Source organism: Monodelphis domestica, chromosome 1 (assembly GCF_027887165.1).
Source record: "Monodelphis domestica isolate mMonDom1 chromosome 1, mMonDom1.pri, whole genome shotgun sequence".
Classification (NCBI taxonomy): domain Eukaryota; kingdom Metazoa; phylum Chordata; class Mammalia; order Didelphimorphia; family Didelphidae; genus Monodelphis; species Monodelphis domestica.
The window spans coordinates 645,295,806-645,439,984 of record NC_077227.1 but is presented as its reverse complement, the minus strand read 5'-3'; the positions used below and the strand labels follow the sequence as shown (position 1 = coordinate 645,439,984).

Here is a 144,179-nt window from a genome sequence, read left to right as displayed (position 1 = left end):
AGGTAGTTCATTTTAATGAATATTCTATAACAAATCCTTTGACCACCTATAATTAAATCAATAACTTTTTGTGGAAGGGAATAAAAAAGCAGGCAGTTGTGCAAATGGGAAATTAATAAGTAAGAGACAGAAAGGAATAGAAGATATAGCCCTGTCAAATTTAAATATTGAAAATATAGTCAATAATTCAACATTTGAAGGGAACTTTAACATTCCTCTCTTAAAGCTAGACAAATCTAAAAAGGAAGATACACAAAAAGAAAATATTGAACTACCTGAGATTTTAAAGATAAAAGTTATAAGGTGTCTTCTGATTGGGAACATTAAATAATATGTTTTTCTACATGGTACCTTTATAAAAATAAAGTCAAAACTAAGCTGAGGAAAAATTAAAAATAAATGTTAAAGAAAAAACAAAAAACACCAAATAAATCATTATAAATCATCACAAAATGAAAATTGTAATTAAGAGAGGAACTACAAACAAAAGTCTTAGACATGAGTGAGTAAAAAAAAACATAGAAATAATTAGTAATTATTTGAAATAGAATAATATTGATAAGACAGTATACCAGAATCACCAGGAGGCAGTCAAAGTAGTCCTCAAAAGAAAAATTGAAACTCAGAAAACTTGGGCAAATAATATTAACAAGAACTAATTAAGTAAATATATAATTTTAAAATAGAAAATTAAATGGAAACTAATGAAGTGGTGCACTTCATAAAGCGAGTCTGGACACCCAGAAGTTCAATTAATGGAACCAATATTCATTTATTAATTAATTTATTAATAATATATACCTAACTGGCCAGGGAAACCTTCCTAGTGAAAGTTGCACTGGACTGAAGTTACAATGCAGTATTTATAGGGTGCAAGATGCAAAGTAAACAATGTTCATTATGAGACATAACCTTGATGGAGCAAGCAGCCTTATCATCTAGAACTATATTGGTCAGTTGCGTGGAGTACAAGGCATTCCTTGTATATCTTATCCTAGCTGCCGGCACTAAGGGAGATATTTTCTCATGGATTCTAACTATGCTGAGCTGACTGACCTTCACAGGAAATATCATTTCTGAATTCTACTTCCCCAGGGGAAAACAGATTTTTCTAGTCAATGACTTAGTTTACCTCACTTCACTAAAAATAAGAACAAAAACTGAAATATTGGCAATTAGAAGAGAAATAAAAGAAAATTAAAGAAATAAAAATAATTGTCCAAAGTCTTTTGTGTACACTTACATGTTAAGGAAATATCAAATAAAAAATGAATTCTGGTTCATCTAGATTTACATGTGAATTCCATCAAATATTTTTAAAATATCTATGTAAAATAAATTAATCTTTAAAAGGAGAAAAAAACATTAAATGTAATCCACTTAATAAAACAAATATAATCCTAATATTTAAAATGTAAAAAAAGTAAAGAAAAGGCCATATATTAATAGAAATTAGTGCTGATTCAAAAATTTAAATAAAATCCTAGCAAAATAGCTATAACAATATAAACAAAAACAAATTCACTAAGTAAAAGTTTAGTTTTTGTGCGATAATATGAGGATCATTAAATATTAGGGAATAGTTAGCATTTTCATGTTTAAATAAAATTCTCACATGATTATATTAATAGATGAAGAAAAAAGTTTTTTATAAAGTGCAGTGACAATTCACAATAAAAAAAAACAACAAAATAAAATAAAACAAAACCTTATGACACATGGATATAGAATGGAATTGTTTATATGTGATAAAAATATATTCTTTAAACCAAAAGTTAACATACTGTACAATTAGAAAATTCCAGAAGATGTTCTCATAAATATGTGAGATTTTTTTATTTAATAGTTCCAGAAATGCTAATGACAGCAATAAGATAAGGTAAAGAAATAAAAGACATAGATATAAGCAGGAAGCAAACAAAATTACACCTGTTTTCAAATGTTGTGAAGGTTTGTTTTAAAAAGCCAAAGATTATCTAAAAGAACTAGTCAAGACAATTATTAGCTTCAATAAAGTGGCAAGATACAAATTAAATCCACAAAAGTGAAAAATGTTTATATATGGAAAAAATGAATTCCAGGAAGGTTTCATTGAAAATAATTACAAAATGGATGAAATCTATGAGAATCAAGGTGCATTCAAGATATATAAATACAATTATAAACACTTACTAAAGAAAAAATTAATATATAATTGGGGGGATATTCATTCCTCATAATTTGGTCCCAGTAATATTTTTTAAAGAGACTACACCTAAATTAGCTTAAAGTTTAGTGCTATAGCAGTCAATATGCCAAGATGGTATTTTATGAATTTAGGGGGGAAAGTTGGCAAAATTCATGTGGAGGACCAAGAGTTCTATAATCCAAAAGAAGATAATGGAGGGAAAGTAAGAATGAAGGGTTGAAGTGCCACACTCATCACTCTAAAATTGAATAAAACTCAATAATCATAAAATCTATTTGGTTCTTGTTAGAAAAAAACATTAAGGTTTGTCAGTGTAACAAGTGAGACAAAAATGAATCATAAACAAAAAAAATAATAATCAGTTTAATAAACTTGAGAACATCAATTACTGGGGGACAAAATTCTTTATCTGACAAGAATTCCTGGAAAAAACTGGAAAGCAATTTGATATCAATTTGGTTTATATCAACATACTGTATCAGGTACCATAATAAATTTTAAATAGATAAACAACCTGAATATTAAAATTTATAACCTAAAGATATTTTGAAAATTAGATCAAATACCTTTCACAGCTATGAATAGGGAGAGTAATTTTCCAGTGATAAACAGAAAGTTTAAAATAGATAATCTATCAACCAATAAAAAGGAATTTATTAAGTGCCTACTATGTTCCAGTTAGTTTCAATTATATAAAACTGAAAAACATTTTTGAATAAAATCAATTACAACTAAGGCAAAAAAGAATAATTTGCATCAAGTATGTATAACCAAGAAAGTATGTAACAATTCACAAAAGAAGAAATTTAAAATTTTATGAAAGATGACTCCAAGTAATAAGATGAATGTACATAAAAACTCCTCTGAGATTTTATGTCATTCTCAGGAAATTGGCAAACATGACAAAGATGGAAATAGTACATATGCAATGGTTGTGGAAATACACACATGTTAATAATTATCTGAGGAAGCTATTGCTCTAATACTACTGAAAATAAATTTGGTATTAATATAGTAACCAAAACCCATTAATTTTGATCCAGTGATCTTATTGTTGCACATTTATCAAAAGGTGGTAAAAGAAAGAAATGTCTGATACACACTATAATAGTCATGGCAGAAATTTTGGGGAGTTGTAGCAAAGAATTGGGGGGAAGCATATATCTATTGATTGAGACAGTTAAACAAATTATTGTACATTATTAATGTAATTAAACAACACTGGATTATAAGAAATTAGGAAAATAAGCAATTCAGGGATCCATGAAAAGATATATAAACTGCTATTGAAATAGCAAAACAAATAAAGAAAAAGATCATAGATAGGCCTGTGGTGTACTTGGGCAGTCAGTGACAGACAGTATATATGTCATATATGACCTTTTCTTGAGGTCTTCCCCAGTCTATCCTCCCTAATCACCACCCCATTGTCTTCCCTCTGAGATTATCCTCAATTACATTGCATATATCTCCCCATTAAAATGTGAATTAAAATGTGAAATTGTAAGAATTGTGTTTTTGCCTTTCTTCATACAACCAATGCTGAGCAATGTAGTAAATGTATAAATTGTTGCTTGTGGATATGATAATTATTCCCAAAACAACCAGCAGTATGTGGTGGGACTGGAAGGCAGAGGGGACTCTACAGGATTATATGGCAGGAAGATGACTATAGGGCAGTATTTTGGGTGGGAGGCCAATTATATATAGTGAACTCTAATGCATATTTACAACAGAGAAATAATGTACATGCCCTATAATTAATAAGAGATCATTGTTCCCCAAAATAAGGAAAAGTTAACGGTTTGATCATAAAATTAGAACTAGTTGGGAGTTTAGAGATCAACTAGTCCAAACTTTTGTTGATGATGAAAGTGAGGCCCAAACAGTTATCTTGACTTACCAAAAAGTCATACAAAAATAATACACAGTGGAACTAGGATTCAAAGCCAGAGGGAGGGCAGAGAGGAAGGAGAAAATCATTTGTATGCCACCTAAATTGTGCTAAGTATTTTTAAACATTTTCTCACAATAACATTAGCATGTAGATATTATCATTATCCCACATTTTATAGTGGTGGAAAGTAAGGTAAATTGAGATTAAGTGATTTGCCCAGAGATAAAAAGCTAATAAGAATCTGAGGTGAAAATTGAACTTGAGTCTTCCTGCCTCTTGGTGTAGTGTGCCATGTAGCTGTCAACTTCAGCATTCTTTTTAAACAATTTATTTTTAATAATATTTTGTTTTAGTTCCCAAATTCTCTTTCTCTCCAGCCCTTTGCCTACCCACTGAGAAGGCAAACAATGGGATATCAATTATACATGTTGAAATCTTGCTAAGCATATTTCCATATTAAATATATCACAAAAATTAATAAAAATATATTTTAAATTTTTATTCAATGTTCATTAATTCTCTCTCTGGAAGTGGATATTATTTTTCATCATGGGATCTTCAAAATGTAATGGATCATTGTACTGATTAGAGTAGCTAAATCTTTCACTGTAGATCACCATTAAAATATTGTTATTTCTATGTATGATGAACTTCTGGTTCTACTCACTTGACTTTGCATCAGTTCATACAGGTCTTCCCAATTTTTTTCTAAAACCATCCCTCTTCTCATTTCTTATAGTAAAACAGTATTCCATTATAATCAGAGAACACAATTTGTTCAGCCATTCTACAGTTGATGGGCATACCCTTGTCTTCTAATTCTTTGCCACCAGAAAAAGAGCTACTATAAATATTTTTATACATGTGTCTTTTTCATTTTTCTTTGATGTCTTTGGGATACAGGCCTAGTACTAATAATGATGAATCAAAAGATATCAAAAAACATGCTTCTAGGATGAAAGATTATCAAGTCATGAATGCTCCAAGCTCACCCAAACCCACTTTGAAACAAACAGACAAACAAAAAAAAACAAAAACAAAAAGTCTCAAAACAAATTATGGAGTGGCAGAGCCAACAAAAAATGATGAGTGGTATGTTTTGGTCTAAGAAAATGGAGAGGGACAGCAGGAAAGACCCACCTCTCTGCTGTAAGTGGGGAGGGCAATGAAATTAGCAGCATGAGAAGTCCAACACATGCTGAGGAACAACACAATACTTTTGAGGAGTAGTTAAGTGCACTCAGCACTATGAGAACTGGAATTGGAAGGAATGGTCCAGGGCAAGCACACCTGCGGTAACCAGTATTCATGACACTTAAAGGAACTGGCAGCTGCAGGGGGGAATCCAAATCCCAGAAAACTATAATTGTACAAATGAAAAGTAGGAATAACAATCACCTAAAAAATAAAAATGCCTGAATGGAAAAGTACTTGGATTAACAGAAGAAATAAAACACTTAAACAATCCCAACAATTGAATGACTCATCAACTAATTACCTAAGAAAAAAGAGGTGAGGAAAGAATACTATGAAATTTTTTATAGCACTAATATAAGTATTGATATCTAAACGAGGAAGAGCTAAAACAGAAAAAGAAAATGAAGGTAATTCTCTCTAAAGAAGATTGATACAAAAAAATTAAAGACTAGCAAAGAGATTATAGCAATATATCACAAGGATCATACACTATGAAAAGATGGCTTTTTTTTTTAAACAGTAATGTTTACATGTCAGTTAGGGGTAAGAAAAAAAACTAAGACCAAATAAGACAAAGAGAACATTACAAGATATAAAATGGACAATTTTTAATACATTAAATTAAAAAGCTTTTAAACAAGTAAAATTAATCCAATCAAGAAGGGAAACAAAAAACTAGGGGGCATGGGAATTTTATAGCAATTTTCTCTGACAAAGGCATTATTTCCTATATATATAAAGAACTGAGTCAATTTATAAGAATACAAATCATTCTCCAGCTAATAAAATGTCAGAGGGCATGAACAGACAGATCTCAGATGAATAAACTGAAACTCTCTATATAGTCCTATGACAAATTGCTTCAAATTGATATTGAATGAAAAATCTCACACCTCTTAGGTTGACTAATATGATAAAAGTGGAAAACTCTAAGTTTTGGAGGGAATGGGAGAAAACAGGGACACTAATATGCTTGGTAGAGCTGTGAATTGATACAACCATTCTGGAGAGAAATTTGGGATTGTGTTCAATGGGCCATTAAAGTGTATATCTTTGACATGGCTATATCCACTACTAAGTATTTATCTCAAAGAAATCAAAGAAAAGTGAAAAGGACATGTTGCATAAAAAAAAACATTTAGAGTATTTCTTTTTGATGTGGCAAAGAATTGGAGATATCCATTAATTAGGGAATGGATGAATAGATCATGGTATATGATTGCAAGAAAATACTATTGTGCCATAAAAAATGACAAACAAATTCACAACAAAACAAGAAATATTTTTAAGAAGTGATGCAAAGTGAAGTGAGCAGAACCAAAATACTGTACACACTAACGGCAATAAAATACAATAATCAAATGTACTGTTTTGTAGAGAAGGGGAAAGAAGAAAGAGAATATAAATTAGAAAATGTTAGAAAATGAATGTTAAATTTTTTTCTGAGACAATTAAAATATATAATAGTCTTTGGGTGGGGATAGGAATGTGGGGGGAGAGGATTTGCACAGCTTTATAACTTTTTAGGCATAATTCCAAATTATTCTCCAGAATGGTTGGAACAGTTTTCAACTCTCTCAGCAGTACATTATTTCCCCACATTCCTTTCAGCATTTGTCACTTCTGATAAATGTATGATTGTACCTCAGTTGTTTTAATTTGCATTTATCTAATCAATAGTGATTTATATTTTTATATGACTATAGTTTTAATTTCTTCTTTTTTAAATTACCTTTTTTATCCTTTGACCATTTTTAAATTGTGAAATGGCTATTTTTAATAAATTTTAATAACTTCTCTATATATTTGAGAAATAAGGCCTTTCTCAGAGAAATTTGTCATGTCTATTATGCCTTCTAATAAAATGTAGTTTCCCCATTTATCTATTTTAAATTGGTCTGTTTTTGCTTTTTTCTTTGTGGTCATGAATGCTACTTCTGCCTTTTGTTTTTATCTCAGCTAAAGCATAATAGATTTTGCTACACACCTTTATTTTAATGGTGTGTGTCTTTCTGTTTCAAGTGTATCTCTTGTTAACAACATGTTGTTAAATTCTGGCTTATAATATACTCTGTTACCCAATTCCATTATATGAGTCAGTTTATCCCATTCACATCCACAATTTGACTACTAATTGTGAATTTCTATCATATTTTCCTCTGTTTACCCTCTCTTTCTTTTTACCCTATCCTTTCTCAAAAGTCTGTTTTGCTTCCGACTTCTGCCTTCCTCATTCTACCTTCCCTTTTATAACCCTAGCCTTTCTCATATCCCCTTTTCTTCATAGTTCCCTATTAGGTAAAATGGATTTCATTATCTAACTGAGTTGTATATGTGCATTCAATTATATATGTATACATCTATCCATCTCTATATTTATTTCCTTCTTTGAACCAAATTGAACCATTTACAATGAGAATGAGGTTCCAATGTTGCCTGTCGCCACCACCCATTTTCCCCTACACTATAAAAATATTTCCTCGTGTGCTTTTTTAATTATTATTTTTTTCCAAATTACATGTCACAATTTTAAATAGTTTGCTGACATTTTTCAATCTATGCTCTCTTCCTCCCACCCCTCTGACCTCTCCAAGAAATAGATTGTACATATTACCATTTGGTCATGCTGTGAAACACAATATATATTGCTTATACTGGAGAAAAATGAATGGAGGAAATAAAATGAAGAATGGCATTTTTCCATTTGTATTCAGACATTATCTATTCCTTCTATGGCAGAATATAATTTTTCTTCTTGAAACTCTTGAAGTTGTCCTGGATCCTTAACTTGCTGATAATAGTTAAGTCATTCACAGTTGATCATCATATAGTATTGTTTTCACTATGTGCAACATTCTGGTTCCTACTTCACTGTGCATCACTTCATATAAGTCTTTTCATGTTTTGGGGGGAGATATCTTATTTTTCATTTTTTATTTTATTTTATTGCATTTTGTTATTTTGGTTTTTGTCAACCTTATTTCTATTTTTATCAAATTTCTATCAAATCTTTATTTCTTTTTTCTTTTTCTAAATTTTATTTGCAAGAATTTCCATATACAAAGAAAAATAAAACCATACATGAATAAAATCACAAATCTTATATATTTATCATAATATCTTCATATTTACATGAGAAATTCCATCCACATGTGTCCCAGTCCCTCCTCACAGAAGGTATCATCCAAGGGACCAACATATCCATAAAATTTAAGTCTTTCATGTTTTTACCCTTCAGTTCTCTCTCTGTAGGTGACATCCACAACTTATTCTTTCAATATTAATTCTGTAGCTGTGTATAATATTTTCTTGGTTCTACTCATTTCACTGTTCATTATCTCTTGTAGTTCTTTCCAAGTTTGTTTATTTGTTTTAGTTAATCTGCTCATCATTTAAGGCACAAAACAATTTCATCATAATCATGTACCACAATCTGTTTAATTATTCACCAACTGATGGACATCCCTTCAGCTTCCAGTTTTTTGTGACCAAAAAAGAATTGATATAAATATTATTTTACAAGAAGGTCCTTTTCCTGTCTTTAACCTTTTAGAGATATAGACTTGTTAACAGTATTGCTAAGTCAAGGGGTACTCACAGTTTGCTGTGTACTTGTTTGCTGTGAGATAATATCCCCTATCATTTGTCTCCCTTCCTTCTTCTCCCTATGGGTCCCTATTTCTCACCCTTCATTTTTTTCATATATTTGGCTCAAACCCATGCATAATGATAAAAGTTTTAAGAAGATACCCATGTCATATTCCCATAAAGAAAGGTAAATCATTTAACCTTACTGAATCCATTATGGTTTCTCTTTCTTGTTTACCTTTTTATGCTCTTCATAAGTATTGTGTTTGACTCAAATTTTTCCATCAAGAATGCAGGTTCTCTATTTCATTAATCATTCATCTATCTGGATGTTTATAGTCTGGAGGTTTATAGTCTTTTGATAGAATGGTTATTCTTGGTTGTAATTCTAGCTTCTTTGCCTTCTTGAATATCATATTACATATCCCCTGCTCCTTTAATATGAAAGCTATTAAAATTTGTTTTATCCTGATTGTGGCACCACAATATTTGAACTGTTTCTTTGTGATTGTTTAAAGTATATTCCCTTGGGAGTTCTGAAATTTGGCTATAATATATTCCAAGGGTTTTCATTTGGGAGTCTTTATCGGGAAGTTACTGATAGAATCTTTCAATTTTTGTTTTACACTCTGAATCTAAGGTTTTCCTGGGCAATTTTCATTGTAATTTATTTAAATATGATGTCTAGGCTCTTTTTGTATATTGACTTTCAGGTAGTCTGATGATTGTTAAATCATTTCTCCTTGATCTATTTTCCAGATCAGTTGTTTCTTGATGAAATAGTTCATACTTTGTTGTTTTATTTTTGTTTTTTTCATTGTTTTTATTGTCTCTCAATATCTCATGGAAATATTAGGTTCCAGTTATCTGATCTTAATCTTTAAGTAATTATTTCTTCAGTGATCTTTTGATTCCCTTTTTCCATTTTGTTGCCAATTCTATTTTTAAGGTGTTATTTCCTTCAGTATTTTTGTAACTTTTTTTAAAAAGCAGTTGATTCTTTTATTATAATTTCCTTGTATAAATCTCATTTAATTTTTTTTTCAGTTTTTCCTTTATCACGCTTATCCCTTTCTTTAACACTTTTTGGGAAATCTTGTTGAACATGTGTCCAAATAGCAATTTTTTGTTGAGGCTACTTGTAGCTGTTTTCATGTTGCTTGTGTTTTAGACTTCCTTGCCACTAGAGTAGATTTTAATAGTCAACTTTTTTCTGTTGCAGTGGTTTCATTTTTCAAACTTACTTATTGACTTTGAATTTCATGTTAAAGTTGGGCTCTTTTCACAAAGGAGTTAGGAGGGATTGTCCCAAGCTTTAAGCTTTTTTTATATTGCTAATTTTAGAGATAATTTTGGGAGTTTGCAAGTTTTTTATACTTCTAAGGTGGTAGCTTTAGGGAGAGGTATGGTCACTTTTCTCATGGTCTGTGTTTGATTTTTACCCAGGAAAGGCCCCTGCTCCCATGAAGTTGCCCTGCCTGAGACTATAATCAGGGTTCCTGTCCCCTTGAGATGAACCCCAACAGCACCTCTTTACATTGGAACTATGTCCCAGAACTGCAATTGGTCAATAGATTTACCAAAAATTACCAGTCCAGCATATAGTTCCAACAAATGGTCCCCCTTATAACCTCTTTCTGACCAGTTGTCTAACCTCTTTACCATCTTGGGCTGAAAGCTCCTGAAACTGTTGCTGCCATTCATGTTGCCACCTCCAAGTAGCATTAGTGTTGCAACCACATGTGTTCAAAGCTGGTCCCCACCCAGGTGTCACAGACTTCTCTTGCTGACCTCCTAACTTGTATTGGCACTTGAAAAAGGTTCACATGGCTTTTTGTTGGCTCTATCACTCCAATATTCAACTTCAAATGTTATTTTAAAGTCATGTGGAAGGGAATGTTGGGAGAGTTTGCCTGGATCGAAGCCTATGCTCCACCATCTTTGCTCTATACATCCAGAATTCTGTCCATTATACTCTGCTGCCTATTTCAAATTCTCTAATAACTCGGAAGAACATAGAAAAGCATTCCCAAAATCCTGTCACATCCTTTTCAAGAAGGGGGAACTGTCATTTAACATACATTTCCTCACACAAAAGACCCAGGTATTTTTCCAGATTATAGCTTCCACCTAAGAAACTTAGGAAAATGTATAAATTGTACCCCAGTGTACAAAGAATGACTCCCCACTCAGAAGCACAATTTAGTAGAAAAAGGGAATTTAAGTTTGAAAAAAAATACAAGAGATAATGCCTTTGAATAGTTGTTTTCCAATAAGTCAGTCTATAAGGAGCTGCTTCGTGGAATTTAGCACAGTTCCTGGCACATAATAGGTTCTTAAATATGACTTGACTATATTCCTGCAAAAGAAATGGAGAATCACCTATTAGAATTTCAGAGATCAGCAAAATTTCAGAACAAAGATGGGGGGGAGGGAGAAAAACAATAGTGATCTCCCTTTAGAGGAGATAAGGAGAGTTTGAGAAAAAAAGTAAAGCTGGAGATGATAGCATCTGGGAGGAGTAACACCGGAAAATACCTATGGAAGTGGTTCTGAAGTGAGAACTGACACATGCATAGTCACTCCATAGTCACAAGGGTCATGTAAGAAAGAAGAGATATGGAGGGATCCAACCTAAATGCATCATTTTAGAGCCTTATCCAAAAATTATTGAAATCATTTAGACAATATATATGTGTAGGGTTGTTCAGTGTTTAATATTGTTCCTTTCTCTGCTTCTATTAACTTGAATATAAAGCCATCTAATCCTGAGCCTTGTTATGTTTGGGAGCTTATAAGGAAAAATGTTGAGTATCTTTGTTGGAGAAATGTCAGGGGTGTCATATACAGATGTCAAGAGATCATGCAGGTAGAGGCAGTGTATCCACACAATGAAAGATACCCCAAATTCTACCCAAGTCCTCTGTACCAAAAGGGAACATCTATCATTATTCACATTAGGATTTTCTTAATGTTTATTTCTATAGAGCAATATATGATAACTAAGGCACCTACCTTGTTCACATGATGTGTAGTACTCCATTGACCTGAACCTGAGGTAAATGACTTTAAAAAGATTATACTGGGGACACAAATTTTTCTTTCCAAATTGCCCTTATGCAACACTATATGAATAATGACACTCTCTTGATTCAGTGATATTCTTGAAAGATTGAAAGATCTATAGTCCTATATCTTGAGGAGATCTAAGAAGGAAGCCAAAGACCTATCTGGACATATACAGATAGATGATAGATAGCTATAAATTTAGATGCAGATGGAGATGATGATCTAAAAAAGGATTCAGCTATACTTATAAATAACATAAATAAATATTGAACAACCCTTTTATTGAAGAAAATGGGGATGTCATCAATTAGGGAAGAGCAGAACAAATCATAGCATAAGAATATGATGGAATATTACTGTGCTTGAAGAAATAAAAGGGACAGTTTCTAACAAACCTGTGAAGATTTATATGAAATGGTGAAGAGTGCAATGAATAGAACTATGACAAAAATTTATACAATAACAACAGTGCTGAGAGAGACAATTTTGAAAGTCTTAAGGAATCTTATCCATGTAATGAACAACTATGATGTCTAAGGGCTTATAAAGAAGCATACTACCAGGAATACCTTAGAAATTGGCAAATGCAAGAAATCAGGGCTTGGTTTTTTTTCTTGATTGTGTAGGCTTAAGAAAGTGATGGATAAGATGCTAATAATGTAGATTATACTTGGAAGTGTCTTAAGAATACATTTTCTTTTTTTAGAGCTAGTTTTTAAACATTTATCAGTATATCTTTGCAAGGTACCCACTTCCTAACAGTGGGATAATGGAATAAAGTTAGAGAATGAAACATATTTGGGAACATAGTAAACTTGTGGATTTGTGTGGCATAACTATACTTATTTGACATAAGAATTTTGCTTTTTTTTCTTTATGGGTATAATTTGGTAGGGAGAATAAAGCAATTGTATTGTTAAAAAATATGAAAAGTGGTTCATCAAATCATTTCAATGTACAGAAAAAAAGGAACAAAAGTTCAGAAGGAAATATAAACATGACAATTCTGAAAGCATCATGATGACTTTTTATTTTTATTATTCAGTTTTCAGGTATGTCTGGCTCTTCTTGATCCTGTGGAGTATAGGTTTTCTTGACAAAGATACTGGAATGGTTTACCATTTCATTCTCCAGTGGATGCTTTTATAAGGCAATCAGGGGTTAAAGGACTTGTCCAAGATCATAGAGCTAGGATTTATATGAGACTGAATTTGAATGCAGGTCTTCCTAATTCCAAGCCCAGTGCTCTTAACCACTGAGTTGCTTCTCATGGTGACTTTACCATATATATGCATTTTTTTAAAAGGAATTGCATATAATAGAAACCTGTAGTTATAAATAAAATCCCCCTTTTTTCTTCTACTTCTATAAAGAAAATTTTGTGTGTTTATTTTAAATTTAGAATTTTTCAAAAATCACAGTAAAAAAAAAAGAATGAAGATCCGTCTTGAGTCAGAGAACTTGGTTTCAAATCTTTCTTCTGATACTTATTAACCTTAAAGGAGTCACATAACCACTAGAGGCAGTAGTTACCTCGTTTCTAAAAAGAAAGGAGCAGACTAGATAGCTTCTGGAACCCATTTTGGCCCCGAATCTGTGATTCTCTTTGAGCAGATTTAAAACAATAAAGGTATAATATTTTGGGCAGGCAGCAAAGCCCAGCAACACTATATGAATGGCAGCTATTATTTTCCTAATTACTCTATCATCAGGACAGCCACCAGAGGGCTGGGGTCTTAAGCTTCTCTATTGCCATTTCCTCACACCAATAGCTTTCCTGGCCACAAGCCCCTCATCACTAATTCAATTTTCAAGAAAGAAACTATGGGAAACCACTTATGACTCACCCTTTCCCCTTCTGAAGCTGAAAAGCTATAAAGGAAGCATCACATGTAAAATATGTATCAGATTGCTTAATGCCTCAGGGAAGCAGGAAGGGTAGGAGGGGATGAGGGAGAGAATTTGGAAGTCAGAACTTTTTTAAAAGAATGGTAAAAAATTGTTTCCACATATAATTGGGGGGAAATAGAATATTATTTAAAAAATAAAAGTAGGCATCAATTACATGAAGAGTTAAATGGTCCACTTAGGGGGGATAGAGTGACCATATAGATAAGCTTCAGATATTGCTGTTATATACTCTAAAAGAGGTTGTAGTTAAGCAGTTAACCATTAAAAAGCAGCCTTCTCCCTTTTAGATCTTTGCTTTTTAAATGTTTTCATGTTCCAAGGGTTACCTTTTTGGACTGAATGGCTGATGTCCTCTATCCATTCCCAAATAACTGGGAATAAAATTGTTATTGTCAACAGGGTTCATTTATATCACAAGCAACAGATTGGTTCTTGAGTGTTTTGATTGTTATCATACAAAATGAGAAACACAGATAATGAAGTACAATATAGTACATTTGAGCTGGCAAAGGACAGTCTGTTTGCTCAGGAGTGGCACTCTACAAATATTAGCTCTGAAAAAAAAAGACAAAACTCATTAACCATGATTTTTGCTCTCCTTAGAGGCATTTTCCCCCTTTATTAATTTTGTGGAACTTCTACTGCAAACAGGTTTACTCCTTTTGAATTATGTTTGTTCTTTCCAGATGGAAGAAAGAATTCATCAAGAAAGAATAACTGTCCACATGTATATCTTTTGCTAGATGGGTTAGTTTTCAAAAAATGTAGCTCTGCAAACTAGATATTAAATGCTATAATCCCTTGATGAGCCACAGGAGGAAAAATCAGCAAAGTCAAATGTAAGTCTCCCAACAGTATCATTTAATAAAATCCTTTCTTCAGAGCCCAGGGATGCTTAAAATGAATTTCCAGGATCTATAGTACCATATTCATTCAGATGCTCACATTTATTTGAAGTATTGAATCTAAATGGAAGTGACTATGGTTTTTTGTTTGTTTGTTTGTTTTCCCCTAAAATAAATAGAAAGCAATGGGCTAAAGTGTTAGTCAGTCAAGCATTTGTTAAGGATTATTAAGTGCCAGGCTTTGGGCTAAACACTGAAGATATGAAAAGAAGGCAAAAATAAATAAACAATGAATACCAAAAAAAACAGACCCTGTTCTCAAGGAGCTCACATTCTTGAGAGGGACACAACAGCTGTGCACATACAATATATGTATATAGTGAAAATGAGAAGTATTCTCAGAGGTAAAGCACTATCATTAAATGGAGGACTAAGAAAAGTGAGTTGAAGAAAATAGCATTTTCACTAAGGTTTGAAGGTAGGAGCCTGAGATGAGGTAGAGCACTCAAAGCATGGGGCAGAGCCTGTGAAAATTTGTGGAGTTCAAAATTAGACTGGCATGTCAGGAACAGCAAGGAAGCTAGTGTCACTGGATCAGAGAGTAGGTGGAGGTGCATATAAGAGGACTAAAGAGATAGCAAGGAGCTGGGCTGTCAGGGGCTTTAAAAATCAACCAGAAACTTTTATTGGGGAAAAAGGGTGACATGGTTAGGCCTTCTCTTTAGGAAAATCAATTTAGCATTTGAGTGAGGAATGGATTGGAAAGGAGAGAGATTTGAGGCAGAGGCCAATCAGAAGGCTGTTGCAAAAATCCAAACAAATATTAAAAGAGAGAAAGGAAGGAAGAAAAAAACAAAAGAGAGAGAGAAAGAAAGGGGGAGTGAGACAGAAAAAGGGAGGAAGAAAAGAAAGAAAGGGAAGGAAGGGAAGGAAGGGAGGAAGGGAGGGAAGGGGAGGAAGGGGAGGAAGGGAGGAAGGGAGGAAGGGAGGGAGGGAAGGAGGAAGGAAGGGAAGGAGGGAAGAAGGGAAGGAGGGAAGGAGGGAAGGAGGGAAGGAAGGAGGGAAGGAAGGAAGGAAGGAAGGAAGGAAGGAAGGAAGGAAGGAAGGAAGGAAGGAAGGAAGGAAGGAAGGAAGGAAGGAAGGAAGGAAGGAAGGAAGGAAGGAAGGAAGGAAGGAAGGAAGGAAGGAAGGAAGGAAGGAAGGAAGGAAGGAGGGAAGGAGGGAAGGAGGGAAGGAAGGAAGGAAGGAGGGAAGGAAGGAAGGAGGGAAGGAGGGAAGGAGGGAAGGAGGGAAGGAGGGAAGGAGGGAAGGAGGGAAGGAAGGAAGGAAGGAAGGAAGGAAGGAAGGAAGGAAGGAAGGAAGGAAGGAAGGAAGGAAGGAAGGAAGGAAGGAAGGAAGGAAGGAAGGAAGGAAGGAAGGAAGGAAGGAAGGAAGGAAGGAAGGAAAGTTATTTGAGAAAGGGCAAAGACTGATTTGATTTACCTTTTAGAATCTGGATGGAGAAAACAAAGTTCTACCCTATAAACTTTTCAGTATGGTACATTTCAATCTCATACTTATGAGGGCCTTAATTTATCAAGGTCTCTGGCCCAAAGAACTGACTTTTCAGTGTTCAAGTAGGCGGGCCCTCTGGAGCTGAATGAAACAGCTCAGCTTCAGAAAGCAGGAGGCTGTACTTTCTGTCCTAATGCCTCATGAACACCATCGGCTGACAACCAGGAAGGCTGTATGTATACGTAAGGGGCCATGGATCATTACTTGGTTCTACAACTAGGGGTGAAGAAGAATTCTTCCAAAGGCTCTGCAGGAGATTGCTTTATGCCCTGAAGCATGAGGATTGCTTTTTTTTTTAAGCTAGTACTTTCTGACCTCCCTAGGATGACTGAAAATGTTATTCTTGTTCTTATAAATGTATAATCCCCACCCCCCTTTTTTTTTTACTTTTGGAATCCCAGTGACATTATTTGCCTCAGTGATTTCTACCAGCAATGAAACCCACAGGTTGATTATAGGCTATGTTTAAAAAAGAGAAAGAACAATTTCCTTTTATCCATTTTACATTTCTGTGCTTTTCAGTTTCATTTGGTGCTCCCCTTTGTTCTAGGTGAGGAGCAAGGTGAATAGAATAATTATAGTTTTCATTTGCAAAAACTGAATTTCCATGGGTTGAAGGTTCATCTAATACCTAAATTGATATCCTTGTCTAAGTTATATTAAGCTATGCAAATCATTCCAGAATATAACAGGGAAATTCACAACAAAAGCAAATGCCAAACTGTTTATGGTCCATTCTGGCCTTCATCTTAATCATTGTAAAACATGCTTAAAAGTTTGCATGTTTTGTTAAGCTTGATTTTTTCCCCAGTAAGTTCATTATTTCCAATAATTTACATTAACCTAAAATCTGATTTTTATCTCAGTCTTCATTTTCCATTGCTTTAGTAATTTCTCTGAGAAACTAGGTATGGAAATAAGTTTCCCACAGGAAATTGTGGAGATGTTAGCAGATCCCTCTTGCTCGTGTGTACAATAAGCACTTTGGGCTAGATGACTTCTAAGGTGCCTTCTAGCCCTACACCTGTGATCCTAAGTGACTTCTGGGCAAGGTCACATAACCTCCAGTAAATAAACGTGAGCAGTATCTGGGATAGTATAATCACTGGTCAATTTTCAAGCCTTCATATCCTCAGTGTTCTCTTACCTCCTCTCCTAATGAGAAAGCTACAAAAATACTAGGGTAGAAAATCACGGAAAATCTCTTGAATGTCATCAAAAGTATACCAGCATGCCTAATTCCTTATTCATTAGACTATATATATATATATATATATATATACACACATATATATGTGTATATATATATGTATGTATGTGTGTATGTTTATATATATATAATTAAAGGCAATAGTCAATTCAGTGATCAGTTAGTGAAAAATAGAGATGTGACTTCTCTCATCCAAGTTTATTTTTTATGAATACACACAATCCTTTGAGGGTCCCTGGACCCCAGGTTAAGAGCCTCTGGGCAAGAGCAACCTGTAATGATGGGTGGCAACCACTGTTTCACCAATATTTTTCTAAGCCTCTTCAATAAATATCTAGTTGAATTCAACAAACATTTCTTAAGTGCCTGCCTTTTAGAAATAAGACACTAGGCTAGGCTCAAAGGCCATGAACACAGCATGTGCACAAATAAGCATGATACAAATTAAGATTTAATAAGGACAAAGGGGAACAAGGCAAAATGTAATGAACTATTCAAAATGAGTAGTGACCCTGCTTCAAGATCAACAACATGGGTCAAAAAAACAAACAAACTCTGAATGGAAAAAACAAACCTCTAACCTCTTTCCTTCCTTTCCCTGTTGTCTGTGGGTTCAATGAGCCTTTCAAGTGTATCTCTTTTGCTAATGTCTTAAAACTTCTTCCCATTCTGTCTTACATTCCAATTTTTCTGGAGAAATAAACAGGAGCTTTAATTCTCTCCCCCTTTATATTTTTATGGTAATGCCCAAGAAGTTGGGGCCTCCTTTGGGATACAGATTGGACAACTTGTATTTTACTTTTTATGTCCTTTCTTCTTCCAGCCAAAGTGAGGAATTTTTTTTTTCTTTTTCAGGCTTCCTCATATTAGCCTCTTAGACAACTTGAACCATTTTCTTTGCCCTTTCATTGAAGTCAATGGGGCTTTGCAAATTGTCATTGTACTACTGAGTCAGTAATAGCTATTATAGATTAAAAAAGCATTATTAAAAGTAGCTAATCTGAATGCACATCAACTACTTTTCTCATTTGAATAAGAGTCATATAATTTTTTTAAATACCATATTAAAAATGCCCAGTTTAAACTACAGAATATAATTTCATCTTAAAGAATAGTGTATTCTAGAAGGCATGTTTTGTGGATTTCTTTATTATAGTGTTGTCAAAGACCAACTAGCAGCTAGTATGTAGTGCAAATATTACTGGATTTAGAATCTAAGATTCTGGGCTCAAATCCCAGTTCTCCTACTTTGCAACTTGGACAAATCACTTAACCCCACTAGGCCTCATATGTAAAATGAGGGGTTAGACTATATGATTGCTAAATACCCTTTCAGCTCTAAGTTTTAGGAATCATTAATGAATCCCTTCTTCTTTGTAAATCTTTTCATCAGTTTTTATTGTTTTGTTTTAGGTTTAAAATTGGTTTCCCTATCTTATCCAAATAAGAGGTTTTGTTTTCTTTTGTTAATCTCTACTCATTGGCCAATCCCATTATTGAGCAGCAGAGAAGCTTTTACCTTCTCCATTTTTCCGAAATGGGCTAGGTTGCCCCTCTTTAGGCTGCCTTGTGGACTCTTTCCAGGATCTTACTATACATTTGCCCAGGAATTTGAGCAGACACTGACTTAAGTTCTCCTATAGCTCAGAACTCCCCAAACTCAAGATATTTCCCAAACTCGGCCTCCTCCAGTAGCAGTTATTTACAGGCATGTGCCACCTCACCGAGATAGAACAATTATTTTAATTCAAGATGTCTAACATTAGAAAGATAATATGGTATAACAGATATACCTTGATTCCAAGTTCTGCTTGTGACCCATTTTAACTAAGTTACCAAAGGTAAATCACTTAAATTCTTATTTCCACAGGAAAATCTCTAAAATTATCAATTGGAGATGCTATTCCCTGTATGAATATAGGAAATCTCCACATAGATGAAATCATAGGTCTGGAAAAAGGGGGGGAAACCATTTAATACCAGTATTATCATATTCCCATTATCTATTGTCCATTTTCCATGTAATCTAGCCAAAGGAAAAAAAGGAAAACACAATGCTCTTCTCCAATGGAAAAGTATATGACTAAGATGTGATATTACTATTAGAAAATCTTTATCAAATACCTATTAAACAGATAATTGAAAAAGACCGGGAATTGTTATCATACAAATTTTCCATCATGTATTTTCTGGGAGTTGCTTCAAAGAGTTTAATCATTGCGAGTTAGTATGTTTAATGAAGAAAATAATTTTATTATTAAATTTGAATTCCTATAGACACCATTTAAATATATAAGGAAGAGTGCACAGGATGAATTATGTGTTTTTGTTTATGCTGAGCCTTAAAGGATAGGTAGAATTTTGATAAGGAAAACTGTTGAGCAGGGTATCCAGACAGAAAGAAAGATATGAACAAGACCTGGGAATGACAAAGGGAGGAGAGAGTTGGTCAAAACATATTTGAGAAATGATGAGGAGTCAGTTGTATTGATAAATTTCATATATGTGAATGGAAATAATGGGAGAAAAGGATATTAAAAAAAACTGATTTGAAATCATTCCATACCTAGTCTCAAAATACAGTCTAAGCAGTTTAGATGGGGAACAACTGAAAGTTTTTAAGCAATGGAGTGACATGAGGCACAATATGGACAATACAGAACTAAGAAGATAGTGACCTGGGTTCTAACACTTTATTTGGCTCTTTGAATACTGATCTTTGAATCCTGATATTGCCATTACTTGTGGTACAACTATAGGCAAATTAATTTACTTCTCTAGATTTCAGTTTCCTCAATTATAAAGTATTTGGATGAAATTATTTCCAAAATACTTTTCAGCTCTGATGTTTTATTATTTTAAAAATATTTTGTTTTTCCCTAATTATACATAAAAAACTTTTTTGACATTCATTTTTTAAAAATTGAGTTCAATATGCTCTCCCTTCTTCTTAACCTCCCTCCTTCACTCTCTCTTTACCCTCTAATCAAGAGAATAAGCAATCTGATTTAGATTTTACATGTGCAATCATATAAAATATTTTCCATATTAATCATTTTGTGGAAGAGAACTCAAACAAAAAAAAAGGAAAAAAAGAAAGTTAAATATTGTATGTTTTATCTATATTCATACTCTATCAGTTCTTGTTCTGAAGGAAGATAACATTTTTCATCTCTGGAATTGTCTAGTATCACTCTATTGCTTAGAATAACTAAGTCATTTGCAGTTATTCATCAAAAAAATATTGCTATTATTGTGTACTATGTTCTTCTGGTTCTGCTCGCTTCACTCTGTATCAGTTCATGTAAGTCATTCCAGATTTTTCCAAAACTGCTGCACTTGTCATTTCTTATAGCATAATGGGAATATTTCATTAAAATCATATACCATGACTTGTTCAGTCATCCTCCAATGATCGACAACTCTTCAATTTCCAATTCTTTATCACAAAAAAAGATTTGATAAATATTTTTGTAAAAATAAGTCCTTTCCCACAATCTTTGATCTCTTGGGATACTGACTTAATAGTGGCATAGTTCCATTGGGCATAGTTCCAAATTGCTCTCCAGAATGGTCCCATCAGATCGTGACTCTACAAACAGCTCATTTGTCTGACATGCTGGTATTTAAGATTATCAACACGATGATAACACATGGCAATGATGTCAAACTCAAATAGAAATTTGACAAGCAGGCCACATAATGACTTTAAAAATCATGATTTAATATTATCTAGTTGTATTTTTTTGTTTTTTGTTTTAATTTTTCCCATTTTTTCCCAATTGCCCAATTATATTTTTATCTAGTTCTGACCAAACTTGAGAATTTTTAGGCCCAGAGTTTTATACCTCTTTCATGATAGAGTGAAACAGTAAACCAAAGAGAGACCAATAAGGAAAATGCAATAGGTAAGGGGCCACCTATTCATTATTCATTCAAAAGGCTTTTTTAGTAGCTCTACTATCTGCTTGTACAGTCCTAGAGATTCTGAACCAGGTTAGTGGTAATAATGAAAGACATATTAATTATATAGAGGGATTAAGGGAGTGAAAAATGTTTAAAATGATGGCCAGAGGCTTCTTGTCTGAGTAACTGGAAAAAATGGTAACAGCAATCAATAACATATATTGGGGAAGAAAGACAGATTTTCACAGGGGAGACAAGTATAGTTTCAGTCATGTTGAGTTTGAAGTATTGACAAGACACCTGGATGTGTATAGTTTCAGTCATGTTGAGTTTGAAGTATTGACAAGACACCTGGATGGAAAAACCTCACAGTAATGAGTGAATTCATCAATTTTTTCTGCTTGACTACAAAGGCAAGTACAAAAATCCAGATTATCTGACTAAGGGATACATAAAATGGAAAAAACAAAATAATATTTAGCATTTGCATATCATTTTGATAGTTATAAAAACACTTTAAGTGTCTTATCTCCTTTGATCCTTAAAAGGACTTTATGAGACAGAAAGTACAAATATTATCATTCCCATTTCATAAACTAGAAAACTGAGATTCAATGACATCCAAAAGAGGAAAAGCCAGAAAAAGAGGCTGAGAGTATTTTGCCTACTTCACAATGTTGCCCCAGTCAGGTCTTTACTCACAGTTCTCAACTCGGATAGCTCTTATTTCTGGGAAAGTTATAAAAATATAGAGACACCTGCATGTAGCCACTGTCCCTTGAACCAGTGAGGCAAATGATAATGAAAGTTTCTCCATGACAACAAGAGCCTATAGAGCTGGGACTATTTCCTATTGCCTGCTTTAATTATTCCCAAACTAACTCCTAAAATATATATAAAAGTAAATGAAAACCTGTTTCTCTCTGGTTTTGCTCTATTAAGTAGGTGGTAAATGAGATTTGTTAACTCTTGTGGAGATAAACAGGGGAGCTTATGAAAAAGCATTTCATTTGCATATTTTGATCTGATGGGTGTGGATACTAATTACACAGCCCTCTGCAACTTTCTTTTGAGGTTCTGGATTAATTAATATTGAATATTTTAATGCATCAAGAAGGCTATTCTCATGCAAACTAAATTACATTTTTAAAAAATCAGTTTAAAAAGTACCTATAAGGTCTATTGATCATGACAATAAAGTTTCCCACAAAGCACTATAAACATATGCACCCATTTATGAAAAACACATCCTCAGGCTTTGCCTCAGGCTCCATTACTCCCTGGTCTCTCCTTACTGTCCAGGAATGGTATCAGGCCTCATAAAAGAAAATGAACTGTGCTGCCACACCAAAAGAATGATATCTCTCCTGTTTTAATATATTTATCCAAATTGAAACTTTCTGCTTTCTCCATTTTAAAGCTTCTCTTTACTAAATTTGAATGTGATCTAATGAAAAACATGAGTATTCGGCTTGGGTTCTATATGTCCAAAACAACATGGGATTGAAAGAATAAAGAGATTTTGAAGAACTCCCATATTTTACACAAGAGGACAAAGATCTAGAGAAGTCAATGCTTCTTCCAATGATTCTTCCAGTACAGATGCCCTCTCTTTATTTTTTCTTTCATTCTCGCAAAGACAATTTTTGAATGAGTATTTAGCCATTGAATTAAAATCAAAGTAAAAGAAAATGCTAAAAGAAGGGGGTCAAAGGGAAATATTTTGAATCATTTGAATGTTTGGAAGTAGCCTCTGCTCGGGTTGGCATTGTAGAATCCCTCTTCAAGGGAGGAAATACAAAGAAGCAACATGAGAGAAGAAAGAATATAATAGATTTAAAATGTGGAGATATGGGTTTGAATTGGGATTCTGCCATTTGATAGCATTGGGATAATGGACTTCATTTTAGTTCTTTGGTGATTGGATTAGATGATCCCTAAAGTTTAGATCCCTATTATTATGGATATAGTATAGGCAGTCATGATGATAAAAATGGTTTGCTTTAAATGTGTATTAATATCTAAGAACTTTCCATAGTATTTAGAGCAATAGTTTGCTCTTTAATTGCATTCTATCTCATCCCAATCCTTTTCTATGTGTAAATGTTAAGTCATCTCCCCAAGGAGACTTTATCTTCTTTAAGAACAGAGGCCATATCCCTTAGTTTTGGGGTTTTTTTTTCTACTATGCCCCATAGAGGCAAGTATGGATCCACAGTGGATCTATAATCTGAGGACCAGTCTAGTGAGCAAAGATCAGAAAGCTGATCACCAGGTTGACTGCAGGGTGATGAAATTTCACTCAAAGTAATCTCCAAAATTATCCAAATCATACTATTGGTAAAAGTGCCCATACACATACACACACACACACACACACAAAAGCATTAAGTTGCACCCTAAAGAATATAGCACAGTATTATGCCTAAATGTAATCTGGTTTCCATACAAACATGGCACATTCAAGTTTGGCTTGAAGCCAAGTTATCAATACTTATTGAATTCAACAATTTATAGAGAAGAATGTATATGGGGCTCATCATAGCATTCAACCAGCTAAGAAAAACAAAAGTTGTCTATCCCGGTAACAATTTATGGTCAAGAGAGCAGGCTAAAAAAAATTAATTTGCTGTTTATTGCCATTCTTGTTATGACTGGTATCTTTAAAAGTTGGGCTTATTAGCATGCAGGTCTACAATTATGCACTGAGCTCTGAGCCTTGTAATGTCCTGTCGTTTTACCTCTAGGGATTTATGTTTGAATTCAGTTCAGTTCATAAGCGATCTGCCTGCAGGACAGAATGACAGAACCATTAGCGCTCTCACCAGCAGATGATGGTAATGATATTATTATTTTCCCAATCAGTTTGGTGATGGCTGTTTGAACCTCATTGTGCCTAATAGAAAAAAAAAGGTATTAATATTTGAAAACTCAATGTATTGTGTTTAGCATCATTATTGCTGCATTTTATGGCAAGTACTTTGACATTTAAGTGGGTTTCCATTTACAATATTGCCACTATAATCTCCTCATTTTATAATTGCTTCTGGATACTTATAAGGTTTAATTTCTGATATTACTTCTCAATAAAAAGAACTCATGTATTAGATTTATGGAAAATCATCCTAGGGATTTTACAGTGTTAGTTTAATATTGGAAAGGCTCAATACAGCACCAGGTCCTATTGACAGCTGACGGACTGCTTGAGTTATATAGATTTCTTGGGTAAAACAGCCACAGGGGCTAATTACATTTGGGGGGGGGGGGAGAAAAGAAAGATATTTCTTGTCTGGTAGGCATGGAATGTATAATTAAGTATTAGAAACTGAATAGCATTTCAGGGTTTTTTCTAAGTTGCCCACCATTGGATTGCTTGACTCTGGGATGGACACAGGAGGTCTTCACTGAGCATGCTCACCCCTTACTCCAAAGCCCTGACAGATAGCTCCACTCAAGTGTGGGGCTTTCACTAGCTGGCTTGATGTCAGTCAACCAGAGAATAAGTTTAAAAGGTCTGCAAACCAAAGGAACTGCTGCCTAGCCTGGCTGACAGCTTTGTTTCTAGTTGATGGATTGGCCAGGGGAAAAACGAGGCAAAGATCAAACGTGGCCTAAACATTTCACTTTAGATCTTGGTATCTGGGGAACGAGGAAAATCTCTTCCCCTTTTGCTTGGCTCTGGAATTAGAATTCAGTACAGAGAGAAAAACTTCTTTCATGTGGATGCTTACCAATCAGTAGTATCATAATAGCACTTGATCAGTCTCCTCAAGACTTGATGCAACTTTGTAAAACCATCCTAAAAGTTTCTTTTTTTTAATACATGCATACAATGTATATGTGGATATTCTTGGATCCCTGAAGCTCTTCAGGTCTTTACAAATCCAATCTATCCTGCCATACCCACTGCCCCCAATACTATCATTGTGTAAATACATATTTAAATATTAATTAATTCTATACAAGCTATATGAAGCAAATCAGAAGATGGCCTTGGTGTACTCTAGTTGTTATAGTATTAGTAAAGGTTCCAGTAAGGCAATAACCTATCATTTCTAGTTATAAATGCTGAAGAGGTGGTTGTTTTAGATTCTGGGATTTTTAGACTCAATTAACTCTCCTGCTCTGTTCTGCCCATTCTGAGAGCAGCTTTATTGTGCTTTACCAAAAGATGGAGTAACCCTCTTGAGATCAATTATCTAATCAATGCAACAAAAGTATCATTTGTGTTGTATAATTTTGTAAGAGGGACACATTGGGAAACTACAAGCTGAATCTAAATGGCCCTCTTGCCCATCTATTAACAGTCCAAAGCTAAATGGTAACAAAGAATATAAAATAAAATACCAGTCATTGGACTTGTCTGGATGAAAATGTGATCTGGGCCTAAGAAGAATTATCAGGTTCTGAAATGGGAAAGAAAGCTTCTCTGGAGACTCCCTACAATGAGAACCATATAATGCCACTATGAAACCAATTCCCTATTATGAAAGAAAGATATATTTCAGAAAAATAAAATGTCACACAAAAAATCTTCCCAGTAACCCACAGAAAGTTAGAATTTGAAAAGACCTTGGAAAATCCTGTAAGCTGACTTCCTCATGGTATAGATTAGGTTGTTACATACCAGAGAAGAAAAATGGCTCCAAGAAGTCATTCACTGGTCAAGGATTAGAACCCAGATTTTAACCTAGAATCCTTTCACTATGCTACACTGCCTGACGTAAAGCACACAGACAGAGTGGAATAGTGACTAGAGATCTGGACCTGAAGTCAGAAAGACAACTTCAGACACTTATTAGCTGTGTGACCCTGGGCAAGTTACTTAATGTTTCTGTGCCTCAGTTTTCACATCTATAAAATAAGAACATTGCCTCTAGTTACTTCCACTTTTTAATCTATTATCCTATAATCTTCAGACAGTGTGATTCAGTGCTCATAGATATCAATCCTGTCATCAGGAGGATCTAAGCATCAGTCATCATCACCTGTGAATGTTAGATATCAATAAAATCGATGGTTCCCCAAATAGATACTACACATCTCTCAGCATTAGATTAGGATAAGGGGGACATTAGAGAAATATTCAGTGCATCCCAAGAGAACCTTCAAATAGTTCTTTCTCAGTGTTGAATTTTCTCAGTATTGAAATATAGTTCACCTGCAATTTGCCTATATAGCTCAGTTGTTTAGTCCATGATGCTAATGAGACCAAGACCATGAATTCAGTTCACAAAACAGTTAAATTAAAATCACTGACTTGGACACTAAGATAACCAGATAAAAAATATAGATAGAAGCATCATGACCACAGCCATCTTAGCCATCATCATCATAATCATGACCACCATCAATATCAAAAAGACAGAAGGATTATACTAATGTTCTCAACCCAAAGTGACTAGATGAGAAGGTATAAATCATCATCAACATCACCATCATCATCAAAATGACCAGAGTCATCCTTAAGAAACCTGAACATAGTGACCAATGTCAAGTATGCAAAGAATTGGTAGAAACTGTATAACACATAACAGGGCATAAAAACTGACTCCTGCTGAATACCTATCAATGACCTGTTATCTAGAGTGATGCATCAAGAGCTTGCTATCCCTCATGAACCCACAAATGACAAATCTCTATGCTACAAATATAGACCTAAAAATATCCTAGAGAACTTGGCCAATGTCTTTAACCAGAATTGGATAATTATCACCCACAGTACTGTTGCCCCAAATCTCCCAGATCCAACCTTGACCCATAAAAACAGAACAACTTAAATAGATGTTGTTATACCAAATACCCAATCCCTTAAATAAAATCTTTGAAAATGTGGAGACCTAGAAGAGGGGATGAAAATTGTTTTGGGAACAGAATGAGGTCTATGGTATCCTGGAGATCTTTTCTACTAAAATTATACTGAGTTGACCCACAGAAAATTAGCTTATGTTCTAATTCTTTTATTCAGCTACTAAAAGCAGTTATTTTATCCACTTGTACAATAGCCCATAGGATATTACACATTATAAAAATAATAGCAGAATTGCAATTTGTTCCAGAACTATTTTTTCTTTTTTTTCTATTTATTTCTATCTGAACTGCATCAAAAAATATAAGAATGCGATAGATAACACACATGTCATAATCATAGTAAAGTTTTAAACTATTAAAGCTACTTAATTAAAGTTTAAAATTACACTGACTTTGATGCCTTTCATATTTATGTAGTATTTAATATTTACAAACCACTTTACATCTATTGTTATATTTGGCTCTATGAGGTAAATACTATGAATATTTTCATTTTTGAGATAAGGAAACTGAGACAGAGAAAATTTAATAACTCTTCTTGGGTCCCAAAATTAGTATCTAATATGGAAGTCAAAATTGAGTATTTCTGTCAATAAGTTTAATAATAAGCCATAGTATCTCTCTTGTCTGAAAGTTTATCTGCTCATCACTAGACAAAGAATTCATGATGTCTTATTGATCAGTCAATATTACCATCTTCATTTTGTCTTTCTCAAGACATGTCATAATACTTCTTAAAGTCAGCCTCAGGCTACTAGCAGTATGACCCTGAGCAAGTAACTTAACCTCTATTTGTCTCAGTTTACTCAGCTATAAAATGGGCGCTGACTTCACAGGTATGTTTGGAGGATCAAATGTGTCAGAATTTGTAAAGCATTTAGCTTAGTGTTTGGCACATATTATACTTATTTCTGCATATGTTGAATTTACCTCCCCCAGGAGAATATACAGTATTTGAAAACAGGGACCTTCAGAGTGAATTGCATAAAGTAGATGCTTAATAAATATCTGTTTAGGTGGATGAGTATCAAGAAATCTTCTTGGTCTATTGGTTATTAGACCCATTAGGCTCAGAGTAGCCAACCCACTACCATAGACCAAACCGACTGGCCATACAACACCTACTAAACTCTAAATAACTACAAAGACCTCCTAGGTATTGTTGATGATGGGTGGGGTTGAGGAGAGGTGATTTAAGAAGGATAGAAGACAGTCTCTTTGAAAAAAGCAGGTATAATCTGAGTAGGAAAACAACACAAATTCTAAAGTTCTTTTCTTACAGAAAAATTTTGTCTCTCTATTTAAGATCCAACATAATATGATACTACTCTATCTTTTTAACCAGATTTTGTAAAAAAGATAAAAAATATTTAAAAAACTGAACAATTCACTGTTCAACCAATCGGTCGATAAGTATTTATTAAGTAAATTCTATATTCAGGCATTGTGTTTAATACTAAAGATGAAGAAAATGAAAATAAAGTTTCTTCTCTAAAGTAGTTTGGTATTTTAATGGGGGAGGGATTACATACATAAAAGGATTCTTAGAAGATGCTTCAGAACAGATGGAAGGCACTCTGAAAGGGGAAGATGCTACTAACTGGGGGGACTGGGAAAATTCTGCAAAAATTTGGGTGTGTGTTAAATCTTGAAGGAAGCTGTACTACTTCCAGTGTTCTTCTGTGCTTTTGCTTACACTGTTTACTTTGACTAAAATGCCCTTTCTTTCTCATTTCCACTTTTTGTGGATCCAGATAAAATGCTACCTGTCTCATGATGCTTTTTCTGATTCCTTTCCTCCTCTCCCTGATGATCCTTGTTCCTGAAGAACTGTCTTCATACGCATATCATGCATTGGTTTGCATTATATTTATTTACGAGCTCCACAGCATCAAGGAATGTGTCTTATTTCCTTTTTTAAAAATCTCTTCAATTGCTTAATACAGTAAAGTGTTGATAGTAGGTCATATCAATTTTCTAAAATAGAAATAATAGTAATTTCTTGAAATACCTTCTGTAACAGCAAGTGCAAATTAATAAATACTAACATAAATTTCCTTAAAATAGAATTAGCTATGGCATGGATTTGTCCTTAAATTCAAAATACTACGAAGACTTCATGATAATATATTTTATGTTACAGGGCCATAGACATAGGCACTAAGGAAGGATAGTGGCTTCAGTGGAGGAAAAATTGAATTCTGTGCATACTCAAACTCAAAGACTTGTCAAGTCTTGGCTAGAGCTTTTTCAATCCCAGAAAGAATGGGAAGGGAGTGTCTATGTGGTGCTAGAAACATCTTGGCCTCTTCCCCTATAGCTAATGGATTTTTCTTTTTGAAATAGTTACTCCTTCAATATTATTTCCATGGAAGTCCTCCAAGTATGTCCCTTCTGTTGAGCCTGTGCTAAAGAACACCAAACAAGCCAAAGGTGATATGAAAAGTGGGATCATTATGAAAACATGTACATGAGAATATTTCCTCTGTTTCCAAACTTTTTTGAATGGCATATGACATTTTATATCTAGCATCAGCATCTGACAATTCAGGGGCTTAATTAATCATGCAGCACCCTGAAATGGAAAGAATATGGGAGATCCAGGAAACAGGCTGAAAGTGGTAACTCGGTCATTAATTAGATGATGTTGGATAAGTTATATCATTTCTCTTGGAATCATTTTTTTCATCTGTAAAATAAAAAGGGGCTAAATTTATTGACTTTAAAAGTCAACAGCCTTTGCTATGCATGGAAAACTTTTGATAAGAGAAGTCCCTTTAACATGGGTATTGAGGATGTTTATAGAGGAAGCAAACTGGAAATGAAGCCAGAAAGCATAAAATTTTAATTTGCAACATTATTCAGAGAAAATAGTGTATTAGACCCATAGATTTCCTACTGCAGTATCTGATCATGACATAGAGAAGAAAATTCTGGCTTCCTGAAATACATGTCAGGCTAGCAAAAGTTTGGGGAGATCATCACAAGGTAGAAAGGTTTTGAGTCCAAGCCAAGTAATTGACTGTGTTTGCTTAAATGAGAAGAGAATCATCAACAAAATGTTTGTCGCTTGGTGATTTAAGGTTCTGTGACCATGGTAAGGCAGGCAATTGTCTACTATGATACCTATAGAAAGTCACAATCTGTGCATGTACAGCAATGATATCACAGATCTTTCAAAGCACAGAAATAAGAAAGATCTCTCAAGAAGTTGCCTGTGAGAAAAGTATAATGCACATGACTTGTAAAATGTTTCTCTGAATATATTCTAGTTTGATCTTCTCATTTTTTGAAAGGTAATCCATTAAATTAATCTTTTTGGCTAGGAAATGTCTTTTAAAAAAGGTTATAAACTATTATCATTTTTTTTTATTTTAACAAAACCTACTGATACACATTGTACTACTTCAACTTTCCCTATAACTAAACAGGTATTTGCCACCCATAAACTTTGCAAGAATGCTTTAAGAAAAATAATATCTACTTGTGGTGCCTTTGACTCCACTTTGGAAACAAGATTCCATGTAAGTTCCACAAACCATTATCTTCTTAATATTTGTTGCTGCTTCTACTATCATGCTATTAAATTATAAAACCCTTCTTACCAATCTTTGGGAGCAAAAGCAAAGACAAAACATTTTGTGTGTATTCTCTAGACAAAGAAAAATCCATTAGAATCTTGGAAGAGTTCAAAAATATATTCTCCCTTGCAAGGAAAGCAGTGCTGGCTTGCAGGCTGTCCTCTGCCTTAGTCATGAAGGCAACTAGACAAGAGGGTGTGGGAATATGATTTCAGGCCTAATTATCCCAGCTACTCCACCCCTTCCATTACTGTGTTTCATCCCATTTATATCACGTCGCTGAGCTGATTTGAATACTGCCACTAAAACACTGGCGTGGTTCTTTGGAGCATTAAGTTATGGCAGTGTTTCATAATTTTGCCATTCTTGGATATCAGCATGACTTAAATTGTGCTTCAGGAGGACAAATAGCATTGATACTGTCTCATGCAGAGTAATGAAATAGATAGGTAATGGCAAATAATTTTTAATAGCATCATGACATAGTACAAAAATCTCTGGACTAAGAGCATGGAAGCTTAGGTCTTTGTCCTGGTTCAGCCATTCATGAGGTAACATATGTAAAGTGTTTGGCAAACCATAAAGCACCAAGTAAATGTTAACTATCATCATCGTCAGGGGAATCACTTAATTTTAACCCAAAATTTCTTAAACTTTTTTTATGGACTTCTTTAGAAGTCTGATGATCTCAGAATGGTGTGTTTAAATATATAAAATGCATAATAAAAAAGGAAATCAATTATGTTGAAATACATCTATCCAAACATTTTTTAAAAACCAAAAATTTTACTGACACCAAGTTATTAAGAACCCTCATCTTGACCTCAATTTCCTTACCTTTCAATCATCTCTAATTCACTTTAGCTCTAAAATTCTACATATGATTCTGCTAGTATAGTTATAGTCAAGAATTGAAGTAAAGCCTATGAGCATACTTTTATATTTTACGTTTCCATACATGCATTTATAGGACTTTATAGTCACATAAAAAATAATTGTAGATTACTATAGTCAATCAATTGTGTTTCTATGTATCTACTTAAAGGAATGAATACTGATTGGACCATATGTTTTCTAATTATGAGACTTTGGTCAGTTGATATAGTAAGCATCTTAAAATGTCAAACAATTTTGATCTGGAAAGATTTAGCTTGAAAACTTGCATTGCTTTCTTGTTTATATTGCCAATTCTTTCCACGCATTGAGAAGCAAATTCTATTTTTATTGTTGCCATTAATCCATTCTTTTAAATAAACATCATGGCTACACATCTGGTCAACTAGACAACAAAATTAGAAATTCTCCCATAGGGGGCAACTGGGTAGCTCAGTGGATTGACATCCAGGTCTAGAGATGGGAGGTCCTAGGTTCAAATCTGACCTCAGACACTTCCCAGCTGTGTGACCCTGGGCAAGTCACTTAACCTCCATTGCCTAGCCCTTACCACTGAAGAACAGGGTTATAAATAAAAAAATAAAATAAATGAATAAATAAATCCTCCCATAGGCTTCAGCTCTTATTGACTCTAAGACAGAAGGTAAGAGTTTTTAATTAAAAAAATATATAATATATAGACCTCAGTTCTTAGGTTTGGCTATATACATTGACCAAACAAATGCCTTCTCTAATTCTAGGTGGATTCTAGCTATAGCTGTCACCAATTCCAAAATAACTACTTTTGAAAAGCCAAAAAAAAAGTGGCATACATATTCAGTAACAATACCATATAGCTTTATAAGGTTCAAAAAATTTTATAAAGGAATTCTTATTAAGTCACACAAAACTCTAAGAAGTAAAGAGAATATTATTATTCCCATTTTACACATGACACTTTAAGTAGTTAAATGACTCTTTCAGGATTATGAAGCTATTCAAGTGTCAGAGTCAAGTTCCAACCCAGATCTTCCTGAATTCAAATCCAAACTATCTTTGTATTAGAATACGTAGAGGAGCTCTGGAGAAGCTTACAATCTAATAGGACATATAAACAAATAATTATATTACAAAGTAGATTGTGATAAGTGCCCCTACCAAAAAATTGTTATGTGAGTTCTGGTAAGTCTCAAAAGATGGGACAAGATTATGAAGTATGGATATAGAGAAGAGGCAGTTAAACAGTTGGTTGTAATTTGTGATCCATGTATGCAAGCCAATTGTATGCTTGATGCATTAATTAATTTTTAATTAAGTTAAATTATGTGCAATATGTATTAATAATATGGACTGGCTGGATGCTTTTACCTACTTTAAAAATTATCTTGAGGAAAAATAAAATTTTAAAATGTAGCCTTTACTTGTGCTTTGGCTTATTTTTGTATCTGACCATCTTAAAAGCATCATCCACACACAGTATATAGAATGTACACTGGCTTTTCTAGGGACACAAACATCCAATTTATTCCTTTGTTCTTCATCACCTAAAAGGGAAATATAAATTTTTAAATATCAAGAGCCCTATCCTGAGAAGCATCATTATTTTTATTACCAAAAGACATATGAAGCATATGTTCATTCAACTTTACTATCAAAGAAATTATTTCTATAACCTCCATGTGCCCAATGATATTTGCCAAGTGTATCTGCAAAAAGCCAATTTTATCAAACATATTTGTCTACCAAATGGATTACTTGATAAGCTTAAAGAAAGTTTAACTGTAGCAGTGTTAAGATTTTTGTTGGATCCTATCAGTTTGCTCACATTTCAGAAGCTATTATAATGTTTTGGTCAGGATTCTGATATTACTCAGAACATCTAATACTCAGTATCATATATCCCTAAGAAGAGTGAGCAAAATAGATAAAACAAGAATTGCACAATGAATAATGGCTAAGTGAGTAAGAAAATGAGGTCTCCTATGGCAAAAAAAAGAGAAATATTCAACATTTGTTTTCTGAGAATATCACATGTCTTTTGCTTCAAAACTTAGACCTCTGTTTTCTCATTGGTGAAAATGTGATGATGGACAAGGATGGTCTGTAAGATCCTTCTAGATGGAAATCTAAGATCTTCTGATTTACTGACACAGGAACTTTTTTGTGTTTTGTTCTGTTTTTTTGGTTGTTGTTGTTTTTTTTAATAACACAATTAGTAAGCTCAGATAAGAAAACTAGACCTTATAGAAATCCTGAGAAAATAATCAGGTTGATTCTGTGTCTCCACCTAAAAAGAAAAAGGAGAGCTGTGACAGGGTCCTTGTGCCTGAACAACCCTCAGAAGTCAAGGCTTGAGGAATGCCAATCATATAGAAAATATCCTCCATCCACAGCCACATCATGTAGTTTCCTTGAAAGGGCATAGAGGCAAAGACACAAATGGACACACACACACACACACACACACTGGACTGTGCTGCAGATTCTGGAATGTGCCCGCACTGCTGGGGACAGCTGCTTGGCTCAGAGTGCTTCCTGGCCAGTCAAATCCCCTTGACTGAAGGGAAGTGGGCAACTCTTGTGGAAGATGTACCATACTCTGAGCAGCAGCAGAGGGCACTCACACTCCATGATAGACAGTGCTGGCTCTCAACCTTCTGCTTGCTTTTTGCCTCACCTCCTTCACTGTCAAAGAACCCAGTCCAGCCTCTTAGGGCACAGGAGAAGCCCCCTTCTCTCCTTTCACAAGCAGATCTCCTACCTTTCCAGAGGGTTCAGTAGGAGTAGGCTGGGTGGGAGAACAATGAAGGGCTTGGGGTTAGAAGGGATGAACAATTTATAAACTGCCCCCCCTATAGCCTCTCCCAAGGAGCTTGCTTTTATCTTCTCCAAATGCTCTCACGGTATAGTCAGTAGAGATTTGACACAATCTTCAGCAGAGACTGGGAAAGATCAACCCATATCTCCCATAGTCCATAAACACAGAGCAAGTTTTACTCAGGTTTATCTTTACGGACAAATAGCATCTATGAGGCAGCCTGGCCGAGTGGCTGTGATCCCATCCTTAGTAATAATAAATAAACTATCTCAGAAGTGAAAGAGACAGAATTGGAGGGATCAGAGGCAGCAGTGAACAGAAGCAGCCCTTGGTGATCCAAATAGAGGGGTATCTTTCTTTTTTTTCTTTTTCTTTTTTAATTTGTGTGTGTATCTCCCTATGTCTGTAAGATTTGCTCCTATTCTGAAGGCAGGTGATGTCCCTCCTGTGTAGGACTAAAAAAGTACAAGAGAATCTAAAAATACAACACATTTACCAGGAAAGTCTTCATAAGATTGCTGTCTTCTCCTTGGCATCACTATTCAGCTGGCTATTGAAAGGGCACTAATTTAATTAAGAGAACAGTTCTGATAAGATTTTGGGGAGGGGTGGGGGGGATTAGATTTTCTCATCTATCCATGCTGTTGGAGAGCTTGAGCAATTCTCTGCTACAACCCTTCCCCTTTCCCTCCTTGCTTTCCTACTTTACCCCCTCATCATTCACCCTATTTATTTAGCCCTCTAGAATAATCCTTCTTTGCCTGTTCATCTGAATACAGCAAGGTTCTTTGTGCAATATGCATAGAGATAACCATTCAACTTTAGTATGGAGATTTCCCCATTACCTTGCTGAAGATGACCCAACAAAGTGCCTTTGATGGTTTTGGTAAAGACAGAAAACAAATGAATAGATCTGAAGTTAGAAGTCCAAAAAACAGGGTTCTAGACTGACTGCCACTTATTAGCAGTGTGACCTTGGACAAGGTACTCCCCTTTCTGGCCATGGAAAATGAAAGTTGAGCTCTAACACATTATTCCTCAGTTATTTTTGCAAGTTACCCAAGTTCTGATGAAGGGTATAATGTAATGATGGGTATTAGGATGTGAGTGCCCAGCAGACCACTTTAGCTCAACAAGAATGACTCTTTGGGAGAAAGTTATGAGATTTTAAAGCAGGAAGAAACTTTACAGATTTTACAGATGAGAACCCAGATCTAGAAAAGTCAAGTTGCTTACAGGGACACAAGAGGATATGTTTGTAAAATAATAGAAAGAGGGCTACTGTACAGTGGAGTGGATAACTGAAAAATTTCTGTGTTCAGCATTTGAACAGACTCTTCTGGATCATAATGTAAGCTGCTTGAGAGCAGGAATTATCTCATTCTTTGTATTTGTATTCCCAGGACCTAACACAGTACCTGGGATATATCTAGCAATCAATCTATGATTGTTGACTAATTGGTATGAAAGGATTCTACTAGATATATAGGATGGATAATAAAGAATATATAGAAAGTGGAATGAATATCTAGAAATGAAATGGTAACTTCTTGATGACAAGAATAGGATTTTTTACTGCTTTGTATCCTCTTTCTAGCACAATGCCTTACAAATTAAGGAGGGGAGAAGCAGTTCTTTCATTAATGAAGAAGGAAATGATGAAATCACAAATAGGCTAACCTAGAATAAAATAATTATTTTATATGCAACATGATATAGGCTTAAATAAAGTATCTTTCCTCCAATTTATTGAATATTTCTAATGATTGCCTCCTTAAAAATAAAATTATCTAGAGTTATTAAATTTCTCCATTTCCTTTTGTGCATACAAACACATAGAGAATGCAAGGAACCCACTACTGAGAATAGCAGTGAATTTATTCCACTTAGTTATTATTTCTGAAGAGAATAAAAGTATATGGATATCATGTAGGAACAATTAAAAGTTTTCTGATGTCCAATCCTCAAAATAAACTGAGGAAAAAAAATGAGAGTGGAAGAAAACAATGTGACTAAACAGGAAAGCATCAGAAGGCTTCAGCCCGAACCCATCAGCATTTCTAACTCTAACTTCACATCTAGATTTCTTTCCAAATAGCATATTGATTGCTTGCAGCCAAATCGTGGTCTTTTAAATAGCATGTTCCTTTATCTTCATGGGCCCAGCCGTTTCAGATTTCAGACTTGAAATCTACATAGCTTGCAGGAATTGGTATTCAGAATAAGGCTTTCAGGTTTGAAGCTGTATGATATATGTGCACACTACCTAGAAAGCGTACTGCATTTCAAGTTTCCAAATACTTGCCAGGGGAAACACAGCCTTATGCACTCTTTCAGGAGTGAAAAAGATTTCCATCTATCACACTGGTGTTAGAAGACCATTCACAGGGCAGCCTGTTGTCTTCTGGGAAAGTCTACTTTGCCAACTGGGCAATCAGTTTTCAAGTCATCTTCTCATTCTACCAAAGTAATACGCTCCATATTAGAAATACTGCTAGATGGGCATTTCCATTGATGCAACGCTTGTGGATTGTGATGGAAAATGAATAGAAATCAGGGGATGCATATCATCCAAGTTTTCCCCACGTGTTCTGTCATCCTACTGTCATATCTTTAAAAAGGCAGAGGAAGTTGTTTGGGGTTTTTTTAGAGGAGTGGAAAGTTCTATTTCATAGGAACTTTAAAAAAAGAAGGCATCATTGTGTTTTCTTGTTTAGGAAAATTGTTTACATTATTTTTAATGAATATACCTACTTCTGTCTATCTGGTACTCTTTTTTTAGAAAACTAGCATGTTAACTTGATGCAAAATAAAGTCTCACAGCAGTTCTCTGAAAGCCAAGATATCTCTTCATTTTCATCAAAAACACTCATTATGCCACAAAGTTTAATTCCAGACCCCTTTTCTGCTGTAAAACAATGACTCAGGTTTCTCACATTGTGTTCAAAATTGATCATGATTGGTTATCATCTTTAAGTACTATTTAAAAAAAAGAAAAACTTTGGAGGATATGATAAGGGTCTCTCCAAAACATTATAAAATGTATATCACCATAGAATCAGTCAATAAACATTTATTAAGAACTTATTATGTATGAAGCACCATGCTAAGAGAGTGTTTTACTAAGAAAAGTAAAAGACAGCCCCTGCTCACAGTAAAGAGCAGGGCCATGTGAGTTTCTCAAGAAAAATCATAACCAATCAGTTTCATAAAATGTGAATTATTTATAAGATTGCCTAGACTAAAATCTTTTGTCAATTTAGTTCACTACTCAAATATGGCCTCAGATATTTCCTAGCTATGTGATCCTGGGCAAGTCACTTAACCCCAGTTGCCTAGCCTTTATGCTTCTTCTGCCTTAGAACCCATATTTACTATCAATGTTAATACACAAGGTAAGGGTTTAAAAAATTAGTTCTCTAAAATTCAATAAACACTATAAAACACTGTACAAAGAGCAACTATAAACAAAACACTCTTAAGACTTGGGAATACAAAACCAAAAGAAAATATTCCCTGGCCTCAAAAAGCTTATATTCTCTTGGAGGTCAATGGAAAAGTTACAGACAGGTATAATAAAATTTAAGGAATGAAAAGGACATTTTTGAAGATCAGACAAGACACTCCAGCAAAATTTGAGGAGGGAAAGAGAAGGTAACAATAGGGATGGAAAATAGTGAATCAGGGAAGGAATCTCAAAGGAAATTGTAGTATTTAAGTCTGACCCTTGAAGAAGGTAAAAAGATTTTGAAATGAGAAGGAACAGCATTCTCAGCCTGAGATAATGCAAATGATTGTGGATGGGGGAAAGAATGGTCACTTCTAGGAGCTTCTTATAGTCCTGTATGACTGGAAAATAGAGTATATATTTAGGAATTATATGAAATGAGCCTGGAAAGGTAGGATAGTACTAGATAGTGAAAAACTTTTAATATTAAGTTAAGGAGTAATACTGTCTTCTGGAGGCATTAGGGAGGCACTGGTGTTTTTGTTTTGTTTTCTTTTTAGCAAGGGAGTAACCAGCAGACCTGTATTTTAGAAAGATCATTTTGTAAAACCTAAAAAGAAGGGCATTAGCCAGGAAGACATCTCTAATTTTACATAATTTTGGAATAAGCCATGCCAGATTATGGCAATACAACAGTGTTATGGTATTTGGTAAATGGTCCATCAACAAAAATTTATTAAGCCCCTACTCTTCACTGGACACTTTTCTAAGATCTAGATTCAGTAATTATTCTCATATTGTTCCATGTATAACAGCATTATTTCTCCAATTAGAATGTAATTTGCTGGAAGAAGGCAGGGACTAAATCTCCGGCTTTTTTCACAATATTTTGCAGTGCTGAGAAGCACTTGATACTTTTTTTATTGATAATAGTATAATTTATACAATGTTATAGTGAATGATTTCAAAAAGTAAAGCACCCGAAGTTGTGGTGTTCTACCTACATATGAATAAATTGATATAAACACACACATGTACATTTATGCATATATGAACATCTAGCCACATATATGAATAGAGTTCTGAATTTATCCACCACAATTACTTTTGAACCTTACTCAAACACATAAAATGGTTCCAAAACACCCCTGGGGAGGAGGGAGATGATCTTACTTGCCTATTTACACTGTTTGACTCAAGAGATAAAAATTTCTCACATTCAGAAAATATGATTTATCTTGAAAATATAATACTAATATTTGTTGCTGGCTTTCTGCCATGAGCATGATGTTGGTATTGTGTTTAAAAGAAATTCAAAAGGCAAAACGGTTCTTCTGGGCTGGAGTAGTTGAAGAAGGCAATAAGTAGCAATAACCTAACTACAGCCAGTAGCTGAAAGTGAGTTATACCAGTATTAAGCCTAGGGCAGTAGAGAAGGCACCAGCACTAGGACTGAATGAATAGTGCCTTGCTTCACTGTGTAGTTCAAGGTGCTACTGTCCCTTAGGAGGATCTAGGGGGTCCGCTTCCTTAAGTTTTTCAGAGTTGGGGGAGAAAGGGGAGGGTGGAATAATTCAGAGGTTTAGGGCAAAGACTATTGGACTGAGTCAACCAATATGTTCTAGCTTGGCTAAAAATTAGCTCCAATTCTATGAATTTGACTTTATTTCATTTTATTTGCTTGGAAATACTCAGTTTTTATGTTAGTGAAGAATAAAAATAGAATGCTTTTCAATTACTAAATAAATATCAATGAGGAGGTTTTTTTTTTTTACAATTTAATGAACTTATAGTGTTGTATAGATAGAAGTCTCCTTAATATGTAACCTCATTAAATGCAAAATTACATAAAAAATAGGTTATAACCCTCCAATCTAAACTGCTGCTAAACTGACTGGTTTAAGTGACAAGCTGTGACAATCTCAATCTCTCTGTATGTATGTAAAAGATACATATATACATGCATGCATATATATACATATGTATATATGTATGTGTGGTCAAATGAATATGTACATATATATATGTATATAAATGATGCTGAAACTGATCCATTCTGCTTTTTATATTTAAAAATTTCAACTTAAGATTTGTCTTTGAATCTCTAAATTCAAATAAGAAGTGTTTGCCTGATTCACTTCCCATGGAATGGCAGGGGTGACCACTTACACTTAATGAATTGCAACAAAGACAATTCTGTGTGTGAGAATTGAAAATGACACTTCTTTTCAAAGGAAAATGTGTGAGGATTGGTACAAATCCGATTTAGGATTTGAGTGTCACATACTGCTTTGGCTCATCCTCAGCCCAGGTCTGCTGTGACTTACAGCAAAGAAGACTCACTCTGGCTGGATGATGGAACAACTGAGGGAAAATTACAAGTACGTGAAAAAAAAAAGAAAACAAAGGGAAAAAATCACTTCAAAATCCATCTTCTACTTTCTTTGCCCTGGATTGCCACTTCTACTTACTCTAAAAACCTACCAGGATTTTTAAAAATTCAATTTCAAAACAAGAGCCCTTTCCCACAGTAGGCTGGATGTTTCCAGAATTAACACATGAGTAGGGGCTATTTTTCCCAGCAGGTTCCTTTATCATTACCAAGGAGGAAAGTTGACAGGCTTTGTATCTGAAATGTAATTAGCTTGGGGGAGTATGTTCATAATGAAAGTAGAATTTACATTATTATAAGCATCTGATCCTTTGCTCTTTCTAACTGGTATTAAAAAAAATGAATTCTAGGATGTGTATTTGGAAGGTTTCTTAAATCCATTTCTTAATTTTTTTTCAGAGACTTTGATTAGCATGCTAGAAGTTTAAACCATTATATTATGGGAGTCTTCCCCAACACAGGAAAATAAGATCAAAGAGAAAGAATTATTCTAAAATGAACAAATCAGGTAGTAGTATAGGGCTACTTCTGAAACTCTACAAGGTGCTTTTGCAGTCACATAGATTGTTTGACTCATGTGAGGAGGAAATCCCAACTCCCTCCTCCACTGACCCATAATACTAAAACAGAAACAAAATATTCTACTGCCATTGAGACCCTTAAAGATGGAACCCTGAATTAAAATAAAATTCTATTTCTTGTGTGTTCACACACTCAAAAATAAAATTACAGGTAGGTGGCAAATGCCAAGAGACCATTTTCAAGTCATACAGTCTAGGGTTCTAGGGTAAATTAGGACAAGATAAATGCTGGCCTGATAGACTAGTGATGTCTGTGCTAGAATTTGAAACAAAACTCCCTTTCGAGCTACTACTTTCATGTCAGGAAAATAACATACACGTTCAACATTTAAAGCTTTGTGTGCCTAACCTTTTATGACCCCTTTTACATTCAGTTATTAATAATAATAACTATGATAATAATGCTTACGCCCAGGGCTGCGGTGAGGGTTAATTAGTTAATATTTATAAAGCATTCTGAAGATGAAAAGCACCATTTAAGCACTAAGTCTATTCTTTTCTTTTCTCCTTTCACCTCTCACTTTCATTTCCTTCTTTTATCCCCAGATCAATTTATTTTTTTCTCCTGCCTGGTTATTCCTTTCAATGATTATATTATTTTATATTTCTTTATCTATTCTTGCCTTGACTCCATATTGATACTAATGACTCTCCCCTTTCAGCCACATCTTTGCTCTTCTCTCCAGCTTTTTAGTCATGCCCCATCTTTATGCCCCATTTTCATCTCCTCTCTCTTCTTCCCTCATTCCATGTCTCTTCAATGTTACATTTTGCTTCTCCCCTTTCTAAAATTCCTTTAGCTGTAAGTGAATGCTGTAAAGATTAAAATTTAGGGGAGAGAGGGAGACTGAGGCAGGTAGAAATTAGTTTCTCTCTGCAAGGAATATATATTTTTTTAGAGGTTTATTAAAGTTAAGGATTAAGAATATACAAGTAAGAAACATGTGCCTAGGCCAGAGGCCTAGACAAAATCACCTCACATCATGGAAGAGCCTGCCTGCTCCAAAAACGGAAGTCCAAAAAGGGGCCCGAGCCCTTCAAAAGCCTTTTCTTAAATATCTTCTCGATCTCGGCCCAGGTGAGATTACAAGGCATTCTGGGGAAGTGGAGCAAAGGCTCATGGGGATTGTAGTCCTGTATTCGAGTCTATTTTTTACATCCCCCCGTGTGATCATTTGTGGAAAAATTAATTTTTCCCCAAAAGGATCATAAAAACATAATAAACTTAAAAGATTACAATAGTGTGAGGATAAGAGAAAAAAGAATAAAACCAATAATTTCTGAACACATTGACAAAAAGCCGTTAGGGGGCAGTCCCCTTTGGCATAAAAGTATACATACAAATAAATGTTCAATCAACCACACCCAAAGTTCAATTTTGTGCAACTTGTGGTCTGGAGGCTTCTTCATGGTGGCTTCTCCAACAGTTCAGTTCTGGATTCAGAGAGGTAGCATCTTCTTCACCTAAAATTCTTCTCAAAAGGAATTTAAACTTTGCAATTTAAATAATGATATTTTTTACATTCCCCCGTGTTGTGGGTGATTGAAAGATTCAGAATCAGTTAGGGATGCATGGCTGAGGTATGAGGTATATGAATCAATTGGCAAGAGATATTAAAAAGACATCAGAAAATACAAGGCTTTCTCAAAAAATGAGATCCATTTCCTCTTTGTATCTGGCCATGATCACTGTGAGTAGAAGGCAAATGAATTGAACAAGGTTAACAATTTTTTCATCTTTAAAAATACAGTAGTACAAATATGTAGATATCAAAATCCCCAAAATTCTCAATAGCCCAATTAATTACAATAGCAACCAAACACACTTTCATATTTCACATAAGTTGCTGTGTGACATTTTTAAAACCTATGAATTGATGGACATTTGTCACAATTTTTACAAATGTAGCAATCCTTCAACCTTGATATTTAAACATATTTTAAAACAAAGTAAAACTCATCTTGGGTTTAGAACATAATCAAGAAATCTATATATCATCCTGGTAGAAGTAAAATAGTGAGCTGAAGAGCATAAATAAAGGGGTGCTCCTTGTTCTTGGAGGCTTTTCCCAAGGGTACAAATGCCCTGAAATTAACTGCCCAACTTCCATTCACATGTGGGAAGGTTGGGGGTTATAAAATACATTTCACTTCAGCTACTAGAATGGGCCTTACCTCGTGGTAGGGGCAGGCAAAAATAACCAGACTGTTAAAAAAAATTCCAAAATCATATTTAAAAAACCCTTAAAATCAAATCATTTGAGGTATTTAGCACATTACATTTTCAAAGGTTGTTAATACAATTATAACCAGTTCTGAAGTCCATCTATCCTCAGCAAAATAGAAAAAAGCTGTTTTTTCATATATGGGCTTATTCACAATAATATTTTTTCAACACAGTTATAGGGGAAAAACAACAGAATTTCAAAACTCAGTACATTCAAAATAAATTCAACCTTCAGTTCAAGCAGAATAATATTGAATCCAGTAATATATGAACTTAAAATCACAAAGTTAAACCATAACAAAACAATGCAATAGAATACAGAGATTTTTTAATAAACCATTGGAGTCTGAAATGCCTTAGAATATAGCCTTTAGTCTCTTCAAAGTTCCTTGGGTTGTTTTTTCTTGTTTGTTTGTTTTTAATTATCCATTTAAATGTCTATTGTCCGAAGGTAGAGTAGTAAAGGCTAGGCTACGGGGTTCAAGGGATCCGTCCAGGGCCCCATAGCTGGGAAGTATCTGAGGCCAGATTTTAACTAGAGACCTCCCGGCTCTGGGCCTGGCTTCCAGTTCGCTGGGCCACCCATTTTCCTCCCCAAAGTTAAAGTTGAATCTTTGGGCTGAGTCTGCTCCCAGACAGGCAGGCAAAATCAATGAAACTGCCAGAAGAATCAAAAATCCTTTTAAACAGCCCATTACTATTAAGTTTCTGTTTGAAAAGTCTGTTTCTTCTCTTTAGTCTTTTCTCTCTTTCCCCTCTCTGATACCGCAGTGGCCAATACCCCCAGCCACGTGGAGGCTTAGCCTAAGGGAAAATCTCCTTTCCCTCTGGTCTCTCCCCTCCACCCACGTGGTCAATACTGTTACCAGCTGGTCGCAATGAGTCCTGAGCGATCTGCTCCAAGGATCTGGGTGATGAGCCGGCTGGGTCGGGCTCCTGGGTCTGGGGCACAGAAATAGGCAGGCAGCGGGCGGTGAGAGGCCAGGAGCAGGAGCGGCTGCGGGGGTGGGCAAGGCCGGGACCAGGTACCAGGTGAGGACGATCAGGGCTGCAGGCTGCAGGCAGGAAGCGGCAGGGCAGGTCCGGAGCCTGTAGCAGCTTTGCGAGGGTAGAAAACCTTGGCCAGAGACATATGGCTCAAAAAAAAATTTCTAGGTACTAGCTATTAAAACTGAATTTAAGATCAGAAAAGAAATCAGAAGACTGAAAGTTCTTTTTCCCGTAGTGGTTAGCCAAACTGTAAAGATTAAAATTTAGGGGAGAGAGGGAGACTGAGGCAGGTAGAAATTAGTTTCTCTCTGCAAGGAATATATATTTTTTTAGAGGTTTATTAAAGTTAAGGATTAAGAATATACAAGTAAGAAACATGTGCCTAGGCCAGAGGCCTAGACAAAATCACCTCACATCATGGAAGAGCCTGCCTGCTCCAAAAACGGAAGTCCAAAAAGAGGCCCGAGCCCTTCAAAAGCCTTTTCTTAAATATCTTCTCGATCTCGGCCCAGGTGAGATTACAAGGCATTCTGGGGAAGTGGAGCAAAGGCTCATGGGGATTGTAGTCCTGTATTCGAGTCTATTTTTTACAATGCCACAATACTTGTGATTTATATCAATTTTTTTTAATTCTTCATGTTATAGAAAACAAGATTCACACATCTCATGAGATATTCCCTCTCCCTTCCCCAGTGTCTTACTACTACTACTTGAGGGCTGAAACTCTGTTTTACTTATATCATCTCCTTATATATAATATGATATTGGGGTCACAATTAGGCTTCTAGGAAAAATTAAAGGAAGGGAAAGGAAAGGAAGAGAAGCAGTGGAGAAGAGGAGAGGGAGGGGGAAGGGAAAAGGGACTTTTATAAGATTTTGCTCAAATTGACAACTTTCAGCAGTTAGCCATTGTGAGCTTTCAAAGAGTCAGTTTGTCAAAATATCCAATATGACCTAAAGTATAATGTCAAGCTATGCACTAACTGGTCCAAAAAGTTTATGCAACTTCTAAAAAAAGAAATGGAAAACCAGAAATATCTTTATTCAGAAGTATACACCAATAAGAAATATCTTCTACCTTATTTCTATTCCTAGAATAGGTTGAGGAAGTTTTAAAAGAATTCAGTTGTCCCTTCAAACCAAAACAACATATTTGTTGTTCTTCAACAATCAGATCTTTGAAAAGTAGATGTTCTAATAGTAACTTTCTAGGGATTGTATTATCTAACCAAGAAAAATTATTCTAACTTTAATGGTTAGAAACTGAGGATCAGGTTAGAAACCTGAAAGAGACTTGGTTCATGTGTCTCTCACCTAAGAATATATTGGAGGAGTTTTCTAGTTAGCCTTGCCAACTCCCATGTGGTCAAAGATGGAAAGTCAAGAAGATTTAATGAAATGTTCAAGAAACAGAGAGTAGCCTATAGTGGAATTATAAATTATACCAAGAGTATCAGATTCATTTTGTCTAGAACAGTTTTCATGTAGAAGAACAAGAGCCAAGATGAAAAGATGGGTTGTGACTAGATTGTGGAAGAACTTTAAAAATAACCTAAGGAATTAAGGCACCTCAGAAGGTAAGATGGATAGTCAGGAATGTAGTCCAAAGGCCAAGAGGCTAGAGTTTGATAGGAACTTGTTTTTTAAAGCCTATGGTAGTAGTAAAGAATGGTGGAAGTAGTCAGTCAATCAATAAGCATTTTATTAAGCACCTACTACATGGTAGTCACTTGACTAAGCACTAGAAATGTTTAGAAAGGCAAAAGACAGTCCTTGCTCTCAAAGAGTTCCAGTCTAAAGGGGAAAACACCAAGCAAGAAAGTACATAATTAGAAATAATCAACCAATGGAAAGCATGAGACTGAAGATTGTTTAGAAAAGCCTTCCAAAAGGAGCTAATTCAAAAGAAGCCAAGGAGCTAGAGATGAGAAAGGTGGGCATCCCGAGCATGAGGAATATGAGGAACAGTCAGAGAAAAGGCCCACAGCCAAGAGATGGTAGTGTCCTGTTTATGGGAACAAAGAGGCCAGTGCTATTAGATCAAATTGCATATGGTGGACATAAAATGTAAGAAGACTAGAAGTGGAGGAGGGAGGGACGGAATAGGTCATAAAGAGCTTTGAATGGCAAATAGAGGATTTTGTAATTTATTCTGGAGATGATGGGGGCCATTAGAGTTAGGAAGGTTGGGGTGACATTATCAGACCTATGTTTTTGGGAAATTACTATGGCTTCTGAATAAGAAATGGAACAGAGGGAGAAAAGACTTGTGGCAGTCAGACCTACTAGTAGATAGCGCAGTAGTCTAAACATGAGGTGATCAGGGCCTGCAGCAGAATAGTGTCCATATCAGGAAAGAGGAGACTATAGTAGAAAAATATTTCAAGATAAAATTGATAGACTTTGGCAACAGATTAGGAATGGGGTACTGGAAATAGTGAGGAGCTAAAAATATCACCTAGAAGGCTATCCTAGGGGACTACAAAGATGATGGTAGCCTTGATAGTAATAGGAGATTTTGAAAGAAATGTTTTTCTTTTGTTTGAGGAGAAAAATAATAGATTCAGCTTTGGACATGTTGAGATGTCTACTAGACATTATGTTCAAGATGACTGAAATGTAATTGAAGACCAGTCTCTGGCTGAAGGTCAACAGAGAGATTAAAACCTATAGGTACATTTACATTTGAGAATCATGAGTATGGAAATGATAATTAAATTCATGGAAGCTGATGAGATCACCAAGGAGAAGAGAAGAGGGTCCATGGTATAGTATCCATTAAATTAAAATAAGATATTTAATAATTATTTAAATTGTTTATTGATTAATTTATTGTTTATTGTTAATTATTTAAATCTTGGATTATTATTTCTTTCATGTTGTATATCCCCCCTAGTTTATAAATTCCTTGTGAATTGTAACCATCTCATTTTGCATACGTTTGTGCTTCAAATTGTGCATAACATAGTATATAAGCAAGCACTCAAGAATTAATTAAAAGATTTGATTTGAAGGGAAGGAGCTCATAGCAGATCTCTGGAACAGCTATGAGAACCTTACTGCAATTCTTCTTCCTGCAAAATGCATTTGACAGTACATTTCATCCTATTTTTATTCCTACACTCGGCTACGGAAGCTGGCTACCACACAATTGACCTAGTTGATGAATCAGTCTCAGGGATCAAAGTGGCCAAAATTATGAAACAGTTGTATCATGTTCAACTTTAATGATAAACAACAGAGATGTTTGACCAACCACATAATGAAGGCAGAACATATAACATTCTTGCTTCCATTCAGATTCTGCTGCTTTTCTGATCTTCCCACTATGAAGTGAAGACCCACTATTGGTAAATATATAACTGGGATTAGTGCTTCATGATAAACTATAGATCATCATTTGATTGTATGACTGAAAAAGACTATGCCTTTTTCTTCTTGTTCACCAAGAAGACTACAGCCTGTAAAATAGATGTATAGTCTAAGGATGACAATTTAAGAGGTATTCTAAGAGACTCTGATAGCGATATATGCCTCGAAAAACTTTCCATGAACACAACAGAGGCTCTCCCCTCTCCAATCCATCATACACACAGATGCCAAAGTGATATTTCAAAAACACAAATCTGATCATGTCACTCGTGTTACCCAGTAAACTCCAGTGGTCCCCTTTTGACTTTCTCATAAAATATGAACTCCTTTGTTTGACACTCAAAACCACTCAGAACCAGACCCCTGACTAGTCTTCTATATTTAAAAAAATATATTCCCTTCTTTCTCATACTCTACAGTCACCTAAACTGGTCTCCATGTTCTTCTTCATGCCATCTCTCATTTCTGTGCCTTTCCACTGATTCTTCCTCATATCTGGAATATGTGTCTCCATTTTGCCTTTTGAAATCCTCTGTTTCCTTCAATATTCAATGTAAGCACCATATTCATTCAACATGAATGAATTTCCTAATCCTCCAAACTCCTAATGTTCTCTTTCCCAATGCTGCATTTTCTTCATTTTGAATACATTCTTTTATACTTATTTATCCTGTTAAAATTCATTGGTAAATTAGGGGGATGTGAACCATATGAAGAATGAGGAGATAAGAACAATTTATTCCTGTGGTCATAAAGGCAGCTGAAGCAAGTATTGTGGATTTCTCAAAGTCATCCACTACATCCCAGGCCATCACCCATTGTTCTGACTTTTGTCTTGCTCCTGGACTTTGAAGACCAGAAGGAAGAGTGAAGCTGATGACTTGGTAACTCTGCCTCACTTAAATCGAATTCACACACAAATCAAGATACCACCCTGTAATGTCATTGGTCCTGGAAAAGGAAGGACAAGCAGCAAAACAGTGCCAGTTGCCTGCCATGAAATCATGTGAACTCTTTGACAGCAGAGATTATCTCATTTTTGTCTTTGTATCCCCAGCACCTTACACATTGTCTGGCAAATTGTTGGTATTTAATACATACATGTTCATTGACTGGCTGGCATTAGTTTTAGTTGGGAAAAGAAGCTAGAATAGGATAAAATCTGCAAATAAAATATCAAGAAGATTGTTATATCAAAGATTATGGGAACCTCCCCTTGTCCCCAAAATAGTACTGATCAGTGATTAGGAAACTTGGACTCTTATCATGAATCCCAGCATGTATGGTGACAGTGACAGGAAGGCACAGTGTAGTCAACTACTGGTGAAAAGTATGGCCCCTCCCTGTAAAGAGAAGAAAAGAGAGTTCCTCTTGACAGGCTTTTGACAGCAATGGTTTCTCCAACAAAATGCTCCTCTGACCATCAGCCAGTAACACTTCAGGATCAGTCACCTTTATGAGCAATGCTGAAATTTCTTTTAGCTCACATCTCGTCAGGGAAGACCTGAGCCCTGTGCAAGAAAACTTGAAATCATAACAAGCAAAAGGAAGCCAATCAAAATGAAATATATTATTTATCTCCCTAATAAAAAAAGATGCAGTGCCTGGATGGTCTGCGCTGTCATTCTATACTTTGAAGTACAAAGTATGTCTCAAATAAGTAGGTAACTTCTTAAAACACACACACACTGCTTCTTTCCCTTAAATCAGCGAATCCCCTATATAGTTTCTTGCTGATTTCAGAGTCATATGCTTCTTAATCCAATGGTATATGAATTATGGCAGTAAATGGTCTTGAAAGTGCCTTGAAAGCAAAAATATGGAAATTCCCACCTTTTTCCCTCAAGAGAATTGTAGGAGCAGTCATTATTTTTGTGAATCCAGAGAACACTACCCAAGTGTTCAGAGACAGCATGTGTATAATTGTTTGTCTCTTTCTCTCTTTGAAGTATATATTTTTAAAACTATAAAACCTCAGACACACTCAAGGACAGCTTGCCTAGCTTGGTCAAGAACACCTCCATATCTACATATTCACTAAGTCATAAATCTTCTCTACTTTGGCTCTACATGTATGACACATGACCCTTATTTCTCCCCTGTGGTTGCTCTCAGAGAGACAATAGAGGTCCACTAAAGCACACGGCTTCCCTCTTAGGTAATATTTCATATGCACGTCTTTGCAACAACCAACACATCAAGGTAACTGAGCTAGAGCCTGGGAGGGGAGTTTAACTCTAATTGTCTTAAATAGACTAATTTGGATAAAATGAGCAAGAAAATTCCCTCAGCTATTTGTTAGTATAATAATGCTATCTACATGTTTCTTGCCTTGTGGTTTTCTGTGTCGCAAAAGTGAATGAACTATCCTCTGAATCCTTGGGATATTTGGTTCGATCTGTCTGTCAGACATTAATTAGTTTCATAGCAATCTCTCACTGCTGTCTTGTGGAAAAACTGCAAGAGTGAAAAATAAGCCAGAATGACAAAGAGAGAGTTTGCCTCAATTCTGACCAAAGAAATCTGTCATTAAAGAAGGTTCAAAATCTAGATCCAAAACTCAGCTCTCTTTTCCTCATGGCAAAATAGATGACTATATTAATAACATTAGACAAATTTTCCAACTATAAAAGAGTTATTTACTTAGTGGTTTTCACCGATGTTCATAAACACAAATAGATGTGAGTCTTTAGGGAACACTGGCATGCAGTTGCCAGAATAGCACAGATGAAATGTCATGTAATTCAGTGAAAAATTACTTCAGAATTTCAGTATGAGTTAGAATATTAGCATGAAGTAAATTAATTTATGTACATAGATGCCTATGTGTGTGTCTCAAAGAAAGATAAGGGAAACCTTACTTTTAAAATTCCATTCTCACATTTTCCTATTCCAACATGTTCTTTCTAATGCCTATATAAGCAGTGGCTGTTATTTGTGAGGTTTTGTCTGTCTCCAGTGCTTCCTTTTCTCAATCCTTCGGGACCACTATGAGGGAACAATCTTTTCATAGTCATGTTTCACTCACAGGACATCACCAGCCCTGTTTGGCTTAATAAGTTAGCGAATGATCAGTAATAGCATTAGAAATTATTTATGCTGAGAGGCCCAGTTCTATAACTTTTAAACACTGATTCTAGAGTGTTTGGAACAAGAATTAACCTGTTTTGTTACATGCACTTCTTTGGCAGTCTGATGAAACTGATGGAACTCTTTTCAAAAAGGTGTTTTTAAATTCATAATTGAAGGAAATGCTGAATTTTAATTAGAGGATAATGAAAATTAAAATGTAATCTTTGGATTCAAGCTTATTATATATTTATTATGATGATGATATTATTTATCTATACATGGAACCCTGCAGAGGAAGGGAAGTGGGTGAACGTCAGGTTAAAAACCCCAAGTTTACATAGTTTACATCCAGGGAGGACTAGACATTGAAAGAAAAGACCCACCTTTTTCACTCTCAAAGATGATATTGGAATGAAGCTCTGACAATTTTAAACTTCATTTAGGACAAAAGGATTTTTCTTGAAATGCGAGTATTGATCATAACTGCCACATTTCTTTGCTTTTTTTGGTTTTATTAGTTTGATTTTTAGTGCATTGTATCTCTGATGTTGGGGTTTTTTTTTTTTTGGTTTGTTTGTTTTTTTTGTCTAAGGATAGGAGATGTGGGGTAGGAGAGTTTAGCACTTCCAGGACAGAACTAGAAGTGAAAGTACATAATTCTCACATTTCAGAATACAAACGTGTATTCAAATTATTCCTGAAAATATACAGAGCTTTATAGAAAATGGAGAAGGGAGAATTCTTATTTTTCAGTGAGTGTTTGCCATACCAAATTCCAAATAGGAGTATATTGTGACAAGATAGCACATAACAAATGAAAAAGTGCCTTGTTCAAAACTGAAAATAGTCATCAAAAAAATACTAACAGCAGTCTGAAGGAAAGCGTCTCTGATGGAAATGTCTAGAGGCAGGAGATTCAAGAGGCAGGGGAGTGGGGAATGAAAACTTACCATCTTTATTATCAAATACTACTTCGTCCCTATATGTATGGTCCAAAGCCATGTATGATGACAGATATAGATATGGCTTTGGATATAAAGATATAGATATAAATATATATTATGTGTATATATATTTATCTGTCATTATGAAAAATACATGGATTCTCAAAAGTTAATACAGTTTTAAGCTTTAATAAGACTTTGCAGATATCTTGTAGACATGTTAAAATACATTTTATCCATATACTATACATATACATGTTTATGTACATAGGTTCATATATGTATGTGCACATATACATAATATAGATGACATCTGAAACATCTTGTTTTAGACACCCAGTATATGTGTATATATATTATTTATATGTGTGTTTATCTTCATAATACACACATGTATATGTACATATATGTATAAGTGTAGAAATACTCATCTTCTAAGAAATTGCAAAGTAAAACAGATGGTCATAACAAGTACCAAATACATTCATAATATTAATAATGAATGTTTTATCCTTTTTTAGAAGAGCTGGAAACATCTTATATTCAGTCCCATTTTCTCATTCCATAATCTTATCCACACTGATTTCTCCAAAGCCATGCCTCAGAACCAGGAGGCAATTGCAAGTCTCATCCTACAGGGCTCTCTGGAATGTACACTAGGCACTGGACCAAACCTAATCTGACCCATCCAAGGGCCCAGGTTCAATTTATTCCCAGAGTTGCAGAGACATAGGAGGGAGGGAACAAGTCAACAAGTTCATAAATTTGGAGTCAACATGATCTCACCCATCTCCCTTGTCTCTAATGTCCAACACTTGTCAGTTCAACCATAGACATCTCTATAATTCTTCTTCATATCTCTTCTCACAACCCCATTCTGCTCCAAGGAAGACTTTGACTCCTACCAAGAAAGAAATCAGAGGTTGGGGTCAGAGGCTGGCCATTCTGCTCATCTAAGGTGAGTTATCAGACTAGAATTATATCTATCTGCTCCTTTAAGCATTATTAGTCTAGGGGAAATAATTTTAGTTTCAAGATAATCCTGATTGTTTATTCCTTAATAGGGAAGGAGAACCCCAAAGCATATATCCACATTTTGATCCCTTCTCACAGGCAATTTAATATTCCTTTTGTATAACATTCTATCTCCTACCTTTCTGCTTTTGCACAGACTGCTCTCTCATGCCTAGAATTTGCTTTTTTTTCTAACCCTTAACTCTTATACAATCATTTCAAGATTCAGAGAAAGTAAAAAGTCTATAAGACATATTTCTTGATTTCTGCATTTGTTAAAGTGCTCTTCACACTGAATACCTTTAGCTTTCTGCCAACCCCAGTAAAAAATAATAATTTTATTTTCAAAAATTATTTTGTATCATTACTTATTTTTGTATTTATTTATCTTTGCACATTTTCCTTCAGGAAAATGTAAACTTCTTGAGGTAAAAAACTATTATATTTTTTGTGTTTATCCCCAAGTCTAATGCAATGCTTGGAAATTTGTAGGTGCTTAATGCTTGTTATTTGAACAAAACTGAACTGAACTAGCTACAGGAAAGGAAGGCAGGGGGGAAAAAGTAGTTTCTCAGAAGAATTAAAGATGCTTACAATGAAGTATATAACTATCCTATGGTCATAGGTTCTTCACCTAAAAGGATTGTAGAGGTTATCTAGTACAAACCTCTCTTTAACATTTGTAGAAAGCTGAGGGCCAGAGAGAGAGGAAATAGCTGGCTCTAGATCATATCCTATATAGTGGCAGAGCTGGGAATGGAATTGATGAATGAATCTTAGTATGTAGTCATTTGTGAGACAACACCTCCTCCCCCCCCAAAAAAAGCCCATCTCTATTCAATCATATTCAATATGATTTGTCCACATAATTATCCAGAATCTCTATTTTATTGTTTCATTTTCTATTTCTGTACTGGAAAATAGAATAAAGAATTTATAAGATCATTGAAGAATACAAAGGGTTTTAATGTTAAATGTTTAACAATTGTCTTTCTGGGGGGTAAAATTATATGTGATATACTTTATTTTTTAATTTAAAATATTTTCCAAGGTTACATGATTCATGATTTTTCCCACCCCTTTTCCCTCCCCACTTCCGGGGCTGATAAGCAATTCCACTGGGTTATATATGTATCACTCTTCAAAACCTATTTCCATATTATTCATATTTATAGTAGAGTGATCTTTTAATATCAAAACCTAATCATTTCCCCATTGAAGTTCATGACTGATCATATGTTTTTCTTCTGCATTTCTGTTCCCACAGTTCTTTCTCTGGATGTGGATAATGTTCTTTCTAATAAGTTCCTCTAGATTGTCCTGGATCATTTCATTGCTGCTAGTAGGAAAGTTTGTTATATTTGATTGTGCCACTGTTTCTGTGTATAAGGTTCTCCTGATTCTGCTCCTTTCACTCTGCATCAATTCTTGGAGGTCTTTCCAGTTCATATACAAATCCTCCAGATAATCATTCCTTTCAGCACAATAGTATTCCATATGTGATACACTTTAAAATTTAATCTGCATTTTCCTCATCATTTTCTTGAACCTAAGTAATCAGCAAAACAATAAATCCAACCCTGAATTTTAGCATTTGCCATTTCCTTGGGCATAAATAATCACACTGAAATTAATAATCAACTCTCACAAGCAGATAAAAGTCTGCTCCAGCAAATCCCCAATTAATAAGCACTTTTTCTAGACCATGGTATTCTCAACAACTTTTTCCCCCAATTCACACTAGGTATCCATGACTTCCATCTGCATATCATTCTATCCCTTTAATGCTGTTAGGTTTTTCTTGTCCCTTGTTTTGTAGGAAATCAAGCCAAGTATAAATAAACATCTGGAGCATTGTAATGCCTTTAAGGAAATTAGCATTTGCACCAATATTCCCAATATTTCCAATCTAGTCCTTTTTAAAATCAAATGCTCAGAGGAAAATGAAATATATATACCAAAGATGGCTAAGTATATATTGCCCTAAAGGTATTTTATTTTAATCACATAGCATAAATGCATTACACTCTGTTACACTGAATGCTAGGATTGTAGTCAAGCAAACCCTGGGTTCAAATCTCTCTAACTTTATGGTCTGAACAAATCATTTAACCTCTATGAATTGAGTAGCACCTGAGATCTATTACATCACATGTTGGCTGAACTGATATGCACCAGAAGCCCGAGTTACCAAATGGAATTCTCCATACTGATAACCATATTTCTTTCATGGACTGTTATAAGTAATAGTCCATGAAATCACAAATCATGTGAAATTTTCTAAAGCCCTCCACTATCATATGGAGGTAACCATAGATTCTTGAAGACTTTTCCAACATAGCATAAATTCTAACAGAAGCACTTTAGCCCAACAATGAACTAAAGAAGCCTAAGAAGTAGCCTAAGAAGTAACCCATCTAAGATGAAAAAGGTAAAAGGTCAACAAAAGAAAATTAGAAGTCAAGAATACAGTCTACTAAAGCACAAGGAATTATGATCTGCATTATCCCCTATCTTTGGAAATATTTAAGTGTAAAATAAAGAACAGGATATAATTTCAAGAAACATACATATAATTAGGAAAACTAAAATAATTGCTATGGGGAGAACAGGGAATTTTATTTTTCTAATAGGATATTTCAATATAACTTTTTAAAAAATTGTATCCCCAGTGTTTGGAATTCCTGTTTCTTGAAAAGGACTTAATTAATCAATTAATTAATAATAAATTACAAGTAATTTAATGAATATTTATGAATACAAATATAAACAATGAATTTAATTGATTAATTAAATAATTAATATTAATAACTAATCCAAATAAAGTGAATCAAATCATGCCTTCTAATCATATGAGTTCTTATGCCCAAAGGGCGACAAAAGAATATCTACCCTTTGACCCAGCCATAGCACTGCTGGGTCTGTACCCCAAAGAGATAATGGACACAAAGACTTGTACAAAAATATTCATAGCTGCGCTCTTTGTGGTGGCCCAAAACTGGAAAATGAGGGGATGCCCATCAATTGGGGAATGGCTGAACAAACTGTGGTATATGTTGGTGATGGAGTACTATTGTGCTAAAAGGAATAATAAAGTGGAGAAGTTCCATGGAGACTGGAACAACCTCCAGGAAGTGATGCAGAGCGAGAGGAGCAGAACCAGGAGAACATTGTACACAGAGACAAACACACTGTGGTATCATTGAACGTAATGGACTTCTCCATTAGTGGTGGTGTAATGTCCCTGAACAACTTGCAGGGACCCAGGAGAAAAAAACACCATTCATAAGCAAAGGATAAACTATGGGAGTGGAAACACCGAGAAAAAGCAACTGCCTGAATACAGAGGTTGAGGGGACATGACAGAGGATAGACTCTAAATGAACACTCTAATGCAAATACTATCAACAAAGCAATGGGTTCAAATCAAGAAAACATCTAATGCCCAGTGGACTTACGCGTCGGCTATGGGGGGTGGGGGGGGGGAGGAAAAGAAAATGATCTATGTCTTTAACGAATAATGCTTGGAAATGACCAAATAAAATATATTAAAAAAAAAAAAAACAAGACTAATCATATGAGTTCTGTCCCAGGCCCTTTTCTCTTCTCCCTCTATACTTCTTCACCTGGTGATTTCATCAGCTTCTATAGATTTAGGTACCATCTCTATGCTAATGATTCTTAAATCTACCTTTTCTGTCCTAGTCTCTCTTCTCACCTCCAGTGTGATAACTCCAAGTGCCTTTCAGACATCTCAAAATGAATGTCCAGGCAATAACTTAAACTCAATATGCCCAAAGCATAACTCATTCTCTTTTTTCCTAAACCCTCCTCTCCTATCTTCTCTGTCCTCACAGTCCCTCAGACTCACAATCTAAGAGTTATCTAGGATTCCTTGGTACTTCTGCCATCATCATCCTTCCTAAATCAAGATTGTTACCAAGGCCCATCAATGTAACCTTTGTGACATCTCTTAAATAAGCACCCAAACCACTCTTACCTTTCTAAACCCTCTAATCTTATCTTTACTCACCAACACATTATTTGATCCATTGCCAATAGCCACCTGGTTATTTCATGAACAAACACTCCATCTCTCAGATCTGGGCATTCTCTCTGACCTTTTCTTAATACCTGGAAAGTCTTCCCTTCTCAGGTCTAACTATTAATTTCCCTAGATTCTTTAAGTCCCTACTAAAATCTTACCTTGTATAGGAATCTTTCCCCAACTCCTCTTAATTCCCATGGTTTCTCTCTGTTAATTATTTCTTATTTTTTTGTTCTATATAAATTTGTAGTTCTATATAAATTTGTTTGCATGGTGCCTCCCTATTAGCTTGTAAACTCCTTAAGGACAGGGATTATTTTTTGCCTCTTTTTCATGCCCCTAGTGCACTTAGCATAGTACCTGGCACATAGTAGGTGCTTAGTAAATGTTTATTTATTATGTTCCCAAAATGTTGTCATTATTAATAATAATAACTCATATTTATACATCATTTTAATGTTTATAGAATGTTTTTCTCATGACAATATTGTGAGGCAATATATTTGAGGGTCATCACTTCTATTTTAGAGATAATGGCACTAAGACTTAGATTAAATGATTTCCTCATGGCCATGTGGCTAAAGAGCTTCATAACCAGGGATTAAAATCAGGACACTGGACTAGACAGTTTCTGGGGTCTCTTCTAGCTCTATATCTATATCCTATCAACCTATGATTTTAACTCTAATCCCAATGTCTCTAACAACCTCTGAATGGTGCTTCTTCAACATATATAATTAACACAGTGTATATATACAAATAATTCTTAAGGAAAGTGTTCATCAACATTAATAAGATTCTAATTTCTCAAATTTATAAAGACCTAAGTCAATTGAATTTAAAAATCAAGCTATTCCCCAATTGGCAAATGGTCAGGGACATGATGAGGCAGTTTTAAGATAAAAAAATGTAAAAATCTATATGCTTATTAAAAAGTGTTCTAAATATCCCATAATTAGATAAATACAAATCAAAACAATGCTGAGGTACCAACTCACACCTAATAGATTGGCCGAATCTAAATGAAAATAATAAATGTTGGAGGGGTTGTGGCAAAATTGGGATACTAATGCATTGCTGGTAGATTTGTGAACTGATCCAAACCTTCTTGAAGCCAATTTGTAACTAAGCTTAAAGAGTTTTAAAAGAATGCATACCCTTTGATCCAGAAACACGACTGCTAAGTTGTGTATCCTAAAGAGATAATGGGAAAAAAAATGTTTGTACCAAATATTCATAGGCTTGTTCTTTGTGGTGCCAAAAAATTGGAAAATGAGGGAATGTCACTCGATTGTGAAATGGCTGATCAAAATGCAAGATATAATGGTGATGGAATACTATTTTGCTGTAAAAAATGATGAACTGGATGACTTCTTTATGAACTGGAAGAACCTCCAGGAATTGATGCAGAGTGACATGAGCAGAACCAAGAGAGCATTATACATAGAAAGTGAAACATTGTGGAACAATATAATGTAATAGACTTTGCTAATACAAGACAATCTCAAGGTAATTATGAGAAAGAATGTTATCCAAATCGAGTGCAAGAACTGTGGTAATAGAAACATAAAAGAAAAACAAATGACTTGTCATTATATATATATATATAATGACAAGTCATTTGTTTTTCACCAGGTTATTATATATATATATATATATATATATATATATATATATATATATATATATATATATATATATATATACCTGGTGGAAGTGTTTATTGGATCTGGGAGGGGGAAGGGAAAAGGGAGGGAAAGAAAACAAAATATGTTAACATTGGAAAATATTTTATAAATAATACAACATTAATAAGATATATTATTTAATAGTTAGGATTGCTTCTTCTTTGACAGTCATCCATCCAAAACTTAGTTGATGGTCTACAAGTGTTGTTGGAGTTAAAAAAATATCACCTTAGGTCAACTTAATGATAAGCTACACCAAATCAACCTGGTCCTCAGTTTGAGATGCATAAGGAAGATAGGCATTGTTAATGGGCACAAATTTTAAGCCCTGCCAGATAAACAGAAAATAGCAGAAGTTTTTTGCTCTCATAGCTTTTGAGAATAAAAGATTATCACTACAACACGATAAGGCAATAGAAAAGGAATTTTAGTGGAGGAAGGAAAATATAAATTTATATTTGTACTTTGACCCATGGATAAAAGATGATTGTGTTTTAAAAATGTGATTTAATTACTTTTTATTAATAAGTATTTATTTTATATCCCTCCCACTATATTATCGATTTAATAGTTGAAAAGAAAAAGAAAATCTAGTCAAGCAAAACAAATTCCTACACTGTTCATGTCTAAAACCCTATGTCTCATTCTACATTTCATGACATTACTTTTTTATGGCTAAAATTGAGTAACTTCCTTTATTGTTGGTTCTTCAGAATCATGGGTTTTCACTGTTTTGATCAAATTTCTAAAGTTTCTTTGAAAATATTATTTATGACAATGTCAATTCATAAAATGCTTGGCTAGTTTAGAGATCTTCCCATTCTCCTCTGAAGCTTATGGTATATCAATCATGTACTATAATTTGTTTATCCATTCTTCAATATGTGTCTACCCTCTTGGTTTCTAGTTCTTTGTGACCATGTATAGAACTGTGAAGATTAGATTTGGCTCTCCCCTGATTGAAGATTAAATTATAATCCCCTGACTATTTGTTGATTTAATCCCCCAAATGTAAGCACAGTACTTAAAATTGAGTGGGAAGATCTGCCCATGTTAGATCTAATCACCAAAGGTGTAAATATCCCATTTAATCATGAAGTGGGAGGTCTGTGATCCACGTGTCCAATAGTGGATAATGAATTATAATCTACTAACTGCCTTCTGGGCAGTCCTAGAGCAAAACATCAGCTGTGATTGGTAGACGTGGAATTAGGGGAAGGGACACAAGAAAAAAGGTCTTTAAAAGAAAAAGTCAAGGGCCTGAACAAGGTTGGTGGTTGTTCGTGGTCTTCTGGGAGTTTGAAAGAGACACACTTGGAGTGGAACCTCTTGTAAAAAGCAGTTCTAATGGAGTTGAGACTGATACAAAATCTGCTGATTGAACCGATTCTTGGTGAGTGTAAAGGCTGACTTCCTCTCCTTGGTCTTTCTGGAGGCATCAGCCTCCAGGAAAGGCCCATCCTCTTGAGATTCCTTTCTCCTGGCTGGGGCCTTAGAATCACTACCTGACTCAGAGGAAGCCAGAGTGCTCGCTCTCTCTCTCTGTCTCTCCCCTATTCTTCTCTTTCTCTCTTCCTTAATATCTTCCCTCTATTGTAAAATAAACTACCATAAATTCCATTTGACGTAATTAAGTCCCTGGCAACCAATTAAATATATTTAGTCCAAAAATGAAATTAACAGAACCAAAGCTAATTTTCCTATAGGATCAACTTATTATCAAAAACAAGTAAATAGTTAAGATGAATTTGCCTTCCTAACACTCTATGTAGATATGCCTTCAACTGTTAGATCAACTTGAAATAGCTTCCGAATCATAATGTTAGATAACACATTTAAGCAGTTGACCAATAGACATTTATTAAGTGCCTACTATTTGCCAGGCATTGTATTGAGTGATGGTGATACACATGCACAAAAAGAGAAAGTTATTGCCCTCAAAGAACTTAAAATCTAATAGTAGAAGACAACACACAATAGGAAGCTAAAGAAGGGGACCTGGGTAGAGGTATAAGTCCAACAGAGCACAGTCAAGTGGGAAATTAAGAGATGGATAGTCTAGAGTGCCTCAAAGGGGCAAAGGATACTGATAAGTATGAGTGCAAAGGCTGATGGCAGAATGATAATATTTCTCAATGACTGTGTTTTGAGGGTATGATGATATGAAAAGTAAGTCCAATGAAGTCCAAAAGAGTGTATCCAGGTAAGAAATGCTGAGATAGTTGGTCTGGGCTCATCCTGAAATGGAAGCTTGGGAATTTGTGGTGCTCCAAAACATTGGGACAGTAGACTCAACATCTTTTCTGATGAGATGCACCTATATTAGTCTGAATCTCAACAAAGAAAAATCATATGCAATATGTTTAGATCAAGGCTGTGTTGTGGAAAGAACAGTTGAAAGTATTTAGTCTTGGGAGGTCTGAAGTTCAAGTGTCTTCTCTGTTTTATACTGAGCGTGTTATTTAAACCCATTAGACCCCATTTTCCTTAATGGTAAAATCTTGGTTTAGAGTATTTCTAAAGTCTTTTCTACTTTCAACTCTATGACCTATCAGAAAAGAAAAAAAAACTTGCTCTCAAAAAGTCACAGATTAACTGAGAAAAATTTAAAAAAAAGAAAAAGGGGAAAATAAATATTAAATCAACCAGTTTACATACAAACTTTATAGATTTATCTAATTATTAAAGTTCTCTGAGGACCTGCATTGGTTCACATATACTGTTTCCAGCTCCTACCAGGCACATGCTAGCCAAGGATAGTAATAGCCTCAAAGAACTGTGTCAGACATGTAGCTTCCGTTGAACACTGAAGGCACAGAATTGTCATAAAATATTCCTAAATGGTGTTAATTGTGCCCAGACTTAACTGTCGACATGAGGGTGAACACACTTATCATTTGTTCTCCTGGATACCTTCCCAAAAGGGTCTCTTCTCCAGAAGAGAATGTGATACAAAACTGTTGTAACAACATATATGTCCCCAAAACCAGAATCCTCTTTCTTTCTCTGCCTCTCTGCATATTCTAGCTCTCTTAGTGAGTGAAATCATAAAAAGCCAAGTTATAATATTGTATTGCCTTTCTCCTTAAATATATAGTGTGCGGGTATTCTGTGTAGAAGAAATGCTAAGCAATCTACTAGGGCAAAGCTCTGCATGCTCTGTTCTCTACCTCCTGTTGCCTCACCTAGGGAAGCAAAGTGTGTGTGACTGAAAATAATTAAATTGTACTTATTTTTAAATATTTTAGAACTCAAAATGTTCTTGTTCTAATTATTCTTTATAAGATTTTATCACATTCCAAAAATCAAATTATGATTTGCAAGATTGACCAAAATCTTAAACTTGATGACTATAGAAATATTAATCTTGCCCCCCAATATAATGTAATTTGCTTTACATTTGATTTGGAAAATGAATACAGGCTTAACCATGGTATTAAGACCACTTGAGCTGAATTCCAAATTTCAAAGTGTTGTCCAACTGGCAAGAACAAGGAGGCAAAAGTTGCATCATGGAATGACTAGATCTTCAAACCAAAGAAATTTTAAAAACTTTCAGCAAGGGGTTATAAAATATTTGAGAAGAAAATATGATCAGCTATCTATCAAAAAATTATGAAGTGGAATAAGATGTATGATATGGAAGTCCTGGAATATCAGACCAAATTCAGGGGGCGGGGGAAGGAGAATGGAAAATCCCAGATACCCCCCCCCACCATGTATGTTTTGATGTTTTCCTTTTGTGTACAGTATTGATGAGTGTGTAGTATGCTCATTGAAAAACCAGCCCTCGGTAATTGTCAGGGATCTTCATTCTGAGTGCAGACTCTACTGGAAATTAATTGCTTCGGTGCAATCTGAACCACATCATAAATGTCATGTAGAAGTTGGAGGGAGTGAGGAGGCACTGACAGCTCTATCCGCGCTGTTTCATTTAAAGGTGGGTAAAACACACTGCGACAGAAGTGCTCTTCATCAATAATTTAGTCCGCAGTGTAAAGCCAAGCCGTGCCAAAGATGCCAGGGGAGCCGCTACCTCCCTGGTTTTAATGACACCAGCAGGGAGGGGTTGAGGGGCCAGCTCAAATCAACATTCACTGCACATCTGGGCATGTCGGCAGATGAAGATATCAAGGACTGAGCTGACAGGACAAAGGGTTGAAAAAAGAAGTGTAACCTAGAAAACCTTTACTTTGAATTCTTTGTATAAATTCAAGGGAGATGACAGTTCCTAAGGTCATCTTATATGATAAAACTTCAGTGATCTATGTAGACAATTTTAACCCTTTCCACAACGTAATCAAAGAAACCATAAGTTAAGTTTATATTATTCACTTTGGGACTAAAATATTCCTGTTAGTTCTCTGAATAAGACTTTTTTAATGAGCCCAATGTTAACATGGATATGTCTGACTTCATCTCAAAAACCCTAATTATACTGCCTCAGAAGCCCCACTACAGTTGAGGGTCACTTAGAGTTTCTCCTACCTTAGGGGAGCTTAATACCTTTGTTATTTCACTTATCTGCACCAAAAACTCAGAATTTCATTTGGGAGGTCCCATTGTAAAGAAATAATACAAAATCATGTAAACACCCCCTTTCATATCATAGTCTGTTTCTGAAGAGCATTGATTTTTCAATGTTCAATGTGGCTGGGAAAGGGGGTGAGTGAGGAGGGAAGGGCGGTAGACTCCATGCCAAAGTTTAAGTGATAGCTTAAGGAACACCAAGAGAGAAGATGTTTATAAGAGGAATTTTCTCCTATTCTTCTGAGGACCTCATGCATTCTCAGTTTATTATGTTCTAAGAGCCCTAGAGACTTAATTTAATTATCCTCTCTCATGCTTTATATATTTAAAGGCTATCACAGGCTCACTTGTGGCTGATTGGATTCTCATATTAGGAAAGATTCAGCCAATCCGCATTGAAGAAATTTATAGCATTTCCAATTTCTCTACAGTGGTTTTCACTCGTTGTTCAGATAACGTGTCTGCTTTAAAATATAACATTAATATATTTGATATTTAGGGGTCTGAGATATTTTGTTATTAATTATTAATATAATAAGTAGTATATAATATATAAAATGTATGTAAGATACAATTGTAATCAATGTGATATTTAATTTCAATTTTCTAGTAATGCTTTCTACTTCAATAAGTTCAAACAATTGTATTTTATAAACCAAAAGTGAAAATACACTATTCATATTTCATAGAATAAATTCATCCAAGAGTTTAGTGACACCAGTTAACTAATTTTCCAGGAAGAATGAAAATTGTGTATCATATATTAGAATAATTCCTTTTAAGATACCTTGTCCAGACTGGTCTGGATATAGAATTCTAATAACCTTACACAGAAAGTTTATAGCACTAATTTTCAACACATGACTTCGATGATTGTCTGAATGACTGACTATGCTACCATGATCTATTAGTAGACAGCATACATTGACAGTTATTGGGCCCATTTCTCAAAAAAAAATTCTACCCAATTTAAATCAACCAGTTCAAAGCACTGATTGGAAACCTTAATGCCAGTGACAATTTACCTTACCTCTGAGGGTTTGGCTACAACTACCCAGCTCACTGTACTTTGTTTCTATCTATATTTTTTATTTAAAATTAGGAAGTTCTATATAAGTGTTCTATAGAAGAAAGAGTTTAGGATTTAGAAAAGAACTGTCTCTGGTGGGGAAAGGGGGACTTTGAGGTCAAATACATATATTAGGGAAAACTTTTCTAACAATAAAATAACTGATTGGCACATTCCAAACTATATAAAAAATGTAGTTAGTTTGTTCTCAAAGAAAAATCTATGAACTGCTTAGTCATAATTTTCTCATTTTTACAACTGAAAAATAGAGAGAAATGGATGAATGACTTACTCAAAGTTATGTGACAGGGAAAAAAATCTGAGTCAGGATAATTTTATAGCCCTTGGCTTTCTTTATTGTATCACTGCTGCCTTCTTAGCTAAAATGGATGAGTGTCCCACTTAAAGAAAAACCCAATGCACAAAAATTCAAACCTAAAATTAGATCTAGGGGAAAAAAATTCACATTATCAACTAAATTTTACAAAAAAAAATAATAAAATAAAATAAAATAAACCAGAGCACTATATTTAAACATTTGTTTACAGATCTCTTAATTAGAGAGGCCAGGGAGCAGATATACACATAGTTAAATTGTTAGAAGTCACTGACAATTTAAGATAAATGTAAATTAGTTGTAGAATATTCACTTCTGAAAAATTAGATTTGATTTACCAAAAAGAATAGTTCTACAAAACTTCACAGATAATCAAAGAGATGCAAATTAGCACAACTTTGAGGTATCATCTCATACCCATCAAATTTGCAAAAGTAATGAAAATTAGTGAAATTCAATGCTAGAAGTATTATATAAAGAAAGGAACACTCATTTACTGCTGGTAGAATTGAAACCTAGAATATTTTGAGAGATTAATCCAGCAGTATACAATATAAATTGTAAAACAATTAAGAATTTTGACCTAATAAAATTCCATTGTTGGAACTATACCTTGAAAGCATCAAAAAAAAATTATCTTTAATCTATTCCAAGACTACTCTTATGGAATTACATGCAATTGCAAGACTCAAAACATCCTAAATGACCAATAACAGGGGAAACATTAAATACATTTTATTTCATTAATGTAATGTACTTTTAGAATGATATGAAGATCAAGAACAAAGAATATAAAAAAATTTGGTAAATCCTTTATGAAATAATGTCAAGTGAAGAAAGCTGAATAATAAGCATGCTGTACACACTGATTACCCCCAATACTTTAGAAAATTAATGGACAAATAATCTTGATAGAGACAGACTATCTTAACACATAATATACTTTCTGCATTGAAATTAATTTGAATTGATATATAATCTAAGCAAAAGGGCAGTTAGATGACTCTGAGGATATTATGCCAGACCTGGAGTCAGGAAGACTTATCTTCCTGAGTCCAAATCTGGCCTCAAGTAGCTCCTAGAGCTGTGTGACTTTGGGCAAATCACTTAAACTTGTTCACTTCAGCTTTCTTCTCTATAAAATAAGTTGGAGAAGGAAATGACAAATAACTCCAATATCTTTGCCAAGAAAACCCTGAAAGGGGATCATTAAGCATCAAACACAACTGAAAAACAATTGAACAACAAAGTTACTAAGTAAGTCTGATTGGTTGTATTGTTGTCAATATTAAAGTTTTAAAAAATATTTCATTTTAAGAGTTTAAAAATTAACAAAACATTTCAGGGACACCTTTGTTATAAACTCCTGAATAAGAAACTCTCCTTACCTATTATTCCAGCTTGGTTTTGTATAGTGAGGAAAAGGCAAAGAAAGAAGCTTTTTACAGATTAGTTAATAAAATTATACATGCCTCATGCCATATTTCCCAACTTAATGTCCACAGTCCAAACTAAAGATGCTAACAGCCTCTCCAGGTTAATATGTTAACCTGTTAACCTAACATGTTAACCTGTTAGCCTGTTAACCTAACATGTTAACAGGTTAATGTGTTGTTAACAGGCTAACGTGTAACCTGTTAACATGTTAACCTGTTAACCTAACATGTTAACCTGTTAACACACTATTTCCTAGTTCCCAGGATAGAAAGTGATATAATAATTACCACTAGCCCATTGTCATCTTAAATAGAAGTAGAAGATAATCATGTTAGAGCTCAGATCCAAAGGATGACTGCTTTTTTTTAAGCCATTAAAAATGTTATTTGATTTAAATGGTAGCACCATAAGAAGAGCTTTGAAAATGTAGCTGCCAATTGTACTCTACTGATTTGTAACTTTCTTTGAGGAACTAGAGAACATGAGCTGTTTAAAATACCTTTATAAAAAGCTTCTAATTTCTTTCTGACTGAATATTGTCCTTTTCTCTAAAGGATTGGGGTAAAAAAAAATTTTGATCCCTGATTAGAATGAATATAGATTATAAGGACAACCTGCCCTACAATTATATGTGGGCAGAGATTAAAAATCAGGAAATGTGGGAACAAAGGTATGAATTCCAAGTTATAAGTAATAGAATTTCCATTCAAAACTGCAAGAATAAGCAGAATGAGCAGAATCATCTCTAGAAACATGCTAAGAGGAGCATATTCCTAATGAGAAAAGGAGGAATTCACCTTAGAAAAATCACTGGGACTGGAGCATAACCAGTTATTTCACAAATCTCATTGTCAGTCTATTTATTCCATATAAACTCTTGTCTTATGAAACAGTAACCCATAGTACAGTAATGCAAATATTTTTAATCAAGCATTCTTTTATCTAGAGCTCCACAAAATTCACCTGTACCTTCTCCTAAAGACATTGTAAGGTGGGTTTTTTTTGAGGTGACCTTCAGCTGTACCCCAGACCACTGATTGTTCTGAGCTAGTCATTAAAGTTTAGAGATGTACTAAGTCTTAACTATTGTTTTCTAAGTATATAATGAGAGAATGGAAGACAACTACCTTTATTTTAATCTATATCCAGACAAAGAATTCCCTCCTTTTAATGGCAAGAAGAATTTACTTCATTTTTGCATTGTACTGTGAAAACTTCTTGGGATAAAAAATTAATTTTAATATCTTTAATATCTAATATCTTTTAATATCTTTGCCCAAAAGGTAACAAAGAGCCCCTAACTGGTTCTTCAGATTTTAGTTTTTCCCTTGAGTGTGGGAATTGTAGTTTTCTATAGACCAGATAAATTTGTAATACAAGTTCAAACAGAAAGAAAAGGGAGAGTGGGAAAATGGCATGAGGGGAGAAAAAAAAGATGAAGGAAGAGATGAAGGAAAGATGGGAACACCAACTGCAAGAAACAGCCCTTTCTAGATTAGTCACACTGGATCAATCAAGCCAATGTATTTAATAATCTGAAATAAAAACTCAGCCATAGAAATCAGAAATGTTCATGGATTAAGCAAATAAATTGTGAATAATCTCTAAATAGATATTAATTTTATTTTAGCTTGGATTTAAGTCAAAATAAAACCAGTTAAACATGGCATAAAGGATAAAAGGGTAACTAGATGCTGAAACAAACTAATATCTATCACAAAGAAAACAATGTATTTAAGTTCCAGGAGAAGTCAAATGCCTCCCAAGAGACAAAATCATCACCCTGAACATTCAATCCTCTCCCATTTCCCTTTGTATCCATGATGTAAAATTACAAGAAATGTTCATGGCCATAAGCTATGTAAGTAGAAGAAAGGGTGCCATTAAGAGATGTAAATGGCAAAGATGACTACGTTCTCAACAGCTTGGACTATTCTGTGAGGCCTAGGAGAAAGCTGGCATTTTGGATTTCTGTGAGAAGGTCAAAAAACAGTGCAAATTGAAAGGCTGAAGAAAAGAAGAAAGCTCAAGGGAGCAAAAAAAAATTTAAATACACTCTTTCTTGTTCACATAGATTTACACAACATGTTTTCTTGAGTTTGAAATCCAATATATAAAAAGCTGACTATTTATATATTTGATTCTTTAAAAGCAATTAGGAATACAAAGCAGATGGTCCAGCATTGTAGATTTCCCTTTTCATATTGCTTAAACACTAGAGATCAATAAGTCTAATATAAACAGATGATTTCCATAGCAGGGTTTATAATTAGCTGGCACTGAATGTGTCCAAACTCTAAAATAATTAGCAGAAGCATGTGGCACACCATTAAAACCTTGTGGCTTGTCTGCATTTACATTTATAATTATTAAAGTTAATTATGATGCTTGTGGTGTGGTTCCAAGCTCCTTTACAACTTAGATTAAAAAAAATTTTTTTTAATCCCATAACTTCTTTTCTAACCTTCCTTGAGCCTCAGGAAAACAGTGATCTCAGACCAAATTAGGAAATGTACAGTTGGAGAAAAAATGTTTTGAAAAATGAAGGCTGACTGTCATGAAGGAGAGTCTCTTCTCCAAAAATAAAAAGTGTTTTCACCTGATAGAAAACATTTCTATCCCCACTTTAAATTTTATTCATCATTATAGAGATAGCTAAAATAGCAAGGCATGCCAGCCTTTCAGGTAAAATTTGTGATTTGGAAAACTGGAAAATACCAAATCTATCTTAGACTCTATATAATAAAATCATTTTGCTTATATTATATTAGTTCAAAAATGGATCATCTTTAAATAAATCTGTATCAAGGCTCATCTCATAAATATGACAACCCAGTATATAAAGTATCAATTCAAAAGTCCTTAATGAATATTAACATGTTTACTGACCTTATAGCATGATGTAGAATAGAGATGGATTTAAGAGAGTTAAGAGCTAAATCAGAAATTCAGACAATGAACAAATTTAATAAAACTATAGTCTGTTTGGTTCTTAGTTCTCTTATGAGGGAATGACCACTTGTATTCAGACATGAGAATCTGGGATCTGGGAAAATTTCTTAAGAGTCCAACTTGGGCCATGAAAGTAGGTCCATATGTTTCTAGGAACATACCTAATAAATCAGGTCAATCATCCAATAAACCAGACTCTTTTCCCACCTCTTTTCTCCCTCTTTCACCCCCCTCAAGTCAATTATGATACCCAAAGATCTTAAAGAGCAGAATAAAAGTAGAGGTAACATGTAAAAACTTTACTTCCTGAATAATCATTGTTCTAAAAGTCCTGAAATGTAAACAAAACTAATTAAATCCCACTGATACAGGTCAGAGAAAGAGCCTTTCCTATATAAAAAAAGGGGAAGAGAAGGGAAGCTATCTTCTATCCTCCCTCATGGGTTGATTTAACAAATAGCTTCCTGAGTCTCTAGTTCTCCTTAGAACTTGGATAGCAGCAAAAATAAATCCTTCATAGATCTCATTTAGATACATGGGGTTTATGTATGGCCCATTTTTTCTCTTACCCTGGGTGGACTTTTATAAAATCACAAAAATCACTTATTTAGAGAAACATTTACCTCTTGATGTAGGAAGCAAACTAGATGATAGCACTTGATCAATCTTCCATTATATAAAAAACTCTATGGGCATTAAAACTATTGCTAATTCATTCATCAAAACTATCACTAAGGTATTTGAAAGGGAGAAATGTTGTTATACATTGTTTGTTACATAACATTACTCTAGAACATATTTATTATGAAAACCAAAACATTTGACTGAAAGAGGAGCCTGCTGATGGCTATTCCCTTTTCCAGAGTTGCCTCAGGCAGGGAAAAAAGGGATATTTTCTCCCGTCACTAAGAGGTGGCAATAGTAATCACAAATAGGTGTCACCAGCTAATCTACATTCAAACATTTAGGCCAAGTTAGGAGGAAATGCCAGTGAAGACCAACTACAAATTCTATACTAAAGCCTTCTGCGGTAAATAGCTACTGAAACAGACAAAATAGAAGGTAATTTCAAATATTGGACAAGCAAGATATGAGAGGAAAAGAGATGGGACAAAGATTAAAGTTTGTCTTTAGGCCAATATACTATAATATTCTTCATCTAAAGTCTTAAAATAATTGTTATTTCAGGGTGCAACTAATATCTCCATAAGATGGAAACAAATATTTTTTTTTCTTTATAAAATGTAAATGGTGAAGTAAGATGTCTTATTACCTAGCAATGCATAAAAGATTCTTATTCTCATGTCCAAACATGAAATCTTGAATGGCATTCTGATCTTCAAGCTTAGGCTCAAGTTTTATCAGGTGGTAATTATAACAACTATTGACTTTTTCTGGTACATCTTTTAATTTTTTAATTTTCATTTTTTCCAGATTACATGTTGATACAAATTTAAATATTTTGTTTTCTGTTATTTTGTAATCTATGTTGTCTCCTTCCCTTCTCAACAAGGCAAGTAATATGATATAGGTTGTACATATATCGTCATACATAAGTATATATCCATTATGTGAAACAAAACACATATTACTTATAATCGCTAGGAAAAATTCATGAAGGAAATAAAATGAACAATAATATGCTTTGATTTTAATTCAGACTCTTTTCCTTCTATGGAAGTCATGGGTCCCTTGGATTTGTTATGGATCTTTACCTTGTTGATAATAGTTGTCATTCACAGTTGACCATCAAACATTATTTGTTTGTACAACATTTTCCTGGTTTTCTTATTTCATTTTGCATCAGTTCATCTAAGTTTTTCTTCTTTTTTGTGATCATCTTGTTTGACATTTCTTATGGTATAATAGTATGCCACCACTTGTTCATCCCTATTTCCCCCAACTGATGAACATCCCTTCCACTTCCAGTTCTTTGTCACCACAAAAAGAGCTACTATAATTATTTTTGAACAGGCAGATTCTTTTCCCCTATCTCTAATCTCTTTGGGATACTAAGTCATTATATTGTTGAGTCAAAAGGTATGGGCAGTTTTATGGTCCTTTGGATAGATTAATCTGTTTTTAAGTTGGAAGGTGCTGACCAATGTTAAATAATCTTTCACTGTCAATCTTTATAAGAACCTCAAATCAGAAGTACAGACATCCTAAATCAATGTTTCAGTCAAAAAGTAAAATAAATTTCAGTCAAAAAATAAAATAAATGAATTTTAATGTATTACTTTCTCCTACTTGCTCTTTGACAGATATACACCTATATTGGCCATTTATTCACCATTCTTTCATTCATTCATACATTCATTACTCCCTTCAACCAATAACAAATGCTTATTGAGAATATTCTATGCACAAAAGCTAAAAAAGAAATAACCAATCTATATTAAATTTCCAGATATATTTAAATAATACACTATCCTAATAAAATATCAATTGATTTCTAGCTAAACAATTATTAGTCAGTAACTTAATTTCTATTATAATCCATCTGTCTTGGGAGCTCTGAATCCAAAAGATTGTTTTGGTGAAAAAAAGCTATTTAAATTTGGGACTCTTCTTCATCAGCCCCAACCCAACCTGGCATATGGTAGTATTAAAATCTTTTTATTTGAACTTTTTTTTATACATGAATTCATGTATACAATACATGAATTTTTTCCATGTATTGATTAATTTTTTAAACAAATTGCCTAAATATTTCTAGCAGTAGTCTTTTTCATAAGTTTCCTTAGGATATAATTTAGAATTGGAAGATTAAATATTCAATTCAAACTACAAAAATTGTAATAAGAAATAATACCTTATGACATACTTAGATATTTCAATAAATATGTAATCTCTCATCTGTTCAATATGGGTATTCTTCAAAAATGCAGTTATGAATCCTGCCACACCTTCTATCCCATATCTTGTCCATGTATTTCCATGAATTCTCAGCATAATATTCACCCAAAGCACAGGGGGAATTTCTTCTTTTTTAAAATCTCAGGTGTACCAGTATCATATTCAGGTTTTCCATCTATTGCCTACATAATATCCTTACCTCTTTTTCTATCCATACTCTGTTTATGGATTGCCCAATATTTAGGCATCTCCTTAGTTTGAAATTTTGGGGCTACCATGAAAAGAATCATTATAAATATTTTGGTTCTTTTATTTCCACTTTTTTGATGTCTTAGGAGTTTAGGTCTTATAATCAAAGAATATGCACAATGTAATAACTTTTGGAGGCATAGTTCCAAATTGCTTTCCAGAATGACTGGACCAATTAACAGCTCCAACAACAGCATATTAGTGTGCCTATTTTCCTGAAACCCCTCTGACATTTATCATTTTCCTTTCTTGTCTGCTTTACCAATCTGATGGACGTGAGGAAGAACCTCAGAATGCTTTATTTACATTTCTATAATTAGTTGTGATTTGGAGAATTATTTCATGTGATTATTGATATCTTGGATTTATTCTTTTGAAAACCATCTGTATCCTCTGACCACTTATCTTTTAGAAAATGACCCTTAGTTTTACTTTTATACGATTTTCTTGCAGGCAAATCTTCATTGTTACTGTGATATGCACTCTACCTACAGATATGGAATCTTTCAATTGCCTTTAGGTTCCTCTATTCATAATTTTGAGTTTTCCAAGATCAAATTGTTCCATGACTTATATCCAACAGAATCACTGAGAGAACACTAATGTCAAGGGACAGGATTCTTTTGCAGCGAGAACTTGGGATCATTTAAAGTGCTATGAAATTTACCAAATATAACACAATTTCTACTCTTCCTCATATTCAGTTTTGGACTCAGGTCATCATCCAAAAACAGTGTATATCCATCACATCTAAAGTGACAGAATAACTCAAGAGACTAGTCTAGCTATATTCTTCAAAGAGGAAAATAAGAATTTTCATCCAATTGACTTTTCTGTTGTGAATGGTCTCTCATCTCTTTTACATTACTCTAGGTTGCACTGAAGAAATTAAATAGTGTACTAGGGTGCTATATAATTAATAAAATTTTTTCAGCTATTAGACTTTAGAAGACCATACCTTCCATGATGTTATCAGTTACTATAGATAAGTATGTCTGTTTTACACTTAGCTTAATATTATTGCTCTGTCTCTCACTGAACAATATTGCCAGTGTAGTGATACCTATAAAAAAAACTACTACAATTCTAATTAATATGTGTGAGAAATAACTCAATGAATGAGGTACATTGTCATTTTTTTTCAAAAAATAAAGTCAACAGATGAGATACACAGGACTTTCTATTCTATATACATCTTAACTAGTTATATGATTGTAAAGGTTTGACCTGCTATTGAAGATCAACTTTCCTTCTTATGTTTTCATTGAAGATTCTCCTGAAACATACAGAGACTACCCTCATGAATATTTTCAGCAATAAGAAAGTAAATGTAGGCAATGGTAGCCTGGGCAAACTTTATTTTTATACAATAACATTCTATGATCTTTTCTTTTTTTAATATTCTCTTCTTTTAAGATTTTAAAAATCGATTCCTGGTGGCTTTAAAAGTGTGTCACCATAAAAAGAGTTTTGTTATATGTTTGGTATTATTTTATTATCACCAATTTCTGAGACAGAATGTATATAGTAAGAGAAGAAACAAAAGGGAGAAAAAGATGGATCAAGAGAGCTCATTCATCTGTAAATTAACTAGGAACTAGGAAACTTCTGAACTAGGAAATTTCTGAGTTTTTGTTTGACTAGAAATTCTATGATTCTGGGCCAATTCCTTCACTTTACAAATGAGAAAACTGAAGTCAAGAAAGTTAAAATTTTGTCCAAAGAAACACTGGCACTAAGTGGTAGAAGCAAGATTTCAATCCAAGTGGACAAGATCAGTAGAAACAGATAGCTGAATTGTAGAGGAATTATCAATAGATAGATAAGAATCCAGCCAGCGTTCTTTCCATTACACTGCATAGCCTCTCTGGCATCTTCAGCAAGGATTTACTAAATATATACTATGAACAAGGCACTGTTCCAAGCACCACAAGACCAGAAGATTCTAAGGTGATTGAGAAATGGTTTCTCCCCACAGAGAACTTAGTGTTTGTTTTTAGGGCCATGATGTCCAGATATACACATACACATACATAAATATGCATGGTAAGAACCGACATGAGCCAGCATATGCACACACACACACACACACACACACACATGTATGCCTTATTTAATATACAAAGTAAGAGCTGACATGCATACATACAAACACACAAAATAAAAATATATATACATATCTACATAACAAACACAGATACAAATATATCCATAATATTTAGATGCAATATATATACATATATATATATTACTTGGGGGTTTTCAATATGCTTTACATATATCATCTCATTTGAGCCTCACAAAGACTCTTTAAGGCAGATGCTATTATTATCCCTATTTTACAGATAAGGAAGCTGAGGCTCAGACATTAAGTAACTTGCCCAAGGTCACACTGCAGGTAAAAAGACAAGCTTGAAACCCAAGTTCTTCTGACTCAAAATTTGTCACTTAGAATGTACTAAACACACACACAAATATTCACATGCACACACATGTACACATTTTATGCATACTAAAAATGCAAGGTTGAAAATGTTACATGACTATTGAGTGGTATGGAAAATAAATTTTATTAGAATTCAAAGGAATTTGGCCAAGACAGTGAAGGCTTCATGGATTTGAATTATCTTTAAAAGAAGGTAAGATAAATTGGATATTTTAGATAAATAGAAGAGAAAGGGAGGACAAACATATGAAGAAAAGTCGGTGGCAATAATGATATTGAATGTCCGGTTGGTTTTAATCAAGAACTTTTACAGGGGAGCATTTCAAATGAAGTTGGGACCTCACTACAGACAGTAATGAATTCAGGGGTTAGGAATTCTGACTTTATCCCTCTAGGCAATAGGGAACCTTTCTAAGGTTTTAAGGAGCAAGGGTGGTAAGAAGAGACCCAAACTATTTTTCCCCACCCACATTATCCAAATAACGATTTGAGCTGTCAACATTATTCTGCCAGTGTTTGACACATCCTTATTCTTCAGAAGGCAAAACTGAGGTCACTTCCTTTGCCTGGGCATTTTCATTTCTCAAGCCATCAGGAGAAAGACATATCTCTCAGCAAGCGAATCCCCACCCGTCTCTGACCATATCTGGGTATATACCATGTCCATCATACACTTTCTGGCCCACAATCCTGTTTCCTCTGGCTCAAGCCAGACCAGGAGATGTCTGGAATGTGACAAGGTAGCATTAGCCTGCCAACTCTATTCTGTTAGCAAATTTATTTTCTTCTCTTAGACTGATGATAAAAATGTCACGGTATGATGCTTTAGCAGGCCCAAGAGCTCCCACCTACAGCTGCGGGGCTCGAGTAGAACTCGGAGCCAAGAATGCCATAAGGAGAACAGACACTGAGTCTACCAATGCTGCTCCTTCTGCATTGCTCATTCTCCTGCTAAATGATGCAATGGGACCCCCTCAGGGATTCTGAGTCTGATCATGTTTTTCTTGCTATTTTTTTCCGGCTTCCATCTTCCCTTTACTAAAGCAACCCAAACTGCTGAATTTTTCATGAAAGAGATAATATCATTGTACACAAGATAATGGCATTCAAATACATCCATCTGCTTGTTAAGCTCTGACTACATTGATTGCAATTCTCCTGAAAGAATATTTATAAAAATGTTTTTTCTGCATTTGTGGTATAAAATATTCACATTTTCATAAGTGAACTACAGAGAGACCCTTATATGTACCTAAGATAAGAGGAGAAAATGAACTTAGAAATTAAAAAGTAGAACTTGGGATTTACCAAAGAACAATCATTTACACCATTCTACATGATGAATTAAAAAGCCAGGTGAGTTTTATGACCAGATGATTTTGCTCTATTAGTTTTAGAAACTGTAGTAGAAAACTGAGGAATGAAAAATTTTATATGGTTCAAACAAAGTGACAGTCAATTTAGAAAACCATGTCATTTGCTAAAATGACAATCTGTACACACAATGGACAATTCAAAGTTTCAGATGAAGGGGAGGAGGAAGACAGAAAGCATCTCCAGCTAATCTATGATGACGCCCCTATGTCCACAAATGTTACTGAGCAGCCAGGAAGAAATTATATAGGCAAGAAGTCAGTGTTATTCTTGTTATGTTCCTCTCTGACCTAGAATTTGGGCCCAGATTTTAGAATGGCTACTCATCTAACTGAATTAGCCAGGACCCATTAATTAAATTTCCACTGTATTACAGTTGAAGAGTCAGTTTCCCGATTCCCTAACTTAAGATGCAACAATATAACTCCCCAAAGCATTCACCCCACCCCCTCTCTCATAAATACTACTCTTGCTCATTTATTTCACTTCCTTTTCTAATTCTTGTTCTCTACTTCACAAGCCAAATGGAAAATTAATTTAGCATATTGGTAAAACATACAACCATTATACCATAAGACATTGGTTTCTCTGAATTTTCATTTTTGTCCTCTTCTGCCATAATCATGTTGTATTAACCAGACTAGATTCTTATTTGAATAATTGATGAGACATTTTCTAACTGCCATGATATTTTTAATTGAATGTTCAATTAATTCAATTACCCCTAGCTTCCCTAAATTCTAGACAAAGATATTTTTGTCTACTATGAAAACAGAATAAGTTCATTTCCCTGAGTACTCTTTTCAATCCTTCAAAATAAAGAGATGACATGTTGTGCTTAACCTAAGTAATTTCCCAGTAAGAAACTCCATTAGGGTCTTTAGCACTCATTGACTATCACAAAGCATTATATAAATTTCTTTTTAACAATTCAAGAGAGCTTCCAAGGAGCTATTCATATGTCTTCTATCCAAGAGTTCTTCCATTAAAGTGGGATGATTTGAAGAGAAAATTTGGAACTCATACAGGAACAATAAACATTCCCATCTTTTTGACTGACATACAGGGTAAGGTGAGGAAGGGATGGAAAGAGAGTGAATATATGTTTTACATATATTCACTGTCTATTAGAAGCTCTGGACTAATTGCTCTGTATTTGTCTTAACCAGAACTAAAATTCTGCAGAAACTCAAGAGCAGGGAAAAGACCTTTGATGCCATGAATTTGTCCTGCTTGTATTTATGTGTATGCTTAATTAAAAAGAAAATTACTTTTAGCCATACAGATTTCCTTTTATTCTTTCAAATAGAAGCTAACATCTTTCTCTTTATAACATTTTTAATCTTTCATGAAAGAAAAAGTGTCCAAATAACTGCCAGTGATTTAAAACATTTTTGAAGTTGATAAATATATCTTTTTACTTTCATGAATTTAAAATTTTAATGGAGACTCTATTCAAGACTACTCCTTGGTCTGAATTCTTTCTTCATTTTTCCAGGAGTAATGAAGACCATATGGATCATGCAACCCTCAATGCACAACACATAGTTCCCATTACTGCTAGTAGCAGTTCTGCACAACAACTAAGGGAAACTAAGTCCCTGGGACATTCGTTCATATATTTCTATTTAATGATTCAGCAGAATGGGCAACAGATTCTCCTGACATCAGGCCAGATTCAAATAACAAACCGCTTCTTACTGCAAAGGCTTTGGTCAAGGTAGGAAATGTCAGTATACATTCTTGTTAACAGATTTAACTGTCACCATCTCTAAACTGAAAAAGCTGTATGACTGAGACTGTAGTGGCAATAAAATATTTCCATTTTATTTTAAATGTCAATGAAAAGTATAGTAATAACAATAACAGTACTGGCACTATTCATCCCAATGTTCATCCTAAGGTTAAAAAAAAAAACAAAAGTAAAAGCCCCATGAAGAAAATATGTAAAGCACCTACTTAGCTTGTGCCCACAAAACTTAATGTAGATAAAGTATATATCTTCCATGTTTCCTCTTCAGCTATGAAGCACCTTGTAGGCAAACAATATATAAACTAATGAAAAGGACAACTCCATTACTCTTCCTCTTCACATTCAGTGCCATGTTTTAACCACTAACCAAGTCTTTAGTGCCTCTATCCATCCTGTTATGTTTTTGCTCTCACTCATCTCCCACAAGTACTTTTCCCATACTTTCCATTTCAAACTAGGCTAGTGATGAGTAAACTACTTAAAGGCAAGTACATTTTTTAACATGGTTTTATTTTTGGGAGAGCAAATCCTAGAAATGTGAATGTAAAAATACAGGACTGATGGTGTCACCGACCAATGTTATTTTCTGAAAATTACTTTGTTTCTTCAGGAGTGAGCTTTGGGAATTCATGCCAATAAAAGTACTCAACCAGCACTCTTGGCACATCAGGATACAAACCATGACTATTGTCATATAGCATCTGAGTTAAGTTTTAAGCCTTCCCTCCCAGAGACCAAACCGGTAGAGGGATCAAATACAAGAAAGAAATCTTAGGGGACTATCTATGAAAAAAATATTCCTTTGTAAGAAACAAAATGAAGCAATATCAAGTTATTAAATAGAGCTAGGGTGCTAATCATGGCCCCCCTAACAAATATGGTAACACAGGGAATGGGAGCTCAAGCAAACAGCAGGTAAGAAAGGAAACACTTCACACCCATCAGGGTAAGCCAAAGGGATTTTATTTTAAAGACATAGCAAGAATATGTAAACATTTCCCACATGCCCCAAGAGTATTCTTCCATATATCAGCTTACTTTCTAATAAGTTTCTTCTGAAATCAAGTCAGCAAACATTTGTTAAATGCCTATTATGTTCTAAGTACATTGTTAAATCCTAGGGATACAAAGAAATGTAAAAATGGTCTCTGCCTTCAAGAATTTATAACTTAAAGGGGTAGACAACATGCAAACAATGATATATAAACAAAATGGTTACAAGATAAATTGAAAGTATCTCAAGAGATAATATCTTGCATAAAGGGGGATCCAGAAAAGCTTTTTGAAGAAAATAAACTTGAAGTCAGGGAAACCAAGAAATAGAGACAAGGAGCAAGAGATTCTAGGCATGGGAGATAGCCAAGGAAAATGGTGAGTAAGGAGAGGGACTGTCTTGTCATTGGCAAATAGGCCACTGTCCCTCGATGTAAAATATGTGTAAGAGAGGAAAGTAGGAGAAGCCTGGGAAGATACGAGGGGGCCAGGTTATGAAGGCCTTTAAATTATAAACAGAAGATACTGGAGATTATAGAGAACCAATGGAGTTGATTGAATAGATGGAGTGACTTTTACATCATTTTGTTTTAGGAAGAACAGTTTGAGGGCTGAGTGGAAGATGGACTAAATTAAAGATTTACGGCATAGAGAAAAACCATAGGTCTACTTCAATAATCTAGGTATGTGATGAAGAAGACCTTCACAAAGGTGCTGGCAATGTCAGAGAAGAAAAGAAGGTAAAAATAGAAGGTGGTGGGTAGGTAGCACAGTGTTGATAAAGTGTTGGGCCTGGATTCAGGAAGCCCTGAGTTCATATCCAGCCTCAGACACTCATGGGATCATATTAACCATGTTTGCCTGAATGTCTTTATCTGCAAAATGAGCTGGAGAAGGAAATGGTAAATCACTTCAGTATCTTTGTCAAAAACAAACAAAAAAGGGACCACGAGGAGTTGGACATGACTGGAAAATGACTAAACAACAACAAAATATACAAAAGATGTTATAAATAAAGGTAAAATTGATAAGAATTGGCAACAGCTTGGATTGGAGAGTAGCGAATTAAAGAATAAGAAGTAGGATCTTGAAATCCTGAATGACTGGGAGGATATTGGTACCATTAATCATAACAGGGAAGTTAGGGAAAGAGGTGGGTTATGAAGGAAAGATTATGAGTACAGTTTGGGACATATAGAGTTGAAATATTTAAAGAACATCTAGTTAAGAATGTCTAATAGGTAGTTGTTGATGTGAGATTGTAGATCAGGAAAGAATTTAGTAGATCTGAAAATCATCTCTGTAGAAATGAAAGCTGAATCCACTGAAGTTGATGAGATCATAAAAAGAATTATGTAGAATAGTAGAGAAGAAGATGAGAAGAGGGTCTAAAAGAGAGCACTGGGGAACAACCATCATTAACAAGAATAATTGGGACAAGGATCTAGACAAAGAAACTAAGGAAGGAGCAGTGAGATTGGAGGAAAGCCAAGAGATAAATGCCACAAAAACCTAGAGAGGACAAAGTATCTAGGAGAAGACAGTGATTGACACTGTCAAAGACTCCATGGAGTCAAGGAGGATGAGGACTAAAGAAAAAAACAATGAACTTGATGATTAGAGATCACTGATTAATTCAAAGAAAGTAGTTTCAATTGAATGATGATGTTTAGAAACCAAACTGTAAAGAATTTAAGAAAAAACTCATGAGAGGAAGTAATGGCATGAAGTTAAGCCATGAAAGAGAAGAGATAAAAGGGATGAATGGTTTGAGTAAGAGTGTTATAAAGATGAAGGAGATGGAGATATGCTTTTTTGTTGGGTTTTTTTGTTGTTGTTTTTGTTCCTCTGGACATAGATATTTGAGCTGACGGCAACACCTGATCAGGATTCTGATTTCCAGATTCTGATGGTCCAAATACAAGGGTCAGAGACTTTAGTCCCTGCACCTAAAACAGAAAGTAAGGGAAGGAAGAGAACAAGTACTAATATCTTAATTACTGTGTGCTAGGCTCTGTGTTAAGCACCTTTACAAATATTATCTCACTTGATCCTTACAATTCTGTGAGGTAAATACTATTATTATCCCCATTTTACAGTAAAGGAAACTGAGGCAAATAGAGGTTAACAAAGTTGCTCAGGATTACACAGCTAATAAGTTTGTAAGGCTGGACTTGAACTAGAGTCTTCCTAATTCCAGGTCCTATGATATAACCACTGTACCACCACATATTTCTAGAAAAACAAAACAACAGAGAATAGGAAAGAAAAAACAAATAGAACAAGGACAGAAACCTATTTTGGGGTTCCCTGTGGCCTCATATGGGAAGAAATCTCAAGTTTCTTCCTCATATATCATAGTTTCTAAGTAGATAACATCTTCCAAATGTAGCTAAGTAAGAGAGAAAGTTGTTTCATACTCAAAAAAACAATGGCAGTTGTGACACATTGTCTATGAAAAAGTTTCCTTCAAATTATGTGGTTGGGTAACCAGAACTATTACAGAATTTCCTCTTGTGTTCCAGTCTCTCATGGCACATAATATCTAAAAAGAAAGTTGATAAAAGTTTCCCATAAAATTATAATTTTACAAATTTCAGAAATAGATAATATATAAATACTTAAGAGTTGTTTGAGATGCGGATATAGGGAATACAAGAAACAAGTCTAATGTATTATATTTTGTTCTGGACAAAAGGCAAATCTACAAATCTGAGAAATTTCCAAGCTCCTTTAAAGTCAAAAAAGTTAGAAAATCCAAATTAAAGTATAATTATTTTCATATGCTTTAAAAAATATATAATTAATATATTTGAGCAAAGAAACCTGAAAGTTGGATGGCCAAGGGACCAATTTAAGTCATTGGTGATAGAATACAGAAATTTTGTTCAAGTAGAAAATATCTAAAATATTGCAGAATTAGAGCATAAATTTAGACTATAATATATTTTCTACACATTATTAGAATAAATTAGTTATTATATGTTAATATGTATTAGTGTTTATAAATTAAATTGGGAGGCAACATGGTATAGTTGATAGAACTTGATCCTTATATTTAGGAAATCCTAAATTTCAAGTATAGGAAATTTCAGTTCTGCCTCAGACATCCTAGCAAGGTGACCCTGGGCCTAATAATAATCTTTCAGTGCTCCAGGTTAACTCTCCCAAGTCATAATTTACTGAACAATTACTGCTACACATCAGTGGATGAAAATGTCATCAAAGGAAATTCTACCCATAGTGATGCAATCATAAGCCTGGGCCAAAAAATAAATTATAATATAGATCACAAAGCCTGAAATATAGTTGTGATAGAAGCTTTCTGTTATCCAAACATCTGCTAGAATTTTTTTCCTTCTGCTAATCATAGCCTAGACTTAATGATAATTCCATCTTTCAAAAGGTTGAGAAACCAAAATGAAATTCAATTTTGAGTCTGATTCTTCCTTTCCAGAGTGGAAATGATGGGAATCTAAAATAGAAATGACCACTCTCTCCTAGAGTTTGTTACACAGATGAGGAAATTTCTCTTTCTTTTCCCAGTACCTAATACAGTACTAGTATGTAAGTCTAACATACACACTGGAAAGAGAGCTTTTCAAGATATGTGGGAAGAGAGTTTTTTCAAGAAAGTCAGAAGGATGGTAGGGCCTCATGAACAAAATTTTTTAGGGAAAGTCAGTACAAGAGGAAATGGAAAATTCTCAAGAATTAAATTCTGAAGACTTAAAGGAAAATGATCCCAACAAAGAGGTAAAAAATGTGAATTGTTTAAAGAGACCAATGTGAATATACTTTCAATTTTCAAAAGATATATATAAAAGATATAAATGAGTACCAATAACGAAGAATGAATATAGGAACATGGGACAACCTGAAAAAGCATAATGTAATGTAAATTATAGTAGAGTGCCAAATTAGTGGGTCAGGCAAAGGAAGCTAAGAACAAAATGGTTTGTTGTTTTTAAGCTATAGTAGGAGGGGGAGGGATAAGCAAAAACTAGACCACTGCTTAGTGTAGGTCAAAAGGAGGTGGGAAAAAAAGAGAAAAACAGAAAGAAATCAGAGTTGACCTATTTTTACTTTTGCCATTGTCTTTTCTAGCAAGGAGAATGATCTTTGGATTGAAAATAACAGAACAAAAATGGCTGACAGGTAGTTGATACCCATTATAAATAAGGGAATAGTAAAAGAACTCTAGCAGCATTTGATGAATTCAAACCACCTGATCTATATGAAATGCATCCTCTGACCCTAAAAGGATTGACATAAATCATGGAAGAACCATCATGAAGGATATTTCAAAGGACTAGAAAAGGACAAAAAAAGATCCAGATTAAAAAAGAAAAGAAAGATACCTTTGAATATGAAAATTAAAAGTCATCAAGCACAGCTTCAATTTCTGGGGGAAATTCTAGTATAAGTCATTTAAGAGATAATCAATGAACATCCAAAAACATAAATAGTGATTAATCAAGTATGATTTCATCAAGAAAAGGCCATATAGGATGTTTCATAACAGATCTATCAATGCCTTTTTGGACAGAAAAATGCTAGAGATAAGTTTACCTAAATTTTAGCAAAACATTGGATAAAGTATCTCATTATTTTTGTGGAATGGATGGAGAAATGTAGAGTAGATAAGAGAATTAAATAGATTTAGAACCCATTGAATGATCAGAAAAAAAAAGAGTAGTAATTATTGGTTGTCAGCTTGGTGGGAGGTCTCTAATATAATGCTTTAGGCATCTGTTCTTGATCCTATGCAGTTTTAACATTTTTATCAATTACTTGGAGCAGGGCAAAGAGGCCATGTGCATCAAATTTTCAGATGACACTAGTAAGAGATAGCTAATATCTTGGATGACAAAAATCAGCTTCTAAAAAGATCTTGATTGGAGGTGCAGGCATTGGGCACCTATAAAAAATGAGGACCTGTGCATATCATTCCCCTCCCACAGCAATGTCAGGTTAACTTTTTGATTAGCTCCCTAAAATGAATCACTTCCTACCACCCAGACACCCATCAGGAAACATCAAAATTCTCTGAGAAAGTGGTCCTTGTTTCAAGTTCTCCAAGTGCTTTCTGCCTCTTCTTCTTGTCCTGTGCTTTCAGTTTCCTGGCTCTCAAGCCCCTGTTTGGTTTTGACCCTCTGTCTTGTTCTGACCAATAGCATATGTGTTTGTCCCAACTCCAGATTGTCCATCTGGCTCCAGACCAGTGGCTTCCTATTACTTCCCATCTTCTCTCTGTGACCAGTCATTACCCACAGGCCTGGTACTGACAATATGTACCCCAAACTGTTAGCTGCTATAGGTGATGCAAAAACAACAGGCTGCAATTTCCTAGAGGGCAGGGTCTATGGCTCTGAATATTCAGAGCAGTGACAAGCATGATGAGTGCTCTTAATAAACGTTGCATTAGTATAACAAAGAGTCATGAAGAGGAAGCTAAAATGGATTTCCAGAAAGGCTACATATCCCAACAACTGCTCACTGCAACAATACTGACACCCAAACGAAAAGTGAAATTAGTTTTTAAAGCCAGTTAGTTATCCAACTGTCTTTGGCTCTATAGGTCAGATACAGACAACTGACCTTCACATTAGATCCAAATGAAGTCTCTAGTCTAGTGGTCACTTTTGAGTTGCAAAAACACAATCTGGGAGTGCTAGAAAATACGCATCCCTCTCTTCGGTATGATTTTGGGATTCCCTTGTGCCTCAAAATATATTACTTATAGGAATCTTAACAGCAACTTTCCTCCTATTTTTTTTTCTCTTATTTTCCCCCCTTTGCCTGATTTGTTCTTTTCCTTTCTATCACTAACCCTAATCAATACAGGAGGTCAACTTGAAAGAATGGACAGTCTCAGAGCCACATACATTTAAACCACTTTAATGCAAATATTGATTGAAGGCACATAGACAGGCTGGGACTGCTTTTTTTTTTTTAAATGGACATGTTTTCCCTGGGTTTGCACTTCATGTGATAAAATAGATCACCATAGATCAGGGACTCAACTGTCTCCCTCAGCACAAGGATGAATACGCAAATTAACAAATTCAAAAGATAGGCCAGTCATAATGCCAAGCTCTGCTGGGAAACCAAGATGCTGTCTGCATCCAAAGCAGGTACTTCACCAGTCTGTTGGGCCATATTTTCATAACTGTTTTCACTTCTGCCTTCACACTTCCTAGTAGAGCTGTTTTTGCAAACAAGGTGGGCTTGCCAGGATGGGTGTTGCACCTCCAGTCACTGGGAGTAGTTGTGCAGCAACAATGCCTACTACACTGAGACACTTAATTCCCATGTACACAAGATTATCAAAGCGTTTTATTAGAAAGCCACTGTCTGTGGCTTATATTTAGCAACAGTGTGCTAGTCCGAGCTGAAATCCAAAAGGAGAGATCAAGGGAGGGAAGGAATTCTAAGGACCGCTTTGAAATTCAACACTAAAAAGATCTGACATTCTTCTATCTGTGGGCATTTTTAGGCTGGACTGCGATGGGGTGGGAGGGGGGAGAAAAGAAAACCTGTGTGTACAGAGAAAGCTAGCCTGGCACATGGCCAAGACAGGAAGTCTATCTAAGCTGGGGAGTGTTTGAAAGCAAGCGAATACGGAAATAGGGAGGGGAGAAAAAAAAATGAACCAGTTGCTCCCGTGTTGGACTTTTTTACCTCTTTTCTCTTTTTTCTTAGCCAACCAAAGTCCCAGATTATGGAGAGAAGAAGGATGTTTATTTTCTGGGTCTGGTTTTCTAAAGTAAGGGATCAGGGAGGCAGGTAACTTGGGTGAGAGCAGACTTGGCATCAACCACCAGAAAAATGCTAGATCCTATCCCTCTGCTTCTTCCGCTTGGGCCAAGCCAAACCAAAGGTTCCCTCAGTAGAAGAATGATTGTCCTCACAAAGAGCGGCTGAGGTGTGCTGCTAGCCTAGGGTTCCCAGTAGGCTGCTCCGCCTTCGGGCCCGAGATAACCCGAGGTGAGGGGGAGACTAGATGGGACACAGCCAGGGAGGGAAGCACATGGCTCTTGTTCCCCAGCAGATGACAGAAGGAAGCCCTTGACCTTGGCAGGGCAGGAGCGCTGGAGGGGGGAGATGGGAGGTGAGGGGGTGGGGATGGGAAAGGGGAGAGGGGAGAAGAATGAGATTAAGAATTTCTTGCCATAATATATTCGGGTAAAAATGGGGCTGTCATCTTGAGCTACAAGTTAGAAAGTTATTACTTTTAATATGCCACTACCTTAGGCCTATACTGTTATGTAAAAGAAAAATAACCTTGTGTGACAGTTTAACATTGATCGATGTGCCTGCCAAATGCAAAGAGATAAATAAGCAGGTGATGAATAAACAGCACTTCAAGTAAAGACATTACGCGGCATGCATAAAACGGCGCCAGGCACCTAGGAGCTGTGGGTGGCCGAAGGTTAGCCATTTCATGCCCACTCAGTAAAGCAGACTTAATCGCTTCCAATATTTTCTGTTAAAAAGCACGCTTAATGAGCCAATTTCACAAGCCCAGAGAAACTGATTATTATCTCTGAGTTCCAGCAGAGTTGGTTGTTTTCCAAGAGCCAGTTTTTTTTTTCCTTGACGGGATAAAAACCTTTTTTTTAAAAAGAGAGAGAGTGAGAGAGAACAGAAGAGAGAGAGAGCAAGAGAGAGCAAAAAGAGGGAGAGAGAGTGAGGGAGAGAGAGGAAGCTTGAAAAGAGAGGGCAAAGGGAAAAAGGCCCACCATAGGGAAGGTTGGCAGTAGATGGCAGTGTTACTCTGCAGTCCAGATTTCATTAGCAAGAGGGGCTAAGCTGATGGCTGGTTTGTAAGATGGGACTTTAAATACAGCTGAAAGCAAATGCCTGAAGGTTCTGTGTCCTTCCTGGGCTGGGCCCACAACTTTTCACACCTTCCTCCTCTCCAAACATGGCAATAAACCCGAACATGGAGAGATGGAGAGATGGAAAAAGAGAGAAAGAGCCAGATAGACAGACACAGACAGAGACAGAGACAGACAGAGACAGCACTAGAGGGGGTAGGAACTGTATATGGCATTAAAGTCTACACTGGATTCTATACTATCCTGTAGGGCTTTATCTCTTCACTGGGATTCAGTCCTGTCTCCTGGAAGGAAATGAGGCCCTGGAGGAGTTTGTAATCTCTGGCATCTTTCCTGGACAAAGCCTAGGTATACAGAAAGAGTTCAGCAGATGCTCTTTTGGTGAATGATCTATACTGGTGATTTCCCAGCCTTTAAAAAACCCAGGGGTAGGTAGGCACCTGCCAGAGAAGGCTTGCTTCTCTTCTGACCTGGCCCATTCTCATTAGGAGGCACTTATTTCTGGAGCTTTTTGAAGCAGAGGCTAGGGAAAGGGAATCTTCCCTAAGCCCAGAACCTACTTGAGGAAAAGGTTGGGGGGGGTTGGAGGTTTGGGGGGTGGGAGACACTTCTCTGAAGGGCATGATTATGTGCCTTCCTCCAGCTGCACAGCAACACTGTGAAAGCCACAAAAACACAGGGTTATTGTCACCAGCAGCAGTTACTCAATCGCCACTTACCAAAGAAACCCCAGCAACTAGACCTCAGCATATAATTAACTCAGATATAAAAAAAAAAAAAATCAAATTGAAGTGAACTGTTTATTGGGCTCTAAATCGAGAGGCAAGTTAATTATTTATTATGAATATTCATAGAAAACTTGTACATTTTCCAAACTTGGCCTTCAATTACTAATCAGTTAGCTAAATAACCAATGTGGATTTCTTCATGGGATGAATTGTTTAGATCTACCAGAGACCTTTAAAACAGGTTATGAAAAAATTCTCTCACCAAAGGGATGCTATACCAAATTTTCTGTCATTATTAGGTCTGTCAATGAGCAGGAAGGAACAGTACTTTTCTATAGAAAGGAATAGAGGAATAAAGATTAAATGGGCGAAATAATATGTACACTAGTCACCTACCTCCCCATTGTGAAACTCAAAGGAGATCATGTTTAAAAAGCATTTTGTGACTATAAAGTGTATAAATGTAAACTATAATTATTAATAGATTATCCTTCACAATATGATACAAAAGACTGATAGCTTGAAGTCAGCTTGTCATGAAAATTTGCATTTTGATACCTTTTAAACAACAAGGATTAACCTCTAAAGCTGAAACTTTTGAGTATTGGACAACAAGTATAAAAGAATTAGTATATGTTTGGGGGCACAGGGGAGAGGAAGGAGTAAGGAATCTGGATGTAGCATCAGGGCTACCTCAGCACTGGAGGCCAAATGTGATCCTCCTGTGTTCTCTGAATGAATGATTCAGTCATTGGAGATTGTGAAGTAAAAGACTCAGGGGAAATGAAACACCTTTGCTGGACTTAATCCCCTTGTTGAGAGATAAATACAGTTATAATTGGGTGAGAACTGTTAAGAATTGAATTAGAAAGTGTTTCAATGTATAATTTTGATTTATTTATGTTAGCAATATTTATGCTTTGTATATATATTATGCATGGACAAATTGGTTGGCAGATTGGTGGGAACTCTCTGCATAGGATTATTCATTAGGGACCTAAGTAGCAGAATGGTTAGAACAGTGGATGTGGAGTCAGGAAGATCTAATTTTGCATGCTGCCTCAGACCGTTAGTTGTGTGTCCTAGGCAAGTCACTTAATCTCTGAGCCTTGATTTCCTCTTCTATGAAAGAGTTAACAGTGCTTACCTTACAAAGTTGTTGAAGATTAAATGAGATTATATTTGTAAAGATCTTTACAAACATTTTAAAGTGTTAATTAAATGCTAGCTATTTACTATTATTATTATGTTTCTTAGTCCCTGGGAACCCTAAAAAGAGTGTTCTATCTTTAGTCAACAAATTTGGTTCTAGTCTTGACTTTCCCGCCAAGTTATTCCATGACCTTAGACAAATAATTTCCCTCTAAAATGAGGGAGATGAGATGAGATGATCCCCAAGGTCCTACTATTATTTTAATTTTTTTCCCTCTCCTTTTGTCTGTTTCTCATTAAAAAAAAAAAAACAGACTAGGGCTCAAGAACAATTTGACTCGTCAGAGTAAAGGAAAATTGGAAATATGAGAAACTTTTCAAATCAGACACAAATCAAGTCTATATTCAGCTATGAAGAAATTCAGTGCTGGAAAACAGGATACAGAAGGATCCAGGGAAGGCATCTTCCAAGACGCACTTAGTAAGAATTGAGGGCACTTCACAGCTTTTTCTAATGAAACTATGATCTGCTGCTTGATCGGAAGAGTAAAATCATTTCAGGTAGATGGAAAAGAGAAACATGGTACAAGAAGATGGAAAATATCAACTCTCTTTCTGGTCTCTTCCACAATACTTTCAAAATCCTTCTCAGAACCTGATTTCCTTCTCTCCCCCCATCAATTCTAACAACCCAATATCCCATTCCTCAGTCAAGATTTCTATATGTTATTGAGGCAAGGGTGTCTTGATGCTTAGGTGATGCTCTCTCACTTTTCAATCTCAAAAATGTATTTGTAAAAAGAAAAAAATTTAACTGGAGTCCATAAGAAGGATTTGTTGGAAATGAATTTCAAAGACTTTGGTAGAATGTCAGGGGAAATACTTTTGGACCAGCAGAGTCTAGTGTCAGTTTACAAACATTGTGCATGAGTATCTGCTTGTTCTTACTCTACATAAAGCTAATCTAAGCAAGATAACAAGTCAAAGAAATGCCTGAGATGGACAAATTCAGATACTGGAAATGGCTACTGAAGGCTGAATATTAGAAAGCTATAAAAACGCAAGTAATTTACAGTCTGCTCTTAAAACCATCTGTGTTACTGAGCTATCCCTCTTTGTTTCCTCATGGCTTCATGAGCCACAATTTGTAGGCAGGTCAGATTTATGCAGCAAGAACTGAGGGCTGAGATACTTGTCTTTTCTAAAAGAAGAAGCTTACCTAGATTGTCTTTCTTTGCCTGTACCCAACTGTACTACTTCCAGCACTGTATTTATGGTTGTTGGGTTGGTTGGTTGGTTTGCATTTCTTGTTAAAGTCCCATCAACTATTTGATAGGGTTCTTCATAGGAAAAGTCATCCATTGATACTGATGCCCTTTCTAAAGCTTGAGCGTATTAAAAAGTTCAGATGTGATCAGGATATAAAAGTCACTTGTAAAATATGAAAGCACACAGATTTCTAGGTATGATTAAAATCCTTGCCTTCTGCTTAACAATAACTTAAATGTGTGTTGTTTTAAGTTAGCTGAATCTATAGAAAAGACTAATGAAAGATGCTCTATTCCCTTCTGTGTAGTCTAGCCTATAACATCTCAGGGTTTCTGGTATCCACGACTGACCCCAAAGAACTTACTAAGAAAGTGAGTCTTGGCAATTTTAATGTAATACAACTTTTGGTTTTCTTCAATATGAAAATTGGAAATTATTGAAAATAATGCCTTATTTTTTACGTTCTCAAATTTCTGTCATATTTTTCTCTAGTTTTATGTCAGCCGAATTAATTTTTTACCACCTGCAAAGAGCTGCAAGGGGCAGGCTTCCCCTTCTTTTTAGATTATTTTGAGTTGTCCCCTCTTTAATAAAATACCAATCCAACACTTATGGGGTCATTTGTATGAGACATTCATCCTTTTCCTAGATGTTTAAATAATGAAAGAGGGTCACAAACCTGCAGTTCATTCCACTACAGGTAGTGAACAATTGCAATTGCTGTGGGCCCAAGAAAGGCAAGAGCAACATTTTTACTCTAGATAGAACGCTTTATTTAAACCAAATCTAAATAATCATTTAAGATAGACATTTCTGTCCTCCTGACTGTCATACACCTTTACTTTTACTTCCCATGTGCTTGAATTACTTCTAGATGTCAAAAAGAGAAATTGTGAGATCAGAAAATCAGAAAAAAGAAAAAAACAACTTCTGAAACCTTAAAAATGCAAAGATTATAATCATTGCATTAAAATAATGCATTAAAACAGTGCTAGCAAAATCATTAGTTGACTCTGTAAGCATTTATTAACTGCCTACTATGTGTCAGGTACTGTTCTAAATACTAGATGATACCAACAAAAAGCAGAAACAGTCCCTTCCTTCAAAAAGCTCACAGTCTAATAAAGGAGATGCAAACAGCTATGTAAAAACAGTATTTGTGCAGGACAATTTGGAAGGCACAAAGTTTCCCCTTAAGTTAAACCCAAATTTAAACTTGAGAGGCTTCCTGCAGTAGGTGGCATTTTAGCTGAGATTTGAAGAAAGCCATGGAAGCCAGGTGAGGAAGGAGGGACTCCTAACTAAGCATGGGGGTCAGCCAATGACAATGCATAGAGTCAGAAGATGAGTTGTCTTGTGGAAGAATGAGTCAGGGTTTCCACAGCCATACTGAAATAGATAGGAGAAGGGCAAAGTAAGACTGGAAAGAGAAGAGGGGTTGGTTTGTTGGACTTTAAAAATCAAACAAAAGACTTTATATTGGATTCTGAAGACAACAGGGAGCCACTGGAGTTTGTTGAATAGGGGAAAGACATTAGTGATATTAAACCAAATAGAACCAAAATTGAAAAATGTGTATATGCATAGATCAATGAGACAAATGCCTAGTGAACTACCATGAGCAGAAGAAAGCTATGCTTACTTTTCTGGTAAATGGAAAAATGGTATTGGTCACTGCTACTTTTTTTCAAGGTTAAAAATTATTTGCAAGAGACTCTGAAACTAGTTTAAATAAACTCCCTGGCTTTGATAAGAAGACACTGACGTTCAATAACCTATTGTTCTCAATGAGGTCAGTTCTGGGGTATAGGGTTCAAAAAGGACAGAAACTAAAAACCACATAATAAAGATCAAAATGTTCCTATAAATGTGAAAGAGGAGAAATAAGCAATACAGTTCAAGTTTTCACCATTGGTCAATATTTTATTTACATGAATAAAAAAGAAAGAGGATAAAGTATATGAGTACTACTGTGCACAAAGATCACATGATATAGTTGCAAAAGCATCAGTCTTAGAGTAAAAAATGCTAGATTGGAATATCGGTTTTCATACCACAGCATCTGTGTGATGATGGACCAGTCACCTTACTTCTGTCAGGCTCAGTTTCCTTATATGTGAAGTGGGATACTGCTACTTTTTCCATAAAGTCGTGGCAAGAAATGCCTGTTGCAAAATGGAATGTACTATACACGTGTGGGCTATTATTGTTATGAAAAGCTTGGCCATTATGCAAAAAGCATATAACTGGCACATTTACAAAAGAAAACTTCAGGATTGAGCCAGAATGAGCAAATCTCAGATCATGAAGCAACACAGAATTGATTTTGCTACTTGTACTACTGAAATGAAGGGACTTCCTTGAAATTTCTAAAATAAAAGATATGTAAATTCCTCCACATTATTAAAACAATTACTCACAATATTTTATTTATAAAGTGAAGGTAGCAGATGCTGTTGTTTTCACCACCTTCTTTTCCAGGCAAATGGAAGGATCATTGGTATCAAGGGCAAGCAAACTGATTGGTCAAGAAGTGCCCTTGATAGTTTGGTTAAAGACTATAATTAAAGAGTAATCCACATTCAAGTATAATGATAATCAAGATAATAATATCTTAGCTAATATATTTTGAAAGCAAAAAGCAACAACAGTACTACCAATATGAAATTAAGCTTTCATAACATGTTAATATAAAAATATTATTACTCTTTGTCATGCCTGCTTGCCTGGGTGTAAGCCAGAGGATTTCCATGTGTAAATAGGATCATATGTGCATTTCAGAAGAGGTCAAAGGCAGACATTTTTACAGAATAAAACAAAATGGTGCAAATTCAGCCTAGGAATGAAATAAAACCATGATTTCTTCCCAAATCTTATCATTTCCTCTTGTTTTCTTGCTGTCATTCAGTTAATAACTTGGTACAATGGAAAGGTACTTGGTCTGGTATTAGAGGATCTAGGTTCAAATTCTACCTCTCCTGTCTGCTCTCAGTGCAATTCTTGGTAAGTCAGTCATTCCACCTTCCTGGGCCTCAATTTCCCTACCTGTCAAACAGAGAAAAAGGTTGGAGTAGAAAGTCTTTTTAGGTGTTTTTTAGATGTTCCTTTTAGATTTTTTTTTCCTGAGGTGTTTTTTTTTCTGTGATATTTGATTTATTTTGAGAACCTGTGATAATAAATGAAATCTCAGTGAAGAGATTTTTACCCTTGTAGAGGAAGAGAAGAATGTAAGAGATAGTGGATGACTCATTCTAAGGAATTCAATAGAGGGACTTATTAGTTGATGGTGCTCTTATGGGCTCATTTGGGAGGGGGACAGGTGGAAGAAACAATAATCTCTTTGCTCCCTCTCCATCCTCTCTAAAATTTCTCTTGACACCATATTGGATCCAAACTACAATGGGAAAACCAGAAAACTGAGGGAATCAAACCTAGGCAACCAGAATTTTGGCTTCCTTTGCCAAAAAATTATAGAAAGAATAGGGAAATATAATCCCATATATGGGAAAACTTAACTAAACCAAAAGGGCAGAAAGGTCCATTGTTCTTCCATCTCTATGATTAAAGAAGTCAGAATTCTGCCAATGCCTAAGCTATTTGTTGGTTTTAATTAAGGTGAATAGGACAGAGAATTGGTTCCACAAAAAATATATAAATTAGGCCAGTTTTGCATTTGATTTGAAAAGACCTTCCCCGCCATTCTACTATCTACAGTAGTAGTTTCCAGCTATTCCCCACTCACAGAACAGCATCCTAATCAGACTCTCTCCACTAATTCAATCAACAAGCATTCATTAATTGCCCCCTCTGGGTCAGGCACTGGGCTGGGGCTACACATAAAAAGACAAAAAGCAAATAAATGACCACCCACCCTGATAAAAAAACATTTATTTTTTGTCTGTTCCACCCTTTTAGATTCATGGTTTTTGTGTTCCAACTTAACAGATAACTAATTCATCTTATAGATATCTGTGAATACGTGCAAACTCCCATTTCTCTAGTCTCAGAAATCTCTTTTCTCACTACAGCCTTGTGTAGCACCTCTCCTTAGCTCTATTTTACAGAGAAGGGAACTGGGATTCAGAAAGGCAATGATCCAACAGGGTTAGGAATCCCACACTGCTATCCTACCTCCACACTCAATGGGAGTTTTTCTCCATCAGCCCAGCTTACAATAATGCCTGACCTTGAAATGGCACCTTATAATTTATATGACCTTGCGAAGCGTGGTAGAAAAGACATGAGTCAGAACGCCTTGGGTTTGACCTCTGCCTCTGCCACTCACAATGTATTCTAAGAATCAATGGAAGTCTTCAAAGTGTAAACCTTAAAGGCACATGTAAAAGGCATCTGGTATCTCTGATACCTGTGTTCAAATCTGGACTCAGCTACTTCTTGCCAGTGTGAGCCTGGATAAGTCACTTAACCTCTGATTGCCTAGCCCTTCCCACACATCTGTCTTAGAAATGATACTGTGGAAAGTGATTATTTAATATGTACCCCTTTTGGACCCCCAAAACAACCTTTTGATTTTAAATCAACAAAATCCTGGGCTGAACCTCTGGATTGTATCTCTCTGAGGCCATGGGTGGAATCCTCCCTCCTGTTGTCTATCATGCAAGGAGACTGGTAGATGTATTGTGCAACCATTCTAAAAGCCCTGTGGTTACTCTTGGCATCTGGATGATCTGTCTCATGTCCAAACTGCTGTCTAAGTCTGTTGATCAAAGAGTATCAGGAAAGGGATTTCCCGAAGAGCATAAACTGGCAGAGGAATTGAACTCTTCCCTTGGTACCACAGACTAGAAGAGGGCTCATGGTCTGACTCTGGCCAGCTCAATGGCCAGATTATGGAAGAGTCTGCTAAAAGAGCTAGCTGCCCACACCTGCCTTGTGCTCCCCTCTTTCTTCTTCTAGCCTGCTTTTTGTTTTTTATCAATAATCATAAAATTAAGATGCCATCTCCAGAGAATTTTAAGCAATATTAAGACAAAAGGCATTTTTTTAAAGGAAAGAAAAAAATTAGTCCAGACCCTCTTTTTCCCCTTTATGTAATAGTACTCATTATATGATGCTGAATCTCCTGAGATACTATCTTAACTGACAAGAATAACTCCACTGGTGAACAGTAGAGTCAATGGGGGACAAGAAAGGTTTATATGCAGGTATGCATTCTACTGTTTCATAAACGTACAGTTTCTAAATTAAGCTCATCACTTTAAGCACAATTTAAAATTTTACTTTTAACTCTTTGGAATGGCAATCCTCCTATGCTGCCATGAATTTTTCCTTTCCAATTAAACAGAATATACCAAACATGATTTACCCTTTCTTGATTCAACATAATCATCATCATTATGTATACCAGTTACTATATAGTGTTGTATGGTTATATCCTCAGGGGCTACTGAGATGCATAAAACTTTTTTGTACACATACTGAATAGCTCCAATATGCTATGGTTTTTGAAATTTATATACTATTCCCTAATTTTTCAGATACTTCCCTTTTTTAATTGTCATCTACTTCTTGTCTGTTTTCCTTCTCCATTTAATCCTTCTACCTTTCATCCATCTCTTACATTCTCTAGTATAACTTTCTCTACTATAACTTTCTTCTAATGTTGCTATGGGCAGAAATTGTTGTTTCACATTTGTTACAACTATTTAAAATAAGAGTAAATTTGCAAAGTTTGAGGGGCTTTGGGCTGTCATAAGGAAAGTACATAAAATTTAGATGTTATATCCATTACATTTCTTTTGAGTGCTCAAAAAAAGTCTTTGAGGCTTATTTCTAGGGTTTTATCTATGTTCCATAGGGTTGAAGTCACTGAATAAATGACCTCTGAATAAGTACATACATATGTAAATATGTATATACATGTACATACACACAAGCACAAATCAGCTACATCAGCTATCCCTTGAGCCTTTTTCATGAGGGCTAAAGATTGATTTAAAAAAAAAAAGATTGAAGAAGTCGAGAATACCATAGTGCTCCAAGGGTTTCGTTCACACTATACAGCACTGAGTCAGCATCAGAATGGAATGGTGTCCTATCTCATTACAATATGTGACTTAGACAAATGGCCCAGGATCGTGTTTGTGGAATTATTTTCTCGATAAGAAACAGGTTCACCCACCCCTATATCTCTCCCATTTAGCCTTTAAACCCACCCACATGCCAGTGTGCCAATACTTTGTATCCCTAATTCACACAGAAGCCACTTAATCAAGATTGGTTGTTGATGATGAGGATGAGCTGTTTTCAGCCTGCCAGAAACTCCAGTGACACAAGGATATACATAAGTGTCCCCCACCAAAAATAATTTCTACCCCTTATGAAACATGTTTGCATTAAATCTTAACTACCTGGCAAGAGGCTGCTAGCTTTTCTCCTTCAGGTAGTGTTTTATTATCGTGGAGATAAAATATATCTGAAATTTATCCACTTGCCACTCATAGTATGAAGGCAACAATGAGCTCTTTGTCTAAATAGGCCTTGTAGTTCATTGGAGAATGGTTTTCTTTGATGTGTTAAATCCCTAAGAATCAAAATAGTGGAGTTTTCCACTAGGAGTAACTCAGTTCAATTTCTAAACATATTTTTCCTGAAAGGAGCAATTACAAATGAATTGAAAGCCTTGGCTTGAAATATTAGAAGTTATAACATCCAAACTAAAGGCTAAAATAAAAACATCATATTTAACAGGAGAGGTGGCCTGTAAAAGCCACATATTTGAAAAAGTATTTAGAATGGAATTAAGCAGCTGAAAAATACAATTTGCTCCCTGCTACATCAGTATTCCCATTCATGCATTAGGATCACGGAAATGGAATTATTGAGTGCCCTAGTCATTTAGTGATAAGTGGTGGCAGAACCCAATGGTTTTCCAATTCCAAGCCCACATAATGCATACAGGAGATAATTCAGTGTCTCTTGCAAAAAAAAAAAAAAACTGATGAGAAGATATTTTCACTTCACAGAAAAGCCCATGTGTTTATGTAGTCTGTGCCTCACAGAGCAGCTAGTAAACATCAGCTTGAGTACCTGCGGGTAAATTCACCAATTAAAATTAAATAACAACATGTTAGTTTCACTGTATCCAACCTCTTAACTCACTTTGAGGTAGAGGTCTGTAATACCTGGGAAGCTCTTACTATTACGAACTGGCATTTGTTACCTGTGTGTCCTTTTGGAAAGTAGAAATGGACTTCCTTGTATACCTGCAAAAGAAACCGTGCCTTTCTCAGCTAATGAAACATTCTGAAGGACTAGGAGAAAATAAGCGTATACGATCCTAAATACTTCAAACGGGGAGGCATTTTAGGCTACTGAAAATACCTTAGTGGTTTCCTTTGAAGAGAGGGACGGTGCTTTGCCAACTGGTCTATCACACAAACTAGGCAAGAGAGGTCTGCCTGTAATCCTTTATCTTTCCGTACATTCTCATTTGCAAAACAGCCAAGGATTTCCAAGAAAGACCTTCTACAGGAAAATATGTTCATCTGGAATGACGATCATTTTTCAAAGAATTCTCATTGTTAAAGAGAAACTTTTAGGAATCAGGTGCTACACAGGAGGGCAATGAGTCTGTGGCTTCTCATTCCTGGTATCATGTAGCAATTTCCACAGAAGCCCCATTCTGTAGTGGAATATGCTAGGGTGATAACCCAGTGAGACCAAAAGAGACCCGGTACTCAGAAATGTTGCAGTGAGTCACTTAATGGCAGCCAGACCCTGGAGTCAATACCTCTCAAAGAAAGAAGTCTGCAGAAGGAATATTCTTGAGGCCTGCACCAAAACAATGAATTAAAGAAGTCCCCAATGTATTTTCCCAATTTAAATTAAATTGCAATTGGTTTCAGATCCAACTGCAACGTAGACACGATAAAATATGACTAGCAAGGCTCACTTTGGGACAAAGGTTGGTTTGAAAATCATAATTACATTTCCACTATCACTATTTTCTTAAGTGTTCATAGATTTATTATCCTTTTCCTGAATAACCTATGGCTGATTTGCAACTTCGTTGGTAATTTCTAAGGAGGCACTAGCAATTTCTTACATCTTCAGTAATGCCTGAAATGGACATTTTTTATATTAATGATCTCACCAGGAGAAAAAGTGTACTGTGAATGCAGGATGGCCATATGGAAAAGACAATGAAGTTTAGTAATTAAAACTGAAAAGGGAAAGAACTGTGCAGTAATTAGAACACTGATTAATCAGCTGATAATTTTATCTTGATTAATGCTGCTGATTTTCCTCTTCTTATTGACCTAGGAAAGGTAGGTTTAGACCAATTAAATATAAATTATTCCCTTTTTTCACATTCTAGGCAGATTTGAGTGTTCTAAGTCATACTACATTTAAGATGAGCTGTTGAATTGCTTTTACTAAATTGGGCAGCTCCACAAAAGATGGAATAAGGTTTATGTTCCAAACACCCTGATGCTTTTATCTAAGTCTGAATTGTACAGAATAAATTTCACTATTATCTGGGGAATATTAAAATTAGAGTAAATTGTGATAGAAAAAAATAAAGGAATTTCCTCTGCTAAAACTCCAACAGCATAAAGAATGAAGAATTCATTCATTTTTATCATATCTAAGATATGGAGCATAATACAAAACTGAAGTTTGGGAACACTAAGATTAATCATATTTTCATCTGCAAGACTTCACACATAATTCCAAAAATATGGTATTTAAAAGCAATAAGTTGTTCTGGTATTAAACCAAATCCATCACCTACTCTAAGATAATCAGTGTCAGTTTTTTAAAAAACAAAATGAAGAAATGCCTCATTTTATATTCAATACTTTAGAAGAAGAACTAGGGAATCCTAGAAAATGAAGAAAGGCAGTAATGGATAAATTCTGGCCTTAGAATCAGGGAGACATGGGTTCAAATTTAGCATCTAATGCACAGAGTGTACCTGAGCAAGTAAATTAACCTCTCAATGTCCCAGGCAATTCTAATCCATGTCAATTTACACTGCTAGCATTTTCTCACCAAGACTTGTCAAACAATGAAATCAAAGGTCCTGGTTGTTTTGCTTTATTTTTTAATCTATGGTAAAAAAGAGGTAAAGAGGGACAGGGAAAGAAAAGGAAATGAAAAGTTGAAATTTTACTTATAGAATAGTAAAATTGGTTTACATCATCCATGTTTGTCACACTCTCAGTATCAGTTGTGGAGTCCGGAGACCTGGAATTCCCCTTTTGGTACCGACTACCTGTGTGGTCTTGAACAAGATACTTATAACCTCTGGTCTTCATTGTTCTCAGCAGTAAAATTAGGAGTATGGACCAAGAGACTTCTGAGCTCACTTATAGCTTTGAAACTGATCTATGATCCTTTGAGAAGATTGATAATTTTAATTGCTGAACATATTTCCAAAGTAGACTAGAAAGAGCACTTCCCTCACCTAAGGAAAAAAATGCAAAATGATGTTGAGGTTCTCTTTCTGGTTCCATCATCAATCAATTTTGTGACCTTGACAAACTGCTTAATGCCTCTGAGACTCAGTTTTCTCATCTCTGAGATGAAATGTTTGGTTGTTTGTGAACTAAAATGTTAAAGTATAAAACAGAAAAATTACAGGTAGAATTTTATAACCTAGGGTATTAACGTGAATAATCTGGAATGCTAGAACAGGAAAAGACATCAGAGACACTCTTAGTCAACTCATTAATTTTTTTTTTAACTCTTACTTTCCATCTTAGAATCAAGACTGTGTATTGGTTGCAGGGCAGAAGCCTGGTAAAGACTAGTCAATGGGGTTTAAGTGACTTGCCCAGGGTCACACAGCTATGAAGTATCTGAGGTCAGATCCAAGAGCTCCCATCTCTAGGCTTGGCTCTCAATCCACTGAGCCACACAGCTGCCCCTACAACTCATTCATTTTACAAATGACATAGTGAACTTTTCATAGGCATAGACTTATGTAATAAACTGTTTTCAAAAATAAAGTGTTTGATCAAAACAACCTAGAATTCCTTATGATCATATTCACTTAAAACAATAGACTAAAAAATAAACACTTCCAAATATGTTTGCATTTTCTTTCTTTATAAAATCCAGTGCTTTTATAACATTAGTTATTCATTAAATAGAAAAAATTATCAAATCATAAAAAGTTCTAAATATTCTTTCAAATCAATTCAACTTAACAAATAATTGTTAATTAATAATGTGCATGGCATTATGGTAGAAAGAGGATAGAATAAGAAAAACCAAATAATTATTGCCTTCAGGGAGTTTACATTATATCAGGATTTGGGTAAACACTATTCGTACAATCATTCATTTCTCCATTTTCAAAGAGAACCAATGACACTTGGATTGATGTCTTGAATCCTGGGTAAATTGGATTTAAATGAAGCAGAATTGGGCAGAATCATCAGACTCATTGTCTTTTCCAGAAGCATCAAAAGTCTAGTGGCAAACCTTTCTGGAAGGCAATTTGGAATTATGCCCAAAGAGCTTTAAATGACTGTCTGCCCTTTCATCTAGCCCTACCACTGCTGGGTTTGTATCCCAGAGAGATCATAAGGAAAAAGACTTGTACAAAAATATCCATAGTGGCACTCTTTGTGGTGGCAAAATATTGGAAAATGAGGGGATGCCCTTCAATTGGGAAATGGCTGAACAAATTGTGGTCTATGTTGGTGATGGAATACTATTGTGCTAAAAGGAATGATGAACTGGAGGAATCCCATGTGAACTGGAAAGACCTCCAGGAATTGATGCAGAGTGAAAGGAGCAGAACCAGGAGAACATTGTACACAGAGACTGATACATTGTGGTACAATTGATTGTAATGGACTTCTCTACTAGCTGCAATGCAATGATCCAGTACAATTCTGAGGGACTTATGAGAAAAAACACCATCCACATTCAAAGGAAGAACTGTAGGGAGTAGAAACACAGAAGAAAAACAATTGCTTGATCACATGGATCAATGGGGATATGATTGGGGATTTAGACTCTAAATGATCACCTTAGGGCAAATAATAATATTGAAATAGGTCTTGATCAATGACACATGTAAAACCCAATGGAATTGCTCATGGGCTACAGGAGGGGGGAGGGAGGAAAGGAGAGAAAGAACATGAATCATGTAACCATGGAAAAAATATTCTAAATTAATTAAATATATATTTTTTAAGTCTAGTGGCAAGACAAAAGCCAGGTAGGCCAGTGGATGACTTGGCATCGTCCATGTCTGACCAAGGCTTCAGCTGCTATCATGGCCATTGAAATAAATTGTTCCAGATCAACCCCTTCCACCAGAGGAAATCTTCAAGGGCCTGGGGTAGACACCCCTCTCAACTACTGACAAGTTGGAAGCCTCCTGGTTACCCTCCATCTGGTTTAGCCCATCTGCTGAAAAGGTTTCCTGGGATGTGGCTGCTGTTCATACTTCAGGTTCTTAGAGTCACAGGTGAAAGTTAAGGGATAAGCAGACACCAAAAGTGGATGAGCAGCCCTGAGGAGGACCAGTGCTCACAACAGAGGGTCCTAATCCCTCATATACCCCATAAAGATATGTAAATACTACGAATATAAAATGAGACAGGCTATCATAGTAGATAAAGAGTTGAACTCAAAGTCAGAAAGACTCTGGCATATATATACACACACACACACACTAATTGTATAATTAATTGTCCTCTCAATAACCCAGTCAACTCTCCGAGATGATAAATCACAAGAAAGATGCCAGTTTTCATGGTAGGAGTTTCTCCACATTGTGGTGCCTACACCAGTGACACCTCATAAAAAGTTAAAAAATAAAATAACCAATGGAAAAGTGTGTGTGTGTGTGTGTGTGTGTACACATGTTGAGAAATGGAAATGGAATCAGAAAAGGTTTTTTGTATAAGCTAACACGTGGGCTGGGCCTTAATGGAAACCAGAGATAGAAGGGAGAAAGAAGAACATTACAAGCACAGAGATACAGAAGCAGGAGGTGAAATGTCATAGACAGGTGGTAGCAAGAGGTCCAATTTGGCTAGACTTAAGTAATTTAGGGGAAATATATGAAATCAATGTGGAAAGACTGGCTGTAGCCAGATTGTGATAGTGCTTACATGCCCAACAGAAGAGTCTGAGATATATACTAGCAGACCTAAAGAGTCACTGAAACTTCTTGAGCAAGAGTGGAATGGTCAGATTTGTACTTTGGGTACGCCATTTTGGCTACTGAGTAGAGAAAGTATTAGAAAAGGCGGAGACCTGTTACAAGAGTAGGGCAAGGGGTAATGAGAGTTACAATGAGAGAGTTACAAGACCTAGCCAGGGGTATTGAGAGCCTGAATGATGCTAGTAAGAAGAGTGAGTATAAAGAATAGGACTTCTGGGAAAGACATCATTGAGGTAGACAAAATGGATTTAGCAACTAACTAAATGTATGCAGTACAAAAGAAAGTTGAGAACGGTTCCAAGTTTGAGAACCAACATGACTAGAATAATTATGGTGTCCTTGATAGAAACTTGATGGAAACATCTGATGAAGAGTGAGTTTAAGGGGAAAATAAGCACTGAATATATAGTGAGAAAGTGAAGGCAGTGAGTGTGGACAACCCATCCTAGCACTCCAGCAGAAGATGGAGGATAATTAAGGAAATGCCTAGATTTTGGTAATGTTTTAGAATTTTTTGTTTTATTTTTAGGTTATGGAAGATCCTAAGAAGGTTCATGGGGCAATTGGGAAGAAGCTAGTAGAAAATAAAGCTTTTTCATTATTTAGAATTTATTATATATCAAACATTCTGCTAAGCAACAGAGACAGAAAAAAAATCAAAAAGAGTTCCTGCCCTTGGTCAAGGGGCTCACATTCTTAGCATCGAAGACACACATTGGAGAGTGAACCATAGCAATGGGGCTTCCTCCTTTCTCAGTCACTGGAACAAATGAGATAATGGGAGGGAAGATATCAAGAGACTCCCATTCTAGACAATTGGGATGTGAGAGAATCCTATCCTCAATAAAACAGTAAGCAGAGTGATCTGCTGAGATGTGGTCTTGAGGAGAAAGAGAGTACTTTTGAGTTGAATGACAAATGGGCTGGACAGTGATGAGAGTCCACTGGAGGCTAACTTTATGATGCTATACTAATTTACAGTATGACTTCTATAATATAAAATATATCATTTATAATGAAGCTAGTATCCATGGCCCCTTTCTCTTTTCTTTCAGTTTTATCTCTCTCGCTGTTCTCCTCGGTTCAGCACAGCGACCATTACTATACAGAGGACTCCTAGATCTATATAGAGAACCAAGGGTCTCTCCTGAGCTCCAAACCCGTGCATCTCACAGGTGGAAGCAGCTTGTAGTGGGGTGGATAGAGTGCTGGGCCTGGAGTCAGGAAGACCTGAGTTCAAATCAAACAAACACTTACTAGCTATGTGACCCTGACTATGTCACTTATCTCAAGCAAAGTTACTGTTGGCTTCAGTTTCCTAAATTATAAAATGGCAACATCTAATATGCATATATTATTATATTAATATACACATTATATTATAATGTATCTAATGAACACCTACCTCTTAGAATTGGTCTGAGATTATTCGATGGGGATATGATTGGGGATATAGTTTATAAATGATCACTCTAGTGCAAATATCAATAATATGGAAATAGGTCTTGATCAATGACACATGTAAAATCCAATGGAATTGTGTGTTGGCTATGGGAGGTGGGGTGGGAGGAGGGGAGGGAAAGAACATGAATCATGTAACCATGGGAAAATATTCTAAATTAATTAAATAAAATTTTTCAAACAAACAACAAAACAAGAATTGGTCTGAGAATCAAATGAGATATTTGTTTAAAAGCATTTGGCAACAGTCCTTGGCATGTAGCAGGTGCTATATAAATGCTTCTTCCCTTCCTCCTCCCATCTACCCCCAAACTATTTGACATTTTGAATTGTCCTGGAGGTATCTCAAGCTCAATATTCCTTTATTTAAAAAAAGAAAGAAAGAAAACCTTTGCTTTCTTCCAAACTATGCTATTACTGTAGAGGGTATCATCATCCTTTCAGGATTTGCAACTTTAGTATCCTGGGCATTCCTCATATCATTTGTTGTAATTTGTATTTTCACAGCATGTCACTTAAGTCCCTTTCTCTACTCATACACAGCCACCATTCTCAGGCACTCATCACCTCCTGCCTGAAATGTGCCCCATAATAAGAATATTTTTCCTCCTCATTTCCACCTCCTAACTTCCATGGATTTCTGCCATTCTCAAATGGAATTCCTTCTTTTTCTTTCTTTCTTTTTTAAACCTTTACCTTATTCCTTGGGACTAGGCAATGGGGGTTAAGTAACTTGCCCAGGGTCACACAGCTAGGAAGTGTCTGAGACGAAATTTAAGCCTAAGACCTCCCATCTCAAGGCCTGGTTCTCAATCCACTGAGCCACCCAGCTGCCTCCCTAAAATTCTTCTACAGGAGCCTTTCTCAACACTTCTTAGTTTTAGTATCTTCCCTCTTTTAATCATTTATTTTTCTTGTAGATAGCCTGTTTAATTCATTTTCTTTTTCTCTGCCCCATTAAATTGAAAGCTCCTTGAGAGCAAGGATTGTCTTTTTGCCTGTTTTTGTATCTCCAGCTCTTAGCAAAGTAGGTGTTTAATGTTTACTGACCAAGTAAATGCCTATTGCATTAGCCTTCTAGTTACTTTCCCTTCTTCACATTTCTCTTCACTTCTACTGCCAAGGTGATTTTTCTGAAGCATAGATCTGACCATCACACACGCGCACACATGCACACACTCATGAGTTCCAGTAGTTTCTTATTACTGTAAGAACCAAAAGTAAAGTAAAGCCTCTTAAGGCTCTTCACAACCTGGCCCTTTTCTACCTTGATAGTCTTCTCTAATTTATTCTTCTGCCTATGCTCTATATCCTACTAGCTCCATCTTACTTGCTCTTCCTCATCCAAAATGCTCCATCTCATATCTCCATGCCTTTGTAGTGGCTGTTCCCTCTGCCTGAAATGTACCTGTCTCCTTTCCATGTCTCTCACGACTTGACTCTAATATTACCTTTTGACCTTTCCCCAGTCATAGGAACCTTACCATGTAAGTTTACCTTCTTACTACACTGTATCTATCATGTATGTGTTGGGGTGAAGTTGAAACCATTGTGGTTTATCTCTACTATAACTAAGAATTACATTTTTTAACTATATAAGTCAGAATTTAATAAGAATTAAGCCTATATACCTCCTGGAATCAATTAAGGCCATTGTGTGCAAGACTGGTCACGTCCTAACAATTCATATAAAAAAGAAGAAAAGGTATCTCAGATATAGAGGGAGTTTGAAGAGATTGGAACAAGTCTAGAATTTCCAGCACAGCTTTGAAGAGTGAATGGGAAGACAGAATTGTAGCAGCAAGGATAATTATCAAGAAGAAACATTATAATATCATTTGCTATTTCATCACCCAAACTTTAATAGTCAACTGAATTTTCCCTCAGATACAAATGAAGATAAATAGAAAGTTAGAGAAACTAACCTCTGCTTGGGTGTCATGGATTTTCCTAACTGGATGCTCAGAACAATTGTGATTGAACTCAGAACTTTTCATCTAAATAAACTCCCAAAAGCTGAAGAGGGAGCCAGTGAAGTCTTACTGGTCATTTGACTGCTTGCAAAGAGTGAATTCTTGTAGCTGGGCATTACATACGTGACTACATATTTTTTGCCTTTCTTTGGCTTCAGTATTTGCCACACAGTAAGGGCTTAATAAATGCTTAGTAAATGACTTGTTAAAATTAAAAGATTTCAGAGGAGTAAGGCAGTCATGAGAAAGACAAGAGAGTATTATGAGTAAGAAGAATTTCTGAGTTTCAGAGTTTAGAGGTGAAAAGATTTTATTTGATAATAGTTAATGAAGTGGCTAGACTTTGGATTTAGGATGTGGGAAATTTGGAAGCAGAGGCCATAGCAATTAAGGTTAGTAAAGGAGATCATGAGTCTGGATACTGCAGTCACAAAGGATGATGGCTGGGAAAGAAAGAGGGTATTGAAGTCATTGCAGGAGAATTGACCTGGACAAACCAGTATTTGATAACAACAAGAAAAGACAGCATAATATAAGGGAATGGCATGAACTTCAATCAATCATTCAACAAAACATTTATTAAGTGCCAGGTTCTTTAATAAAGGAGGGTTTGAAGAGATATGCTGGCAAAGGGACTAATGTTTGACAAGAGAGTGGATACAACCTCTTTTTCCTGTTCCTATGTTTGGGAGTTATTGCATCTGTTTACAAAGTATATGCTACCTTCAATGGTAAATTTTCATTAATCCCAAAAGATGGGAAGAATGCGGAAAAAAATCAAAGAAAAAGAACCCAATAGTTTATGAATCTCACAGTGTACAGTGGAGGTACCAGACAGAAGAGGATAAGATCTAAGGAAGGGTCAGGGTTGAATTAGATAAGAAGCAAGAGAAAGGAACACTCTTTTAAGCATAACAGTTGTTCCCTTAGAGAACAGGGGAACAGAGAATCTGGATTTGCTAGCCAAAGTGAAAGAAATGATAAGTATGTAGAATTTTACAAAATAAATCAGTGCCAGGATTCTAAATAAAATGCTAGTAGGATGAATCATAGACTAGAGCTGTATCTGGAATGAAATATAAAGGTTTTACATCCTTATTTCACAGATAAGGAAACTGAGGCCAAAAAAATGTAGGAATTTGTCCAGGGTCGGAGAGGTAGTAAGTGAAAAAACAAGGAATGAAATTTATATTAAATGGTTCCAATTCAACACATTTTCCACAATACCATGCTCCCTCCTATCTCTGTTGATTGTGGATTCTTCTCAGATAATTTCAGCTAAGGAAGGAAAAAACATTTGGTAGTTAGGAGGATCCTAGAAGGTTTTGTAATTGTGGTTTTCATCCTTTCATACTTGAAGAGGACCAAAACAACAGCACTAAGTTGGAGTCAGCATATAGTGTGTCCAACTGTGGCTGATCAGATGAGACTGGAAGGCAGAAATAGCCTATATGAACCTTTGGAACAGAGATGTCGCTAACTTTACAGGTCTCACATTTCTTTTGAGCTATTGCAATTCTACTTTGGTTACCTTTGATACCCACATGCTATGGGTGCTAGATGGTCCTGTGCTAGTGTCTCCTATGTCTCACAACTGATACCAAAGTTTTTTCACAAAGACCCTTCGATTATGCTTGTTCTCTCCTTCTGAACTCTGTGAGCACTTACCTGGTGAAATAGTCTTTCAGGCAACTGTGGGTTTGGCATTCCAATAACGTGGCCAGCCATTGGAGTTGAGCTCTCTCCAGTGGAGTTGGAAGGCTTTGGTGCTTCAGCTTAAGAAAGGACCTCAGTGTCTGGTACCTTATCTTGCCAGATGACCTTCAGAATCTTCCTGAGACAATTCAAATGGAAGGAATTCAATTTCCTGGTGAGAAATAAATAGATTGTCCTGGTTTCATAGGTGTACAACAATGAGTTCAGCACAGCAGCTTTGTAGACCTTCACTTCAGTGGGCAGTCTAATTCTAGATCCCAAAGAGGTTTAATACCGCCTTATAGCCACACCTCTCCCAGGTGAAACTCATTCCAATGATTAGGGGCGAGGGGAGAAAGGTAACAGATAATAAAGAGTGGCTAATGTGGTTCCAGGTGATGCTTGGCTGAGTTTACTAGTTCATAATCACAGAGAATTTGGTAATACACAATCTCAAAGGCACTTATTAAATATACATTCTTAATGAGCGATGTCACAACAAAAGTGACAAAATAAATATTCAGGTGTGTGTGACTTCAAAATGTTTTTTAGAATCCAATTTTAGTAAATAAGTTAGTGTTTTGCTCTTCATGTTCCAGACCATAAACTCTGTGAAGTCTAGGCTTTTCTGTTTCTCCCATCTCCCCCAGCACCTAGCCCAGTGTTTTGTTCAGAGCAAATACTTCATTCATGGAGAATTCACTGAGTGTAGTGAACCCTTTGGGGACCCCTAATCTAGCTGTAAATTGATATCCAAGCCAGCAACTGGCCCAAACAACGGAATAAAACAAAGAAAGCTGATTCCATTTATAAAAGGCATTGAAATGAACTGTAAAGTTCAAAGTAGATCTCAAAGACAGTAGGGTCACCTAATTTTAATGGAAAACACTGAATTTTCCACTGTTTCCTATAACCACTATTTATTCCTTGCCAATGGCACAAATTAACCTAGATCTACACAAATGCCTGGTGGTTGATTAATTTGAGTTCAGATTTTATGAGGAAACTTTAAGTCACATAGACCCAATTAAAAAATTTAAAAAAAAAATTGTGATGCCAAAGAGTCACTCTTATGTACGTAAAAGAGGAAAGAACAGAATGTCTTGTTGGATGACTAGAACTATAAGACAAGAAAGTAGATATATGTACTGAAACATGGAATGAGAAGCAACGTGGCATAGCAGATAATCATCCTTAGAGCCAGGGAAAACGGTGTTGGTGTCCTTTTTCTGACACATACAACAGAGGTTTCTGACTCTGGGGAAATCTCCTAACCTCTCTGTTTCAGAAGCATCATTTTAGGACTATAACAGAAATGGTGCTAAACTTCATTGATACAAGTAGCTCCCTCTGCAAATAAAATCACAAACCTGGTCCCTTACCCCTAGCTTGCTGGAAGAATTGATATATAGCAAATTCTCCAGATCAGTTTCTAAATTTTGCCCACCTAGGAGCCATATGAATACCAATTTGGATCCTGTTTTGTCTTGTCCAGTTTTAGAGCCAAGTCCTACATGTGCAATCAGGAAGATTTGAGGTTCTTTCTACTGCTTTAGGGAATTTATATTAAAAAAAAAAAAGCTGAGCATAAACACAATCATTCAGGGCCCCCAGTTAGGAAAATTCCTAACATTTAGGTAGAGGTTTGGCTCTTTGCCCTAATTTAAATTTATATTTATCTCCAGCTAACCTCTGGCTTCTTTGTGGTGGAAACAAAATTGCATTTATGAGGGAAGTTTGCGGATAGAATCAAGCGGAGTAGGTTGTAGTCTGTTAATAGACAGGCATTGGGAAAGAGAAGCCGGGCAGAGAACAGACCTTTTCTTAGAGATTCCCTCAGTCCTGATTCAAGGGCCCTCCTCAATAAGTCCTCTCTCTATCACAGCTCAATCCTTCCTTTCTTCTTCTCCTTTTACCTGTAGTCCCTGTATTAAGTTTTTAAGATCCCATTCAGAAGAGGTAGGTTATACAGTAGATAAAGCTCTGGTGCTGGAAGTCAGGAAGATCCGAGTTCAAAACTGGCCTCAGATATTTGCTAGTTGTGTTATTTTGAGCAAGAAACTGTTGTTTGCCTTCGTTTCCTCAACTTTGAAAAAGAGACTAATAGCACCTACCTTGCAAGATTATTGTGAGGATCAAATGAAATGCAGTATTTGTAAAGCATGTAGCACAATGCCTAGCATATCATAGGTGCTATACAAATATCTATTCCCTGCCCCTTTCTCTCAAGCTCATTGGTTTTATGCAAATTCCTTAAATCCAAGTCCCTCAACACATCCAAACCAATTCTCTGTTGTACCCAAGGAGTTATCCAGGCCTAGACTACAGCTCTCAGATTTAATAAAGATCTGCTCTCAGCTGATAAATGTATCAGGCCTAATTGGGGGTATGGGGGTAGAGAGTGATCAATTACTTGATTTAATCAACTCTTCCTTAAATAAGCTAGGGCTGACTTCTGGGTAAAAGGGTTGGAAAATTCATAGACTCATTATTATTATTTTTTAAACCCTTACCTTCCATCTTGGAGTCAATACTGTGTATTGGTTCCAAGGCAGAAGCGTGGTAAGGGCTAGGCAATGGGGGTCAAGTGACTTGCCCAGGGTCACACAGCTAGGAAGTGTCTGAGGCCAAATTTGAACCCAGGATCTCCTGTCTCTAGGCATGACTCTCAACACACTGAGCTACCCAACTTCCCCTAGGCTCATAATTATTAATGGCCCAGAAAAATTTCTGAAGATGATGCCAATCTGAGAGGTCATAGAATTTTATCTAATCCCATACACATTTATTAAACACCTACTGTTCTAGGGACCATGCAAGAAGCAGGGGATTAAACTCAAAAACAAACCAAAAAAGTTCTTGCCCTCCAAAAGCTTACATTCTAAACCAAGGATTATCAATCTTTTACTTGTTGTAGACCCCTCTGGCAACCAGGGAAACCTAAGAACCTCTTCTCAGAAAAAATGTTTTTAAATGCATAAAATAAAATATAGAAGGACACAAAAAAGCCAATTACATTGAAATACAATTATTAAAAATAATTTTAAAGTTCACAGACACCAGGTGGAGAGCACTCAGACCTTTGCCCTAAAACCTCTATCAGGGACAAAGATATGTAGGCATTTTATAACTTGAGGTATAAAAGCAGATAATTAGGGCAGAATTAATTGTCTAACCCAGATTCAGTCAAACAACCTAGTCCTTTTCAAGTCTAATTTTTATTTCAAGTTGAGTCATATCGTTTATACTAAATATATACAACTTTCACTTATTTTAAATTTCAGGTTGTAAATTTTGTAGGTAGTAGGTCATATATGCATTAGTCTAGAGATTTCCAAACTGAAGGCTGAAGACACTGAGGGGTGTAGAATGATTTTAATGGGTCTAGAAAACCATAAATATACACATATACTTTTTTTAGTTTGGAAAAAAAACTCTCTCTCTCTCTCTCTCTCTCTCTCTCTCTCTCTCTCTCTCTCTCTCTCTCTCTCTCTCTCTCTCTCTCCTCTCTTTCTGTCTCTCTTCTCTCTTGCCATATATATATATATATATATATATATATATATATATATATGTTTCTCTCTTCTCTTTTCCTGCTCTCCCTCTCTCTCTCTGTATCTGTTTCTCTCTGTCTCTCTCTGTATCTCTGTCTCTCTCACAGCCACCCCATATTCTCTCTGCATACACACACGTGTATATTGCTATTTCCAACTATATGTAGATTCTATAGTAAGTAATACAATTTAAATACATTTGAAATTATTACTGAATTCATACCAGTTTTTTATAATTATATATTTTCTCCATCAACAAATAGTTCAACTCCTGCTATGTGGGAGTATGGTGAAACTTGTGAGCATCCAAACAGGGTGCTCATATTTGAAAAGGTACTTTTTTAGCCTTATTTAATTTTTTTAAACTTTCAAGGCCTAGAATTTCAAATGGAATCTGAGCAAATTTGGGGTTCTACAAATTCAAAGAAATAAGCAATAGCAGAAGCCCTGAGTACTATTTCAACTAGTATTTCTCTCAAAATATAAGCTCCTGGAGGGTGAGACTATCTTCTATATACTCTGCCCAATGCTTAAACTATTTCGGTTTACTAAAATATGAATTATGGATGTTATTTATGACCTTGGATAGTAAGTAAAAAAATAAATCTTCTAAACTGGGTACCTTTCCATACGGTTTATAATATATATCCTTCCTAATTGAAAAGCCCAAGGTCTATTAGTGGTCAGAGTGCTTGAGTACAAATCCATGGGATTCTTCCAATCTTCCAAAGATACTTAGCTCTAGATTTATAAGTTTCTATATAGTGAAACACCAGAATGGGGCATTTTAAAGCAAGCACTCTCTTTATCTCAATTCTGCAATCTGAAAATCACTTAAGTGTTGCCCAGTTCAGCAGCATAAATTATATCCAACCTCAAGAGCTATAACTCACACTCCTCTTCTAGTGGCTCACAATATGTGTTCCTTCCTTGCAAAAAATATTAACACAATGTTTTTCATGACATATAGGTCCCAGTGCAAACTTTACTACTGAAGAGGAATAACTGGAAGGGTTCCCGGAATGAGAGTTCTCCAGGGCCAGCTGAGGGAGACTGATGAATGCTCCAGTTTCCTGGGAAGGTAGTAGACAGTGGGCGATTCACCGTCCCTGCTTAGGAGGACTGCCTTCCCCTCCAGGAACTGTTCCTATACTTTGCTTCTTGAGCCATGCTGCAGAGAAATGCCACTTCTCCCATGTCAGGGCGAAGCCACCACCACCAGTTCAAACACACCTCTGTGAGGCTCATGGTAAATGCACTGACCTTTTAGCCCAGCCCTTTTCCTTTTTGCTAATCCATGTAATATAAGTATAAATATATCTATCTACATATATAAAAATACATAATCCATGTAACATATATTTAAATATATAACATACAATCCTATAATATATCATAAATTATTTCTATCATTTTAATGGAAATATTATATGGATTAGCATATATTTTATATATTATTTTTAAAATCTATTACATGGATTATCAAAAAGGACTATATATATATATATATATATATATATATATATATATATACACATATACATGCACATATGTGTGTTTATGTACTCCCTTTTGAATGAGCAAGGTTGGGTAGTAGGGCCTGAAGAAGGGAGTTTTATGAGATGAGAGCTTAGTAGTCATTGCTTATACAAGAGGAAATTTTAAATTTAACTCAATATTGATACTGTTAATATTTTATACAAATAGAATGTTAATAAAAAATTAAAATTAAAATATTTTAAAAATAAATAAAAATAGTTTAACTAGTGTTCAGCAAGTACCTACTATGTCCAAGATATTGTACATACTTTGGGGACACAAAGACAAACCAAAAATGAAAAATAATCCCTGCCCTAAAGAAGCTAACAATCTGTTGTAGGAAATAAATAACAAATTCTTTTTGATCAAAGACAAGCATGTGAATGTAGTGAGGGGCATCTGCTGACTCCTGGTTATGTACAGTATATAGATGAAAAGGTACAGTTTGACAAAATTCATGAAATGAAAAAAGACATCTCTGTTTCTTAAAAAAAAATTAAATACCAGAAGTATCATTTATTTATTTATTTAAATATATAGCTGTGTCTATTAAAAAAAAGTAAAGCCGCTGGCCTATATTACATCATAAGGATCATGGACTCAATTAACAATTAGGGTTTTAAAGCTAGAAGAAACTATTCTATTGCTGCTAGGCTTAAATGTTTTGTTGTGGTTTAGTCATTTTTTAGTCGGGACTCATTGTGACCCTATTTGGTGTTTTCTTGGTAAAGATACTCAAATGGTTTGCCATTTCCTTCTCCAGCTCATTTTTTAGATGAGGAAACTGAAGCAAATGGGGTTAAGTGACTTGCCCAGGGTCACACAGCTGATACAAGTATCTGAGACTGGATTTGAATTCAGATTTTTCCTGACTCCAGCTTGACACTCTATCCATTTTGCCTACCTTCCCAGAGACTTAAGTACAAGCTCATTATTGACAAGTATGGTTCATTTTATCTCTAGAGCCAGTATTGGGGTATAGAGAAATGGTTGATGATGGCTACAAATCTACCGTGCTACAACCTTGTCGGCTACAACAGCATTCCTTAATATCATGTAAACTCTTTTTTTTATCTTATTGTTGTTGTTGTTCAGTTGTTTGGTCTTGTATGACTTTTGTGACCCCTCTGAACCATAGTCATCAATGAGGTTTTCTTGGCAAGGATGCTGGAATGGCTTGCCATTTCCTTCTCTAGTGGATCCATTTGTCAGGCAGTCAGAAGGTGAATATGGTGAAGTAAGAAACACTGAAAACCTGCCAACTACTCTCCAAATAACCAAACGAAAAAGCCTCAAAACAAACAGTGAAGCAGCAGAATCAACAGAAAAAGGAGTGAAGCAGTGTTCCAGCCCAAAACAATGTGGAGAGACAGCAAGGAGGACTCACCTTACTGCAGTACTAGGAGAGAGCTCTAAACATGCAGAATCTAGATGCAAAAGAAGACAAATGACAGCAGAAAGAACACAGCCAGATGGGGCCAGACTCAGCAGGGAAAGAGTAGAAACCAAAGCAAGACAGAATAAGCAGTATTGGGAGGAGAGTCTCACTGCATGGTCCAGCCTGAACAGAGGCCTGGCTTAACCCAGCACAGGCAGTAGGAGGAAGAACTTAAGTCCAACAAGGTCTAGCTTTGGTGGAATTGGGCAGAAAGTAACTGGAATTAGATGAACTGAAAAGCTACAAACCACAACAAATCAGGCCAGCCAGTTCACTGTCAAAGGGATTTTCTTAATCTCTCCCTCTGTTTCCTTAAGAGGCTAGAGAGCAAGATTTCTAAGTAAATCAGAACTGACAGGTTAAGTGAGTCAGTAAGCTAGAGCTGAAGATTCCTTTACCAAAGAGAACATGACCTGAGGAGAAGGAAGTAGCATGCCCACTGACAGGAAGTTTAGGGGGAGGGGGGAAGTTAGTCAGTGAGGAGAAAAGAGAGCAGGAAGTCTGTCTCTGAGACAATGGGCTACTGGCAGTTGGCTGCTGACAGTTGGGCTGCTATAGAAAATTGAAGGAGAGAGTGAATGGTGGCTCTCTATTATTTTAGAGAATTAGATAGTTAGTGAATAATTTATAAAGTGGAATGGATTAGGCCTGGTGTGCCAGGCAGAAGAACCTGTCCTGAGAGGACAGAAATAGTTTTAGGAAATTTTAGGTGGTTATTAGGAATTTTACGTATATTTATAGGGGTATAAGATTAATAATATCTCTTTTATATCTTTCAATCTATACTTTTTTCTTAGATTAAACAAAGTTTCTATTAAACTGCTCTCCTCACTTTGTCAAACTCCTTAATTCAACCCTTACAGCACCTCTACAGAGTGCTCAGTCTAAGAACAAGATTGCTAAGTAGACTCCAGGAATAGTCCAAGTGCAGGACATTACTCCCTCCACCCCAGGAAGAGAGCTAAGCTACAGCATATAGACCAAGTCCAAGGGGGAAAAGAAGCCCAAAATGAGCAAAAGACAGAGGAAAAAGCCTGATGCAAGAAAACTATTTCAACAAAAGAGATAAAGTATAAGCTCAGAAGAAGACAATAAAAAAATGAAAATGTATGAAACCTCAAAGGAAAATGTGAACCCCTGGAAGAGCTCCATAAAAATTTAGAAAAATAATAAGAAACTTGGAATAAATATAAGAAAATGATAAAAAAAATAACAGCTTAGAATAAAAACTTAATGAAGAAAACAGTTGGAAATAAAATACCTCAAACAGGAAAATAATTCCCTAAGAAAGTACAAAACCTGAAAGAAGAAAATGACTCTAAAAATTAAAATTAGACATATGCAAATTAATAACTTCATGAGGCAGCAAGAAACAAAATCAAAAGAATGAAAAAAGAAAAGAAAATCTGAAATCTTTTACTGGAAAAACAACTGACCTGGAAAATAGATCCAGAGAGATAATCTGAGATCACTGGATTGTCTGAAAGTCATGATCAAAAAAAGAACCTTGGCACCATATTGAAAGAAATTATGAGGTAAATATTCCCTGATGTTCTTGAATAACAAGGAAAAATAGATATCAAAATAATTTACTGATTACCTCCTGAAAGCGATCCGAAATTTAAAAATCCCAAACCAAATTCCAAAACTCTCAAATCATGGAGAAAATACTAAAAGCAGCCAGAAAAAATAATTCAAATATTATGGAACCACCATAAGGATTATACAGGAGCTACTAGCTTCTACATCAAAGAACCAGAAGGCATGATATATGACACTCCATAGGGCAAAGGATCTAGGCCTACAACTACATATCATCTACCCAGTAAAACTGAACATAGTATTCCAGCAGAAGAAATAGACATTTAATGGAATAGAGGAATTTGAGGCATTCCTGATGAAATGTCCAGAGCTAAAAAGAAAATTCAATGAACAAATTTGACACTCAAAATAAGCATAAAAAGGAAAATGGAAAAAACTCAGAGAATCAGTAAAGTAAAACTAATCACATACTTGCATGGGTAAATGATAACTAGGATACTTGAGATTTTTGTAGTACAGGAGATATCTAAAGTACTTAATATACTTAATCAAAAGAGGCAATGGGGTTAAATTGATTAGATTCCTTGCATGGGAAAATAATAACTAGAATACTTAAGATATTTATGGTTCAAGAAATGTAAAAGATACTTAAAATACTTTAAGGGAATCAAGAGAAATAATGGAGTTAAACTGACTAAGTTACTATTAAGAAGGTAACTAAGATATAATAACTTACTATAACTTAGGATACTTAAAGTACTTACTATTAGAGCCATTTATGAAAATAAGCACATATAAACAGAGAGCAGAGAGTAAGTTGAATATGATTGGATCATATTTAAAAAAGGGATAAGAAAGAATACAGGACTATACTGGGAAAATAAAAAAGGAGAGAAAGTTGGGAGTAAATTATCTCACATGAGGAGGCATATAAGAATGAATAAAGTAGAAGGGAAGATAGAACAAAAAGTTGGAATAGTATTCACACTCAGGTATAAAAATCTGTCTTACAACAAACTGGGGAAAAAATCTTTATAGCAAATATCTCAAACAAAGGCTTCATTTCTCAAAAATATGGAGAACTGAGTCAAATTTATAAGAACGCAAAACATTTCCCACTTGAAAAATGGTCAAAGGATATGAACAGACAATTCTCAGATGAAGTTAAAACTATCTGTAGTCAGATGAAAAAATATTTCAAATCACTACTGATAAGAGAAATGCAAATTAAAACAACTCTGTACCCATCAAATTGGCTCACATAATAAAAAGGGAAATGATAAATGTTGAAGGCAATGTGGAAAAATTGAGGCACTAAAAACTCCTGGCGAAGATGCAAACTGATATATCCATTCTGGAGAGCAATCCCATGCTCAAAAGGATATAAAATGGTGCATATCCTGACCTAGCACTACCTCTATTAAGTCTGTTTCCCAAAGAGAGGAGAAAAGAATCTACAAAATATTTACAAAATACAAAAATATTTATAGTAGCTATTTTTGTGGTGGCAAAGAACTAGAAAGTGAAGGAATGTCTATCAAATGGGGAATTGCTGAACAAGTTATGGTATATGAGTGTAACAGAATATTATTGTGCCAAAAGAGATGACAAACAAGATGATCACAAAAAAAAAAAAGTCCTGTAAAGACTTATAAGAAGTAATGCAAAGTGAAGTGAGCAGAACCAGGAGAACCTGCAAAATAACAACAATAATATATGAAGATCAGCTTAACTATTATATTATAAAGGAGGCAAGGATCCAGGACAACTCCAAGAGATTCATGATAAAAAAAAAAATGGGGTATCTACTGCTATAGAAGGAGCAGAATCTGAATTCATATTAAAACATACCATTTTTTACTTTATTTCTTCTATGCATTTTTCTCTAGTGTAGGCAATGTCTTCTTCACAACATGAGTAACATGGGAATATGTATTATATAATAATGCCTTCTTGAGGAATGGAGAGGGATAGAAAGGAGAGAAAGAACATAGATTGCAAAATGTAACAAAGTAAATATTAAAAATTGTATTAACATGTACTTTGTAAAAAAATCATTACAAAAAAAAAATTAAGTTACTTACCTAGAGTCACTCAACTAGGAAGTGTCTGAGACCAGATTTGAACTCTGTTCTTCCTGACACCAGGTCCAGTACTTACTGATCCACCTCTGCTTCATTCTTTTTAAATGTGCTCACATTGTAGTTTTTTTTTTTTGTTACTCAATAGGGAATGGGAAAGATTACCATAAGGAGCATAGTTAAGTATAAAACCTGTATCCTAAAAATGGGAAACCAGATGCCTTTTTTCTTTTATGCTTATTTACAGATAAACTCTTTACCCTGGATTCAGATGGCTTTCTGATAGAAAGAACTGCCCTCTAGAGGAGGTGAGGAATTTCCCATATACTGCTCTTGGGATCAATGCATCCTTATCTTCATCATGTCCCATGCAAGATAAATTCATTATCAGATAATCTAATCATTAAGATTACTTCAGTTTTGCTACTCACACTTCATCATCACCCCCATTGACTCTGCCTCTCTCATTGGAGGGCTAGAAGGTGGAGCACAAAACAGTCTCCCTTTATAGAGGCATCAAGATGCCAGCTCTCTCTTCATTTGCCAGCAGCTGTCCTGCTTGCTTTCATCATGCCTCTGCACTTACTACTTTCCAGTAATCCTCGCCTTCCTCCCCACCTTTCTTTTGTATATTATCTTCCCCTGTTAGACTGTAAGTCCCTTGAAGGCAGGGACTGCCTTGCTTTTTCTTTTTTATATCCCTAGCATTTAATGTATTATTTCTTAAGAGGGTTTAGAGTTAAAATTACCTCTCAAGAGAGATTACAGAATTAAAAACGGAGGGAGAGGGGGAATTGACATTGTTACATAATTCCTTCATTTCATTGATTAGAAAAAAGGTCCAGAGAATTTAAGTAACTTACCTGGATAGTAAGTGGCAAAAAATGGATTTGGGATCTTATGCCCCCAATTCCAGTGCTATTTCTACTATATTATGCTTCCTTCAACACCAAGTCTTCAACACAGCTCAGGCTTATTAGAAGAGTATTGCTTTCTCATATCCAGAACTACACACTCTACATTAAAGCATCCGGAAATTAGAAATAATAAGGTCTCATTTATCTAATCTCTTGACATCAAAACCCTCCAATCTGTTGAAGTGGAGAACTAAGTAAGAGGGTGGACAGCTTTGCAGATTACTGAATCTCTCCACAAGTATAATTTTAGTAAAAAAAAAGAAAATAGGATGTTCCCGAATCCTTCTCTAAGGCTATATTCCTACAAATCTTATTGATCATGTGTTCTATATAAGGAGCTGAAATAGTACCTTGGAGGCAAAATGGGATACATGAGTCAGTGTTCCTTCATTCAAGAAATTCTTTAGAGCTCTAAAATCCTATGATTTTTCCTCCCTCGTGTGCAAATTCTATTAAATATCATATTAGCAATTTTCGAAAAGCAGGGTTTAAACCTACTTCACACAAAGAAATCACCCTAATAGACTTATTTTAAGCCAATGGTGACATCCATAATTTAGAAGTAATAAGGAAACTATAAACTTTCCACAATGACCATAATTAAGTAATCCAGAGTAGAACTGGGCGAATACCCAAAGCAAATAAACAGAAATACTCTGTGGCAGAACAAATAGTACATTGTGCCGATTTCCCATAAATCTGCAGTTACTAAGTTAGATTTTTTAAAAATGCTTCATAAATGTTCTCCTCTCCTCTCTTTAAAAAGGCAGAGAAAGGAAGAATTTTAAGATAAACAACAAATGATCAAAAAAGGTACAAATGATGAAGATAAACTAATCTGAGAATGTATATAATGACTTTCCCAAAATAATTTATATTCTCTCAAACTACATGTGATTGATATATTACAATAGTTTCTGAGCTATGAACTGGGTTACAAGAGTCAAAATGTAAAAGCAACATCAAACAGAAGGAGTTAATAAGCCATCTGGCCTATATCTCAAATAACATTTGGATGTGTCCACATGGCTGAGGCCAAATGGCAAGCAGCCAACATGCTAAGAGGAGCCTCTTGTAGTATCTTGCAAATAAGGGGAATCTCCCCTAATGGCATTTTTTGCCCCTTTGGAGTCAGCCCTATTATATAACAAACAGAATGCAAAATGATGCAAGCCTAAGAATACTAACTTGTTTCAGTATATCAATCAACCTTCTACAAGAAGATCTCTGAGATTATCTCCAATATTTACCCAGTATATGTATTTTTGGCATATTGTTTACCACACCTTATACTTTGAGCTCCTTGAGTGAAGGAACAGGAGCTTTTCTTTATTTTCCAGAACTTAGCATAGTACATGGCACATAGTAGGTGCTTTATCATAAATAGTGGTTAACTAATTGCAAATGACCAAGCACAACATGATCTTTATAGGACGATAGAATAACCTATAGCTATAATTCTGACTACAGTCAAAATATAGTAAAATCTTAAGTACTTCACATAATTGGGGAATAGGATACTCTAATTTTCTTGTTAAACAGAAAATTCTTTTTTTATTTCCACTGCTTTATCTCTTCACTGAAGCCATTATAAGGGCTACAACCTATTTAACAGTTAATATAAGTAATAGGCTATGAAAAATGAGATGTGCATAAATGTCTTTGATTCCATCACCATTTCTCAGAGGTGTTTAATAAGTGTAAAACAATCACCATAACAAAGAGGCCATAAGAGCCCAGAAACCAATTCAACCAGCCAACATTTGATTTCCCCATCATCTAAAAAAACAAGATGTCCAAAGGTAAGACAGGTTTAGAATTGGTCATTTTCACAAATAGAACAGAGAATGATAACAGAGAACAAATAACAGTGCTATGCCATAAAGTAATGACAAGGGGTAGGGAGGAAACAAGTCTCAAGAAAACTTGGCTCATGTTAATATCAAAGAAGATCAAATTCTGTTTATTACATTGATCAATCCTTAAATGCATTCAGCATTAGGAATGTGGACTGTAAAAAAAAAGTAATCTGATCATGTAGTAAGAAAAGAAAACAAACAGAAAAACTAAAGACCTGTAGGAAACATTCCAGTAGGTTGGACAGATCTTCTGTATGGGCTTGAGGGAAGGATGTGGAAATGAATCACACAGGATGAGACATTGTGGATGGTTTTCAACTTGTTTGAGGAAAGGGAATAGATACATAAGGTAGATTGTAGTACCAATGAAGTATTAAAAATCTTTGTTAAATATCTTCTATTTGCTGAAGTTACGAGTGTAGTGTATAAAGCATAATTATATCATTTTCTAAACCTATGATTAAGGATCTTTTGGTATCTTTAAGTTACTCTTCTTGCTATTAAAAGTGAATTGTAACAAAATTATAGACATTTTAAAAAATTGAACTGAATGTGTAGCCACTGGGCAATATATCCTGGAGGTGTTTTGCTGTTTCTTTAATAAATTTCTGATAGTAACTTGTGGTCTTTCTCCTAAAATTCAAAAGTCTATAAAAGAAAGGTAGGCAAGAAGATAGAAGGTAAACAGGGAGGGAGGAAAGATGAGAAGTCAAAACAAAATTAAGGTAAGAAAGGAAAGTGACAGAGGGAGGGGGAAAGAGGGAGAGGAAGAAGGAAGAAAGAGAAGGAAAGAAAAGGAAAGGGAAGAGTAGTGGTATAGTAGAGAGGAAGGGAGAGAGGAGAAAGAAAGAGGTCAGTGTTTAATGTTTTTGTCATTTAAGTTTTTTATTGAATTTCTAGGCTACAAATAAAGTTTTTTAGTGTCTAGTCTTTTTTATTATTATTAATAAACATTCTTCTCCAAAGTTTTTCAAAAACAAAAGTGAAAGTAGAGGAAATCTGGTGAAAACTATTCAGAACTTTAAAGAAGTAACATGGTTAATTAAAAAGTGTGTGAGATTTGTAGTAAGTGGACCTCTATTCAAACCCTGTCTCTGTTACTTATTTGCCACATGACTTTGGTCAAGTCATAGAATATCTCTGGGCCTCAGTTTCTTCATCTGTAAAATAATGGTGTTAAACTAAATGCCTACAAAGGTCCATTCCAAGTCTAAAACTATGATCCTATTTAAAGGTAAATCAAAATGCAAACAGTTCATTATCACCATCAGGCAATCTCACATCAGACCAGCAAAATTGCTACTTCTGAATTCAAAGATATTTCATCTATAGTCCAGAAAATAGTACTATATGAAACAAAAGCTCCTATTTCACCAGAAGCTTTCTAAGGAAAACCTCTCAATGAACAAAGAATTTCTATGAAACTTTTTATGATTCATAGTAGTTTCAATGACAACCACATCAAACTCTTGTTTTAAATCTGAAATCTAGCAAAATTCAGAGATTTGGGCTGAACATTGATTTTTATTCAAACTAGGTGTTCAAAGACAACCTCATGGAGTGTGAACCCATATCAATTATAGCTTTCAAAGCTTTAAATGACATCCATTAGAAATGATGGTTGGGTTGTAAGCAGTCCACCGTTGAGAAAAGACAACTCAACGCTGATGGTAGAAGATAGTCTACCCTCTTCTTTATTATCCAATGTTGCACCTTACATAAACAACCTGGAAAATTTTTTGACTTGGCCAGTAATGAATCTGAACAAATGACTGAACATGGGGCTCCAGAACCAAAGGTTTAACATACAATGCAGTGAATCAGCCCTACCCACATAGAAAAGAAAAGGGTGATACAAATGATGATAATTCATTTGTGGCTGATTTTTTTTTTAAAAGAATGGTTTTAACAAAGTGACTATGTGTCTTTTTAACATCCGGGAACAAAGCCAGACATCTGAGAACAGTTAGTCAGTGTCATAACAAAAGGTTAAAAAAAATCACCAATTCTGACAAATGTAAGTAGATGTTGGATCAAAATATAAGTGACTTCTTTAAAGGACAATGGTGCATTGTTCTCTAAACCTGTCTGACAAGGCAAGGAATAAAAAATAGCACCATTTTAGGAAATGACAGGGCTGAGTTGGACAGATATCATTCAGTTACTGAAGGTTATCTGAAAATTTAGCTTCTTCCATTACAAAAAAAGTCAAGACATCAGTATTAAGGATCTTGAAGTATCCAAAATAAAGCTGCTATAGTTATAATGATAAATTAACCTCAATAAAACAAAGAATGACAGGTCAGATTCAATATTTCTAAATACATTACCTTGGTGAAACATTAAGCTCTCAGTTCTTTGCAGAATGTCATTGAACTAAAACAATAACTTGATCATCCAAGTCTTCTTCCTTGAATTGTATACCTTTTATCAATGAAAGGAAATAGGGGTATGTGATCTTTTATAATAATAAAAAGAAACACTTAAGGAAGAACAACAGAACTCTATCTTTTAAGAAGCAAGTCCCATTCAACCTTGAACAATCAATTATTTGGTATACTATTGTGGGGATTCTTTTTGTACCTGGGTTGGACAAAGTGAAATCTAAGACTTCTTTGAGTCTCCACAAAACACTTTATGAACACAACTATGCCTAATTTCTGTTTCTTTTTTAAAAGATTATGATGTTGCCAAATAAACTTAATATATATGAGCCTTTTGATTAGATTATAAATAAAATCAAATGTGTAAAAAGATATCCATGTCTAATAAGAATGAATTAACAACCCCCAACCCCCTCAAAAAACAATTCAGCACCACTATTGATCAAAGATACAAAGAAGTTTAATGCACAACTTTGACTGTTGAAGATATGAAGTTGATTTAGGAAGCCAAATGTAAGAAGAGATCACTAAAATCCAGACAAAGTATCAATTGTGCATCACAGCCATTAAGTTCTGTAGGAGTTAAGAAAATGAAGAGATTACTCTCAATTGGGGTGGTCAAAAAAGTTTTCATAATGGATTATATGAAAATTTGAATCTAGCTCTGATATCAATAACATCCTTAATGAAAATTTGAAAGGCAGTATATGAACCCAAAGACATAAACAAAGGTTAGAACAATTATTCCTATATGTGTTTGGCAATTCTTTCAATCTCTAGACACATTATAAGATACTTTCTTCTGGATCTTCATTAGCCTGTCAATCCAAAGGAATCTATCAAATTCTCTAGAAAATATGGTACACAAAATTACAGAATCTCAGCTTTGGAAGGGACTTCAGATAACATCTAATGTAATTTACACCTGAAACAGATTCTTCTTGACAACAAATTCAACAAGTGACCATCTAGCCTTAGCTTAAAAAGCCCTCAAAGGATAGCAAACCAAGATAGCCTATTCCATTTTAGGCATAAGTATCACTGTTCAGAAAGTCTTCCTTATATCAAATCTAAATTGATCTCTTAAATTTCTACTCAAATCTGGAGTAAAGGTTGAAATACCTTTATCCACAAATTTAATGAGACTAAATAGAAAGAGGGATTTAAGTGAAATACACATTTAATGAAAAGAATATATTATATAGAATGATCCTGTGAAATAGAAAAAATATGGCTACCAAATCTCCATTCCTACACATATGAAATACTTCCTATAAGAAAAGAAAGCCTTAAGAATAAATTCTACATAGGAAAATTTACTAATCACAACATTCATTATATTTCAATAACATATGGGATAAATCTGCTTTTCATCACTCAAAATTATTTTTTTTCAAAAGTCTTAGCAAAATCAGTCAAAATATATTTGTTCTGGATACTCTCAGAATAAAACTGTCACTTTGGGGTAAATTAAAATACAATAATTCAATCTAAGATTATATGCTCTAGACAAATTCATCAGTATATAGAAAAATTCTTAGTATTTTGTTACAAATCAATAAAATACTGAATCAAACATCTCAATCCTTTTAATAGACATGTGAATATGACCAAATGATGAATCTAGTATTAAACATTTTCCTTCTGCTGAATGGAAGACCGTGTTGGTAGGAATGTTAGCAAACAGGTACAAGTCCTGGCAAGTAACCATGCATAGCAATTCAATTTGACTTCTTAGAAAGTCTTTAACAAGTAAGTCTAAGTAACCAACTGAGGAAAAATCTTTGATAGTATGACATTAATTTAAAGTATCCATTAGTATTTTAGAACCAACATCAAGAATGGAAAATGTCTCATTTTATCAAAGTGTGGTTCAAATAATCCATTGTTGATGTGAAGACTAAGAAAACAAGAAAGGTACTTGCTCACCTACTTATTCCCCGGTCCATTATTTAATTTGACAACTAATGACTTTTCATGGGCTCCTGTCCCTCTTCAAATTCACATCAAGACTCCTTCCAAAGAAATAACTAACCAAAAAACAGAAACATTGACAACTTCTTCCATCATTCAACCACTATAACTCTGATGTCCTTGGATTCTATTTCCAAAGAGCACTGTCTGCATAAAGAGTAACATGAAATTTTTCTATATTTTTCAAACTCTCAAAGATTTCCACATCTAATGACTTTCAGGTATTAGATTTATCCCTTTGGGAAATTATTTTTTTAAAAACAAAAGACCTCTTCCACTCCAGAATTCCTGCAAACTAGGACCGATATCTGTGAGTCTCCAACCTCGGCTCCTAGTGTATGTGTGTGAATATATATATAAAATACATATATATATACATATTTTTTTTCTTCCTATGTCCAGTTCCAACAAACTTACAAATTCCACAATCCAACTCGGCTTTCTTCTACGAGCAACAAGGAGATTGCCCTTTGTCAAAATTATTCTGTACTTTTCCACCCCAGTAGCACTTTTCACAGTTGGGATTATTCTCCACATTGTTGCATACAGTCAAAGTCACTCAAGAATTCCTACGGTCCCAGAAGCACTAAAAATACATAACAGCCTCCTTACAATAATGGCTGTGAATCACAGCATTCCTCGGCTGACATAAGTAGTTAAAATAGTTGGGGGAAAAAAGTTAAATAAAAGTTTTTTAAAAGTTCAAGTAAAAAAAATGAAAAGGGGTTGAAAAGGACTCCCCTACCGTCTAACAATATTAAAGTCTGTCTCAAATTTACAAACGTCCTCAGCAACATCAAATGCCGCAGCTTCAAACACACGCGCCAGCTTCAAGCCCGGCAGCTTCAAATGCGGCAGCTTCAAACACACGCGGCAGCTTCAAACGCGCCAGCTTCAAACAGCCTTGTGGCAGCCATCTTGTACACGCTCAAAAGAGCACAACCCCAGGAACCTTAGGCAGCCACCTTCTCCGAGAGGCTACACAGAGCCTTTGTTGGGGGGAAAAATGGAAGGAGAGAGAGAAAAAAAGGAATTTGCAGACATCAAATTAGCCCATAGAGGGAGCTCGTATAGACCCATAATTTCACAGTAATTGGAATCTCCTCTAATTTAAAATATGTGTGTCATTTGTTAGAGAGAGACTCAAGAGGTCAAAGAGTACATGTCTTCCTTCATACCAATCTCTGTCTACCCATAAAATGTAATTCCACTTATACCCCCTTGACCGTGGGTTTTGTTACCTCAACAAAAAGAAGAAGATTCTTGGCTACATGTTCTCCACATCTAGCCCAGCAATTAAAGTGATTCTTCTGTGTGCACCATTAGGGTGAATCCACCTGAATAAAAAACCGTAATAAGAATGAAGTTCCAACAATTAGAATTGTCATGGCAATGCCCTAAATCTCCTATTCACTGAGTGCGGTTTAGAAAGCGATGTACTCTCTTTCCAACTTGACTAGAGATACTCTTGTGGTTATCCATGTCTCTCGTTGTCTAGTGTCCTTAAGCTAGGAATGCTGCAATGTGCCTCCTAACAGAGGATAATAACTGAAAACAAAACGAGGTAATGTCATAGGGCTTTTTCAATGAAACACCAGGGAAACCAAATTCCACATTCTTTCAGAAATGCCACAGAGAAATGTGCCTCACAATAAAAGGAGAATCTAAATGTGCAGTAGAGAGTGGGAAACTATTCTTAGCTCTTGCGGAACATATTTTGGGAAGAAAAACAACAGTTTAATTGATCTGATTCCAAATATTTAGATTCATTAAAACGATACAAGACTGAAGTGGTTACTGAGAACATTTAACCTGAAAAGAAAGGTTATTTCTCAGTAAAAGTAGATACGAATATAGAGTATTCACTGACTATAGGAAAAACCAAATCTGTAGGGTTTAATCAGCCACTTATCATATACAGATTTCCTTAAATTTAGAATAATTATTAGATCCTACCCCCCCAAAAAATCCACTTTATTCTAATGAACTTACTGCTTTTTTTGAAAAACAATCCCCAACTTGTTTGGTGAGTTTAACTACCTTTATCAAAATAAATTGTTTCTAAAAAATGGTAAAATTTGAGGATTTAAACCATGTCAGAATATGACAGATGCCATTTTAAGCATTGCAATTGTTTTTAAAAGTAGGGAATGTTATTCTGAAAAAAAAATATTTCCTTGAAAATGCCAGGACAGAGCTCAATTTCAGAACCATATTTGTCATGCCTAGCTTCTAGACAAATTCTGCCAGTAAAAAGAGGCTGCTTCATTTGATTCTGCTGCCTCCAAACCCTCATCCTTTTTTATAACTTCTGTTCTTGCTGTCTTTGAAAGGGCACACTTTTCAAATTTCATTTGGAATTCACCAAATAAAAGTTTTTATCAGATGGTCAAGTTCCTCATCTCCCCGTTTTCATGCCAGTCCCAACTAAGAAATGTTGAGAACAGTCTAAGCACAATTTAACATTGGATAGTGAGCCATAAAATCTTAGAAAGTCAATGGAATTATGTAAGACCAACAAACTGGTTTCATAGGGGAAAATCATAGGGCATCCTAATGCTTCAGCAGATGAGAAACTTGAAGATGAATCTTTGAGCGATAAATTCATCAAAATAACTACAGTATAGGCAAATTGTTAAATCCTCAAGTCAATTATAGAATGCCTCTTTTTGGGATATTGTGATGTGAAGTATATGGATTTGTGATTTCTATATCTGCTCAGAATCTAATTCCTAGAACTCAGCATTATTAAACATCAATTTTTTTGTCAGTGTTTCAGACTGGGTATTGTAGAACACAGCCAACAGCAATGGAAGAATTCATTATAATTATTAAAAGACATAGGCAGGTATGAATTAACAAATGGACACACAAGTGCTATTTACACATTCCTGCACCCTGTACTTGAAAGGGATAAAAATGGCTAAGTTCTATTACAATAAACAGGAGTCACACAATGAGGTAAAATGAGACAAAGGTTGATTATTACCTCTTCCAACTGCAATCAGTTACATCACAAGGTACATCAAATATGGTTGACAACCTCTTATTTAGTAATGAATTGTAATGTCAGTTTTTACATATGTTAAATATAAATCATTTGTTATCAGGAGAGGAGAAAAAAGGTTAGTCAAAAATGTATGGAAAGATAAAATCTCCCTGAATAGTGAAATGTTATGATAAAGCAGAATAGTGAAATGGTACGTCAGCTCAAGAAAAAAAAAAATCATGTTTAAATTGAGTAAAACTATAAGATAATCATTAACATCTCCAATCCTTCAATATTTCAATAGATCTATGCTCTCAAAGAGAGTAGAAAACAACAATGATGTAGAAAGGTAACTACTCATCCATATTTTCCCTTCCTATGCTATTTTAGCAACATCCTCCCATAAAGTCTCCATAAAGGAGCTAGTCAATGTAGTGGAAACCTTCCACTAACATTTCATTGCTAACAATGCAGCACTTGGTTTGTTCATTTGTTTTCCTTGCTTTTTTTACTATGTAGTCATATTCTTGATGAGGTATTTATACCACTTTTTGAATTCTAATTATCACTGCTAAAGTCTCATTACATTTCCTACTCATTGTTCTATCACCTTTTGATTTGATTGGAGCTTTGTTTCTTTGGCAAATATATTCCATGATTTTCAACTACATAGCTTCAATAAGAAAATATTTCTGTTAAGAAAACTTGATTTTATGTCAGGAAGAAGAGCAGGATGACTGTCTAATTTCTTTCCATATAGTGTGGATCCACTTTCCTTTTCTGACTGTTCAAGGCTCAGGCTAATGTCTGTTTGATGTGTCATAAAATAAGTCTTGGTTACCTATTTAACTGTAGATCATGATCTGGATCCACTTATTTTTCTTATGTAGATTACTAGTTTAATGTCTCTTGAATCAGTGTAAATGTCATTAAGGGAGGTTCTGTACTATTCTTTTTTCCCCAATTATCAAACACTTGTTTTTTTTTATTCTTTTATATCTCCCCAAATCCACTGAAAAGAAAGAGGAGGGTGAAGGAAGAGGAAGGAAAGAAAAAGGAAGGAAGGAGGGAGAAAGAAAGAAGGAGGGAAGAACTCAAATCAAGCAATGCCATACATAGTATACTTAATCTTGATGTTGTCAACACAAATAAGAGCATCTGAAGTAACTAACATGGGCAATCCTGCCTTGAAAATGGAAAAAGCCTTTAGAATTTTACTATGTTATGACTTACTCAACATTGATAATCAAAAAATTATTAAACTATATTAAGAATTAGAAATCAGGAAAGTACTAAACAGTTTTTAAAAGTATTAAACATTTTGTAATGGTTCTTCCACAAAATTCTACTCTAATGTCTCAATGGAATATGGAAGCAACTCTTCATTCTTAAGGGCTTTGCCATTAAAATAAAAAATCTGGAAGATTCAACCTTTCTGGAAAGGCTTCAAATATAACTAGAAACAGACTCTTTTACAACTCTTTATTTTTCAAAGGACTAGCCTACCTAAATAATTAAGGCTCATCACTAGTGGACTAACCATGGAAACCAATGAAACAAAGAAAAATAAAAATGAATGTGACCCCTTATGCTTTTGCATTGGAAAGCAAAATAGTGAAAAGGAATGTTAATCACACTGGTTTTTAATTCCTTATAAGCATTAACATAACCTTTCATACTCTAAATATGGCATCCTTGTCCAGCAACCAGTAAAAGAACATTCCAGGAGAAAGACTGAATAATATTCTTTTTCATATTGCCAATACTGATGAAGTGTGAAGATAAAATGAAGGTATAGCTAAATCATAAAGTAGCCCCCTGCTACTTTCCAGTCTTCATAAATCTTACTCCTTTCCAGATGTACTGGGCTCCTTCTTCTTCCTCACACTCGCCAGTCCATCTTTTTACCCCATGAATTTTCACTCACTGAAACTTCGTTGTCATCTTCATTTCTACTTCCTAGTTTTTTTTGGCTTTTACAAATCTCAGCTAAATTTCACCTTATATAAGAAGCTTTCCTCACTCCCCTTTAATGCTATTGCTTTCACTCCAAGATTATCTCCCATTTATCCCATATATTTCTTGTTGGCATGTATTTCTTGATATGCTTTCTCCCTTTATGTTCAAAGCTACTTGAAGACAGAGACTATTTCTCTCTCTTTGTGTCCTCAGCTCTAAGCACAGTCCCTAGCACATAACAGGCACTTAAGAAATGCATGCTGACTTAACTAAATGGAAGGACAGCTTAAATGTTCTCCTTTGAGGAGCAAATAAAAGAGTTGGCATCATTGGTTTTTATTATGGCTCCAAAAGCAGCAAGACAATTTCTCAGAGGAAATGTCATCAAACACAGCAGTGATCATGATGATGAGCATTTTTAAAAGATCATCATAAAAACAATTTAAGATTATATTCTAATATTTGTTGTAGAGCATAAGGGAAAATTTATATTAAAAATCTGATAAGCTCCTACTTTAATAGTGTTGACCAGTCTAAATGTGGGAATGGTGAAGGGGAGTGAAATGGAAAAAGATGTTGGAAAATGTGATTCAGGAGCAAGAATTTAGAGTTTAAAGTCTTATAGGTAAGAAAGAAAACTCATGTTGATGGATCACAAATAATTTCTTCAAGAAATGATTCAGAAAACACTTGACATATTGGACACTAAAAAAAAACACAAAAAAGGAAGCTAATAGTATTGTGAAAGATGAAAATGATAGGTTACCAATGTGGGAGTTATTTGCAAATAAGCTCTATATATTAAGACCATTGATGTATTGGAACATGATAAACATCAATGCCAAATCAGAAAAAAATGGAAAGACATACTATGCTATTGAAGAATCTCCAAGCTGATCTATTTAGACAAAGTTTGAAAACAAAATGTGAAAAATTGGTAAGAAGTAGACTTTTACAATTTGTTATGAAAAATTAATTAATGAAAACAAATCACCAAAATAATCTAAACATTGCCTCATTCAGCTGAAACTTTGTGCTTCCTGATAAACCCATAAATATGGCAGTGAAACACATAGAATCTGACTTGAATAAGTTTAGAATATGAACAACTTCTTAAAATCTTACAAAAGATTATGATGGAAGAGACTATACAGTTTTACCTCATCAAAAAATGGGATGAAATGGAGGGGGTAAACATTTATATGAAGTTTTGGAAGAGATCCAATTGTAAGAGATCTAATTAAGCCAGATGACATCAAGAGCATTTAAGGATAAACCTGAAACAAGGACAACAAAAAGAAGAAGAAATAGGAAGGGCTAGTTGAAGTTTCATAACAAATGTCCTTTTTTTCCATCAATATCAGTAGTGGCAACACATTTGAACTTTAGTGTTAGAATCTCCATTGTACTCCATGATGAGTTGTTTTTTGTTTTTTTTTACCTTCTGCCTTAGAATCAATATTTGTGCCAAGGCAGAAGACCAGTAAGGGCTAGACAATGGAGTTTAAATGACTTGCCAGGGTCTCATAGCTAGGAAGTATCTGAGGGCAGATTTTCCATGATGAATTTAAAAGATGCTATTGAAAACAGAGAAGGGAAGAGCAAGTGGACTAGAATGAACATATGCTCATAGAGACACAACCTTATGAACATTAAGGGGTAAGTTGTTAACAGAAATCCAGACAGAACAGACTCCAACAGAAAGTAGATTACCAGACATTTAGAAAAATTAACATAAACATTATTTTAAGATAGTATTGTATTTAGATTCAGGAAGACCTTGATTTCAAGTCTTGTCTCAGACACACTTAATAACCCTGTGATCTTGGATAAATATTTTAAATCTACACCTCAGTTTCATCATTTATTAGTAGGGATAATAATAGCACCTACCTCCCAGGGTTTTTGGAAGAGAAAAATGAGAGAGTAATTGCAAAATGCTTAGCCTAGTGCCTAGCCCATAATAATCACTGTATGAATGTTAGCTGTATTATTATTGTTTTAATTATTATTTAATTTGTTTGTCTCAGTTTCCTTATCTATAAAATGGAGACAATAATAGCACACCTACTTACCAGAGTGATTGTGAGGAAAAAACTGGAACATATTTGTAAATCTTTTTGCAAAGTTTAAAGTACTATATAAATGCTAATAACAATAGTAATTGTTATTATTATTAAAAACATGAATGAAAGAATATCAATGACTACTGGCATATAGTTTCTATTTCTATAAAATCTCTGAGAATAATCTACACATTTATAGACATCTTTTTTGATGAAAGCATAAGAAAATAACCAAAGATGGACTTTTGCAAACAAAATTTCAAAGATTACATCCTTGCAATCACACAATTTGATTGAAAGAAGAAAATGTAAGATCTCATTGTCCTCATTGTTTATTGCCTAAAATAAATGTTTTAATTGAATTTGTTAGAAAAAATTTTTACCTTAAATCCTTTTCACCAGTAAGTTATATCCCATGAATATATTAAATTCATACTAAATTCTTAAATGACATCAGAGATGTCAATTGCATGCAATGATAGACTAACTATTAATAAAAAAAAACGATAGGCAGATATATATGCTGGCCAAAAATATTTGCCATCCTCATAGAGGATATCTAGTATAACGACCAAATTGAAGATTAATAACCTATAGATATTAAGGTCTTCCAAATGTTCCTATTTGCAAACGACATTGTCCTGTTTGCATGAAACCCTGGAACATTTCTGTCCTTCTTCATGGAAATATATAATCACTCAAAGAATAGGATAGAGGTGAATATCTATATAATCAGAATTTTTACTGTCTGGTGTGAACTTTAAAATTACTCCACCCTACTTAGAACATACTTTAGGAGATTTGATTTAACTACCTCCTAAATATAACAATGGAGATACTTGGTCTAACAGAATCAGGAATGTCTTGGGAACGCTACATTGCACCACCCTACTTAGTCTAACAAGGTCAGGAATGTCTGCACCCATACTTAAGGATTAAGTATCTAGGAGGATGGCCTTTGATAGACATGTGCAGAAACAGCTGACAGACCCCTGGGCTGTCCTAAGTCAAGCCAAGCTACCATTGGTACAGATAAGACACAGGAAAGTGAAGTAAAACCATCTATATAGGGCGCGTCACTTCCTCTCTCCGGCCTCTTTCCCTGGAGAGGTGGATCTGGCTGGTGATTTCCTGTGAACAGTTCTGGGAGCCAGTTCAATCCGGGAACTCAGCCTAGAGGATCTCCCTCAGACAGCTTCCTTGAGAAGGTCATGTGGTGAGTGATAAGACTGACTTCCCTTTCCCTTATCTCTCAGGGGAGGCCCCCTTAGCCAAGGCCTTGAACTCCTGCCTGGCTCAGCCTGAGCTGGAACAGCTTAAATTAACTATTTCCTCTCCCTCTCTCTTCTCCTTAATTTCTTTTCTCTATATTAATTAAAATCACCATAATTTCCAGCTGCCTTGGGTATTTTATTATTTGGGATATCCCATGGAAACCAATAATTATTTTTTAAATCACAACTATAAAATTATCCTTTACACTGGGTTATGATATGGAATTGGTTAGACAATTCATATAACGGGTGATTATTGCCTGTCCCTTGGTCAGAACCTATGAAAGGACAATGAATTGGACCCAGAATTAAATGGGTTGGAGAAGTCTGGGTGTGATTGCTGACTACTATCTGCCTCAATTTCCTCAACTGTAAAATGGAGATAATGAGAGCACCTGCTTTGCAAGGTTATTATAAGAATCAAATAAGAGGTTTGTAAAAAAGCACTTCCCTTAATCCCTACCACATAGTAAACACTTTTAAAATGCTAGTTATTTATTATTCCTGTTGAGCTTGTTGTTGTCATTGTTGCTTTTAATGACCCCCGTCTTCTCCTTGAAGGAAAGGGCTGTAGGTTTAACATCAGTGTCATTCCAGTGATGATGTATGGCTATCATAAGATACCAAAGTCTCTGAAGAACTAAAATTGATGGTTGTCCATATAGCAATGGAAAGACACAATGTGGTTATGAATAGACCACCAAATAATGTCAATTTATAATTTTAGTGGAGTAGCACCATAAAAATATTGACAGAGATATGTATGGATGGAAGAAAGAGGTGTGCCAATCAAGTAGTGAATATGAGTGTGGCATAATATGTTCCATTGGCATGAAATCTAGAGGGATCTCAGTACGTTGGGTGTGCTTCCAATGCATATAATAGGAGGAAATGAATAAGAATTGGACACAATTAAGTGTGGATGCTTTGGAATGATCACCATTGGAGCAGTACCACACCTAAGAGATCACAGATTCATTTAAGTATTGTGGTTATACTTAACAAACCATTTTATATGATCTTCCTAAAAGCTAGGTAGAAACTTTGATAAAAAAAAAAGTAGTTTTAAAAGTTCCTTTTTCTTTAATCAATGTGAGAATTAAAATTAATATTCAATAACTCAAAATATTATATTTAATAAAACTTATGAAAATAACTAAAATAAAAGCTAGAGTAAAAAGGGCATTAACTAAGCCATGGTCACCATAGAGAAGAGCAAGAGGTGGATTTCCTGCTAACTATATGTAAAATGTGACCACCCTAAGTAGTGGAGAGAGGAGAGGAATTCTGGGAAATACAAAATGAATTCTTGGGAACATAGTTCAAAGGTAGAAAATTTCCACTTATACATTAATCAATGTATTTTTGTAATTAATGTAAAATAAACACAATGGAATCTTGATTATTCTATGCCTACTATTTCATTGGATGTTCTGAGATATTTTCAAAATTATTTATAAAACCCTGCATTTAAGAAAAACCTAAAAGAGTTTATGTTTTTGTTTTTTGTTACACTGGGAGAAAGAAGTTCAAAAACAGACTTGGGTTGTTGGTGCAGTTCAAAGAAATGAGGATGATAGCAGGCAACAAGAAGACAGAACTTATGCACCTCAGGATGAGTTTTCTCAAAGAGAGAAAAGTTTCAAAGATATTCAATATACAATGTGAATCAATTATGCTAAGAGAGATTTTATTCCTACTCAAAAGAAATGCTAAACATAGCAAACTCAGCACTCATTAACTAAATTAACAGGATTCTGAAACAACTTAAAATTACTATTACAATCTTCTGGCTGGGTAATATCCAAACTATGGCAGAACATAAAACTGTTTTTAAGGCTGCCTTTTAGGCAGCTCTTTATCTCAACTCTGCACTGTCCAGGTAGAATTAGGATATTTAATAACTGGTTAAATATCCAGGCTTAAACTAACCCTCTTATTTTGGCTATCCTTTCTGATAAAGAATCATTTGTCTCTACCATAATGAACCACTCGTCTCATTGGACTCAGGATCCCTGAACCTCTCAAACTTTCAAGGTCCCCTCCATACCTATTGACATCCACCTTAATCACTTACTTAAGAAAGGAAATATGAAGCAGAAATGGCATCTAGTGCCCAGACATATACTAGCCTTGCTGAGACTATTCCAATTAGAAAGTATCCCATAGGTGAGGAGAATAATTCCTCTGCTACTCCTTTTACAGGAACTTTCCCGTGCCTTGCAGAATCACAGAAGAGGTGGCCAAACTCATACTGTCTTCTTTTAACTTATATAACACTCTGCCCTCTTGCAACTCTCATAGGGTGGTTAAGAACTATGAAATCAGTAAGGATTTACTATATAATCATTTCAGCACTGGATTACCACATGGCTAAAAAGCACACTCAAAAGCTTCCATAGAAAGAAAAGTTCTGAACATGTTCCATGGAATGGCCCTTCTAGGTCAAAATCAGATTCCATTATACTAATCTTTGAGGAGCTCCACAATAACTCTAGCCTTCATTTCCTTTGGTTCACCCAAAAGTACCATTCTAGTTTAGCCCTAAGTATATTGATTATTACATTAGCCTTTTCATTGGGACTTTTCACTTCTAACCATTTGTCCATCATGTGACAAGGGAATCACTTTAAAAGACTGATATATATTAATTTAAGGTCGCCAAGGAATCAGCTATGTAATTCCTAAATGAAAACTTAAGTCAGCCGTCAATCTTTTATGGAGTTTAATTACAATAGGAGGAAGTAATTAGAGATAGAGAGAGAGAAAAAGGAGAGAAGGAAATAGGGCTTAAATACCCCTTCTGTTTAGGCTGGGCCAAAAGGCCCAAGCCCTTAGATAGCTGGGGCAAAGAAAAGAGATCAGTCCCTATTACTCACGTGACCAAAATGGAGAAACAGTCTCAGAGGCCCCCACCTTCAGCTTCCTTCAGAGCAAGCTTCTCAGAGCCCACACGAACCACACCGACCAACTACTCCACCACCCCTGGAGTCTTCAGACCCCCTATCTTTCAGGAAACCATCCAAGTTCCTCCCCTCAGTTCTCCCATCTACCAATCACTGTTCATCAATTTCCCTGTGCCAATGGAGGCTCTAGCTTAACCCAGGACCGCCCAGAGGCTTTGCACATGTCTGTTGAAGGTCATATTTTCAAATGATTAAATCTTTGCTCCTTTGCTACAGCCCTTTCTAAATCCTGTTAACCTGAGTAGGGTAGAGATTGGAATAATTAAATTTTGATCTAGGCTGCAGCCCTTACTCAATCCTGTTAGGACTGAATAGGTTGGAGATTGATTCCAAGTATCTCCATTGTATCAATTCTAAAATCAATCATGACTCAAAGAAATTCCTGTTCTATGCTTAAGCATAGGTCAAAGTCCTTTCCATTGTTCAGCAAAGGGTTTCTGTCCTAAAGTAATCTTAAGAAGGGAAGAGAAGGAACCTCCCATGCCAATGGGGTTCCCATTCCAATAGACTATCAGTAAGAAATTTTCCAAGTATGAAATATCCCAATGGTGAAATTTCCAACATTTATAAGTCTAAGGAAATTTGAGGTTTACAATCACACATTTGCTAAAATGCCAAAATAAAAATGTCTTCCTAAAGCAAAAATCTTGAGCATATTGTAAAAATAAAATTTAATCTCTAATAATAAAAATATTATATTTTAGGAGGTTTATTAAATGATCATTAGAAATCAAGGAATAAAGAAGATACAAAATAAAAACCACATGCCCGTGGCTGATAAACCATTTCAAAATCCCCACCTTACCACCATCACTGCTGGTTGCAAGCCAAAAGAGTGTGGGAGGTGTTACAGCCAGTTAAATACCAATAACATAATATCACCAATGTGGAGACACAAGAGAGATTATAGGGAATTTGGGGAAATACTAAGGACTTCTGGGGAATGAAGTCAAAGGTTCAAAATCTCCATTTATGCAATGCTCAAAAATTTTTTATTTTTAGTGGATCCTATTTTAGATCTTTAGTGGATCCTATTGCTCCTAGAATAAAATGACCTAAGTTTAAACAAGTATTGAGATGCTTTTTGATATGAATTTGAATGGATTGAATTGGGCAAGATGTTGAGATATGGTTTACATAGTCCTTGAATTATGCCATTTGGGAATTGGTTGAAGGATAAGATGCAAAGAGTAGTCATTGATGATTCAAAGTCAACTTGGAAAAAGATTTCCTGTGGAGATTTCTAAGGATCTGAATGTGATCCTGTACTGCTTAACAATATTTGCCAATTATTTGGATAAAGTTTTATACTCATTTTAAAAACAACCTTATAAATTCAGAATAAGAGAGAGATGGCTAAACAGCAATTTACAAAAAAAAAAAATTCTGAGCATTTTAATACATTATTTACTCAACATAAGCCAATACTATGATAGGGCAGTTTCAAAAACTAATATAATCTAAGGCTACATTAAAAGAGGTATCTAGCAGCAAAAAGGTTGTAGTCTCAGTAAACACTTCTTTTTGGACATCTAGAATACTGTGTTCCAGTTTGAGTAACAAATTTATGTAAAAACATTGATTAGGTAATCCAAAAGAAGACCACCTGAAGAATAAAGTACTTTGAGTTCATGTCACATGATGATTTACATAATGAAGTAAGAATGGTTGGCATGAAAAAGAGACAGGGAAAGAGATGCACTACCTTTCACCAAAGTATATAAATACAAGTTGAATGAAATGAAAGTTACACACACATAAACACAGAGTCTTCTAGAAAAAGTTGAATGCTTTTATTGGGTATATTGTAGAAGGGCTTTTAAGTACAGCTTGGATTTGACGGCCTCAGAAGTGCTCCCCTATTCTATGAATCTGTGATTTATAAAGTATTGCCTATTATTTTCTTGCATTTTCATCTTAAATACAATAAATATATGTGTATTCTACTCTCAAAGATTTCATAAAAGTGAGAAAGTAGGCATATAGGTGAATAAACTGCTAGTTCCTCTCTCCTTTGATATATTTTGATATAAAAATATTTAAGATTAATTTTATTTTTTTGTACTTTCTACTCCTGGACATATTTTGAAAATTAATTCACCAATGCTTTCAAAATTGTGATATTTCTAACAAATATTTCTTATGTCTATATTGGATTAATCCAGTGGTTCTTCTAGACTTAGTTTGCTGAAATAACATTTCCATTTGTACATATTATAAAGCTAGAAAAGAAGTATTAGTTTAAATTGGATGTTTTTACTTTCATTGATTATATTAAACACTTGTTTCATTTCTAATACATTTTTGGCTCCTTTCAGTTTCATTTATTACTACTATAGTACTTTAAGATTCATAAATGTATGTGTAAACACAGATATGTGTACAGATATACATATGTATGCATGCATAAATCTCACTTCATCTTTACAACAATGCTATCTGGCTGCCCTCCTCTGGACTTCACTTTCATGCTCCAGGAACTTCTACATCTTTTAAGCTCTGGAACTCACATCTCACCTGTACCATCACCATCTACCTTTGTTCCACCCCCACTCCTCTCTCTCTTCTTTAGAGGACTTCTCTCAAAACCTCCATCTAGGGAGGGAGCTCAGATCATTCACATCTTCATTCCCACCAAGTCATACTCCTCTAGTCTTCTCCATTATACCCCTATAATTCTTGGTGCCTCTCAATTCTCCTCTCTGTATCTTTCTCCATTGAAATGCAAACTTCTTGAAACTAGAGAATGTCTATATTTTTGTTTGCATTTGTATTCATAATGTTTAGCACAGTAACTTCCTGACATATAGAAGCATTTAATAAATGTGTGTTGATTGTCTGGCAACAATCCAGTAAAGTAGGTGATATTATACTCATTTTTTAGATGGAAAAACTCAAGCTGAGAGAGAGAGAGAGAGTATCAATTTTTCAGGATGATAAAACTACTAAGTATCTGAGGCTGGATTTGAATTCATCTTTTCTTGATTATGTAAGGGAGAAATGGGGTTAATTTTTAAAGGGTTAGACTTGATTATTCAAGAGTATGGTCACCAGAAATTTAATTAATTCCAAAGAGATTTTATTTACAATTTATTTTTAAAATGTAGAAAAGTGAAGCAAGAAATCAGAGAGAGGATAAGGTAAAATATCTAGCCCGAGCACTAAGTAATTTACTCCCAGCCCATCCAGGCAGGGAGAATTAGTTTCAGCAAAGCCAAGGACCCAGGAAGCCTCTCTCAAGAGTAGGTCCTTCCTGAGGCCAGTCTCTTCAGAGAAAAAACAGCAATTAAGAGTCAGTCTTTCACTCACCATGTGTCAGTCCAGTCAGCAGATTCTTTATCAGCCTCACCAGGAAAACAAGGTCTTAGGTCCAGTCAGGAGATCCTTCTGCCCCTCTTCACCAGCCTGAACTCAAAAGCATGAAGAATTCCCCTTCAGTCTCCACTTCCAAAAAATGAAGAACTCCAACTCACAGAAAGTAACAGCTCCTTTGCAAGACGCTTCTTTTGCATCACTTCCTGTATCTTCCACTAATTTTACATCTACCAATCAGAATTGATGCTTTGTTTTAGGACTGCCCAGAAGGCAGACAGTCTATTCTGATTCATCATTCACTATCACACATGTGGGTCACAGACCTCCCACTCAATGTGTGAAATGGGGTGTTTGCTAAATCTAAATTTAGGTAGATTAAATCTAAAATTAGGTAGATCTCCATACTTAACTTTTAAGTACCGTGTTCTGAAAATAGACAGGGGTTACAATTTAATCTTCACAGTCAGGGGAGAGTTAAGTATTTTCATTGTTATAATCATGGTAGAGTTAAATTTACTTTAGAGATAATCTAATCTAGTTAGTTCTCTCATCAGGCTCTCTGCTTTCTGGAAAATATGTTTTTGGGGTCTTTTGCCCTCTTCATTATAACAATTGTTTCTCAACAGTTACATTTCTTCAGAGAAAGAGTGATGGTATCAATGATTTATTTCATTCAATTTCCATTTTCCATAGTCAATATCATATTTAAGTAGGCCAGGATAGGGCTATTGTCATTGTGCACAATGAGTTCTCTCATCTTTATCTTTTCTTCTAATTTTTATTTTGGTTTTGATCTTTGTTTTATAGAATATTTAAATTCAATCATATAATGACCCTTAAACAGCTAATCCAGTGTAAACCTTAAAATTTCTTAGACCTATGAATGTTGGAAATTTCACCATTGGGAAATTTCATACTTGAAAAAATTTCCTACTGATAGTAAGAACTCTATTGGAATATGAAACTCCTTGGCATGGGAGGATCCTTCTCCTCCCTACTTAAGACTACTTTAGGACAGAAACCTTTTGCTAAACAATGGAAAGGGCTTTGACTTATGCTTAAGCATAGAACAGGAAGTTCTTTGAGTCATGATTGATTTTAGAATTGATACAATAGAGATACTTGGAATGACAGAACCAGGTCTTGGAAACTACAATCTCCACCCTACTCAGAGTAACAGGATTTAGGAAGGGCTGCAGCAAAGATCAAGATTTATTTGAGAATATGACCTTCAACAGACATGTGCAAAGGGGCCAGACCTCTGGGTGGTCCTGGGTTAAGCTAGAGCCACCATTGGCACAGGGGAGACATTGACAGTGATTGGTAGATGTGAGAACTGAGGGGAGGGAACTTAGATTGTTGGCTTGATACAGTTGATACATTGTTGGCAGGGGTCTGAGGACTGGGGAGAAGGAGGTTTTGCTCTGAAGGAGGAAGTTGGTTGCTCTGGAGGAGGTCTGAGAGGAGAGATCCTGGAGGGAGAGTTCCTGGAGAGGTTTTGAAGGAGGCTGTGGAAGGTGAACTCAGGAGGAGTCAGGAGGAGAATTCTCTGGAAACATTTCTTGAAAGGAAGCTCTCTTGAAGGTGGAGCCTGAGGTTGGCATGAGAAGCCTTACCTAGAGAGATCTTGGGTGAGTGATAAAACCAACTGACTGATTTATCTCTTAAAACTGAGGTCTAGGCCTTATTGGCTTGAGGCCCTTCATTCTCATTCCTTTCTTACTTTCTCTCTTTTTCTATTGATTAATCAGTGTATTATAAATTAAATTTCTCTATAAAACCCAGTTGGCTTGGGCATATTCATAAATTGGGAATATATTCCCTGGCGACCATCTTATATTTATGTAAAACCAAGACACAGTAGAAAATATATTTCAGCGGTCATAATTGTTATATATTTCCCTTGCTCCCACACATTTTAATTATCACAGTTTATGGCTCCCACTCTCTTATCTACAACAATTTAAACCCCAAAACTATTTTAAATCTAACACCAGAAATGATTCTGTATTGATAACTAGTCATATACTGCCTGAAAATAGTCACTTTCATTTTTTAAGGTGTTAGAACTTTATTTTTACTTTACATAAAGTAACAAAATTTTATTTCCTTGTATCAGAACTATACTAATACACTTTACTTACACAGTCAGAAACAATATCATAAAGACATTTCCAAAATAATTCATACCTAAGAATTCCAAATATATTTACATTTTTCTCACCATAACTTTTTGACAGATTTATAAGTCTATTTATCCAACCTATAGGCTGTAAGCCTCAAATTTCCTCAGACTTATAAATGTTGGAAATTTCACCATTGGGATATTTCATACTTGGAAAATTTCTTACTGATAGTCTATTGGAATGGGAACCCCATTGGCATGGGAGGTTCCTTCTCTTCCCTTCTTAAGATTACTTTAGGACAGAAACCCTTTGCTGAACAATGGAAAGGACTTTGACCTATGCTTAAGCATAGAACAGGAATTTCTTTGAGTCATGATTGATTTTAGAATTGATACAATGGAGATACTTGGAATCAATCTCCAACCTATTCAGTCCTAACAGGATTGAGTAAGGGCTGCAGCCTAGATCAAAATTTAATTATTCCAATCTCTACCCTACTCAGGTTAACAGGATTTAGAAAGGGCTGTAGCAAAGGAGCAAAGATTTAATCATTTGAAAATATGACCTTCAACAGACATGTGCAAAGCCTCTGGGCGGTCCTGGGTTAAGCTAGAGCCTCCATTGGCACAGGGAAATTGATGAACAGTGATTGGTAGATGGGAGAACTGAGGGGAGGAACTTGGATGGTTTCCTGAAAGATAGGGGGTCTGAAGACTCCAGGGGTGGTGGAGTAGTTGGTCGGTGTGGTTCGTGTGGGCTCTGAGAAGCTTGCTCTGAAGGAAGCTGAAGGTGGGGGCCTCTGAGACTGTTTCTCCATTTTGGTCACGTGAGTAATAGGGACTGATCTCTTTTCTTTGCCCCAGCTATCTAAGGGCTTGGGCCTTTTGGCCCAGCCTAAACAGAAGGGGTATTTAAGCCCTATTTCCTTCTCTCCTTTTTCTCTCTCTCTATCTCTAATTACTTCCTCCTATTGTAATTAAACTCCATAAAAGATTGACGGCTGACTTAAGTTTTCATTTAGGAATTACATAGCTGATTCCTTGGCGACCTTAAATTAATATATATCAGTCTTTTAAAGTGATTCCCTTGTAACAAGGCAAAAAATAAACAAACAGACAACTTTGGAAGCATCAATCTAGATGTCTGTAGAATAAAACTTTGGCTTCCATCAAGCATATATAGGTTTTATTAGTCTATATTGTAAAGATTAAAATTTAGGGGAGATGGGGAGACTGAGGCAGGTAGAAATTAGTTTCTCTCTGCAAGGAGTTTTATATTTTTTAGAGGTTTATTAAAGGCTAAAGATTAAAGAACATACAAGTAAGAAACATGTGCCTAGGCCAGAGGCCTAGACAAAATAACCTCACATCACGCAAGAGACGAGCCTGCTCCAAACGGAAGTCCAAAAAAGAGCCAAGAGCCCTCAAAAGCCTTTGAATCAGCTTAAATATCTTCTCGATCTCGGCCCAGGTGAGATTACAAGGCATTCTGGGGAAGTAGAGCAAAGGCTCATGGGGATTGTAGTCCTGTATTCGAGTCTATTTTTTACAATATTGGGAAAGTTTCAGGGGCAGGGGAAAATCTAGGGACTCAATAAATGAGTCAGAAAGAATAAAAATCTGATCCATGATCTTCAAGTGAAAGAATCTACTTTAAAAAAGGAATCTGTATAAAAAATGTATATTATATTTTCCCAAATTTTCTAAATAAAGGATTTTGGGGTAAATATACTTCTAGACAAAGAATGAAGAGCATTTGAATGACAACAACTGACCTTTTATAAATAGAAAGAGGGATAATACAGAAACACTTTTTTTGGCCCACTTTCTCCCATACTTCACATAAAGTGACAGAATTTTAGCTCCTTGTATCAGAACTATTTGCAATGGCTACCCTCCAAGAAAACGTGTGGTCTGGCCTGGGACTGGAAGTAGTTTGCAAAATAAGCCATTCCTAGGCTACTGTCTAAAGAAAAGCAGATCTGGAGTCAATTTAGTGAGCATAAGTTACAATTAACTTTGAAAGTAATTGCTTAATCATTTGAGCATCCTTAGAACTGTAGCCAGTAGGAAACTGCTGGGCTGCATATGTATTTTAACATTTCTAACATCTTCAACATCTTTTAACTACACTACACTAGTAAATCAAGAGAGAAGAATAAAAAATCTAGCTCTCCAGGATATTATGTAGATTTGTGACTTTTTACTTATGAAACAATGAGAGATTATGCTGGTTAGTTCAGATAGTTTTTTTTTAAGGTTGTACAGAGACAAAATTCATAATATGCTAAATTTAACAAAGATTCTGAATGCATTTCAATACAAGTCACTCCTAACTTAAAATGTTCCTTGGTAGGCTTATCCATTGAAGAACATCTGGGACAGACAACAACAGAATGGAAATGATTTTACAAACTGTACAGTGAGATGACTGCAATTTTGTTTTCTCCACATCAAGAGCAAATAAAATAAAATCTCCATCAATTACACTGAGAGCTAGAGGAACAGATTACCCCCAGGACAGGAAGTATCACCTACATATCTGGAAATATTCCCTAGGACATGGTATTTGTGATGGGTATTCACAATGTTTTCCTCAAGCCACATACCTGAAAAATTTTATCTGTCTTAAATTTGATGTTCATATTCTGAGAGACAGCCACATGTTCTCATCACTTATTTCTTCAGGACAATTGTACTTCTGTGTATGCAAATGTTCTACATTTTGAATGTTTGTTTTCTTATATGGGCAACTATAGTATTTCCCTGGAAACCTGACTACAAAATTTTCCTCAATAAATTCAGTTCTTTTAAAAATAAAATTTCTATCTCTTTCTCTTAAACCTCTTGCATGAATTCAAGAAACTCAGTAGAATAAGACAATTTCTTTCTGAACACACTTCAGTAATTTAGTTCTTCATGGATGTATAATTTCAGCATCATACATGATCATCCTACCAATTCATATCACAACCCTTTTATGACTTAATAGCCCGTTTTCAAGTGAGAGATGTTACAAAAGTAGAATCAACATGATTTGGCAATAGAGTAAGTGTGATGGATGACAGGATAGAGCCAAAGTCTACACATTTCAGCCTGTATGACTGGGAGGCTTGTGGTACTCTCCAGAGTAATAGGAAAGTTAAAAGTAATAGGGCTTAGATGAAAAGGTCAATTTTAAAATGTTCAATAACATGGAGATTCGAAGAGAGGTTAGGGATGGGAAAATAGATCTGAGAATCATTTCTATAGATATAAAAATTGAATCTATGGGAGCAGATGAGATCTATAAGTAAAATAGTATAGATGGAGAAGAAAAGAGAGCCCCAAAAGATTTCTAGGGACCCACAGTTAGTGAAAGAAGATCTAGAAAAGAATGATACCTGGGAAGGAGCAGTCAGAAAGGTAAGAGGAGTACCAGGAGAGAGTAGAGTCATAAAAACCAAGAGAAAAGAAAAGATCAAAGAGAAAATGGCAATTGACAGCTTCAACAATCGCAGAGATGTCAGGAAGGATAAGGATTGAGAAAGAGTCATTGGGTTTGGTGATTAAGAAATCATATGTAAGTTTGGAAACAGTTTCATTGAATAATGAAGTCAAAACCCAGGTTACAGGCAGATGATAGTCTTAGGTTTGGCCAGGCAAATTTGAAAAGAGGGGCAAGGTATTTGAAAAAAGAGAATAATGCAAAGTTGAAG

The 144,179-nt window shown here is 35.2% G+C and overlaps 1 long non-coding RNA gene across 2 annotated transcripts; it reads right to left on the bottom strand.

Annotated features, from left to right (window-relative positions):
* Positions 1-51,647: 51,647 nt before the first annotated feature.
* On the bottom strand, positions 51,648-125,377 carry LOC103101945 (uncharacterized). Of its 2 annotated transcripts, none has more exons than XR_459250.3 (4): positions 124,205-125,376; positions 121,760-122,386; positions 106,473-106,671; positions 51,648-52,375 (listed from the first exon to the last, which is right to left on the bottom strand). It is a non-coding gene; the product is annotated as an uncharacterized LOC103101945 (long non-coding RNA). The 2 variants fall into 2 exon arrangements; XR_008915635.1 differs by lacking the exon at positions 51,648-52,375 and adding an exon at positions 91,113-92,261 and having other exon boundaries at positions 124,205-125,377.
* Between the last annotated feature and the right edge of the window lie 18,802 nt (positions 125,378-144,179).